General features: G+C 45.8%; 6 protein-coding genes across 10 annotated transcripts; 3 read left to right on the plus strand and 3 right to left on the minus strand.

Moving 5' to 3' along the window:
- Window positions 1-3: 3 nt before the first annotated feature.
- Window positions 4-798, plus strand: TSFM (Ts translation elongation factor, mitochondrial; the record flags this gene model as incomplete). The annotated part of the gene is made up of 1 exon (XM_039385857.1): window positions 4-798. A coding segment is annotated over one exon (702 nt), but the record flags the coding sequence as incomplete, so codon positions are not given.
- Window positions 799-3538: 2740 nt separating this feature from the next.
- Window positions 3539-24758, minus strand: LOC113984179 (natural resistance-associated macrophage protein 2-like). Of its 3 annotated transcripts, none has more exons than XM_039385855.1 (18): window positions 24740-24758; window positions 17999-18085; window positions 16635-16783; window positions 15678-15803; window positions 15274-15393; window positions 13974-14080; window positions 13424-13494; window positions 13270-13337; window positions 12492-12647; window positions 12135-12293; window positions 11525-11611; window positions 10960-11079; window positions 10401-10550; window positions 10056-10129; window positions 9746-9899; window positions 8491-8544; window positions 5379-5452; window positions 3539-4163 (listed from the first exon to the last, which is right to left on the minus strand). In XM_039385855.1, the coding sequence occupies exons 2-18, from the start codon at window positions 18033-18035 to the stop codon at window positions 4127-4129; spliced, it is 1743 nt and encodes a 580-aa protein (XP_039241789.1). In that variant the 5' UTR covers window positions 18036-18085; window positions 24740-24758; the 3' UTR covers window positions 3539-4126. The 3 variants fall into 3 exon arrangements, with proteins under 3 accessions (XP_039241789.1, XP_039241788.1, XP_027569782.2); XM_039385854.1 differs by lacking the exon at window positions 24740-24758 and adding an exon at window positions 22660-22693; XM_027713981.2 differs by lacking the exons at window positions 3539-4163; window positions 24740-24758 and adding an exon at window positions 22660-22693 and having other exon boundaries at window positions 4739-5452.
- Window positions 24759-25091: 333 nt separating this feature from the next.
- Window positions 25092-29819, plus strand: LETMD1 (LETM1 domain containing 1). 3 transcript variants are annotated; one of them, XM_027713994.2, is made up of 9 exons: window positions 25092-25287; window positions 25912-26078; window positions 26181-26311; window positions 26480-26566; window positions 27311-27478; window positions 27564-27665; window positions 28106-28258; window positions 28508-28604; window positions 29059-29819. In XM_027713994.2, the coding sequence occupies exons 1-9, from the start codon at window positions 25178-25180 to the stop codon at window positions 29127-29129; spliced, it is 1086 nt and encodes a 361-aa protein (XP_027569795.1). In that variant the 5' UTR covers window positions 25092-25177; the 3' UTR covers window positions 29130-29819. The 3 variants fall into 3 exon arrangements, with proteins under 3 accessions (XP_027569795.1, XP_027569793.1, XP_027569794.1); XM_027713992.2 differs by having other exon boundaries at window positions 25097-25287; window positions 26484-26566; window positions 27292-27478; XM_027713993.2 differs by having other exon boundaries at window positions 25099-25287; window positions 26196-26311; window positions 26484-26566; window positions 27292-27478.
- A 1248-nt stretch (window positions 29820-31067) lies between these two features.
- LOC113984178 (rho GTPase-activating protein 9-like) lies at window positions 31068-38424 on the plus strand. Its single transcript, XM_039385852.1, has 6 exons — window positions 31068-31786; window positions 32155-32300; window positions 32729-32941; window positions 33661-33719; window positions 34345-34439; window positions 37583-38424. The coding sequence occupies exons 1-6, from the start codon at window positions 31495-31497 to the stop codon at window positions 37648-37650; spliced, it is 873 nt and encodes a 290-aa protein (XP_039241786.1). The 5' UTR covers window positions 31068-31494; the 3' UTR covers window positions 37651-38424.
- Window positions 38425-41514: 3090 nt separating this feature from the next.
- Window positions 41515-46447, minus strand: LOC113984186 (natterin-3-like). The gene is made up of 6 exons (XM_027713990.2): window positions 46138-46447; window positions 45379-45513; window positions 44442-44521; window positions 43639-43682; window positions 43297-43387; window positions 41515-42747 (listed from the first exon to the last, which is right to left on the minus strand). The coding sequence occupies exons 4-6, from the start codon at window positions 43654-43656 to the stop codon at window positions 41747-41749; spliced, it is 1110 nt and encodes a 369-aa protein (XP_027569791.1). The 5' UTR covers window positions 43657-43682; window positions 44442-44521; window positions 45379-45513; window positions 46138-46447; the 3' UTR covers window positions 41515-41746.
- Window positions 46448-51315: 4868 nt separating this feature from the next.
- Window positions 51316-54049, minus strand: LOC120322475 (zinc finger protein 239-like). Its single transcript, XM_039385856.1, has 2 exons — window positions 53216-54049; window positions 51316-53037 (listed from the first exon to the last, which is right to left on the minus strand). Exons 1-2 carry the CDS (start codon window positions 53259-53261, stop codon window positions 52064-52066), a joined length of 1020 nt encoding a protein of 339 aa, XP_039241790.1. The 5' UTR covers window positions 53262-54049; the 3' UTR covers window positions 51316-52063.
- Between the last annotated feature and the right edge of the window lie 88335 nt (window positions 54050-142384).

A 142384-nucleotide genomic window follows, 5' to 3' on the forward strand; every position in this document is an offset into this window, starting at 1 on the left:
CCCTGTGCCCCCCCCCCCCATTTTGGTGTTCACCTCGTGTCCCCCCCCATTTTGGGGTTCACCCTGTGCCCTCCCCCCCCATTCTGTTGCTCACCCTGTGTCCCCCATCCCTATTTTGGTGTTCACCCCCTGCCCTCCCCCCCCATTTTGGGGTTCACCCCGTGTCTCCCCCCATTTTGGGGTTCACCCCGTGTCCCCCCATCCCCATTTTGGTGTTCACCCCATGCCCCCCCCCGTTTTGGGGCTCACCCCGTGCCCCCCCTGTCCCCCACAGGCCGCCTGGGCGAGCGCCTGTCCCTGTGCCGGGCCGGGTGGCTCCGGGCCCCGGGGGGGTTCGTGGCCACCTACACGCACGGGTGGGTCCCCCCCGGCCCCCCCGTGGCCATGGGCACCTACGGGGCTCTGGTGGCCTGCGGGGGGCCCGGCTCGGGGCCCCCCCCGGCGGAGCTGCGGGAGTTGGGGCGCAGGGTGGCCCAGCACGTGGTGGGGTTGGCGCCCACCGCGCTGGGGACCCCCGAGGACGAGCTGGGGGGGGACGGGGAGACGCGGCTGCTGGCACAGGGGACCCTCCTGGAGCCGGGGGTGCCCCTGGGCCGGTACCTGCGGGACCGGGGGGGGCTCCAGGTCTGGGACTTCCTGCGCTTCCAGTGCGGGGAGGAGCCCTCCGAGGAGCCCCCCCGGGACCCCCCCGCGTCGCCGGCATGAGGGGGTGTGGCTCGGCCCCTCCTCCGGAGCCAGTTTGGGGGGCCCCGCCCAGATTTGGGGGGGATGAAGCTGAATAAAGGTGTGAAGGAACGAGCCCAGAGTATTTTGTGGGATCTCCAACCCCCCCTCCCCCAGGACTGCTCCCCAACCCCTCCATGCCCCTGCCGGCCCCCCCAGGGAGCCCCAATTTCCTGCTGGTTTTTAATGTCAAATCGATACAAAAAGGGGCCCAAACCCCTGTGGGGGGGTGATGGACTGGGGGGTGCCCAGGAAACCCCAAACCCTCGGGGGGTGGGAAGGAAGGAGGAGGGAGGATGGCTGGGGGTGGGAGGGGGTGCCCAGGACACCCCAAAACCGGGGGGGGCACAGGGAGGCTGTTTTGGGGCATTTTCTCTCACCCCTCGGGCTGTTTGGTGGTGACCCAGGGGGTGTAAATGGGGACGCCCCTCGGCACCCTCATTGTGGGGGGGTGACACCCCTGCGGGGGCACAGGGGAGACCCCAGTGTGGGTGTCGGGTTTGGGGGGGTGTGGGGACCCTCCCCCCCATTCCCGGGCTGCCGTGGGGTCCCCCCAGCCCCGGGTCCCTCATGGAGGGGGGGAGAGGGCACGGATGGGGAGGAGCGAGGGGGGGGAGGTCACAGGGTGTCCCGGGTGGCGTCTGGGGGGGTGTCTCCCCATCCCGTCCCTGCCCCCGGGGTGGGGGTCCCTGGTGGGACGGGGGGGGGGGTCGGTGGTCACAAGGGACATGGAGGGAGGGGATGTGGGGGAGGGCAGGGGACAAAGGTGATCTGGGGGGGGTGACAGACGTTGGGGCCGAGGGGCGGTGGCAGCCGGGGGGGGACACAGGTGGTAGGAGCTTGGGGACAAGGAATGGGGGGAGGGGGGCCGGAGATGGCACCCCCCCTCCCCCGCCGTCCCCCCCTTTCCCTGACGTCACCGGCCGCCTCCCGGGACAAGTAACCGGGAACAGGCCGGGCTGGAACAGCCTATCCTGGATTACTTGAACCGGGCCGAGGCCCTCGGATGGCCCCCCCTCGCTTCGGAGCCCCCCCAAGACACCCCTCCCGACCCCCCTCCCTTCGAAACCCCCAGCACCCCCGTCTCGCCCCAAGCCCCCGCGCCCTGAGCCCTCCAACACACCCTCCCTCCCCCCCGGACCCCCCAAAAACCCTCTTTCCCCCTCCCCCTCCTCCGGACCCCCCAACAACCTCCTCCTCCTCCTCCCTCCCCCGGACCCCCGCGGACCCTCCAACACCCCTCTCTTCCCCCCCCCCGGACTCCCCAACACACTCCTTCCCCCCACTCCGGACCCCCCAACACCCCCTCCCGCCCGTCCCCACCGGGTGGTCCCGGGGGGTCCCTGTCCCCGCCCGCTCCCGGGGTCCCAGAGGGGTGTTGGTTTGGGGACACCCCCCAGCCCCAGAGCGGGGTGTCCCCCCCCCCCGCGGCCTCGGGGCTGCCCAAACCCCCCTCCGGGATTGGGGGGCGGGGGCGTGTCCCGGGGGGTGACAGCGAGGGGGGGGCACCACCCGGGGGGCTCAGCCCTGCTCCCCCCCCATCCCGGGGGGCTCAGCCCTGCTCCCCCCCCATCCCGGGGGCTCAACCCTGCCCCCCCCCATCCCGGGGGCTCAGCCGACCCCCCACCCGGGGGGCTCAGCCCTGCCCCCCCCCCCCACCCGGGGGACTCAGCCCTGCCCCCCCCCCCATCCCGGGGGCTCAGCCCCGGCCCCTCGCGGTGCCGCCCCCTCCCCTCCCCTCCGCTCCCCTCCCCTCCCCTCCCCCCCCGTACCTGCCGTTCCCGCCGCCGTCCGGCCCGGGGGGGGTGGGGGGGCAGTGGGGGAGGGGCGGGGGGGTGTCCCCGTGCCGGGGTGGGGGAGGGGCGAGGGTGGGGGCGGGGGGGCCGCGCGCGCCCACCGGAGGAAACGGGGCCGCGGCGGTTTCAAGGCCCCCCGAGAGGGGGGAGGGGAGGGGGCGGGGCCCAGGGGGGTTGGGGGAGGGGCGGCCTCGTCCGGAGCGTTTCGTTATTTTGGGTATTTCGGGATTTTCGTTATTTTCGTGATTTTTTGTGACGGACGCTCTGGGGGGGCGGGGCCGGGGGGGGCCTTGAAACGGTCCGCGGGCGCCGATTGGCTGAGCGGGGGCGGGGGCGGGGCCTGGGGGCGGGAATTGGCTGGGCCCGGAAAGGGGGCGGGGCCAGTGCGTGTTTACCTCGCGAAGTGCCCGGGCGGGGGGCGGGGCCTCCCCGGGACACGCCCCAGTGTGAAGAGGCGGTGCCTTCCGGGACACGCCCACAGACGGGATGGGTGGGGCCTTCACGGGACCCGCCCCCAGCACTGAAAGGGCGGGGCTCCCGGGACACACCCTCCGGCGGGAAAGGGGGCGGGGTCTGGGCAGTGCCCCCGCCCACTCTGAATCTTCCAGCCCAGAGGCCCCCGGGCCCTGGAATTTGAGCCCCTTTTCTGCCTTAAATGCCGTGGAATTATTAATTTTGTTTAATAAGACAGAGAATTCCCACTTTTCCCAGTTTATTTATTACTTTTTTATTAAGAAATGATTCGTTATATATTTTATTATTAATATATAATTATATCTAAACTACATCATTATATTATATTTTATATAATTAATATAAACAAATATATATAATATATACTTTGTACTATAAAATATATGTTATAATATATCATTATAATATAATAGTTAATATATTATATATAATTTGTTATATGCTGTTTTATAATATATAATTATGCAATATATCATTATATACGTATTATATATAATATCTATAATATGTATAGATATTATATTGTATATATTATTTTTACCAAATATAACTCAAAATTCCTCCTGTTTCAACCCTGAATTCAACCTATTTCCCGCCAAATTCCTCAGTTTCACTCCAAATTCCTTCTTTTTCATCCCAATTCCATCTGTTTTACCCCAAATTCCACCTACTTCGCCTCAAACTCCTCCCGTTTCAAACAAATTCCTTTTGTTTTCCCTCAAATTCCTATTTGTGTCCAAATAAATTCCACCTATTTCACCCCAATTCTCTCCTATTTCAGCCAAATTTCTCCTGTTTCTCCCCAAATTTCTCCAAAGGAAACTGTGTTGATTTGTTTTAAGGAAAATCCAGGGGCGAAAAGAGGAATTTGGGATTTTTCTTTTTAAGGAAAATCTGGGGGACGGAGGATCCCGAGTCCCGCGGGAGGGAGTGTGGCTGCCGGGGCCGGGGCGCTCTGGGGGTGCCCGAGGGGATCCCACCGGGATCCCAAATCCACCGGGATCCGTTGGGAGCTGCTTTTCCACCGGAATCACGTCGGAGCCGGATCTTCCCGGAGCTGCTTCCCGCAGGTTGGATCCGCATCTCGCAATTCCCAGTTTCCCAGGGATCTGAACGCGCAGGTCCCAACGGGATCAGTCCCCCGGATCCCGCGGGATTCGCAGCCACATCCTGGGGGGTTGGTTATTCCTCAGTTACGGAGCGGAATTCATCCCAGGGCAGCCCAGCCGCAATTCCAGGGACAAAGGGGGAAAAGCGGGAATTTTCCGGCCGGCGCGGGGAGCGGGGCCGCCGCACTGGGAGCGGACTGGGAGCGTCCTGCTGGCAAACTGGGACCGGGACTGGACTGGGAAGGGTCTGGTATCGCCCTCCGGGAGCGGGGCGATGGGGCGTGGGGGCAGCAGCCCCTTCCCGTGGGTCTCCCAGACCACCCCCCAACCCCCCCATCCCCCTTTCCCTGTTCCCCCCGGGGGTTCCCGAGGGGAGAACAGCGGGAATGGGGCGAGCAGGGACCCCCGGACACCCCCAAGGGACACGGGGACGTCCCCAGTGTCACCCCCCCAAGTCCGCGACCCCCCCTTTCCCCCCAGTGGGACGGCTTTGGGTCTCCGCCAAAAATCCAAGTTCCCGGCGAATCCCGGCTGGATCCGGCACCTCCGGCACCACCTTGGACCTGCCTGCAGGTGCCACTGGTGCGACGTGGGCACGGGAAACTGGGGGTTGATGGAATTCCTCAGGAAAACAGACTGGGAGTATAATTTTTATTTCTAAAACGGAGTGAAACTTGAAAAGGAAACAATTCCCTTTCCAACTGGAAATTCCAACCAACTGCTCCATCGTGTTCTCTGAGAATTGCTGCCCTTAAAACCTTCTGAGGGCTCATTTGGGGCTCCAGGAGCACCCAAAAACCTTGGGAATGCTGGGAAACAGCTTAGTCCCCTGTGTCAGCCCTGGCCCAAGGCCAGAGCCTGGCGGCAAACCTGGCTTTTAATGAGAATTTCAGAAACAGCCTGGAATATCCCCAATTAGGGAAAACTCCCAAGGCTCGTCTCACCAACCCCCTGGAGAGAGAGGGATGGAAATCCAGGAAATATCAACGGACCTTTCCCGGATCAGCTGTTGGGGGGGGGGGGGGGAGGGGGGAAATCCCCCTGGACTGGAGGGCTGGGCCGGGTCTCCCCAAGGCCCGCCGGCTCCGCAGCTCCTCCCGATCCCGATCCCACCGTTCTCCCGGGAATCCCGGCTCCGCTCCTGCCGCGTCCCGGGGCCGTGCCGCGCTGGGGGACGGGGGTCCCGCGGCCCGGGGGGGCCTGGGGGTCTGTCCTGCCGCGCTGGGTGACAGAGGGGTCCCGGGGGAGCCCGATCGGATCCCGGCGCCGGGATCACCTGGTGACGGAGGTGTCGGAGTCCACGTGTCCCAGGAGGAAGAGCTCGGGGCGGGCAGCGAAGCCCAGGCGGCCCTGGGGGGGGGGAAGGCGACAGTTAGAGCCGAGGGCAGTTAATGAGCCCGCACTGAGCCCGGTTTAATGAAGCCCAAAACGAGCCTAATTTAACGACGCCTAAGCTGAGTCTGGTTTAACAAAGACCAAATTGAGACGGGTTTAATGAAGCTCAAGTTGAGAAGGGTTTAACAAAGCCTGAATTAAGCCTGATTCAACAAAGGCGAAGTTGAGCCCGACCTAATGAGACTGAGCTGCACAGAGTTTAATGAAGCAAAGCTGATCTGAGTTTAACGAAGCCCCAGCTGAGCCCAGTTTAGCAAAGCCCGGGTGGGCACCGAGGTGGCAGTGCCGACCATGGCTCCGGCATTACCATGTGCCCCCGTTAATTAGTGCTCTGACCCAGTGCCGACGGGACCACTAATTGGGAATGGATCCCGGTGTTAATTGGGAACGGATCCCGGCGTTAATTGAGGGAGGGTCCCGGTGTTAATTAGGAACAGATCCTGGTGTTAATTGGGGCGGGTCCCGGCCCGGCCCCACCCACAGCTCCGAGTCGATCCCTCCCGCAGCCTCAATTAACTCCTGCTCCAGCTTAATTAAACTGGAGGGTGGATGAGCCTTAATTAGCACTGACAGCATAGGTGGGTTAATTACAGGAGGACGCTCCGAACCCTCGGGATGAGCCCGGATGATCTTGGTGTTAAACGGTGCCGAGCTCGGGCCGGGCCGGGCTGGAGTTGAGGCTCCGGATCGGGGGAGGGGGAAAGGGGGGTAAGAAAGCAGGGAAAAAAACTGGAATTCCGTGGTTTTCAGCGCAGGGGTGGGTCGGGCCGGAGCAGGGCAGGATAGACGGGCCGTGTCCTGGATCCCACTGAAGGAATTCCAGCGGGAAGGCACCGCAGAGTGACGGACCCTCCACTCTCTCGGTGATGACACGGTCACAGTGTGACCCCGGGAGCGAATCCCGCGGGATGGGGACGGGGACGTGCCCCCCCCCCGGAGCTCGTCCTACTGACACAGCTCCGTGAGCACTGGGGGCTCCACCACAGCCAGAAACAGCCGGCGATTGGAGCAGACCCCAAAAAACGACCCAGGAAGCCAAGTTGGAAAAGTCTCCGTGTTTTAATGGCGAAGGGGGTTCGTTCACACAACCGGGGAAAACTCCAAATTAGCGCAGCGAGGAGCGGAGCCCACGGACAGGGACCCGATCCAGAGGCTCTGCCATGGAGCTGCTGCCACGCAGTCAGTGTTTCAGTGTTTCAGCCACGAGAGCTGACCCCTCCCAAACCAACGTTCCCGATCCAGGAGAGCTAGGGGGTGTGTACAGCGGGATTCTGGAGCCGGAGTCCAACCCGTCCCCTCCCACCCCTGAATTCCCAGGGATCGTGGCTGTTGGGTTGTGGGAATGGGTGTAAAACCTATAAGTGTTACACTACAGGGTTAAATCCTGCTGGAATTCTGGGATAATGACCTGAAAACTGAGAATCCATCCCGTCCTAATCCTTGCTTGGGTCAGGGGGAGCCACAAGGCTCAGTTCATTTGGGAAAGGGTGGGAAAAGCGGATACAATCCTGTCTCTAATTAGAGTGTTTTCCTGCTGGGCTCTGGGTGTTGCCACCCGTGTCCCTGGAATGTGTCCTGGACACCATGGAATAACCCCAGATCCTGGGCAGTGATGGATAAAACCCTATGGAAGCTCTAAGCAGGAAGGAGCTGCCCCAACCTGCCCCAATCCTGGGAGCAAGCCAGGTTTGCTCATGGAAGGGAAGAAATCCCAGTGACCACTGGATCCCAAAATGGCATCAGGGCAGCATTCCCAAGGGTTGGGGATTTTATTTCAGAGAGAATTCCCTGCCTGGGACAGGGGGTACAGGGAAAGGCTGATGGAATTACAAGGAAGCCTCATTACAGCAAGGGTTGGAGCCCCTGGCACTGGCCAGCCCTGCTCCAAGGATCCCAAATAATCCAGGGCCAGGCTGGGTGGGAGCTGTGACACCCACTTGGGAGGGGAGCCCCTCACCCCCACCCCTGCTCCATCCTGCTAGATCCATAAAGCATTTTGGGATCTAAATCCATGGAGCTATGCCTCTGCCATGCCTCCAGGTGGACAGAGAAGGGAGTTCCCCTAATTAACCCTAATTTCCATGATCCAGAGGTCCAAACCCATCCCAGGCAGGATGAGATTCCAACTCCCCCTAGAGCTGGAGATCTGAGAGATGCCCCATTCCCTCCATCCCAATCTGTTCTGTTGCACTTGGGTTGCATTCCCAGCAAAGCTTCTCCCAAAAAAACCCAAAATTCATTAAACACCAGCAGAAAGTGAGATGGGGGAATTTAAATCTGGGAAAAGCAGGAGCAGCAAGGAAACCCCTGGAAAAGACTCTGGAGCTTCCACAGCCTGATTTTGAGCCATAATCCAGGGATTTTTGAGAACTCCAAGAGTGTTTCCACAGGTCACAGGGAATAAAGTCACAAAATCATAAATAACCACAAACTCGTTTCCTTTGCTGACCCCAAAATCCCACATCGGGCCAGTAAAAAACAGTAGTGACAATATCAATGCTGAGGTTTCCCGTCCTCGTGGGATTTCCCTGGGAATGGGAAGTGTTTTCCAGTGAAAAAGGACCAAATTTGGTCAGGCCGGGGTGGCAGAGGTAGATCCGGCTGTAGTGTCACCCCGGTCCCCAAATGCCACCCAAAAGGGGGATTTGGGTTTTTTGTAGCTTATTTGTCTGGATTATCCAGGACAGAGCTCCTGGGAGTCAGTGTTTGTGCTACTTGGGGTCAAACACCCCGGGATGAGGAATTTGGGGGGATTTAAAGGACAATGAGGACAGGAGGGGTCAGGCTGCTCCCATGTGCCCCCCACCCCGGGGGGAATTTGGGGGCTCAGCAAAGGAACAGCAGCAGGATTCCGGCAGTGCCGGGCGATCCGGGTCCTCCCGCGCGTCCTCCCCCGGGAACGCGGCTCTGGCGGCTCTGGCGGGTCCTGGACCCCCCCATTATTTGGGGGTCTGGGGCGGCGGCTCCAGGTGCAGGGTCCGGGTGACGCTTACCGTGTTCCCGCAGGCCAGGAAGGAGGCGCCCAGGGCGATGAGGCACAGCCACGTCTGCGGGGACACGAGGGGACAGTCAGGGAAGGGACAGAGGAGTGGGAGGGGCAGAGGGTCAGGGAGTCGTGGAACCCTGGGATGGGTCGGGGTGGAAAAGCCTCTGGGATCGTTGGGTCCAGCACTGGCACCAGCACTGCCAAGGCCACCACTGACCATGTCCCCAGGTGCCACATCCACACAGCTGGTAAATCCCCCCAGGGACAGGCACCTCTCCCTGCCCTGGGCAGCTGTGCCAGGGCTGGACACCCCTTTCCAGGAAGGGATTTCCCCCAATATCCAGCCTAAACCTCCCCTGAGGCCATTTCCTCTCATCCTGTCACCTGGGAGCAGAGCCCAACCCCGCCCCGGCTACCCCTCCTGTCAGGCAGGTGTTGGGGAGGGAGAAGGTCCCCCCTGAGCCTCCTTTTCTCCAGGCTGAGCCCCCCAGCTCCCTCAGTTCTCCAGCCCCTTCCCAGCTCCATTCCCAGCTCTGGACATGCTCCAGCCCCTCAGTGTTCTGCAGTGGGGACCCCAAACCTCAGCTGGGGTGGGGGTGAAGCTCCACTAATGACCCCACAGAGTGATCCATTGGGGGGTCCCTCACTGGATCAGAGATTGGCCACTCAAGGAGTTGTGGCCAATGGCTCCATGCCCAGGGGATGAGTGGGTTTAGACCCCTCAGGGTCTAAACTGGGACCAGTATCCGGGAACAGCCTCACTGGGGACACAGATGGGGGTCACGTGCAGGTGACATCGAGCTGAGGGGGCAGGTGACAGCCCGGGGGGGGCTCATCCCACAGCAGGGGAGGGGGTTCTGCTCCTCTGCCCCCTCAGGTGAGACCCCACCTGCAGAGCTGCCCCCGGCTCTGGGGCACCAACACAGGGAGGACGTGGAGCTGTTGGAGCAAGTCCAGAGGAGGATTTTGGGAAGGAATTCCTCCCTGTGAGGGTGGGGGAGGCACTGGCATCGATTTCCCAGAGGATCTCTGGAAGTGTTCAAGGCCAGGCTGGACGGGGCTGGGAGGTGGAAGGTGTCCCTGTGCACAGCAGGGGGTGGGATGAAATAACCCTTAAGGTCCCTCCCAGCCCACCCCACCCCGTGGCTCCATGGTCACTCCATGATTTTCCACCTCTGTGACACACAGGCAGGGACAGAGGAGCCGTGTGCTGTTCCAAAGTCTTCCCAGCTGGGAGGGGGCCCAGGTGGAGCCCAACTCACCAGGTAGGCCACGAAGGACAGGTAGACGACACTGAGCACGGCAGCCCCGATGTACAGGCCCAGGTTGTGGAGGTCCTTCACGTAGGCCACCACGAAGTACATGTTGATGCTGCAGATGAGGAGGATCAGGAGGCCCCCGGCCACCTTCCAGAACCTGGGGGCAAGGAGAGACACAGCGGGGTGAGCACAGTGGGGGGATGGCCCAGGCCAGGAGGTGCTCCAGGTGAGGTGCTCCAGGTGAGGAGGTGCCCAGGTGAGGAGGTGCCCAGGTGAGGGGCAGGTGTGACCAGGGGGTTCCCGTGGTACTCACAGGCCGTTGGCGAAGTCGTGCATCACAGTGGGCAGGCTGGTGAAGGTGAGCACTGGGATCAGTGCAAAGGGGAGCTGGAACAGGCAGGAAAACAGGGAAGAATGAAGAGTGGGAAGTGGCCTGATTATCATGGAGTGCTGGAACAGTTTAGGTGGGAAGGGACCTTAATGCTCATCCCCACCCCCTGCCATGGGTAGGGAGGGACACCTTCCACTGACCAGGTTGTTCCAAGCCCCATCCGAGCTGGTCTCGAGCACCTGGGGGCTGGGAGGGGCCTGATCCCACCTGGCTGGGAACACCTGGGGCTGGGAGGGGCCTGACTCCACCCGGCTGCCCCCTGCTCACCTGGAGGCTCATGAGGACGTTGAGGAAGTCGTTCATGCCCGTCAGGTGCTCGACGTCCTGGAAGATGGCGACGAAGAGGGTGGGGGTGACGGCGATGGAGCGCGTGAGCAGCACCCGGGCAAAGCGGGACCAGCGCAGGTTCAGGAACCCCTGGGGGGGCACAGGGTGGGCGAGGGGTGAGAAAGGGCTGAGCAGCGAGGAGAGTGGAGCACAGGAGCACCACAGGGCCAGGAACCCCGGGGGGGGCACAGGGGTGAGGGGGTGAGATGGCAACGAGGGAGGGCTGAGGAGGGAGTGAGGAGTATGGGGTGAGTACAGAGGAGTAATGAGTAAGGAGTACAGAATACAGAGTAAGGAGTATGGAGAACGTAGTGAAGAGTAAAGAGTAAGCAGTAAGGAGTACAGAGTGAGGAGTAAGGAGTGAGGAGTAAGGAGTACTGAATACAGAGTAAGGAGTACAGAGGAGATGAGTCCGGAATACGAAGCAAGGAGTACAGAGTAAGGAGCACAGAACCCAGAGCAAGGAGGCCGAGGTAAGGAGGGAGCAGGGGGACGGTACCTCCATGACGAACTGGCCCGAGTAGGTGCCCGTCATGGTGGAGCTCTGCCCGGCCGCCAGGATCCCGATGGCCCAGATGTAGAGAGCGGCAGGGCCGAAGTAACACCCCAAAACAACGCCCTGGAACAGGATGGGGGCAGCTCTGTCATCTGAGTGAGGGGTGGGCTCAAGGACCCCCAGGATCTCTTCCCCCCGACTCTGTGTTCAGGGATCCCTTTGCTGGTCCCAGTCCCCAGCGCTCCCAGTTTATCCAGAAGCAGCAGCTGCCACCAGACAGGGCCACCAACTGCCCCAGATGTGGCTGTGCCAACCCAGGGACACCAGATGGGGTCATGAGGCTGTCCCCCCACCAGGAACACCAGACAGGATCACCAGCTGCCCCAGATGTTGCTGTCCCTCCCTGGGGACACTGGACAGGGTCACCAGGCTGTCCCAGATATGGCTGTCCCACCCCAGGGACACTAGATGGAGTCACCAGGCTGTCTCAGATGTGGTTGTCCCCACCCTGGGGACCCCAGACAAGGCCAACAGGATGTCCCCAAGCCACTCCCCTGGGGACACTCACCCCCTTGTATATGTCCACCTCCAGTGTCTCGTTGTTGTTGGGGAAGAGAGAGGAGTGGGGGCTGCTGGAATTGACACAGACCTGGTTCTGCAAGGGCACAGAAGGGCAGGAATCAGGGAATGGGCTGGGGTGGAAAAGCTTTTGGGATCATTGGGTCCAGTGGTGACCCCAGCACTGCCAAGGCCACCACTGATTATGCCCCCAAGTGCCACATCCACACAGTTGTTAAATCCCCTCAGGGATGGGGACTCCACCCCTGCCCTGAGCAGCCTGTTCCATGAAGGAATTTTCCCTAAAATCCAACCTAAACATCCCCTAGCAGCCTTTTCCTCTCATCCTGTCACCTGGGAGCAGAGTCCGATCCCCATCTGGCTGCAGGGAGTTGCAGAGCCAGAAGGTCCCCCCTGAGCCTCCTTTTCTCCAGGCTGAGCCCCCCCAGCTGCTCCTGCTGCTCCAGCCCCTTCCCCAGCTCCGTTCCTGGCTCTGGACATGCTCCAGCCCCTTGAGGTCTTTGACCCCAGGACTCAGGGCTGGGCCTCAGCAGTGCCCAGCACAGGGGAAGGGGCACTGCCTCGGTCCCTCAGTCCCAGTCTGTCCCAGTCCCCCTCACCACGTCCGCGTTGGTCTTGTTGAAAAAGGCCTCAGCGAAGACGGCGACCACGAAGATGTTGATGATGAAGGACACGAAGAGCGCGATGCACGACTCGATGAAGAAATACTTGTTGGCCTCTCGCACCTGCCGCTTGTTCGAGCGATCCACCTGCCTGGACTGGGGGGGACAGGGACAGGATGGGGGGTGGGAATTCACAGTTATCCTTGGAATTATGGCTGATTGAAGCGATGGTGGGACACAGAACATGCCCTCAGGTCCCACACCCCACAATGGCCACGAGCTCCTCTGAGGGGTTTTTCGTGTCCCCCTCCCACGGTGGGACCCTCAGGACCCTCCCCACCCCCAGGTGCTCACCTTGACCAGGGCAGAGTGCAGGTACATGTTGTGGGGCATGATGACAGCGCCCACGATGCCCACGGCCTGCTCCAGCTGGGGCGTCCCACAGTCCTTGCAGTAGGGGATGAACAGCCCCTGCAGCACCTTCTCCTGGTTGGGCTTCACCGTGATGTACTGGGGACAGGAAAATGGGGGATTTGGGGCTGTGACACGTTGGCTGCTCCACAGCTGATATGTGGCTGTTTTGGTAAAAAATGAAACCACGAGCCGACTCAAATCTGCCCAAAATGTGGCTTTTAAGTGTCCATCACCATGTTTGGTGCTGATTTGGGATTGTAGGATTGAATCATGGACTTGTTAGGGTTGAAAGAGTCTCTGGGATCGTTGGGTCCAGCACTGGCACCAGCACTGCCAAGGCCACCACTGACCATGTCCCCAGGTGCCACATCCACACAGCTGGTAAATCCCCCCAGGGACAGGCACCTCTCCCTGCCCTGGGCAGCTGTGCCAGGGCTGGACACCCCTTTCCAGGAAGGGATTTCCCCCAATATCCAGCCTAAACCTCCCCTGGAGGCCATTTCCTCTCATCCTGTCACCTCGGAGCAGAGCAGAGCCCGACCTCCCCCTGGCTGCCCCTCCTGTCAGGAAGATGTTGGGGAGGGAGAAGGTCCCCTCTGAGCCTTCTTTTATCCAGGCTGAGCCCCCCAGCTCCCTCAGTTCTCCAGCCCCTTCCCAGCTCCATTCCCAGCTCTGGACACGCTCCAGCCCCTCAGTGTCTCCTGGAGGCAGGGGGTACCTCGTATCCAAAGGTCAGTGCCATGATGGTGATCAGGAACCCAAAAAACGCCTCCAGCTTCCGCAGGCCTGCAAGGAGGGAAAGGCCCCTTGTCAGCAACCCGAGAAACCCTCAATCTCAGATTTAATTCCTGGAATTCTGAAGGATAAATTACCATATTTGTCGAGGAAGAGGAAGACAAAGGTGTCAGCGATGGTGATGAGCACCCCCCCCCAGAGCGGGATCCTGCGGGCAAGAGCGGGGTCAGTGCACACCCAGAGTCCCAAATGCCCTTCATTTAGGGCTTTTTCTGGAATGGATCTGCATGTCCAGGGGTTCTTCCCAGCCTGAGCAGGCATTGGGATGTGCAGGGCTGTGTCCTGCTCTGAGGGAGGCGACCCTCTGAATCCTGAGGGAAACCCCAGGTCTGTCTGTTCCAGTTCCATTTCCTGCCTTCCCAGCTCAAAGGACACCTTCCCAGGAATCCTCTATGGGATGTGGAGTTTGGCAGGAAGCTGCACCCCAATTGTGTACCAGTCAGAGCTAAAACCAACTCCAGACCCTGTGGGTCCCACAGTCAAAATCCAGCACCGGAGGCTGAGTCAGCGATGAGACCTCAGCTGGTGGGGGTGACTCACGTCCTCAGGGCTGAGCTGGGGGCATTTATGGGGTGATAGAGTTTTTGGTTCCCCTTTCTCCTCATTTCCTGCACAATCCCAACTCACTTGCCCACAGAGAGCAGGTTGATGGCGATGGCCGAGCCGATGACCTCCTGCATGTCCGAGCCGATGATGGCGAGTTCCACCATCAGCCACAGGATGATCCGAGGGAACTGGGGGCAAAGAAACACCCAATGCCATGAAAAACAGGGGAAAATGTCTCCTCCCACGGGGCTGTGGTGATCTCATGTGCAGGAATGGGATCCTCTCCCTGCCCTGGTTGCTGGTGACCATCACTGCAGCTGCCCTGGAGCTGAAATCCCAGCTCCTGTGGCAATCCCGGGGAGGATCCGGGTCACTTGTGTCACCCCATTCCTGCCCTCGATACGTCCTATTGTGAGAGTGAGACGTGGTATTTCCCTGTATGGACACACTGGGAAGGAGCACTGGGACATGTTCCAGGTGGGAGCACTGACACGGTGTCGGGGTTGGAGCACAGAGACCAGGCACCCCCAGTGTCCCCACAGCCCTTTCCAGTGCACAGGGCTGGGACATTCCCAGTGTCCCCACAGCCCTTTCCAGTGCACAGGGATGGGACATTCCCAGTGTCCCCACAGCCCTTTCCAGTGCACAGGGATGGGACATTCCCAGTGTCCCCACAGCCCTTTCCAGTGCACAGGGATGGGACATTCCCAGTGTCCCCACAGCCCTTTCCAGTGCACAGGGATGGGACATTCCCAGTGTCCCCACAGCCCTTTCCAGTGCACAGGGCTGGGACATTCCCAGTGTCCCCACAGCCCTTCCCAGTGCACAGGACTGGGCTGGCCCAGTGTCCCCACAGCCCCTACCCGGGCCAGCCTTGCTCATCATCATCAGCCCTTCCTTACACAAGCCTGAGGAACTCCCAAGCAGAGGATGGAACAGCCAGGGAGTGGTTTTGACCTAAAGGGCCATTTCTCTCCCTCTAATTCCTTGGGATTATTTCAGTATTCCTACCCCAGGAGGCAGCTGAAAATCCCGGATTTTCTTCCTGACTGGCAAATGCCAACATCCCTCCCCTCCCTCCTTGTGCTCCCCAAGCCGGGACAGCACTGAGGGACCCCAAAACATCCTCTACCTGCCCCATTAACAGCCCAGGCCCTCACCAAGCCCTCATGGCACCACCAAGGACATGGGGGGGGTTCACTCACCTTTTGACCCCCCCATCTCCTCCAGCCCCCCAGCACTGTCCCCAGCCCCCCTTGGCACCCCCGAGGGCCCCATGGGGGTGTCACCCACCGTCTGAGCCCCTCATGCCCCACACCCCCCCAGGACTGTCCCCAGCCCCCCTTGGCTCCCCCGAGGGCCCCATGGGGGTGTCACCCACCTTGTGGTACTGGCGGTGGCAGACCTCAGCCAGGTGCAGCCCCGTGACCACCCCCAGCCGCGCCGCCAGGCGCTGCAGCAGCAGCCCGATGACCGTGGCCAGCAGCAGCACCCACAGGAGCTGGGACAGGGAGACGGGGGGACATGCAGATATGAAGACACAAATAGGTGGGGAGACACAGAGAGCCACCCACAAGGCCCCAGGCCTGCCCCAAACCCACAGTTCTGCGTTGAAAATCAAATTATTGACATTTTTGAGGCAATTACACACCAGGAGCTGCATGGGATGGGATGGATCCAAAGGGACACAAAGGCAGGATCCAGGACCCTCCTGCCCCCCCCCTCCCAGGGTGTTCCCACCACCACCAGCCCCACATTCCAGATGGGATGTGGGTCTCCCCTGACCTTGAAGCCGGCGACGGCCCCGGACTGCAGGTCGGACTCGATGTTCCCGGGGTCCAGGTAAGCGATGCTCATCAGGAACCCGGGGCCCGTGAACGCCCACAGCTTGCGGAAGCTGAAGCAGGAATGCTGTGGGAAAAGAGGGACATGAGCAGGGCTTGGGGCAGCGCCCTCACTGACACTGCAGACAGCAGCTGGAGGGTCAGCCTGAGCCTTAACCCCATCCTAACTGATCAGCCTGAGCCTTAACCTCGTCCTAACTGATCAGCCTGAGCCTTAACCCCATCCCAAACTCCTGCCTGATCATTAATCCTGTCAGCCTGATCCTTAACCCCATCCTAAAATCCTGCCTATTCCTTAATCCCATCCCAAACTCTGCTTTAGGATGTCTGGTCCCAGTCTGAAGAGTTTAGGCTGAGAATAAAGGCCAAGGCCACGCTCAAGGAATCTCAGGGGGGAGTGGGATCCTCCCTCCCCAGCAGCCAAAACTGGGGGCTCCAGCCAAGGGCAAGAGGCACCCACAGCCCTGGGATGTCAGGAGACAGGGCTGTCACAAGGCCAGCCAAGGCTCCTGCTCCCTGATAAGGGAACACAGGGCCCAGGTCCCTCCCTGAGGTATGACAAGGCCTTTCCCTGCTCCAAGCAGGAGCCAGATCCCAAGGGATGAATCATTAACATGGCCCTCACCCCTCTCCAGACCATAGGAGACACCTCCCCCACTTCCCTCCCAAATCTCCATCTCCCAGTCACCCTTCCCAATCCAGGAGACCCCTCAGCCTTTCTCTCCCAAATCTCCATCCCCAGGTCCCCCTTCCTAGTCCAGGAGAACTCCATCCCCTCCTCTTCCAAATCCCCATCTCCAGACCACCCTTCCCAGTCCAGGCTGGAAGGGGAAGTGGTGCCCATGGGAATGACTCAGGTGCCTGAGGCAGATTTTTCCATGGGGTTTTTCTCCCTCACCGTCTCATCCTCGGGGATTGGGATCTTGCTGTCGAAGTAGGTGGTGAAGGGCTCCTCCTCAGTGTCCTCGGGGGGCTGCAGGGGGCTCCTGCTGCTGGAGATGGTGCTGACCACCCCCCCGAGTCCCCCGGGCTCCCCAGAGACATCCTCTGCAGGGAGAGAGGGAATGGGAATAGTGAGAATCCCTGGAAAGACAAGAAATTCTGGCGAGGGCTGGCAAGCCCCACAGGCAGAGTAGAACGAGCCAGACAATACTAATTAGGTGATAAAGAGATAATTAAATCAAAATATCCCACACTGCTGCACCCCCCAGAGCCTGCTGCCGTCCTGGAATCTCCTCTCCCACCCGGTCCCAGGCTGGAGCCAGGGATTTATTTATTCCAACTAATTTTAAAATCCCAGGACACAATGTGGAGTGAGGGCAGTGCCAGTGCCCCTGCAATGATTAACCAGGCTGGATGACCCAGATTCCACGGAAACCTGGGGCTGCTCCTGCACCACTATCCCAGACTCTCCCAGCTGGATCCCAGGGACACACGTCTGGAAGTGAGGGACAGCTGGGAGATACCACACAACTCTCCCCCCAGGGAGAGCCAACACTGAGAGAATTCCAGGAGTTTCAAAAGGTAAGGAGTGAGGAGAATGTCCAGGAATGGACACACTCATTCCCACATTCCAACCCCAGCCCCCCACCACCTCCAGCCGAAGTCTCGATCCCGATCCCGTACTCACTCCCAATCCTGTTCTCACTCCCAGTCCTGCTCTCTCTCCCACTCTCCCCACGGGACATTTCCCTCCGGGAGCAGCGTCCCAGCGCTCTGGGCTCGGACAGGGCAGCTCTTGGCCCAACTCTCCTATTGCATCACCACCGAGCTCCTCCTTTTCCCGGGGCCTCCCAGAAACCTGCCAGGGCCACATTTACATAAGGGATTTGGAGCTGCCCAGGTGTGCAGAGATCCCTGCCCAGGACATTCCTGCCAAGACGTTCCTGCACAGGCTGGGCTGGTTCGGCTGGTTCAGCCAGGCTGAGACCCCAGGGTGCTGTGAACCTCCTGCTGGGATCACCCCAGCACCCTGGGGCTCATCCTGGCACCCATCCCAGCACCCCGGGGCTTATCTGGCACCCAGGACTTATCTCAGCACCCTGGGGCTCATCCTGGCACCCCGGGACTCATCCTGGCATCACCCTGGGGCTCAACCCGGCACCTTGGGGCTCATCCTGGTATCCCGGGGCTCATCCTGGTATCCCAGGACTCATCCCAGCACCCCAGGGCTCATCCCAGCAGCTCCAGATGAGCCCGGAATGAAGGAAAGGAAGGAGGATGAGGAGGGCAGCCCCCACCCCGTGCCCGGTCCAGCCTCACCGTAGGACGCCTTCCGCTCCATGTCCGAGCTCCCCATGGTGGGGCCTTTCCCGTGCTCCAGGGACTGGTTTATTCTGGACACATTGGCTGCAAAGGAGAAGGGAAAAATCCTGTTAGGAAGGAGAATCAGAGCTGGCAGGAGAGTGGGGACAGCCAACAGCTCTGGCAGGGACAGATCCACTTCCCAGGCTCTTTTCCAGCTCTGAGAAATCTGGCAGGGATGGACTCACTTCCTGGGCCCTTTTCCAGCTCTGAGGGTCCTCGTAGGGATGGGAGGGGTAATTTGGGCTGGGACCTGCTGGGAAAGTCCCCCATCCTCCCCCCAAAAAGGACTGACGGGCACCAACGTGGCAGGAGTGTCCACAGGCAGCTGGAGCTGGTTGTGAAACTCCAGTCCAGGAAACAAGGGTGGAATTTCCTCACTGTGGAAACCACATCCCATCCCCCCCTTCCTGGTGCTTATGGCACCCCTGGCACCCACAGCACCCTCTAAAACCTCCCAGAACCCCACCATCACCCCTCAAACCCTCCCAGCATTTCCCCAGCTCTCCCAGGCATTGGGAATTGGGTTAAGGGCAGGTTTAACTCCTTCATCATGATCTGGGTTTAAATCCAACCCACGCAGGACTGAGCCAGAATCTGGGCTGGGGCTGGGACTGGAGCAGGAGGGAACCAGAAACTGGGATGGGACTGGGAATGGAGCAAGACGGAATCAGAAACTAGGATGGGGATGCAGCAGGAGGGAGCTGGGGATGAGCTGGCACCCTCCGGGCTCTGGAGGTTCAACCCCCTCAAGCCCCCAAGGACAAGCCAAAGTCCCTCAGTTTGGTCTGTAAAGCACTTAATCCCTCCTCAAATCCCATTGGATTTGAATGGGAGATTTCCATAAAACAAAGGAATACTGGTTCAGTGAGGATGTAAAAGAAAATCATCAGCCAGGGATTCGGTTTAAGCGATTTGAACCAATTTTAGGGTTTTAAAGATGAATTCCCAGTTTCACAACCAGCCCTGGAGGTGGGTTGTGACTGAGCCAGGTGCTGAAACCACTTGAGAGGGGTTAAAACACCTGAGAGGGACTGAAATCCCCCCAAAGATGCCAAAGTCACCTGAGAGGTGGGGAGACACTGCTGGAGCCACAATTGTTGGGTTTCCACCCAGACCACCCCAGGTTTGGAGCGATGACTCCAGGGGAACGTGGGCACTGACCCCTCTGGACCCCCAAAATCCCCACTCCCACCGAGGCACAGGGGGGAGTTGTGTTATTCCCCCACTTTAACCTGGAGTGTTTGCACAAGCACGTGGAGTCATGGAATATTGGAATGTTCCCAAAAAGATCACCGAGGCCAACTCCTGGCCCTGCACGGGACACCCCAAAAATCCCCTTGGACACCCCCTGCCTCTTCCGGGCTCTGATCACCCCAAACTGCCACACGCCGTGGGGAGAAAGGGGAGGAAACACCTCCAGGAGCTGGATTTGATCCCTGTAGGTCCCTTCCAACTGGGATATTCCATAACCTCCTGCCACCTCCCAGCCACAGCCCCGGACTTGCCCCAGCAGTTCCCCCCTGACCCAGGACCACCTCCCAGCTCCGACCCCACCACTTCCCTTCTTTGTTAAGCCCCAAACCCACAGCTTCCACTAAAACAAACCCCTGAAGTTCAGCAATAAGCCACCTTTTCCCAAATTGTGATCCAGGAGGAGCAGCCTTACCCTGGTAGTGAGTCCCACTGGAGCCTCACTCCGTGAGGGGCGAGGAGGACAATCCTGAGGGAACGTTCGTTACAGACCCACCTCAGTATCTGCCCCCACACCAGCCCAGCCTGGGCAAGGGTGGGAGGGGGCCCCTTATCTGCTCCAGCAGCTGCTGGGCTGGGAGATGGATCCACCCCCAGCACAGGGAACGTGTCCCACGGGTGCCCAGAGAGCCCTCTGTGGGAGGGTGACCCCAGGGACCCCACCTGGCTGCCCCTCCTGTCAGGCAGGTGTGGAGAGGGAGAAGGTCCCCCCTGAGTCTCCTCTTCTCCAGGCTGAGCCCCCCCAGTCCCCCCAGCCACTCCTGGTGCTCCAGCCCCTTCCCCAGCTCTGTTCCCAGCTCCAGCCCCTCAATGTCCTGCACTGGGGACCCAAAACTGATTCCAGGATTTGGGGTTTGGCCCCAGCAGTGCCCAGCACAGGGGGACGGGCACTGCCCTGGTCCCAGTGGCCGTGCTGTGGCTGAGCCAGATGCCCGTGGCCTCCCTGCCCACCTGGGCACACCCGTGTCCTTTCCCACGGGACACAGGCGTGGGCTCACCAGGCTCTGCCTCCTGGTGGTCAAACCCCCACTGTGACCCCACTGCTGTTACACCCAACAGTCCCAGGCATTCCCAGGGGAATATTCCCTGGAATACCACAAGCCCCGAGCAGAACATCACGAGGTCACTCCACAAACCCGCCGACACGGTGCTGCTGTGCAGGCCTTCTCCACCCACAGAGCAAACAACAATCAAGGAACAAGGGGCCCTTGTTCCACCCCCCCCTTCAAACCCACTGTCCAACGGGTCCTTCCAACAGCCACGGGCTCATCCTGCTTCTGCTCCTCCCCTCGGGGCACAGGAGCAGCCTGGCCCCGTGCTGGGAGCAGTTCCTGCCATTGAGGTCGTGCCTTTGATGTGGGGCTTTGAGCTGGGCTGGTCCCTGCAGGGCAGGCAGGATCCTCACGGATCCTTCTGGAGCAGTTTTGGGGCCAACATCTTGTTTTGCTCCACACACAGACACCCTGTGGGCTGGTGGTGACACCGGGAGCCCTTCACCTGCTCACCCTGACCCCTTAGTCCAGCCCTTCCAGGTGATGTCCCACTGGGAGCCCCAGGCACAACACCTCAAACTGGCACAGACAGCCCATCGTCCCAGCAAAGGTAACTGGTGAACTGGGTGGTGACTGGTGCTGGGGTAATGGTTGGACAGGATGATCTCAGAGAGCTTTTCCAGCCTTGATTCCCCAATTCCACTCCCTTGACCACCTTCCAGGTGTCCCCTGGCACTGGCACCACCAGGGTTGGGACCTGGAAAATCTTTTCCTTTGCACGGACTTGGGGGTTTCCCCGTGGGGAGCAGCACAGGGTCCATCCCTGTGGGATTCCTGCCCCCTCCCTCTGCCCCACTCCTGCCCACGACCTGAGAGGACAAAGCCAGCAGCGACCTCTGCTCCCGTTGCACGAGGACAGGTCATCTGCCCACATCTGAACAGGTCAGACCAGCTTGTTTCCTGCCCATCCCTCACCCCATCCCACATTCCAGAGCTGGGATATGCCTGGGTGCAGGAGGGCACGGGGGGCTGAGCCCAGCCCTGCTCACCTGCTCACACAGGTGTCCTCTCCAGGAAATTTGGAGCATGACCTGGTTCTTTCCACAGAAACACACGGAAACAACTCCCTGGCAGGGAGGAGCAGCTTCCTCCCAGCCTGCTCAGGAGCAGCTCTCTTCCCAGCCTGCCCCAGCTCCTGGATTTGGGAGCCGAGCGTGGGACAGGCGGCTGACGCACACCTGAGACTGTGAGAACTTTCACCACCTGTAATAAACCACCCGCGTCCAACCCACAACAACACGGGGCCGTTATTCCACCACCGGCTGCACCGTCCCGCTCTCCCACACCTCGGGAGCTCGTCCGAGGGCTCCCCTGCCCGTGGCCGAGCCTCCTCCCAGCGCGGGGAGGGCCGGAACCCCTTCCGAGCGCACCTTCACCCACAGCCACGCGGACCTCGGCCGGGAGCGCAGAGCCCCGCCCAGACACAGCGACATTCCCTGAACTGCCCCGGGAACGGGGAGAGCAGAGCCCTGCCCGGACACAGCGACATTCCCTGAACTGCCCCGGGAGCCTCCGGCACGGGCCGGACTCACCGTCCGCACCGGGACGCGCCGGGAGGCTCCGGAGCTGGGACCGGGGACACCGGATGGGGGATCTGCAGGGACAAGGACACGTGTCCGGGAACCTCAGCCCGGGCAGGACGAGCTCCATGGGATCTCAGAGATCCCAGGGTTCCATGGCGGGGATCCCGGGGCTCTGTGACTGTGATCCCAGAGGTCCCAGGGCTCCATGGGTAATCCCAGGGTTCCATGGCTGTGACCCCGGGGATTCGAGAGATCCCAGGGTTTCATGGCTGTGATCCCGGTGCTCCCAGGGCTCCGCGGCTGCTCCCGGGGCTCCGTGGCTGTGCTCCCAACGCACCCCAGCCCCGCTATAGGGTCGCTGCACCCCCAGCACCTCGAAAGAGTGAGGGAAGAGCCTGGGGGGCCCCGGAGCCCCCCAGACCCCAAGGAGGAGCCCAGAGGACGAGACTCGGTGCCGCCGCCCCCGCGGTGCCCGCCCGCAGGGACCCCCGGGACACCCCAAGGTCACCGGGGGTCCCCCAGCCCCGCGATGGTGGGGGGGCAGCGCCCGGGGGGCCGCGAGAGGCCCTGAGTGCTGGGGGGTGGGGGCGCAACGGCTCCATGGCCCCCCTTGTAAATCCACCCCGGGGTCCCGCAGCACATCCAGCAGAATCCTCCGGGCAGGATTCCCCTCCCCAGAACACCCGGGGACGCGCCCCCGAGGCAGGATCCCCCCGCTCCAAGGGGAACCTCCCCCTGGAGGGGAGTGGGACCACCCTCGAGAGGTCCCCCCGTTCCCCTCATGGCTCACCGGCCCCGGCCGCCCCCGGCCCCGCCGCCGCCTCATCCCCGGCCCGGCCGGAGCCGCGTCCCGGCGCGCGGAGCCGCGTCACGGGGCGGGACCGGGGGAGGGACCGGGGATGGCGCGGGGAGCAACGGGGGCGGGATCGGGAGGTACCGGGGGGAGCACCGGGGGGTGGCACGGGGGGGTACCGGGGGCATTGGGGATGGTACTGGGGGCGGCACCTGGGCTAGGCCCCCGTGCGGGGGGGTCACCTTGGAGGTGACAGGACCCCGGTGCAGTCCCAGTATGGGGGGCCGGGAGGGCCTTGACACCCCCGTGGTCTTGGGGTCGGGGGCAGAGCCCCAGCTCTGGGTTGAACCCAGTGGGGGGGCTGAGCCCCAGTGAGGCCCCAGGAGGGTCCCAGGACCCCAGTGTAGTCCCCAGTATGGGGGCCGGGGCACCCCCGTGGTCCTGGGGTCGAGGGCAGAACCCCAGCTCTGGGTTGAACCCAGTGGGGAAGTTGAGCCCCAGTGAGGCCCCAGGAGAGTCCCAGAACCCCGTGGTGGCGATGAGGGGGCACACCAGCTGCAGCATCCCCCTGCTCCCACTCCGAGCTTTTCCTAACAGCCGCTCATTCCACCCCAAATCGTGGATCCCTTTGGAGCCCAAGAGCCCCCCTGGAACTCCCCTCGCCCCCCCAGCAGCGCTTTTGGTACCAAAATACCTCTGTTTTTCTCTCCCAGTTCCCAGACTTTTGGCGCCCTCCGGTGCTGGTTCCCCCCCTGACTGCTCCCATCTCTCCCAGATGGGATTGCTCCCTTCTCTCCCAGAAAACCCCGTGTTTGGGGGAGAACGGCCTGACTGGGCTTTTCTTTCATTTGCTGCTTGTTTTTCCAGAGGGAAACTTTGCTCCTTCCAGAGTTCTTCCTCTTCCATGCATTCTCTTGGAAACTTGGAATAATTTGTTTTCAACCGCTCCCTTCCCAAGGAACAACCCCATGGATTTAACTGGGAATGGGACATGGCTCCTGCCAGCTGGGCACTGCTAAGGGTATTGCTAAGTGACCAAATCCTGGGAAAATGAGAAATCCAGGAGATGGGAAACTCCCTGATTCACCTTCAGCCTTGACCCGACAGTGCAAGCATCAGAGATGGGAATAACCCATCACTGCCCACCTGAATGCAGGTGTGACCGACCCCACAGGCAGCCTGGGCGTGGGAAACTGTCTGAATCCCCCAAATGCCGGGTGTTTTAGGCTGGGGGCCGTGCCAGCCCCCGGGGGGGGGTGTCAGTACTCACCCAGCTCGCAGCCGGGGGTGGGTTTGGTGGGCATGATGGTGCTCCTGCTGCACTCTTCGAGGCCCGAGGGTGTCCCACTCTCCCCTGGGGGGTGTCCCCTCCCTATTTAAGGGGTGTCCCCTCCTTCCCTCCCTCGCCTCCACCCGGAGCAGAGTTCTCGAGGGAGCTCGGAGGCGCCTCAAAGGCTCCTCAAAGGCTCCCGAAATCTCCGGCATCTCCTGATCATTAATTGACTCCCCATTAACCCTCTTTGAAGTGGCCCCGTGGCCGGGGCTGAGGAGCCTCCGGCGGCTCCGCTGATCCACGAGGGCCGGACTCTGATCGGGCCCGCGCGGGCACCGCGGGTCCCTCCGGTACGTGCGGGGAGGATCGTCCCGCGGGATCGATCCGCCCTTATCGGCCCTCCCGGGGGCAGCGATAACCCCCTCCCCAGATAAACAACAGCTGAGTGAGCAGTGCCTGGGCCCGGGAGGGGAGGGCACAGGGTGGGGACAGCACGGGGGGTGCGTGACGGGAGCCATGCGCCCGGGGGGGGGGCACAGGGGGGCCGGGGGCCGGCTGGAGGGAGGGAAGAGCATCCCAGAAGGATCCCTCCAAGGATCCCCGGGACATGGAGGGGCTGAAAGAGGTCTGAGAAGAGGCAACGCAGAACTTGGGTTATGGGAATTCCCAAGGAGCTTTGCTGGGGGTCCCGGTTCCCTTTGCTGGGGGATTTGGCCTCCCCCGTGCCCGGACAGCGGGGGAAGGGGGGGGGGGGGGGGGGAGAGGCCCCGCCACGGGCCCCTCAAAGGCCGGGAAGAGATTTACCCCCGGTGAAGCGGGAGGAGGGTCCCGGTCCAGGCTCCGGGCTGGGGGTCCCGCTGGCATCGGGAAGGGGGGGGCCTGTTCAGGCCAGAGGTCCCGGGGCCGGTACCGGGGGTGAGGGATCGGTCCGGGCCGGGGGTCCCGGGGCCGGTACCGGGGGTGAGGGATCGGTCCGGGCCGGGGGTCCCGGGGCCGGTACCGGGGGTGAGGGATCGGTCCGGGCTCCGGGCCGGGGGTCCCGGGGCCGGTACCGGGGGTGAGGGATCGTCCGGGCCGGGGGTCCCGGGGCCGGTACCGGGGGTGAGGGATCGGTCCGGGCCGGGGGTCCCGGGGCCGGTACCGGAAGGGGGGGGAGGGTGATTGGTCCAGGCCCCGCCCCCGGAGCACCAGCAGCCAATCAGCGGCCGCAGCGCCACGTGACCGCCGCCCGTGCCCGCCAAGATGGCGCTGTCCAGGGCCGCCGCCCGCGGGGCGCTCTGGCGCCTCGGCCCCGCCGCCCTCGGCCCCCGGCGCGGCCGCATGGAGCCGCTGCCCGTGCTGGGGGCGCCCAGGTGAGCGGAGACCGCCCTCCGGGGCAGGCACGGCCCGTGGGACTCAACCTCCTCAGGGGCAGCCGCCAGCACCGCAGCCCTGACCCCCCCCCAAACACCGACCGCAGCCCCCCAAATACTGACCGCGGGCCCCGACCCCTCCCCCTAAAAACACAGACCGCGGGCCCCGACACCCCCCCCCAAAAAAAAAACACAGGCCGCGGGCCCCGACCCCCCCAAAAAACACCGACCGCAGGCCTCGACCCTTCCCAATACCGACCGCAGCCCTGACCCTCCGCCAAATACAGCCTCCATCCCTTACTCCCCTGGTCCTCCCCCGTTACGCCCCCGGTACTGGCCATGGCCCCTCCCTCCCCCGCCGTTGCTCAGGCCCTAGTGCCCCCTCAGTGGCCCCCGTTACTCCACAACCCCCCATTCCTGCGGTGCTGTTCCCTGCCCTGGTGCCACCTGGTTTCCCCCTCCCCGAGGCCCCCGGGCCCTGGTTGATTCCCAGGCCCCGCTCCCCCCCCATCCCTGGCCCGGGGGGGTCTCAGGTCTTCCTCACCTCTCTGGGGGGCTCCCAGCACCCCCTCACCTCTCTGGGGGCATCCTGAGCCCAAAGCTGACCCGGGGGCGGTGGTGCAGGTGCCAGGTGTTCAGATCCCCGGAGTGTCCCCTCTCCTCCCGGGCCACCTCCCGGGCCCTCGTGGCTGCCGTGGCCGCCGTGGCCCGGAGGGTCAACGCCAGGTACGAGCGTTACCTGGAGAGGAGCTTCCCCAGGTTCTACGTCCTGTACAGCACCTTCACCTCAGGTGAGTCCCGAGGGGGAGCCCAAAAGTGGGTCCCAGGAGGTGGGATGTATCCTGCCGCTCCAGGTGGAACAGCAACAGCAGCTGCACCACCCCAGGATTCAGTGCTCTGTCCAACAGGAATCCAGGCGCTGTTCCTGGAGGTGAAGGAGATCGGCAGGATCAGATTCAGGATGTCCCGGCAGCGGCTGAAGGTGCAGCAGCTCCCGTACCGGGACATGGAGCGGCTGCGCCAGGTGAGCCCCCTCCCCATGGAAAAGGGCTGGAATTCCTGGGGGATGCACCTCCTCTGCCTAAACACAGGGACTGGGAGCTGCAGCCACCGCTGGGGCCGTGAACTGCAGGGACTCGCAGGGAGTTTGGGGGGTTTGGTGTCGGATCCTGACTCTCTCCTCCGTCTGGAGGCAGTTCCGCAGGGACGCGCTCAAGGCCATTCCCATTGGGATCATCGCCATCCCACCCTTCGCCAACTTCCTGGTCATCGTCCTGATGTGAGTACTGGGGTCCCTGACCCCCAGATTCCAGGGAATTGGGGTTTTCAGAATGAAGAATCCGGCCACGCTCTCCCTGTCAGGACAAACACCTGGATCCTGAGGAGCCGGGTGCTGGATTTGCTATCCCGGCTTCTGGGGTCGTTGTCTTACCCAAAGAAATCATGGAATCAATTAAAATAATTTAATAAAAGAACTATCAGAGAGACCCTCCCTGGAGTGTCCTCAGCCACGGGCACCTCCATGCACAATCCCTTGGAGTGTCCCTGTCCCCACCAGCTCTTCCGGAACCAGGATAAATCCCCACTAAATCCTGGGATTTTGCAGCTCTGCTGCCCCTCCCGGGGCTCCCAGTCCTGGTTAAGGTCCTTGTCTGTGACCTCAGCTCACGGGGGACATGAGGGAAGGCTCTGTAGGGGCCAGGCTGGATATGTGGGATCAGTGGGATCAGGCTGATGGGGTAAGGTCCTGCCCTGGGCTCCCCACGACCCTGTGGAATAAAATGGAACGCTCCAGGCTGGGGGCAGAACGGGAAAGGACCTGGGGGGGCTGGACGTGAGGCCACAGGCACCTGGCTTGTGTCAGCCACAGCGTGGGGACATGGCCAGCGGTGGCCTTGGCAGCGCCCAGGGCTTTCCTTGGCCTCCTCCACAGCCCAGACCCCACCTGCCCCGTGCCCCCTGTGCCATTCCCTCCCTCAATCCCTCTCTCCTCTCTCACCCCAGGTATTTCTTCCCACGGCAGCTCCTGATCCGGTACTTCTGGACGCCGCAGCAGCAGCTGGAATTCCTGGATGTCTATGATTCCATCCGGAGGGACTCATACCCGGACGTGGTGCAGAGCCTGGCGCTGGCAGCGCAGTCCCTGCCCGAGCCCCGGCCCCGGGAGCTCCTGCAGCAGCTCTGCTCCCAGGTACATCCCCCTCGGTCACACCATCACCCCTTGGGGGGGTTGTCACCTGGCAGAGGTGTCACCTGCCCTCCTGGGGCTCTTGCAGGTGCAGGGAGGTGCCCGGCCCCGCCTGGCCCAGCTCTTGGCCGTGAGGAGTTTGTTCTCGGGGTCTCCACTGATGCTGAACAGGCTCCAGGTGGATCATGTGGTGAGTCCAGCTCAGTGCAGGTGCTGCCCTGCTCAGGTGTGCCTCAAACTGGGGGCTGTGCCCCAAAACCAGTCCACATGTGGATGAAAAGCTGGACAGGTGGCCCTGAAATCCCCCCGTATCCTGGGCTTGTCCCCATCCCATGGGCAGCAGGTGAGGGGGGCTCAGGTGAGACCCCACCTGCAGTGCTGCCTCCAGCTCCCAACATCAGGAGGACATGGAGCTGCTGTGAGTGAACCCAGAGGAGGATTGTGGGAAGGAATTCCTCCCTGTGAAGGTGGGGAGGCACTGGGTGGGATTTCCCAGGGAATGCCCCATCCCTGGAAGTGTTCAAGGCCAGGCTGGATGGGCCACTCGGGCGGGTGGCAGTACTGTGGGTCCCACCCCTGTTTCAGGAGGGGTTGGATATCACCCAGGTGACCTTCCCCTGTGTCTTGCAGAGGGCCCTGAGCCAGGTGCTGTTCCTGACCCCCCACTTACCGGCAGTTCTCCTGCGGCATCGCCTGCTGAGCCACATCCTGGAGATCCGGCACCTGGACCAGGCCCTGCTGCGCCTGGGGCTGGGGCAGCTCTCTGAGGAGGAGCTGCGAGCGGTGAGGACCCTCAGCACCCCCATCCCAGGGCTGTGTCACCCCAGGTGTCACCTTGGGGCACAGGGGGGTCCCCCAGACCCACCCTGGGTGGGTGGCGGTTGCCCTCTCCTGAGAAGGTGTTCTCCCAGCCCATTTCCCACATTGGGATCACACCTGGAGCCACACCTGGGCCCCTCCTCGTGCCATGGCGGGATCCTGGTGTGATGCTGGTGCTCCACGTGCCCACCCTGACCATCTGTGTCTCCCCAGGCCTGTTACCTGCGTGGGCTCAACGCCACCCACCTGGGCCGGGCCGAGTGCTGGGCGTGGCTGGAGCAGTGGCTCCAGCTCTCCTGTGAGCTCCAAGGTACCTGCTGGGGACACACACACAGCGGGGCCCCCCGGCTTCTCTGGGCACAGGGAGTGTCGCTCCTGGGGAATTCTGGGGTGAAAGGGGGACTTCGTCCCACTCTGGGCTGCCAGGTGTGCCTGTCCCACAGAGCTCTGGTGGCAGATTCCATCCCCAGGGGAAAGAAAATGGGAATGGGAGGGAAGTGGGGTGCCCCCATGCCCATCCCAATGCTCCCAGTCTTCCCAGTTCTCATCCCAGTGCTCCCCTAATGCCCAGTGTCCCCTATGTCCACTCCTGTGCCTGCTGCAGGGCCCTGATCTACTCACTGCCCATCCCATGCCCATCCCAGCACCCCCAATGTCCCCCAGTGCCCCTCCCATCCCGGTCCCAGCATTCCCAGTCTGCTCAGGGCTCCCCTGTGCCAGTCCCAGTGCCCCCAGTCTCCGACCCTGCTCCCGTGTTCTTCCAGCTTCCGAAGCTTCTCTCCTGGCCCACAGCATGGTCCTGCTGTCCCTCAACTACAGCCGGCCCTCAGAGTGATGGCCCTGTGCCCCTCACCCGGCCTGGTGCCCCTCACCTTGGCCCTGTGCCCCGACCTGGTGATCCCCAGGCTGGTGCTGCCGAGATCCGGGCGCTTTGCTGAGCCAGCGTCGGGTCCTCACTCCCCTCGGCGCCGTCGGGAGCGGCCGCTGCTGCTCCAGGGCCGAGCACGACCAGGAGACGTGGCTTCGTTATCCCAGTAATTAACTGCATCCCGCTAATTATGGGAGACAGAGGGTGGCTCCCTGGCCCGGGGACGGTTCCGTCGGATCCAGGGACTTTGTGCCGGAGGCTTTTCCCTTGTTTCTTTTCTCCACTGGACAGTCTTAAATGTAACCCCCCACCCCGAAGGGTTCAGAAACGGCCCCAAATCCCCCCTCGGAACCCCCTAAATCCCTGTAAGACCTTCCCAGGAGGATTCTGGGGGTTTGTCTGTCCGGAGCAGGCAGAGGGAGGGAGGGGTCAGGGCTGGGAACATCCCCGAGGGGGGTGGGAAGGGCCGAGTGGGGGGTCCCCGGGCTGCCTCCTCCAAATTCAGCCTCGTTGGAGCTAATTAGACCTTTCCGCCTCTGTGTTTCCCACTGGGCAGTGGCGGCTCCGGGGGCTTCAGGGGGTTAAACCTCCCCCTCCACCCCGCCCTGCATGAGGAATTCCCGAACTTCCGAGGTTTATTAAAGCCCAAAGGAATCAGCGGCTCCGGTGTCTTTTGGGAGGGGGCCTTGGTGGCGCTCTGTCCCTCTGGGAGGGGACACTGGGAATGGGGACACCTGGAAAATGTCCCTTTTGAAGCATTTTTGGGGTATAAAGTGGTAGGACATTCCCCCCCCCCCTTCTCACTGTTTTTTGGGAATTGGTGACTGCTCCCATGAGGAATTCACTGTGAGGGGATTTAACCCCCTTAAAGCCACAACTCACCGTCCAATTTAACCACTTCTTTTTCAACTTAAATACTCCCTTTAAATACAGCGTTATGCAGGGCAGGAAAGGCTGGGGAAAATTAGTAATATTGTGGAGAAGCTTTGGATTCACAACATTTGGGAAACTAAAAATGAGAAAGCCAGTGGGAGCTGGGAGGGGGCTGGGGACACACCCAGATTTCAGGGAGCAGGGGACTTAGAAGCACAGGATCGAGCAGCATTAGTGTGGATTAAATCCAATAAAAGTTATATTAAAAGGCAAAGATCCCCTCAGGTTGCCCCAGGAACAGCGAAATCTGGGTAAAAGTAGAATAAATAAAGCCAAGTGCCGGGTCCTGCACTTTGGCCACAACAACCCCCTGGAGCGCTACAGGCTGGGCACAGAGTGGCTGGAAAGCAGCCAGGCAGAAAGGGACCTGGGGGTACTAATTGACAGGAAGCTCAACATGAGCCAACAGTGTGCCCAGGTGGCCCAGAAGGCCAATGGGATCTTGTCCTGTATCAAAAATAGCGTGGCCAGCAGGAGCAGGGAAGTGATCCTTCCCCTGTACTCTGCGTTGGTGAGGCCACACCTTGAGTATTGTGTTCAGTTCTGGGCCCCTCAGTTCAGGAAGGATATTGAGGTGCTGGAGCGGGTCCAGAGAAGAGCAACACGGCTGGGGAAGGGACTGGAGCATAAGTCCTATGGGGAGAGGCTGGGGAGCTGGGTTGTTTAGCCTGGAGAGAGGAGGCTCAGAGGTGACTCATCACCGTCTATAACTACCTGAAGGGAAGTTCTAGCCAGGTGGGGGTTGGTCTCTTCTCTCGGGCACTCAGCAATAGGACAAGGGGGCACGGGCTTAAGCTCCGCCAGGGGAAATTTAAGTTGGATATCAGGAGAAAATTCTTTACAGAGAGAGTCATCAGGCATTGGAATGGGCTGCCCAGAGAGGTGGTGGATTCACCATCCCTGGAGATTTTTAAACGCAGATTGGACGTGGCACTGAGTGCCATGATCTAGTAAATGGACTGGATTTGGACCAAGGGTTGGACTCGATGATCTCGGAGGTCTTTTCCAACCCAATCGATTCTATGATTCTATGATTCTATAAATCCTGTTACTTCTTGCCTTTTTGGGAAGCATCATCTGTCCCCACACCAGGGGATCCATCGGGAGCTGTCACCACCTCTGGGACACGGGGCTGTGGGGAGCAGCGGGGCTGTGGGGATGGAAGCTACAGGAAATAGGGATTTTGACCTTCAGGCTCTGTCACCCCTCAGCCCGTGTCACCTCTCAGTCAGTGTCACCTCTCATCCCCTGTCACCACATCCTGGGGCCCCGCCAGCCCCGGGGGCGGGGGCGACACGTTCTGCCCCGTCCCCATCCTGGCCCCGGCGGTGCCACGAGCGGGGCCGCGCAGTCCCCAGGGCGCGGTCCCCCCGGCGCGGTCCCCCCGGGACGGGTGGCGATGCTGCCGGGGCGGCGGTGGCGCCGGGCCGGGCCGGCCGTGCCCCTGCGGGCGCTGTTCGGGTACCGGTACCGGGCGGAGAACGGGCGGGAGGTGGCGATGGCCGCGGGGGAGCGGCTGCTGCTGCTCCGCAGGGCCACCCCAGACTGGTGGCAGGTGCGGCGGCCCGGGGACCCCCCCTGGGCGCGACCCTTCTTCGTCCCCGCCGCCTACGTGGCCGAGGAGGAGCCGGGTGACAGCGGGACCCGGAGCCCGCGGACCCCCGGGCAGCCCGCGGGGACGGGGGGGTGGGGCGGGGGGGCACCGGGCTGGGGTCACGGAGCTGATGGGGGAACGGGGTTGGGGGGCACTGGGAGGACGGAGCCGTGGGTTGGGCGCACGGGGCTGGGGGGGCACGGGGAGAAGGGAGCTGTGGGGCTGAGAGGGCACTGGGAGAACGGGCTGGGGGTCCTGGGCTGGGAGTCTGGGTGCCCAAGGCTGGGGGTACACTGGGGCTGGGGGACAGCGGGGACGCGGGGATGGGGATATTGGGGGCACCAGGGGCAGGGGGACACGGGAAACCAGGGCTGGGGCCCGGGGGTGGTGGGAGTGTCTGTACCCCCTCGCCGGCAGCACGGAGGATCATTTTGTGTGGGTGGGTGCCCTCCTCTCTGCCCCCAGGCCTGGGGGGGCGGCAGTGCTGCTCGCCGGAGGACCTGTGTGCCCCCTCCGCGTCCCCCCCCCGCACCGTGGGGACCGGCACCGGCCAACTGGCAGGGGGGGTCACCCCCACCCCCGCGCAGTGCCAGTCCCAGCAGGACACTGGGGTGAGTGGGGGCTGGGTTACCCCCCTGGACACCCTGTGGCCCCCAGACCTGCTCCTCTCAGAGCCCCCCTCCGCAGTTTTACCGGGGCTCCCTGTCCCCCCAGCCCTGCACCCCTGTGCCCCCATCCCCGCGCCCCCCCCTGCAGTCCAACCTCTCCCTCGCCTCTTCCCCCCCCCTCCCCCGCTCCCACTGCGGGGCACCGGAGGAAGTTGGGGGGCGGGGGGAGGGCACCGTGCCGGGAGGGGGGGCATTGGGGGGGCACTTGGGGGCTGGGGAGATACGACAGGGCAGGGGGACGTTGGCGGGCTGGGGGGCAGGATAACGGGGACACGGGGGGGGCACAGCAGGGCTGGGGGTGCGCTGTGGGCATTGCCCGTGTGCCCCCCCCCAGTTCGGGTCCTGCCCCTCAACCCTTTTCCCCCCCCAAGGTGTCTCCCCCGGGACCCACCACGATCTCCCGCAACCCGGACGGGCTGCAGCGGGAGGGGCGGGGGGCCGCGCCCCCCGTGCCGGCCGGGCCCCCTCTGCAGGTTTTGGGGTCCTGGGAGCGGCACCGGGACCCCGAGAGCGGCCGCTGCTTTTTTTACAGCCCCGAGAGTGGCACCAGCTCCTGGAAACCCCCCCGGCTGCATCGGGACCGGGTGGGCACTGGGGGGGGGGGGCACGGAAGGACAGCGGGGGAGGGAGGGAGTAGGGCGCTGCCAGCCCTCCACCAATGGGGTCTGCACCCCCAGCCCCTACATGGCCCCCCCACTGACCACCTCGACCCCTCCAGCTCCCACCCCCGGTCTCCTTTAGCCCCTCCCTACTCCCTCATCGTGCCCTCGTGCCCCCCAATGTCCCCTGTCTTGCTCTCACACCCCCCTTTTGCCCCCCCCCCCACGGCCCCCCAACTTCTCGATTCTCCCAAATTATCCTCCCCCAATATCTTCTCTCTCCAACCCGTGTGACCCCACTACTGCCCCTCCTGACCCCTCCAGTTCCCCGCCACTGACCCCCCCGACTCCCACAATGCCCCCCAGTTCCCTCTCGAGCCCCCCAGTGCCCTCTCGCTGCCCCCCTTGTCCCTGCACAGCCACATTGGTGCCCCAATTAGAGCCAGCGCTAACTATGTGTGGGGGGACAGTCCTGGGGGGTCGGTCCTGGGGTCCTCCGAGGCTGATTGTGTCCCTTGTGTCCCCCCAGGGCCGCCCCCTCCCTGCCGAGTCCCCCACGGACAACGGCAGGACAGAGCCCCGGGGGTGTGGGGGTGAGCTGGGGGATGGGGAGGAGGGGGGCACGCCGGGGGGGCAGGGCAAAGGGGGGTAACGGGGAGCATTGGGGAGGGTGTGGGGGCTCCCTCACACTGTCCCCACCCCAGCAGGTGATCCATGGCGGGAGCCTCGCCCACCACAGCCCTGAGGACTGGGGGGCCGACCTGTGAGTTACCCCAAACTGGGGGGCTGGGGGGTGGCTGAGGTGGTCGGGGGGTGCTGGAGGGGGTCCGGGCAGGGGCGGGGTCAGCCCAGACCCTGTCCCGTGGGAGGTGCCCAAGGCTCGGCAACTGCACAGGACTGAGGTTGCCAAGAAGGGCAGGAGGCTCAGGGGGTCACAGGGGGGAGAAGGGGGTCTACCAGGCTGGGGGTGTGGGGGGGCTCTTGTGCAGGGGCTGTGCCAGGCTGGGGTCCCCACAGAGGTTCTGGGCTTCCTGGGGCTGGGGGGCTGTGCCGGGCTGAGGGGAGGGATCAGACCTGGGGTGCTGCCACTGCCCAACAGGGCTCTGCTGGCATGGGGGGCACACCCGGCTGGGCAGGGTGTGGGTGTGTCCCTCACCTGCTCCCCCAGGAAGAGCTGGGGGGGCTTCTGGGTTCTGCTCCTGGTTGGGAACAGCCCTGTCTCCCACGAGGAGCCCCAGGGGTTGGTACCCCCGGGGGAGGGGGGCATAGGGGTAGGGGGCAGCAGGGGGAAGGGGCTGTGGGGGAGTTTGGGGGGCTGTGGAGGGATCTGGGGAGCTGTGGAGGTACAGGAGGCAGAGCAGCCCTGACAGCCTGTGCCCCCCCCCCAGTGCCCAGGAAGCAGCCCCCCAAGAGCAGCATGGATTCATGGGGGGCTGCCCTGGCCTGAACCCCGACCCCACAGAGCAGGAAGAAGGTCCTCCAGGTGAGTGGGCTGGGACCCCCAGCTGGGGCCACTGAAGTGGGCCCATGGGATGGGACCCCCACAGTGGGACCCCTGGCTGGATCCCTGGGCTGGGGGGATGGGGGTGCCTACACCAGGGGGTTGGGGGGCTCTCCAGAACAGCCCAGGGACTCCCTGCACATATGGGGTCCCCAAAATGTCCCTTGTGTCCTTCCCGGAGGCAGGGTGTGTGTGTACAGACCCCCTTGGGTTAGGGGCACCCCCGGAGCCCCCCGCTGAGGGGGAGCAAGACACCCCTGGAGTGCGGGGGTCCTGTGGGGGTCCCTGCCCCCTCCATCTCCCCCTGCCCACAGCTCTGCCCTGGGACAGGGAACGAGTTCCTGCTGAGGATCTGGGAGTGGGGCTGGGCCAGGGGGGGACAGGGGGTCCCCAGGGCTGGCCCTGTTCTCCTCCCCAGGACCTCTAGACCCCGTGGGCTCACCTAGGGGGGATGGAGCCCTGGGGGAGCTCAGGGGGACGGGGATGAGGCTCTAAGTGGGTTTGGGGGTCTGAGTGGGGAGAGCAGAGCTCACGGCTGGCGTGGCCACGACTGTGACCCCCAGATGGCCTCCCAAGTGCCCCCCAGGCCAAGGAGAAGCAGCAGGCAAGGAGCTGCCTCAGGCTCTTCCAGGCCAAGGGGCCCCAGAGCTTGCAGAGAGGGGGGAGAGGGGGCTCAGCCGAGGTGGGGATCCCCCCAAATCCCCCCCACCTTCGTGTTCCCCCCAAACCTCCTTTGGTCCCCAGACTGGTGGAGGAGGAGGGGCTGAGTGCTCTGTGAGCCTTGGCTGCCTGTCCCCAGTGGGTCACAGTGCCCCCCGCCTTGCCCAGTGTCCCTGCCCTGAGTCACCTGGTGCTCTCAGGGTCCCCACCTTGTCCCTGTCCCCTGTGTCATTGTCCTCCCGAGACCAATCCCAGAACTGCCTCCAGTCCCAGGAACTCCCTCCGGTCCAGTGACTCTTACTGGTCCCAGTGTCCTCTGCCAGTCCCAGTTTCCTTCCCTTCCTTCACACTGCCCTCCCTCCCCCCACCATTCCCTCCTGCACCCCACCATCCCATTTGCCCCCTGCCGGTTCTCTCCATCCCAGTTTGCCCAGTGCCTCCCATCCCCATGTGCCTCAGTAGCCCCATCCCAGTGTGCTCAGTGCCCCTGTGGGACTTTGTAGGGCCTGGGCTTGAGCAGGCACTGGGCTGAGCAAAAAAACCCCTGAATTTTGAGGGATTTTGAGGGGGTTTTGCCTTTCATTCTGGAAAATAATTTTGCTGCCTAGTGGTGCCAGAGCTATGGGACTGAGTGGCACTTTGTGGTGCCCCAAATCCCCCCACAAAGCTGCCCCAGCCCCTCTCTCCACAAATCTGGCTCTTTAGTGCCAGCCTTTACTTTTGGTTTCTTGTCTGCTCCCTTCCCCTTGGGGGGATTTTGGATTCCCCACCTCACCACGTGCCCAACAATGACAAGCCCATCCTGCCTTGCACCAACAATGCTCTTGAAAGCACCACCAGCCCCCTCAGTCCCCCTGCACTGCCACCGCTCACACAACGCCGGGCTGGGTTCACTTCTGGGCCCCTCAGTGCCACAAGCACACGGAGCTGCCCTGCTCCAGCCCTGCAGCTCCTCTCATTCATCTCCCGGCTCGGCTGCAGACGCTGCCCTTGGCCTCATCCAGCCCAGCCCCGACTGCCTGCGGGGACTCCACCACGCTTTGCACAAGCACCGAAAGCAGTCCCGGCACAGCCTCCGCCCGCAGGGCACACACCAGGCCCTGCCTGGGGCTGCCACGCAGGGAGCTGCTGCTGCCCTGGGGCAGCGGGGACGGAGCCTGGGCCGTGTGGCGCAGCAGGGTCAGGGGCCCAGGCAGCTGCCAGGCGGCAAGGCCTGAGCCCCGAGCCAGCAGCAGCACCGGGCCCTGCCCACGGTGCTCCCGCCCAAGGCTGGGCCCTGCAGGCAGGGGCAGAACCCCCTCCCTGGGGCGGCCTTGCTGCCCCGGCCCTCGGCCGGCCCAGCCTCTCCCTGTGCGCGCTCCCCACAGCACAGGCCGCACCGGGGCATTTGCTGCGGGGGCCCTGCAGAGCTCCCCCGAGGGAACACCTCCTCTGGGAGGTCACGGCCTATCCTCTCCATTCTGGAATGGCCCCTGGCAACCAAAGAACCAGCGCCCCACAGCCCCACGGTGTAGCCCCACCCCTGTGCCATGGGCCTCCAGGGCTTCCCGTGACAAAGCACCCCCTCCAAACCCTTGTCAGGTATGAAATTGGCTGACAGGGCTCACGGATGCTTTTAGGAAATAGGTACAAGCTTTTCTTGAATACTGGGGGGTCATTTTTTTAATTATTAGTGTTTAGAGTTATCCATTTGAGGGTAGGATGTCCTCTAGGCCACTGTTTTGTTCCATTTTGAGTGAGAAATATTTTTCAAAGAAATGGGATGGAGTTGAAGTTGTGTGTGTTGGCAAGAAGGGATTTCAGTTCAGAGAAATCAATCCAATGGAAGAGTCAGAAGATCTCTCAGTTCTGTGGGATGTGAGTGTGACACCAGTGGTGTGGAATAAGAGGTGGAGATTGTGTTGGGTGTGGCTGAGCTGCAGTTCCTCTTCCCACAGCCCCCTCCCAGTGCTGGGCTCTGCAGGGGGAGCTGGCAAGGGGTAGAGAACATGACCCTGTTTTGGCTCCTGCTGGGCAGGGCTGGCACAGCATCAGTGCTGTCTCCCAACATTCCCCCCATCCAGGGGCTGGGGGTGGGCACAGCCAGGCCAGCTGAGCCCAATGAGCCCAAGGGATATTCCAGCCCCTGTGCCCATGGCAGCTCAGATAGAAAAGCTGAGGGAAGGAGGAGAAAAGGGGGCAGTGGTTATTCCCAGAGTTTGCCTTCTGGGAAGTGCCGCACCATGCTGAGGCGAAGGACAAAATAAACCTTTTTTTTTTTGGCGGTGAGGGGGGAAGATGTTTTTAGGGCTTCCTGAGGCCCTTGGGGAGAGTGACAGGAATGTTCCGTTGGTGCCTTTCCAGACCGGCTCCCTCTGAGCTGCCCCTGCAGGGGGAGAGGTTCCCGAACCCACTGCTCTGAAAACCTTCCAAGGCCTTTGCAGAACCACTGCTTGGGGTTGAATTGTGTTTTCTGCTCCTTGCAGGCTCAGCTGACCACAAACAGGCCTTTTTTGTGTCCACCAAACCTGTAAATCGTTGCCCTTTAAAGTAACAAGTCAGCATCGGCTGATTGCGAGAGATTTGTTGTGCCCACATAATATGTGGTATGTTTGTACTGCCAAAACCTCCAGTGCGACATCCCTCTCACTTCAGACCTTGTGCAGTGAAATAAACCTTTTCTCCTGCTTTAATGTGACAAGAAGGATGAGGTGTCCAAGCCATGACGTGAATCTCCCAAGTATTATCAGCGTCAATGATTCCAGGGAGCACAAGAAGACCTGCATGAGTTGTGGATGAGCACCCTAACAAAAATGCGCTGTAACCGTTCCCTAGCGGTCCCCAAACCCCCGTGGGGAGTAACTGCACAGCTGTATCAGTTAACAAGACTGACTGGGAGATGACCAGGTCCACTCCGGCACTCCCTGTGGTGGCTGGCAGAGAGCAGGGACACGGGGCCGGAGGAGGCGGCGGTGGAAGTGGATGTGCGGGGCCGGGCTGAGCGCTGGATTTGTGGGCGCGGCAGAAGCGGTGGCACAGGGTGAGGGGTTTAGCAGGGCTGTTCCCGAGGCACCTTGTGGTGAGTCATTGTCAGCAGGAGGCAGATATAAATCTGCTCTTTTTCAGAATCGACCCAGGGTGGGTCAAGAGGATCACTGGGGTTTGAGTCTCGGGTTGTGAGCGGGAATTGTTTCTCTTTAGAATCATTCTTTGCGAGGGGTGCACCCACCAAAGAAAGTAAATCAGTTCCATTTGTAGCTTACAGGTGGCTTAATGCCGAAAACACCTGTTGCCATGTTGACAATAAATTTAAAGCTTTTTCACCTGGCTTCTGCCTCAACTCTTCCCCAATTCGCTTCCATACAGCAACATTCAAGTTTCCCTCTAGAGGAAACCAGGAGCAATTGTCACGTACCCAAACTAGCAGCGTTACCAATGACAACTGGCAGACATTACTGCCGTATATCTTTAATATCTTTGTGAGTATCTCCATCTGATTTTTTTGTTCCTGTGTTAGTGATTCCCATGGTTCCCAGCTGCTCACCTGCTGTCCTGCAAAGGTGATGGACACACACAGTCAAATCCTGTCCCGGGTCGCTGTCCTGGTTCAGCTGGGCTATGCCACTGGAATTCCGGCTATATTTTCTGGATTAATTTTGCGTGCTCCACTTCGGCGACATTTGTGGCATACTGGGGCATGGACCCCAAGGAGTGTGGCATAATGGAATAATTTATTGCAGTTCCTTCACGGTTTATATACCATGTTACATCAGCAGTAAATTCCTCTTGGTAATTTTTCTCTGTATCTGCTTTTTAGTTAAGCATTCACTGTCCATGAGAAACATAGTCCCAAGCAATTTCCCACACACAAGGATACATCTCACCACATCCGCATTTATCTTGCCAAGTTCCCCTTCTGAGTTTCTCCCAGGGTCATAGAATCTCGGTTCCCTACAGGTTTTCACAGCAGTGGGGTCGGGAACCCCTCTCCCTGCAGGGTCAGTTCAATCCAGTGTAGTGGGTTGGCTCTGACTGGAGGCCAGGTACCCACTAAAGCTGCTCTCTCAGTCCCCTCTGCAACTGGGCAGAGGAGAGAAAATATAACGAAGGGTTGATGAGTTAAGGACTGGGAGAGATCATTCACTGATCATCATCATGGGCAAAACAGACTCAAAGTGGGGATATTAAATAAATATATTATCAACAGAATCAGAACAGGAGAATGAGAAGTAAAATAAATTTCAAAACCACCTTTCCCCACCCCTCCTTCCTTCCAGGTTCTCCCTCCTCCCCACCCACTGCTGCAGGGGGACAGGGAATGGGGGTCACGGTCAGTTGCTCTTCCTGTCGCTGCTCAGGGAGAGGAGTTGGAGTCCTTCCCCTGATCCCGTGGGGTCCCTCCCACGGGAGAGAGTTCTTCACCAACTTCTCCAACGTGAGCCCATCCCACGGGCAACAGTTCTTCCCAAACTGCTGCAACATGGGTCATTTTTCCATGGGGTCAGTCCGTCAGGCTCAGGCTGCTCCAGCGTGGGTCCCCCACAGGGCCACAGGTCCTACCAGGAAAACTCCAGCATGGGCTCCTCTCCCCACGGGTCAGCAGGTCCCTGCCAGGACCCTGCTCCAGCAGGGGCCTCCCACGGGGTCCCTGCCTCCTTCGGGCACCCCCTGCTCCGGTGTGGGTGGATCTCTGCACTCCCGCGGTGCCCTGTGGGCTGCAGGGGCACAGCTCCTGCCCATGGTCTCCTCCTCCCGCCCTGCCCTCGGCGCCTGCAGGGCTGGCCACACGTTCTCACTCTGCTCTTCTCGGGCTGCAATTTCATCTGCCCAATCACTTTTTTTTCTCCTTCTTAAATATGTTATCACAGAGACGTTTCTGTCACTCCTGATGGGCTCGGCCTTGGTGGGTCCATCCTGGAGCTGCTGGAATTGGCTCTGTTGGACATGGGGGAAGCTTCTGGAAGCTTCTCAAAGAAGCCACTCCTGTAGCCCCCCCTGCTACCAAAACCTGGCCATGCAAACCCATATACATAGATGTATATTAATATATGTATGTAATTCATTTATTATATAATATCTAATATCTATTTATATTCTTATGTAATGATATGAATATATAATATATAAATGTTATAACTCTCTATATAATATAAATACTATATAAAAATATATTAAAACATATAAATATCTGTAAAATATATTAAAATAAATAAAATAGATAAATATATTTATATTCAATAATATTTTAATATATTTTATGTGCAATATAATAATTTTATGATAAATTACAGTTTATATATTTCTATTTATGTAAATGTATTTTCTATTTATATTATATAATACTTTATTTTTTATTTTATAATATTTTATCCTTAGAAATATTTTATATATCTATTTTATAAATTTATTTGTAAAGTGTAAATAACAATCTCAGAAGCCATGTATTGGTTTGATAATAAATCAATTATAGAGGAAATTTTTCAGTTCAGTCTTGATTTTTCAGTAGGTCTTTTTCCTTTGGGGAATTTCTAAAATATTCTAAAATTGAAAAAACTCTGTTAAAATAAATATTTTTTCTGATCCTTTGACCAGTATAATTTAATATTTATTGATTTCATATGGAATAATTAACTTCATCTTTTTTTTCAACAAGATCGAAGAAGGAGGAGGTGGGAGGCAAATGCTCCCTAAAATTTAATTTTAAAAAGTTTTAATGAATTAATTTTTAAAAAATATTTTAAAAAAATTATTTACATTTATTGAAGAAAAAGGAATTAAAATTGTAAAGGAAATGTAATTAAAGTTTTTAAATTAATTTTAAATTCAAGTTTTTAAATTCTACAGAGAATGCAGATGGGAAAACTGGCGTTCTCGTTTATTTCACCCTCATTTTGTAGGACTTTTTTTGGGAAAACCAAAGAATTCTCCAGGAAAAAATGGATTTTGGGGTTCTGCCCCCTCCCTCCACCAGACACAGCAGGACCCCGGTGAGTTGCTGGCCCTGCTCGCCCTCGGTGCCCACCTGGTGCCCCCTCACTGTGCCCGGAGCCGGTGTGGAATTCCTGGAGCAGCTGGATGGCAAACGGCACCCGGGGGGGGTCTGGGCTGCTCCCAGCCCCCTGACCCCTCTCACCTCTCTGGGGACACCCCCCTCCCCCAGGAAATTTGAGGTCTCCCCAGATTCCTGTCTCACTCCCTTCAAAAATTTGGGGTCTCCCCAAATCTTTTCTCTCTCCCCCCAAAATTTGGGGCATTCCCAAATCCTTGTGTTCCCCCTAAGCTCCCTGGGTCCCCTCAGATCTCTGGGACACCCCTCCCAACATTCCAGGACTCCCAATCCCTCTCCACCCTCCAGTTCTGGACTGTCCCAGGGACCCCCCATCCCAGATTCCACAGAATTTTTGGAGAAAACAGGAAATTCAGTCAGAAAATGCCATGTTTTTGCACAGTTTTGCCATGTGGTTTCAGAAAGGGATAAAGGTCATGCCACAAAAAGCAAAAATATGGGAAAACCCACCAAATCCAAGCATTGCCCTGCATTCCAAGTTGCTGCTATTGCATTTTGTGGGATTATTTAGGGGAAAAACACCAGGAAAAATCTTTGGGGAGGAATTTTGGGATCCAGCCCAAAGTCCAGCATAGGTCCCTCCCTATGCTGGACACGGCGGGACCCTGGCGAGTTCCCGGCATTGCTCAATCCTGGCACTGACCCCAGTGACCACCCGGGTCTGTGCCCAGCCAGTGACCCCCACACTGTGCTGGAATCCATCACGGAATTCCCGGCGGAGCTGGGCAGTGAATATCACCTGGAGGTCACGCCGGCGTCCCCGGAGCACCGCGGTGCATTCCGAGCGCGCCGGCACCTCCTCCTGCACCTCGTGGGGCCCGTGGGACACGAACTTAGCGATGCTGGCCCCGCCCACCCACGGCAGGGAGGTGGCGTTGGCCGCAGCCCAGCCCGTCCCGGTGAGGACCAACGGGGCCGCCCGGAGCGTCCCGCGCACGGTGGCCAGCGCGGGGTGATCTGAGCGCCACGTGTGCTCCGTCTCCGTGGCCTCTTCCAAGAAGGTGGACCCTGGGGCTGCCCCACAGCCTTCGTTCTGCACCAGAGCCTCGGCCAAGACCACGTCCTCAGAATGTTCCAGTGCCGTGCTCAGGTTGTAGGCGACGCCCACGATGGAGATGTCGGACGGGCCCGTCTTGACCACCAAGACTTGATACCACTTGTACCAAACCTCCTCCCCCCCCAGTGCCACGAAAAGCGCCCGGTGCTCCTTGGAGACCTTTCCCAGCCCATCCCGGCTCCGCCCCACGAAGACGTCAACCGATGGGCAACTCTCCACAGCATTTTCTGGGACGGTGCCAAAGGAATCATCCACCCAATCTAAGGCCTCAAAGCCGCCGGCGTTGACCAAGATGTTGAAGTTGGAGGTGTGCTTCTCCTGTCCCCTGTTTGGGAAGGAGCAATAGGGGCCCCTGACGGGATCGTAGGAGCCGGAATTGCAGCCGAGCTCCATCGTGGAACAGATGAATTCCAGGTGCCCGGTATGGCGGTTCCAGCTGGAGACGGCGTCGGGGGGAAGGCGGCCTTGGAAGGGCTCCCACTTGAGGTGGGAAGGGGGGCCCTGGTCTCGCTTTCGGATGGGAGTGTCTGAGGAGGTAATGGGGGGGTTTGAAAAAAGGGGAGGAGTTTTTGGGAAAAGGAGGGAATTCTGTCCCAGACTGGAGAGTGGGAGAGGCCAGAGGGATGTTCTGGAAGAGGTGGGTGAGGTTGGGTTGGAATTGGGGTCAAGGGTCAGTGACTGGGCTACTGGGAGGGGACAGGGGACACTGGGAGAGGATTGGGGGGCACTGGGATAGACTGGGAGAGGGAGGAACTGGGTCACTGGGAAGGGATTGGTGGGCACTGTGAGGGACTGGAATATACTGTGAGGGAACTGGGATGTACTGAGCGGGGAACTGGGATCACTGGGAGTGAATTGGGAGGGGCTGGGCATGAAATGGGATTTATTGGAAGGGGAACTGGGGTCACTGGGAGAGGACTGGGGGGCACTGGGATAGACAGGGTTGGGACTGGGATATGCTGGGAGGGAACTGGGATATAATGGGAGGGGATTGGGGGAACTGGAAGGCATTGGGACATACTGGGAGGGAGGGAACTAGGAGGGACTGGAAGGGACTGGGAGGGCCCAAGACTCACTGAGGGCATCCAGGAGCCTACTTCCTGGCACTTCCACGGCTGGAATTCCCAGAATTCCCAGAATTCCAAGGCCAAGCAAGAGGAGGAAGATCTGGGGGGGGAACCATGGGAGGCGTCACCTACTCCCATCCCAATTACAACATCCCAAATTCCTCTTTTTCCACTGACATTTTAGGATGAAATCCCCCAAATTCCTTGATTTTGGATTTAATTCAATTAATTTCATTTAATTTTGAATTTTTTAAGAATTAAAATTTTCTGGCTCTGGGAAAAAATCCCTTTTTTTGCCCCGAAATGCTACAAAATTCCCAAAAGATCTTTAAATCCTGAGCCCAGCCATACCTGGAGCAGTGGCATCATGGATCCACTGGAGTCTGTGGGAAAATCTGAAATTTAAAAAAAAACCCATGAATTTTAGCAGCCCTGGGGCCATGACCCCTCGAAATCCACATTTTGGGGTCCCCATTCCCAAGTTTCACATTTTGGGGTCTCCCCATCCAAATTTTGGGATCCATCCCTCAAAAATTTGGGATCCCCCCTTCCAAAAAACCCCATTTTGGGGCTCCCCATCTCTAAATGTTGGGATCTCCCTTCCCAAAATCCAAATCTTGGGATTTCTTGTTTCCCAAATTCCATATTTTAGGGTTCCCCAAATCCCAGGTCCATATTTTGGTGTTCCCCCTTTTCAAACTCCACATTTTGGGGTTCCCTCCCTCCAAATTTTGCATTCCCTTCCCAAATCCAAATTTTGGGGTTGCCAGACTCCATATTTTGTGGTCCCCCCTCAAACTCCAAATTTTGGGGTCTCCAATTCCCAAATTCCATGTTTTGGGTTCCCCTGTTCCCAAACACCAAAATGTGAGGTTCTTTTGTTCCCAAAATGCACATTTTGGGGTCTCTCTCTCTAAATTTTGGGATCCCCCTTCCCAAAATTGACATTTTGGGATTCTCCACTTCCCAAATACACATTTTGGAGTTCCTCAGTTCCGAATTTTGGGATCCCCTCCCCCAAACTCCTCATTTTTAGACTGCTAAATTCCCAGATCCACGTTTTGGGCTCCCCCCCCTCCAAATTTCGGGGTCTCACCTCCCAAAAATCAACATTTTGGGGCTCCCCAGCTCCATATTATGGGGTCCCTCCTTACCTCTGATCCGGTTTCCATGTAAATCACTTTTTTTTGGTTGTTTTCAGTCCTTCCGAGCTGCTTTCTGTGACATTTGAGCCCTGAAAAGTCCCCCCAAAAACAGGAAAAACATCAAAAAATGTAAAAAATAAAAAAGGAAGTGGGATTTTGTGGGAGATTTTTCTGCATTTTGGGGACTTTTCACTTCACTTTTCAGGGGTTGTTTTTAAATTTGAGTCCCAGAATTGTCCTGGAGCCCCAAAACACGGCTTGGAAATAGGAGTTTTTGAGGAAAATCCCCATAATTCCTGTTTTTCCCTTTGGTGAATTAAAAAAAAATAACATTTTTTAGGAATAATCTTTGTTTTCTTCTCAAAAGTGGCAAAGTCTCTGGGGCCCCAAAAATCAACTCAAAGACCACAAGATCAGCCAAGGACCCAAAAAATGACCCCAAAGACCCCAAAACTCAGCCCAATGATCTCAAAAATGAGGCAAAAATGAGGCAAAAGACACCCAAAATCAGGTCAAAGACCTGGAAAATGAGCTAAAAGACCCAAAAAATAGTCCCAAACACCCCAAGAGTGAACCCAAAGTACCCCAAATCAGCCTAAAGACCCCCTAAATAAGGCAAACCCCCCCCAATCTGTCCAAAGACCTCCAAAATGATCCAAAATACCCATCTAATCAGCCCCAAACCCCCCAAAATCAGCCCAAAGAACCCCAAAATGAGTCTTAAGTCCCCAAAATGGGCTAAAATATGCCCAAAAATTCACCCAAACACCCCAAAATTGAGCCAAAACACCCACAAATGAGCCCAAAGACCCAAAAAATCAGCCTAAATCACACAAGAAATGGGCTCAAAAACCCCCAAAATCAGCCCAAGGACCATGAAAATGAGGCCAAAGACCCCCCAAATCACTGAAACATACAAACGTGAGCCAAAAGACCCCAAAATCACCTGGAGTCACCTGCCTGCACCTGCAGGTCTGTTTGTGTGGACACGGATCGGTCTGGAGTGGGAAGGTGCAGGATCTGGGCAGGATCTGCTCCGGTGGCCTCTCCACTCGCCAAGCCAGGACCTGGGAGAGGGGGGCTTTGGAGGGGGCAAAAGTGAGGAAAATATGGAAAAACATAGAAATAAAGAGAAGGGAAAGTCCAAGGGCAGGGCAAGGGGGGGAACAGCCCTGGAGCCCCCTCGAGCCCCCAGGATCCTCCTGGGGTGCCCCCCAGGGCACAGGTACCCCTGGGAGGCTGCACCAGACCCTGGTCAGCCCAAAATCTGAGGCCACCAGTGAAGGAACCGTGACCCCTGTGCCCACCCAGCTGTTCCCCGTCCCTAGGACCCCCATTCCCGTGGTAACCCCATTCCCCAGGTCCCCCTCCCTGGCACCTGCATCCCAGGACTCCCATTCCCTGGGACCTCCATTCCCTGGGACTCCAATCCCCTTAATCACATCTCCTGGGTCCCCCATTCCCCCAGAACCCCCAATCCAACAGGGTTGCCCACTCTGCCCTCCCATGGTTACAACTCAGGACTTTTCACCATATTTGCCCACAGAACTTTCCAGCTCTGCCCCCTTCCTTCCCATTGGTTGATGAATTTCAGTGTCATTACACAATCACTGCAAATAGTCCCCAAAACCACCCAGATTTGGTGCAACCTTAAAATTAATAATTCCGGGATGTCCCTGTGACATCCATGTGTAGAGGGACACACCTGGCACAGGTGCCTGGGGGTGCTGGAGCCCAGCCAACGTGGGCAAGATCCCAGTGGCAGCTTCAGGTGGTGTCCTGGAGGGTAGGAAGCGACTGGAATGGGCAAAATTAAGTGGGAAAGGGCAAGAATGGGTGGGAATGTGGGGAATGGGGATGATCCTTGACCTCTCAAAGGACTCAGGGCCCTCACTGGGGCCAGGGGGCAAACTGGTCTGACTGGGGGAGACTGGGTGTGCAGGGAGCCCAGTGGGCCTTTATACAACTTTATCCCACAGGATTAAGGATGTGATATGGTTTGAAGCTGGCTCCCTGCCAAGTCTCCAAACCTTACCACCAGAAGTCCCCCTCCCTCCCCCCCAAAACCTCAGGGAGAAGAGGGAGAAAAAAAACTAAGAAAACCCAAAACGAGAGAGAGACAACCAAAGTGAGATATATAAATATATTTACACTTATATACAATTAAAATATACAATTTCTCAAGGGAAAGGGAAGGGGGAAGGGAAAGGGAACAAAACTAAAATAAAATATATATATCCCAATTAGTGACCCAATATCTAACAACTAAAAGAGTTAGCAAAGAAAATATCTCACTACTCTCCTGGGACAACCGAGAGTCGCTCCGGAACGATCGCCGGCAACCTCCGTCTCCCAAGGTTGGCAAGGCCCAACCAGGCCTCGCTCCCCAACAGGACAGACTCAACAGCAGGGAACCTGCACCTCCAAGCCACCAGAAGGAAAGAGAGCGAAGGCCTCTCCTCCTTTCTTCTTATAGCCTGGCTTACGTAAAAATCGTAGGGAATACTGAGTAAATCTGGACCCTTCCTTGGTTACAAACTGGTCACCAAGGAAGGCCTAGCCCAAACCACCACAGGATGGCAAAGCAAATACATTTATATAAATATATAGGATTTATTCTGATAATGATTAGACAAAAAGACCTTAATTAGAATTATTTACTACACCATGTAGGAGCTACAACTATTAGTAGAGTATAGAGCACTAGGAAGCAATATTGAAGCAATTATAGTAAAGCTGGTAAAATCAAGTAGAGCTTGATGTGACTCACCCAGACCAACAATTGTGGGTAAAGGAGTGATCTTGAGGGGTGTCCCCACTCCGAAGAGGAATCTCCACACTCCAAGAAGGAATAATTCAGAAGATCCTTCCATTAAAATTTGGGCTTTTATAGTATTGTTACAATCTGCTTAAATGTTGCAGAAAGAACTTCAGATTCGAATATTCTCTTGAACAAAATTAAAACTCACACAAGTTATCCGTTGATACCAAAACTGATTTTATTAATTGCTAAGAGATGCAAAGAGAAAGAGGAAAAAATAAGAAAAGGTTGGAAAATGCTAAGATTACTTCTAGAAGCAGAGAAAAGATACCACCAAAACTACCTTTCTGCCAAGTTGGGGGGGGAGAAGCAGTTTCTGCCCTTTTTTTTCTCTGTCTCTGCTGCTTTTCGATGTTATCTCTTTAGCTAGGGGGGGGGTGTTAGCAGTTTTAGTTCTCTGGAATGCAGCCAGGATGTGTGGTTTCCCTGCTCATGCTGAGCCATGTCCCAGGCCGTGCAGGGTCCTGGTTCAGCCACACCTTTCGACCCCCAGAAATATGGTCAGGGTGGAAGGATAAGATACAACTCATGCAGGTGGCACGGTGGGTCTCAGTCCACTCCAGGCCAGCAGTTCCAGTCTCCAGTGGCAGCATCTGCTGGTAGAGGAAAGGTGAGGGGGAGGTGGGGAGAGATTCTCAGCTTCAATAACCAGTTCTCTCTCCCTTTCCTCTCTCCTTGATTTTCCAAAATTTTCCCTCAACTTTTCTAGTGTTCAAAGAAGGTTGTACGTGGTTTCTTGGCACGTAGCCCTATGCAGATGTCTGAGGAGATATGATAACCATAAACAACAGCAGGATCTTTTGGCAGGAAAGCTCCGGCAGGAAGCTCTGGTGAGAACTTCTGGCAGAAAGCTGACAGAGAATTTTTGGTAGGAAGTTTTGACAGGCAGAAACAATGGCAAAACATTATTTCTGGCATTTCTATATTATCTGTGTGTTACAAGTATAAAGTGCAAGTCTGTCAGTCAGGTGTGTCCAGGTTGTGCCAGCTCAGCAGCTTTGGAGAAGTTCTCAGTGGTGTCACTTGTTCTTCCTTTATTTGGTGATTTTCCCAGCTCTGCCACATCTTCATTCTCAAATTTTGGATCAATGAGTCCAGTTGGTTCCAGCATCACTCGACCTCAAGAGCAGCAGGACCCCACTTCTCCATTCCCCAGTGAGGGCTTTGCAAATATTGCATTGAGTTGTTTTTCCCCATTCCAAGCTACAGGTTCCCTGGGATGCCACATTGGATAAACCAGTTACACCAGTTCCGTTGGAGAATAAAACCAGTTAAAACAGTTATATTGGAGAATACAGTTATATTGGAGAATAGTTACACCAGTTCCAATAGAGAATTAAACCCAGATACAACAGGGCTTTACGGAAACAAAGGTACCCTGGGACCTTTCAGAACCCCATGGAATCAAGGCCTCATTTTGACATTGAGGGGCCTAATGGAATACAGGGGTCCATTGTGACACTGCAGAATGTCATGGGGTCATTTTGACATTGTGGAACCTCATGGAATCAAGGGGTCATTTGACACTGAGGAACTGATGGAATCAGGGGACCATTGTGACACTGCAGGGCCTCATGGAACCAAAGGAACACAGGGAGACTGTGGAATCTCATGGAACCAAGGGGCCACTGTGACATGCAGGGCCTCATGGAACCAAAGCAATCCTGAGACATTTTGGAACCTCATGAAATCAATGGGCCATTCAATCACAGAATGTGCTGAGTTGGAAGGGACCCACAAGGATCATTGAGTCCAACTCTTAACCTTGTACAGGACCATCCCCAAGAGTCACACCATGTGCCTTAGAGTATCATACAGATACTTCTTGAGCTTTGTCAGCCTTGGTGCTGTGACCACTGCCCTGGGGAGCCTGTTCAGTGCCCAACCAGCCTCTGGGGGAAGAACCTTTTTCTAATATCCAACCTAACCCTGCCCTGACACAACTCCAGGTCATTCCCTGGGGTACTGTCCCTGGTCCTCACAGAGCAGAGCTCAGGGCCTGCCCCTCCTCTACCCCTCCCCAGGAAGTTGGACCTGCAGTGAGGTCTCCCCTCAGTCTCCTCTGCTCCAGCTGAACACACCAAGTGCCCTCAGTGTCCTCACACGCCTTCAAATCCAGGCCCTTCCTCATCTTCGTTACGCTCCTTTGGACACTCTCTAATGGCTCAATCTCTCCCTTCCATTGTGTCCCCCCAGACTGCCCCAATATTGAGGTGAGGCCACCCCAGGGCAGAGCAGAGCAGGACAATCCCCTCCCTGGCCCGGCCGGCCATGCTGGGCCTGATGCCCCCAGGACAGGCTTGGCCCTCCTGGCTGCCAGGGCACTGTTGACTGTCAGAGACTGAAATGGTTAAAGATTTATGCATTCTAGGAGACTCTTGCAAGATTTTGACCTTTGCATTGTACCTCTGATGGGCAGTTGGGCCTGTCCCTGCCTCCAGTGAAGAGCCAAGTTTGCAGGCTTTTGACTGTTGTATTATACCTCTGATGGGCAATTGGGTCCATCCCTCCCTCCAGTGCTGAAGGTGTCAAGCCCTGAAAAGGCAGGACCTCTGATGGCCCATAAAAACCCATCCCCTCCTCTGCCAATCTTAAAAAGGCGGGAACCAGGACAGACACAGAAACTGTGCAGGCCCAGGGGAAAGTTTGGGGGCTGGAGGCATGGCCCGTGACACTAACCATGGATATAAGAACTCATAACTTCTTGGCATGTGGGGGCTTCCCTCCTTCACCCCCAGCAGATCAAGGCCACCACTTCAACTGACAGACATGGAAGCGGCAACTACCAAGTGTCATCGCTGGACCCCGTGGGCAGTGACTATATACGTTTTGTCCACTCTCAGCTTTTCTTTTTCATTACTCTCCCTTACTCTTATCCTGTCTTTCTCTCCCCTATGCATTTTCTCCCCCCCCAAAGGTTATCTCTATGCCACGTTGTTACATGACAACACCCAAAATGCTGGCATACCTGTTGATACAAAATTGTTAAAATAAACCTTACCAATATATATTTTCAGACACCGATTATTCAGTGTCGTTTCACTCTAATCCACCCCAAGGGAATTATTGATAAGAACCTGGGTTACCCTCCTCCCCTTTTTCTGGGGTGGGTCGTAACACTGACTCGTGGTCAAGTGGCCACCAACCAGGACCCCCAGGGTCCTCTTCTGGCACTGCTTTCCAGCCTCTCATTCCCAGTCTGTCCATACATCCAGGATTGCCCCATCCCAGGGGCAGAATCCAGCACGTCTCCTTGTTGAACTTCCTGTGGTTGGTGATTGCCCAGCCCCCAGATTTGTCCAGGTCTCTCTGCAGGGCCTCCCTGTCTTCAAAGGAGTCAACAGCTTCTCCCAGTTTTGTGTCATCTGCAAAGTGTCCTTTCCAGTCCTGTGTCCAAGTAATTTATGAAGATGTTGAAGAGCACAGGGCCCAAGATTGAGCCCTATGAAACCCCACTAGTGACAGGTCACCAGTCTGATGTCACCCTCTGTGCTCAACCCATGAGCCAATTGCTCACCCACCCCATGATGTGTTTGCCCAGTCATGGGTTGATGGACCCCAGCATGTGCAAAAAACATTTTCAATCCTGAAGTCTGCTCTCCTCATGGCCAGAGGTGAGGTTTTGCTGGCATTTCTCCTCCTGTCAACAGAGATTTTAAACTTGATCCCTTCATGGTTGCTGTGGCCAAGATGGCCCCAATCTCCACTTGCTCATGAGATCCTCTCCGTGGACAAGTAGCAGATCAAGGAGGGCACTGATCTGAGTCAGCTCCCTTAGGATCTGTTTCATCAAGTTGTCATCCAGGTTTTTCCAGGGGTCTCTAGGGCTTCTAAGGAGCCATGAGGTCACTGGCTGTGACAGGTGCTGCATGATGACATCCCAGAGGTCTCTCGGGTCCTAAAGATCCATTAAGTCATGCACAGTAACAGGGGCTCCATGGTGACATCAGAGGTGTCTCCAGCCTGCTCAGAAGTAGAGAGGTCACAGACAAGCACACGGTGACACCTCAAGTTGTTTTGCCAAGGGGATGAGGGTCAGCACAAGAGACACAGACACCAACCTTAAGGAACAAGTGCGTAATGTTACTTTAATGCAAAACAGCAAAGAATTGCAAAAAGATAAGCTCAGTAATGCACCTAATCGTTACTACAAAGACTGCCTACAGTCACTAAGAAATCACCAGTTACCCTGATACATTACCAGCATCCAGACCTGCAGGTCACCTGGGGAACCCCGGTCACAGCAAAGGGTCAGAGAACCCCTCTCGGGATCTGGGAAGTCCTATGCAGGTCATCCAATCATAGTGGAGGTCTCTATCTTTGCTGTGAGAGGGTCCAGCTTTTATACTGTTGAACAAACAAACTTACATAACCACTAGTGTGGAAAACATCTGGCTTCCTTCTCTCCTTGGGTTTCACCCAAAGCCTGGCCAGGGCTTCAGGGGAAAACCAAGGGAGTCATCCTGCACCATCTGCTGCCAAACAAGGCCAGGGATCTACTTCCATGGCCTTGACTAGTCTCTAAATACAGAAAGATAAATATACTCATATTTTGCTGACAATCATACATATTTCATTAATGAACAGATACAAATGTTATTCACTAATGAGAGAACAAAAATATACCTTACTAATAAGCACACATATTTACACAGGTGTAGTCTTATCACAGTACCTACTTTACTAACAAGCATACATAGATTTTGTTGATAAGCGGATACATGACTTAATACAACGTTAGGTTGAAAGGTTCATCTAAAGGTCAACCTTGGCTCAGGGCCTGTTGTTCAGGCCTCAGCACTCCAGTGGGTCACCAGTTGTGGCTGAAGCTCTTCCTGCATTTCAAGGACTTGTAAGGCTTCTCCCTGGTGTGGATCTGCTGATGGCGGAGCAGGGTGGAGCTGTCTCTGAAGCTCTTCCCACATTCCAAGCACTTGTAGGGCCGTTCCCCCGTGTGGATCATCTGGTGGCGGATCAGGCTGGAACTGTGGCTGACGCTCTTCCCACATTCCAAGCACTTGTAGGGCTTTTCTCCAGTGTGGATGCTCTGGTGGCGAACCAGTTCAGAGCTGTGGAAACTCTTCCCGCGTTCCAAGGACCTGTAAGGCTTCTCCCTGGTGTGGATCTGCTGATGGCGGAGCAGGGTGGAGCTGTCTCTGAAGCTCTTCTCACATTCCAAGCACTTGTAGGGCCGTTCCCCCGTGTGGATCATCTGGTGGCGGATCAGGCTGGAACTGTGGCTGACGCTCTTCCCACATTCCAAGCACTTGTAGGGCTTCTCCCTAGTGTGGATGCTCTGGTGGCGAACCAGTTTAGATCTGTGGCTGAAGCTCTTCCTGCATTCCAAGCACTTGTAGGTCTTCTCCACAGTATGGATCTTCTGGTGGCTGATCAGGTTGGAGCTCTTTCTGAAGCTCTTCCCACATTTCAAGCACTTGTAGGGCCGTTTTCCCCTGTGGATCATCTGGTGGCGGATCAGGTTGCAATTGTGACTGAAATTCTTCCCACATTCCAAGCACCTGAAGGGCTTCTCCCTGCTGGGAGGCTGCTCAAGGACCACCAGGTCGGAGCTCCGGCTCAAGCTCCAGCCGCCTTCCCGGCACAGGCTGGGTCTTTCCTCCTGGGAGCACCCTGGGCTGGCTTTGGAGCCCCTCCTTGTTGGGTATCTCTGTGGTTTTTCCTCCCCGCTGCCTTTCTGTGCCGTGGAGCCCTTCAAAACGGCCTCTCCCACCAGGCTCTGCTGGGGGGATTTGTCCTCCGGGCTCTCCGTCCTCAGCTCGGGGCCTGGGGCAGGAAGGAAGAAGGACAGGGATTTGCCTCCGGCCCAGAGGGAAGGCCAAGGACATCCCCCCAACTCCGGCCCCGGCAGGACGGCGATGGCAGCGGGGTTGTCCTGCAGCCAGGGGCCATGCTCAGCTGGAAGATGCAAAACAAGGCAAAGGGGCACTGACTTCCTCCTCACCTGCCTGGGTGTCCTGGGGCATCTTCCTCACAGCCTCCTCCTCCATCCAACCAAGGTTTGGGAATCAGAAATCCTGTTTTGGTGGGAAAAAACCCAAAACAGGTTTTGGGTGTGAGCACATTGGGTTGGGGATTCCTCCTGGAATGGTATCCATAAACCCCTCCAAAACATGAAGATTCAGCCCCAAAAAACCCTCCCAGGAGTTCCCCCTCTCTAGTCTCTCCACTTTGGGGTTCTGGGGGTCCCCCTGTCCAGGCTGCTTGTGGTGCCATGTGTATTGGGGGTCACCCTTCTCCGGGATCTCTGCCCCCTCCAGGCTGCCAGTGGCCTTGGGAATCCCAGGAGTGTCTCCTCTCCAGACTCCTCACTTTGGGGTCCTGGAGTTCCTCCCGCTCCATGGTCCTGCTTAGGGATGCCGGGGGCTTTGGGGGTCAAGGGGTCCATTCTCCCTTCGCTCTCTGATTCTGGGTGCTGGATTCCCAGGGGTTCCCCCTCTCCTGGGTCTCACCCTCTCCAGGCTGCTGGGGGTCCTCTCTCTCCAGGCTCCAGTTTCAGTATCCCAGAGGTCCCCCCCTCCAGAGTTTCTCCTCTCCTGGATGCCACATGTCCCAGGGTTCTCCTATCTCTGTGCTCCCCCCCTCCCCAGGCTGCTGGGGCTCACCCAGCTCCAGTATCATCCCTCTCCACTCTCCCCACTCTGGGGGTCCCGGGGTTCCCCACCTGGGTCTGCTGGAGGTCCCCAAAACTGGTGGACCCCCCCTGAGATGGGACACGTGGCTCCTGCCTGCTGGCACCTGCTGGGACCCCCACCAAAAAAACCTACCTGCTGGGGACCCCCCAGTATCTCCCCAAGGGGCATTTGCAGTTCATTCCGGAGTCTTTAAGCTGCAAACATCCCCTCCCCCCAAAAACCCAACATGGACCCCCCAAGATATCTGGAGCGAGCTCCCCCTCCCCAGTCATCTGTGGAATGCAGGTGGGGCGATGCTTCCAGGGTGGGAGGAACTGTGATGGTTGTTCCTCCTCTTCCTCCTTTTCCTGCTCCCCCACTTCCTCTATTCTTCCTCTTCCTCCTGCTCCTCCTCTTCCTGCTCCTCCTCCTCCATCCCTCCTCCTCCTTCTCCTCCCTAACTCCACCTCTTTCTCCTACCTCCACCCCTTCTCCCACTCCTTTCTGCATCCCTCCTCTTCCTCTCCCAGGCCCAGCACCCACCCTTGGTCCTCCCTTCCCCCCAAACCCATCACATCCTGCAGGAGGAGCAGCGACGGAGCTGGGGCAGGTCGGGATGGGGCAGCGCTGGGCTCTTGGCTGCTTCCACCCCCTGGGGGGGATCCCAGGAAGGCCAAAAGAACAGGAAAAGGGGCAAAAGTGGTGGCTGGAGATAAAAATTTGGGGGTTATGGTCCCCCCGGGTGGGCACTTCCAGCCTTTTGGGCTCATCTCAGGAGCCTGGAGATCTTGGAGGGGGGAATGCAGAGATGGATGGGGGATCCCAAGGGATTTTGGGAACAGCATGAGGGGTTGTGAGAACCCCTTGCTGGGGGGTCGGGCTGGAGACCCCCTGGTGCTCCTGGAGCCCTGGGCTGGGGAGTTGTCACCACCTTCTCCTGCCTGGGGGGCTCTGGGGGAACCTCGGCTCCTTGGGCTCTTCCTGCAGCCACAGAGCTTGGAGGGACCCTCCTCAAGATGGGTCCTCCAGGTGTTCCAGGAGCTTTGGGCTCATCCTGGGAGTGACTGGGCTACACTGGGAGTGACTGGGATAATACAGAGAGTGTCTGTAACCATACTGGGAATGACTAAGACCACACTGGGAGCAACTGGGAGCAAGTAGGAGTGACTGGATCTATACTGAGGGCAACTGGGTGTGACTGGATGTGGCAGGAGAGCCTACCCCTGATAAAACCTAAAATCCAATCAGAGAATGCACACAATGCAAGCCATCAGCTGCTGGTGCCACAGTGTTGCCTCGGTGTTATTGTGCTAAAACCATCCTGGGTCACCAGACATCGAGTCAGATCAGCTGCTCGAGGGGCTGTAAAGGTGTGACTGGCAATCACTTTATACTGTACAAGTCCAGTCCCCTCTCATACAGTCAGGTTCTTCTGACATAACCCTCCCTGGGGTGTAGGTGTGGAGATTCCTCCCTTGGCTGGGGACACCTCCAAGGTCACTCCTGCAGGTTGAGAGCAGAGATCTCCCCAGAAGTGTTGGTCTGGGTGAGTTACATCCATCTCTAATTAATAATTATTGCTTTTTGCAGGCTTTAATATAATTGCTTCTGGCTGGGAGTCCCCCAGGAGTCTCCCCCTGACGCCGCGGGTGAGTGGTGGGGTCCCGGGTTGCTGGGAGCCCTCCCCTGGCACTGTGGGTGAGTGGTGGGTCTGGGCTGGCTGCGTGTGTGTGGCGGGGTCCTGGGCTGGCTGGGAGTCCCCGGGGAGTCCCCCCCGGCGCCGCGGTTCAGGCCCCAGGCGTGGCCACGACAGGAGAGGGGAGAGAGAATGGGGGAGCCTTGCCGGCAGTTGCTGCACGCCCGTGGAGGAGGAGAGAGCAGCTTCAGAGCACGCAGAGGTTTGCAGTTCCAGGTTTGGGGGGGAAGGGGGAGGGGGAGTACAGAGGATGGGAGGGGGGATACGGGGGAGTGGGGGCGGGGGAAGAGAGGGGAGGGGTATCGTGTGGGCCATGGGGGTCCTCTGATTGGCAGGAGGGAGAGCGGGGCACTCCTGTATGAAGTGTCACAGGTGAGCAGTGTGCCTGAAGATATGTGGTAACACAGTGGAGGAAGGATATGGTCAGGGTGGCTAGTGGGGTTCCTTTAGAGTGATGGGGGTCCCAGCCAAGCTGGGGCCTTGATAAACACCCCAGCCTTGGATGTGTACGGGGGCCAGAACGGTTGGTCGGTTTGTTTGTCTGCTTGTTTTTCGCTCACCTGCAGCTACTGCCCAGGTTCGGCATGTTCTGGATATATTTGCTTTGCTCTATTACGTCCTGAAAGGGTGGGCAGGACAAAGGGTTGTTCCTGGGTATCTCCTCATGATTGTATATAAATAGGTGATAGTAAAGTAGAAAATGTAAGACTTGCCCAAACCGTTCGAACAGGAACGTAGCCTGTGTGCCCCTATGCGGTTGTGAGCTATGCTGGCGTGGTACACGCCTTTGGTAGGGTCACCCATGCCAGACAGGTCAAAACAGTAGGGTCAGACACAATACATCTGTGGGCAGGATGAGTTTGTTAGCCTTCTGGCAGTCATCCTAGGAGAAGGACAACTCTAATCCCAAACCTGGGCAGATGGAGCTCGCTTAGCCCCGTAAGGCCATCCATCTAAGAGAAGGTCACTCTAATCAAACCTACGTCCTGAGGACCTTGCTGCCACCATCCAAACTCGCTCAGCCCTGGCAGATGAACCTCAGGATTAAAGGGTGGATTCAGTTCCGCACATACTGCATCTCACCTAAAAATCCATTGCGCAGGCTTGAAGGCTTTACCCACATGCAAAAAGTCCTGTAGCGACGGGCGAGGGTCAAAATGGCAGGTGAAAGGTGCACTGGGAGCCGCAGACCCAGCCCTGCATGCAGGCGGTTCAGGATATTGGTCATTTGAGACTGACCGGAGATGACAGTCTCTTGGGGCAGCACCCTGAACGACCAAGCAGCCTTTCCAAGGACAGCACTGCTTGCTCCACTCGGAGAGGGGCCTAGAAAAGGTGACCTAACCAAAGCTCATCTCCACCTTCACCCGGTTGGTTAACCGCAGACCAACGGGCATCTTCCTCCAATGCGGTCGCACAAAGATCAAAAGACAAAGGCACACACCTGCCTCCAAAGGTGTACCTAAATTAACTCTAGCATGTTGGAACATCAGAACCATGCTCGATTCTGCAGATAGCGGACATCCTGAGCGACGTTCCGCCCTAATTGCCCATGAACTGGCTCGTCTCAACATCGACATTACTGCTCTCAGTGAAGTTCGCCTTCATGAAGAAGGCAGCCTCAGAGAACATGGTGCCGGTTACACACTCTTAGTCAGGTAAGCCCAGAACCGAAAAACATCTCTCAGGAGTCGGCTTCATGATCAAAAACTCCATTCTTCCCAAACTTGAAAATCTGCCGACAGGTCACTCTGACTGCATTATCTCCCTACGCCTTCCACTACACAACAACCAACACCTTGTCCTCTTTAGTATATATGCCCCAACTCTCCAAGCTGACCCTGCTGAAAAAGATGAATTTTACTCTGACCTGCACTACCTTACCCAAAAGGTGCCTGCTGATGATAAGATCATTATCCTTGGTGATTTCAACGCCAGAGTAGGTAAGAATTTTGAAGCCTGGAAAGGAATATTAGGCAAGCATGGTGTTGGAAACTGCAACGATAATGGTCAACTTCTGCCAGAATTCTGTGTAGAGCAACAGCTCACCATCACTAATACTATCTTTCAGCAGAAAAATAGTCTGAAGACAACCTGGATGCACCCCCGTTCTAAGCATTGGCACCTCATCGATTATGTCCTGGTGCGACGGAGAGATGTCCGCGATGTCCTCCATACCCACGTGACGCCCCGTGCAGAATGCCAACAGACCATCAGCTTGTGCGCTGCAAACTTAACTTCAATCTCAAATTCAAACCTAAAAGGGGCAGTATCCCAAGGAGAAGACTCCAAGTTAACAATCTCCAATCAGCCACAGTAAGAGAGAAATTCCAGGCAAACCTTCAAACTAGGCTCGAAAACCATTCCACAGATTCTGCAGATTCCTCCCCTGAATCAACTTGGCATCTTATTAAAAACAGCATCCTGCAATCCTCCGAAGAATCCTTAGGGTTCTTCCTCAAGAAGAACAAGGACTGGTTTGACAAAAACAATCAAGAAATCCAGGACTTGCTGAGGAAGAAGAGAACTGCCCACCAAGCACACCTTGCACTGCCATCCTGTCACGCAAGAAAAACAGCCTTTTGTCTTGCATGCAGCAAGCTCCAACAGAAACTCCGTGACATCCAGAACAAGTGGTGGATTGATCTAGCTGAAAAAACTCAATTATGCGCAGATACAGGTGATCACAGAGGTTTCTATGAGGCCTTGAAAACAGCATACGGGCCTACATACCAGGTACAAAGTCCTCTACTCAGCGCTGATGGTCAAACACTTCTGACAGATAAAACCTCCATTCTGAATCGATGGTCTGAACACTTTCAGACTCTTTTCAGTACCAACCGTGTAGTCCAAGACTCAGCAATTCAGTCCATCACACAACAACTGGTGAAATACGAATTGGATACTGCCCCCACTTTAAGAGAAACCCTCAAGGCCATACAGCAGGTGAAAATCGGCAAGGCAGCTGGGGTTGATGGAATTCCACCTGAAGTCTGGAAACATGGGGGCCTTGCACTCCATACCAAATTCCACGAGTTTGCAGTGCGCTGTTGAGAACTAGGCAAACTACCATCAGACCTCCGAGATGCAGTCATCATCACTTTGTATAAGAAGAAAGGAATTAAATCTGATTGCTCAAACTATCGTGGTATTACTCTGCTCTCCATTGCTGGCAAACTCCTGGCAAGAATACTCTTGAACAGACTAATACCCACTATTGCAGAAGCAATTCTTCCTGAAAGTCAGTGCGGTTTCAGGGCCAACAGGAGCACCACAGACATGGTGTTTGTTCTCAGACAACTGCAAGAGAAGTGCAGGGAACAGAACAAAGGTCTCTATGTCGCCTTTGTTGACCTCACCAAGGCTTTCGATACTGTGAGCAGAAAAGGTCTGTGGCAGATTTTGGAATGTTTAGGTTGTCCCCCTAAATTCCTTAAAATGATCATCTCACTCCATGAGGATCAGCACGGCCAAGTCAGACATGGCAATGCTCTTTCTGAGCCCTTTCTAATAAAAAACAGTGTGAAACAAGGCTGCGTTCTCACTCCAACCCTACTCGCAGTCTTTTTCAGCAGGATGCTCCAAAGGGCCACGGCAGACCTCGAGGATCAGGACGGTATCTACATTCGATACCGTACTGATGGAAGCCTTTTCAACCTAAGGCGACTGAAGGCCCACACCAAGACCTTAAACCATCTTGTCCGGGAGCTGCTTTATGCTGATGACGCTGCCCTTGTTGCCCACACAGAAGCAGCTCTGCAGCGTTTAACATCCTGCTTTGCTGAGGCTGCTGAACTCTTTGGGCTGGAAGTCAGCTTAAAGAAGACGGAAATCTACCAACCTGCACCTCAGGAAGCCTTCCATCATCCCCATATCACCATTGGCCAGTCAGAGCTTAAATCAGTCCAACAGTTCACTTACCCAGGTAGCCTCATCTCCTCGGATGGTAAGATTGATGGGGAGATAGACAACAGATTAGCAAAGGCATATAGTGCTTTTGGAAAACTCCATAAAAGAGTATGGCGTAACAAACACTTGAAGAAAAGCACCAAGATCAGTGTTTACAAAGCCATAGTGCTGTCTACTCTCTTATACGGTTCTGAATCATGGGTCATCTACCGCCACCACCTGCGTCTCCTGGAACGCTTCCATCAACGCTGCCTCCGTACAACCCTAAACATCCACTGGTCAGATGATGTGACCAATACATCTGTTCTAGAACAAGCAGCAGTCACAAGTATAGAGGCCATGTTGCTGAGGACACAGCTGTGTTGGGCAGGTCATGTCTCCAGGATGAAGGACCACCGCCTCCCTAAGATCTTGCTTTATGGTGAACTTGCCTCCGGCTGCCGCAAGAGAGGAGCCCCAAAGAGGAGATACAAGGACTCCCTGAAACAACATCTCAGCCTTGGCCATATTGATCACCACAACTGGTCTACTCTGGCCGCAAATCGGGAGGCCTGGAGACACACCATCTATAACGCAGCTGTCTCCTTTGAGAACGCAGCAGGATCACCCTTGAGGAGAAAAGACAATGCAGAAAGAATAATATCCTGCTGAATACACCACGTAAGGAGTCTTTCTGCTGTGCCTTTTGCAATCAGACATGTCTATCTCGTATTGGCCTCATAAGTCACCAGCGTGCCTGTAACAAACGTGGATAGAGCCTTCCTAAATCTTCGTTCGTGAAGCCTAGCCATGATGATCCAGATTGCTAGTAGTAGCTAGAAATAAAATAACAGGTAGAATGAACACTATGGAAAGGTGTTGCTAGCCTTCTAGGAGTAAAGATGGCTCTGCTTATATACAGCCATCCAGATGGTAGACTTTTTCATTAGCTTCAGTGGGAATCAAGCACTGGCTGATTCTCACTAGCTGTGGGATCAAGCACTGGTTTTCTCTATCTAAAAACCTGTGCAATTCACTGGACAAAAATTAGGAAAGTAGTACTGACAGAAAGAGAAAAAAGTTTGATTAAATATGGTTTAAAAAAAGTCTGAGACTGAGACTATGAACAAGACTATTTTTATGCCCATATTTCTGTTCCAAACTTTTACGTATTGGGACATCTAGTAAGATAGCTAGTGTCTTCTGAGCTATTTATTTATTTATTTATTTTGTATACAGTGGGTCAACTACAGTCAAACCTGGTCTAGTCCCTGTCCATGGCAGGGGGATTGGAACTAGATGATTTTGAGGTTGCTTCGAACCCAAACCATTCTGTGGTTCTTTGTCTATGATTGTATGAAAGAATGATTCTACGAAATAGACGGTTATCTCAGTGAACAATCAATTGCATTTCTTTTCTGCAAAACCTTCTCTATCCCTTCACATGCAGGTGTCATTTTTTTCATTCACTGCTACCACCTGGGAGCCAGTATTGCATTATATTTCACCACAGTTGTCGTAAATTAAAATCTTACTTTTACAACAGCAAGTGACGAGGATGGGTTGTAATATGCTCCTAGATGGGACATTTTCATATGCCAATTTATGCCTGAATTCTGGCACTTACTGGTGTCTTTTCAAAACTGATTCATGAAGGAACAACTTGGGGGTTTGATTCCTTCCCCCCCCCCCCCCCATGATATTTATTTCAAATGAGTTCTTATATAAGAAATGAAGGTACTTTATCTTGAAGATTTATTTTCTTGGTTTTCCGTACTGAAGTTGTTTTGCTTCATATGGTTTTGCTTTCTTTTTGGTGACAAGAAACACTGATGTTTGCAGTGATGTGAACCATTTAGAAAGACTCAGTTTTCATTTAATCAATAAAAATACAGAATCAGTAGTGAGCATACTGTGTTCATTGTCTGAGGAGAGGCATACCAAGAAGTTTGTATTTTTCTCAGTACAAACTGAGGATTCCAGTTCTGAGGTGCCAGGAACAATCTAGAGGTATGGCTTAATTGCACGGAAAGATATTTGCCTGAATTGCCATGTTTCCCTTCAATCATAACAAGGTTTTGAATTTGTGCCATGAAAGTTAGAGTGAACTCAGTGTCCAGTTTTGTTCTGGACATATATTTGAAGTTAGTGTTAGATTATGTTCAGTAAAAACAAGGATACCAGGAACAATTTAAAATCCACTAAGAGCAGGAATATTTTCCCCTGGGCACACCCCCAAATACAATACTTTCAGTAGGTTTTAGTAAGTGATTGTGAAAGGCATCTGGACCAGACAGACACACAAAGAAAAATAGTATCTTACTATTCACTCCAGAGGAAGAAAAAGGGTCTTTTATAAGGTAAGGATTTGAGTGTAGAGAAATTTGGCTACCTAGATGGTGTGAGGAGTAAATATGGGAACAGGAGGAAAAATAAAGAAATGGTTGTTACAGTAAAAGAAGAGAGGTGTTGTAATAATGATGGAGACAAGCAGACCTAATGCTACAAATGTCAAATAAATGGGAGTTGAGTAAAACACACTGGAACAACAGAATTTGCTCCAAAGCCCTGCATGTGCAACAAAAAGACAGACACTGGGAAGTATGCTTAGTGATGAACCTGCTTATGCAGGAGTAGAACTGTGTGCAGGCAGTCCTCTCTAATCCCATAGGAAAAGAAGTGGAGAGTCCCTGAGTATTATACTTAAAAATATTGTTCAAAGACTAGGCCCCTTGGTCTCACTGTAGCGCAACAAAAACGGGACATCGTTTATTTGTAACCCAAAGAAGAGGCACATAGAGATCAGAGGGCAAGAAATAAATCAGTCTTTTTTGTCAGTTCTGCCGGGATTGTCCTAGTAATGATTACAATTTAGCATGGTCAAATTGGAGTTCCTTTTGTGAAAAACAGAAATTTCCTAAGAATTTCACCCATTAGCATCTTCACAAAAGACCAGAATAACCTCCTCTGGGATCTTTAACTATGGAGAACCTTTCATTAAAAAAGACTTCGCTTTCCATTTCTCATGAATAAACAGTCAATCTTAACTTGAATGCTGAAGACCTTCTCACCTGTCCTGGTAACCCCCTTCTGAGAGTAACTGTCTTTGAGTCACATGGGAACCAATGAAATTAAGGAGAGTTCAAAAGAAAAAAAAAAAAGTTCAAAAGCAAAATAACAAGATCAAAATAGAAACCCAAACTTTTTATTATTACATCTGGAAATTAAATGAATGCTGAACACTGGAGAAGTGTTCTTTCTGAGAAATTCTGCCTAAAAATCTTTGTAATCCTCTCAGCTGAAAGCTCCAGGACAGAGTCCCCAGTTACAACATCCCTAACAGAAAGTAGGACAATGCCATTAACTCTTATGGTGAGATTTTATGAGGCTAATTCTGCTTATTTTCATTCCCCGTGAGCTTGTTTGCATACCTGCCCTGAACAAAAGAGACAAGATGACTACTGTTGTTGTACTTAGTAAATTACAATATAAAGCTGAGTAACAGATACAGACACTACTACTACTTTATCACCATCACAAATTCTCTTGAAAACAGAAGTACAGGACCCAGAAGACTGTTCTTAGTCTATAAATAATTTAAATAAATTACTCCAAGCTGGTTTTATCTTTGCATGTTTGACTATAGTTATACCGCCTTTTGTTCAATAAGCATCAATAAGCTAGAGTTTACAGTCTATTCCCATTTATTGTGAGGTGGAAAGTAAGCATCAAGGATTGGCACAGTATTGTGCCACAAAACATAAAACATGAGAAAATTAAGTTTCTAGATTTTTTTTTGTTCTGAATACATGTGTTGTCATGGGAGGAATGTTTGATAGCAAGTTGGTAAACAAAGAATTTGTCAGTGCACAGAAAACTGAGAATTAGAGCAAGTTTTCATGAGTTCAAATGAAATGATATCTTGCTTTCTCCCAATAATCTCATTGATCAAAAGCAACTTGTGTGTTTGGGTTTTTTACCAGTTTGAAACTCCCCCAGTGCTTCTAGAGTTTCACCAAGAGACACTGTTGACCAAAACTCAAGCCAAAAAAACATTTGTCCTTTCTGAAGTCAGCCTTTTTCTTTGCAAACCAAAAGTCAATTCTGAGTTTTAGTGAGTTTATCCAAGTATAACAAAAAATTCTCATCATGAAACACTCAACCAGCCCCAAGAGTAGACAATTACTTGGAACTAGTCACCGACTGAGATTTTACAGATGTCATGGAAAAGGAAGCTAACATATTTTTTTTTCTTGAGCAGTCATGGCATAAAACAGTCTTTACCAGCATCTTTGTTACTGACACTCTAGTTATCTCATGTGATACTTCAGGATATTGCTATGCTAAATCTTGAAAAGGTCTGTTAGGTAGCATTGCACCTATAACTGTGAGAACAATGGTTTACTGGAGTCCAATAGACAGCAAAACAAAGGCTTTTCAGAGCTGTTTACAACCAGTCTGGACCAGCAAGTGATCCAGACTTTAACTAGGAAATCCTTAATCATTATGTGTTTGCGTCATTTCTAATTGGAGTTTATATATAATGTGGATTCTGTGTGCTTCACTGTTGCTATCTCCAGTCCTCTATGAAAAGCAAGATCCAGAGAAAGGCATGATAAATAAGCAGGGTCCCTAATGACCTTAATTATTCCTTTCATTGCTACTTACAGGAAGCATGAATTTTTGAAGCTGTTCAGAGGATTTGTTGTTTAGATGGGTACTACAATTGCCTGGTGTAGTAAGTTTCTTCACGCTTGATCTCTTCAAGTACAAGGATTTTACTCAGCTAAATGAAATTATTTAAAAAATAAAACACTGCTATTTATTGAAATAGAAAATGGAAAAACTGTAGAATAAATACGTCTGGTAACCTACTGGAGCAAGGGAAATTCATTGGTCATTTCATTTTGTCAGGATTCCACCCATGGTATATGCCATGCAACTAGAGTTTTAAGGAAGTGGCACCATAAATCAACAGCAAAATGCTATGAACTTTTGATGGCAATTCAGAAAGGCTGAGAATATCTCATGGTCAATAATGTAATTAAGTGAGATTAGTGTACTGATAATGTACCACTGGTTAACAAGTGGTGCCTGTGTCTAACATTAAAGTAAATGTTAATGTTTGTAACTGTACCTGAAACTATAATGTTGTATTAAACCACTACTCCAGCTAATCCAACACTAATATTAAATGAGACATAGTGTGTGCAGAGAGGAATCAGAATTTATAGACACTGTTAGGCCTGTTTGGGCTTGGAATCAGAAATGCCAGGAATTCCCAGCAGGAAAAGAAGCAGCAGCAGCACCTGGAAAGGTGGAAGAAATTGTGGTGCAACCTATGTTTGATGAATCCTGATGCAGTCAGCCTAGCAAGCAGGAGAAGATGACCTAGCTGGACATGAATGAATTAAAATTTTGATTTTATTTTTGTAAGAGTACAACCAAGGTACATTACTTCTACCATGCGTAAAAAAAAAAATATATGTCTGTGCTGGTTTTGTCTGGGGTAGAGTTAATTTTCTTCACAGTGACTTGTATGGGGCTGTGGTTTGGATTTGTGCTAAACACAGGGTTCATAATATAGAGATTTTTATTATTGCTGAGCAGGGCTTACAGAGAATCAAAACTGCCTCTGCTTTTCATATTGCCACAAGGAGCTGAGGATGTATGGGAGGCTGGGAGGAGGCACAGCTGTGACAGGAGACCCAAACTGACCAAAGGAATATTCCAGACCAAATGACTTCATGCTCAGTGTATAAACTGGGGGGGGAGAAGGAGGAAGAGAGGGACATTTGGAGTGATGGTGTTTGTCTTCCCAAGTAACTGTTACAGGTGATGGGGCCCTGCTCTCCTGGAGATGGCTGAACACCTGCCTGCCCATGGAGAGCAGTGAATTCCTTGTTTTGCTTGTGTGTGCAACTTTTGCTTTCCCTTTTAAACTGTCCTTGTCTCAGCCCACAACTTTTTCACCTTTTACCCTTCGAAATCTCTCCCTGACCCAACTGGCGTGTGAATGACTGTTCAGTTGTGTGGTGCTTGGTTGCTGGCTGGGGTTAAACCACTACAATATCACAGTGACCTACAATTACAGGACCTACAGAATACCTACAGAATTGTAGTGGTTTGAACCAGGTTTTCCCCCTGAAGCTAAGAAAGTGGTAACCCCCAGGGGTGGTAACACTAGAGATTTGAACCAATCTGCGCTCCTGTGAAATATAAACATACCACAACCAGACTGGAAGGGATGAGTTGTAGTTGGGTTGTAGAAGTGGTAGCCCTGTTCTGACACCACGAGGAAAGGGGCTCTGAGCCCCTTTGGGGCTCTGCCCCCCCCCGGCCCCCGGCTGGGGGGACTGCAGAGACTTGGAACAGTGTTAGACTGAGCTAAGTGTCTGTAGTTATGCTGGGAGATGTTTTCTCCACCCTGGGCAGCGGCAGGAGTAGCAACAGACCAGCACTGACCGGAGAAATGGTGGCACAGGGCCAGAAGAGATAAGACGAAGCAACAGAGGCATGCAGCACCACAGAGAGGACTCCTGGAAGGAGAGCCGAGAAAAGAGAGTCAGCAGCAGAGTTACAGAGTTTGGGGTAAGAACTGAACCAGACCCCCCAAACTCCTTTGAGACCTCCGAGAAAGGAGGGAGATGGACTCCTATTAAGGAGAGGAGTCTTGGACATGCAGCACTAGAGAGAGAGAGGAGCTGAGAAGCTCAAAAGCGTCCTGAAGCTGGATCGGGATGGAGAGGAATGCAGAGGGGGGTGACCTTGGCCTTTCCCCCCCACCCCCTTCACCACTGCTGCCAAGGTGGCAGCCTGTAACAGAGCACAGGAGCTCTGTTAGAACTCTTGAGGTAAAGGCTTTCAACTGAAAGCTACCCAAGATGTTCTGACTCAGGGGTGAACCCCCCTGAGGAAGGGACTTTCACGAAGCTGCCCCTGCATTTCATGATATACCTGTGGTGAAGCAAGTTTAGTCCCTGCTGGCAGTCCACAGGTGAGACCTGGAGTCGAAGGAGAGCCAAGAGGGGTGAAAGGAGACCCCCTTGTGTCTTGAAAGACCCTCGTTTGGAGATGACGGGCCAAGGGGCTTGGAGATCCCCTTGTGTGTATTGAAAAGAGATCCAGCTATCAGCTGCTGCATTGTGAAGAGGACAGATGACTGCTGCCTTAGAGACATTGCTGCTCTGAAGAAGGGATCTGTCCTTCTTCCCTCCTGGACTTTTATTTGGAGGGGAGAAGAGATCTGATCCATTGTAATACTTATGTCATGGTAGAGATAGTTGTGATCGTGTGTATAATGTATTATAATATTTATTTGTACAGTCATTGTAATATATTCCCTTTCCCCCATTTAGAGTCTAGTGTGTTTTGTCTGGAAAAAACCCATCTCACATTGGATTGAGATGTGACAGGGGGCTAGGACTAGGGAATTAGATTTTGAGGATCTCAAACCATGACAAGAATCTACAAACTTCTGTTGGATCATGTAGTCAAGCTTACATAAAGCCAATGAAAATGCACACGACTCAAGAAATGAACTCTTCATTCCATAAAGAAGGTGAGGATTTCTTACACTGTAAAAGTGTACTTTCTTATACTATAAAAGTTAGGCTCATATATAAAAAATTCACACATGGATTATAAAAGTACTTAAAACTTCAGCAGAAACTGCCTGTGGGTTCAACTTGCAAGGTTGGAGCATCAGAATTTCACAGACAAATGCTGAGGCATCTTTCTATTTTGATTTTTTTAAAGCTGGAAGCCATCCCAAACTGGGTTTCAGTGCCCAAAATGTCAGCACCTATATTCATTTACACTTTGACAGCTATGTCTTAGAATAAAATTATTTTCAATAAACACTGCAAGTGTGACAGAAATTATGGACAGACTTGACTGGTTTGGGCTGGGACAGAGTTAATTTCCTTCGTAGCAGTTTGTGCGGTGCTATGTTTTGGATTTGTGGTGAAAACAGTGCTGATAACACGCCGATGCTTTAGTGATTGCTGTACAGTGTCAAGGCCTTTTCTGCTCTACATAGTGCCCTGCCAGTAAGTGGGCTGGGTGCACAAGAATTTTGAGGGGTACTCATCTGGGATGTCCCATACTGCCAGCTGGGATTAAACTATGACACAGGCTCAGGAAAGATGCAAACACCTTAAGCTATCCTTGAGTATACGGTTCTTAGGGATGTGCTAGTAGAAGTCCCCTGATTGAGATTGCTGTACCTCCAAAACTGGTAGCTTTCGAGTTTTGTCCTTTAAATCACACTTCGAAAAAACTCAGCAGATTACAGGTGTCATCCCACATTCCTAGAAGTCCACCTGTGGTTCTTCCTTCAGATTCTAATATCATCGACTAAGCAATATCCTGATTAAAACTCTTCACTCAGCCTTACTTATTTTTTTCTCTTTTAGATTCTGTATATATTCACAGAGACTTTCAGAGTAGAAATAATTCCTCATTTTTCTGAAATATATTATGAGGAAGAAATATTACAGGACTGTTTTCAAGAAGGAAATACAAATTCACCGACTTTGCTGTTTGTAATGGGCAAGAACAGGTCTCTACATTCTAAAAAGCACAGTACCAGGGGGGTCCTAATGCAGCACTGGACACTGCTATCTGCTGATCATGCCAAATAATATCCGCAATTAGATTAAAAACCATTTCCAGAGTCTGTTTTCCCATCACTATTTCTATTGTAAGGTTGTTCTATAGCACTACTGATGGTTAGAAATATTTAGCTTATAGATACCAGTAATTTATATATATTTGCTTTTGTGTCGTTATGACTATCAGTAATTTGTCAAAAAAACCCTACTCATCATCATTCACTTTGCACCAATCTTCCTTACATGTAGGATCTCACTCTGCATGGTAGAAAAGCAACAGTTCTTCTTGATCTCTGCTAGAAACAACTTTTGGTAAAGCTTGTTATAGCACCTGCTGCAGTCACAACAATTTCCCATCACATTCCTATGATCAATAATTTAATAATATTTACAACCTTTTTTTTTTTCTTTTTCTGCTTTCAAAAGGATAAGTTTCCTCCAGTTTAGGAAGGAAAAGTTGTTTTATACTTCACAAACATGTAGCACAGGAATCTCACAACTAATGAGCTTAGATTTTTCACTCCACATTAAAGACCTTCCTCTGAGCCCAACTGTGCCACAAGGGAGGACCTTGCAGGACTCTACAATGAAGACCCTGAAGTTCTCCTGACCTAGGGCAGTAAATTAGTGAAATTCTGTTTTCATCTTTAACATAATAATTTCTAGTTCCATACTCTCGTGCCACCTAGCCAGTCTTCCTTGGCCCTTGAATTCAACTTTAGAATTGTTCTGGAAATGTAAAGCACTAATTTAATTCTAGTTTATTCCTCTGTTGTCCTCCCTTTCGATTCTGTGTTCACCTTTATGCTCCTTCTGTTTGCACGAGTAAAGAAATTTCACAATTGTTTCAAATTTCTGTGTAAGATCTTCAGGTTCTCTTTTTGACTCCACACAAACACATAAATTCTGAGACCCATGAAACCACAATATTTGTTTGGAAGAAATTATGATGATATTATGTTTATATTTGTTATATTTACTAGATGGTTTAAAATGTTTTAGAATTGCTTTATTTACATAGAGAGGCATGCTGCAAGAATGCTGAATATGTTTTGTGAAGAGTAAACACTTTTGTTGCTTGGTCTACAAACAGTATCCTTGACTATAACTATTTATTGTGCAAACACATAAAAAGTAACAGGTTCTGCTTCATGATGGCCCAGAGCTGACAGTGAGCTGGGTCATCACTAAATCTGGACACAGTCCTGTCACTATCCTGAAAGGGACATGAAAAAATTCCAGCACTAGGATAAAATGTAGTTCAAACGTGGCAGGAAATTTCTCTCTCAAGTTCTTTTTCTCTATGATTGGTGACTGATCTTATTCCTTTCATACTTATTATTGACATCCCTTAAGTAACTGCCAATGGTATTACATTAGAAAAGAAACAGATGATAATGTACTGCCAGTTACAGGTAATTTCACAGTGAGGTTGAGACTACATACAAAAAACCTCCAGTGCTTGTGCCAGGAGAAGGGCTGGACATGAAATTCAAACAAACTCATGAATAATAGGTGAAGTGAAAGGAAGAACCTATTATGTTCAGTATTTTTAAGCAGGCAGTCAAGTGTGAGGGAGTGTAAGGCAGCCCAAGACAAATGATAATAGTGATAAAAATCTGAATCCTGAGGTTACTGTGGATTTCTTCTTGGAGCACTAGTAGTCATGCTACCTATTGAGATTTCATATCTCAAGAAAACCTGAAGTTGTATTCTCTGATCGGTTCTACCAATATAGGAAAAAAATGCTACTTAAGATCTTACAACTTCTTATGAATATTTTGATACTATTGTCTTGGATCAAATAAATAATTTGTATATAAAATTATGAGTAACTCAGATATTAATTACTTAAGGTATTAATTAAGTAATTACTACTTTCCCCACATTATAAAAGTTGAATTTACATTGAAATACATTGTCAATCACACCTGATAGCTTTTAAAATCCATTTTAAAATAGGATATACTAGATTTGTCAGTACAATTACATTTATTTATTCAATTTTCAAATTTATTCAGGAATTTGTATTTACAGGTCTGAAAATTTTAATTATTTTGCCAGTATTTCCAAGCTCTCATGCAAACATTCTGGATGAAAATTATTCCATTTAAGTTTAACTACTTGATTCTCTCTGCATAGCATTCTTCATCATAAAACCATTACTTTAAATGAGTATGGAACCAGTAAAGTTGATTCAAAATAAAAAAGAAATTTCCCACCTGTAGTGTTTATCCAAAGGCTCTTTTTCCACTTTGCAAAATGAATTTTTATTGTGAAGTACGTATGATTGAAAGTGGTTCTTTAGAACTCCCTCTAGGGAGGCAAGACCAACAGCAGGATGAGAATGCCTTCTGGGAAAACAAAACCAGTAGACTTACTGGTATTTTCTTGAACAATCATCCTTTCACTGTTGATATCAATTTAAATAAAGCAAGAATCACAATATTTGACCCATTATATCTTGCTAGGGTTTTTTTTGTTTGGTTTGTTTGCTTGTTTGTTTGTTTAACAGAGAGTAAGACAGGTTGCTCGGGATTTACACCTCCTGCATATGCTGCAATTCTGAAGGGAGATAGGATTTTCAGGGAATATTGATGGGTTCTTTACACTGTCCAGGAAAGAAATTCCATTGGTCAACCTTGAGGAACAGGTAAGTATTCAGGTAGGAGGTGAAAACCTGGCAATAGGGATGATCTACTAGAGGAGTTCATCGTGGTTGCTCAGACAGTTGTTTTCTAAACTAACACCCTTTTTCATCTTGGACACGAGCAGTAATGGATATCTTCTGACTGTGAGCATCTTAAGCTGTGTGGGCTAAAATACAGCTCGCAAGGTTTGTCAAAGCCAAGGTCAGTAGACGCTCCCAAAAATACTAAATGAAGTTTTGAGTTTGTGTCCCAATAGATTTACAAGTTTAGAAAGGTTTTTTTGTATTGCCTTTTTTTTTTTTTTTCTTAGAAGCTAATGAACTCTTCAAAGACAAAAATCTGTTTATTCCCATTGGCAACCAATAACCCCAATGAAATAGATATGTGTTTTCCATTGGGATTTATACCATTTGCTCTAGCATTTACATTACTGGCTTGTACAAAGGAAAGAAATAGTAGTTTGAGCTCATAATATGTTGGGCAAAATATCAAGAAGATTAGGCCACATGGTAGAGCAAAGTCTGATGGAAAACATACATTTACTGCAGAGAAATTGTTATGCCAGAATCTAAGAAATCCTACTGCAAAACAGTGTCTGTCTTGTATCATGCTGTTTTACTCCCTCTCCCTTTATAAGGTTTTCTTAGAGGGAAATGGGCCTTAGCAAAAAGGATCTGAATAGCAGATTACTTCAAAAAAGATTAGAAGAGTTAGTGTAGGAATGGAGAAGGGGAAAGATAGAAATGGAGAAAATCTAGACTAATTTTTATTAGCAAAAATATTAATCTTTTCATGTTCCATAAAGTGATGACTACCACAAATACTAAGGGAACTACAGATGTTGAAGGAGACCATCAAATGTACTTTATGATGTTTATGATATTTATTATTATGACCTCATTTGACATGGAGTCTAATATTAATTATGCTCTGCAGCTGGTAGTCCACCATTTCCATAGGGAATAAAGCAAATGCTTCCAATACATCACATCCATGAAAAACAAGCTACATGTTAGACAAACTGTTCCTTCACACGTTGCAAGGCTGTAACCTTCCTCTACCCTGCTCAGCAAAGACTCATAATGCAAAACACAGCTGCTCCCTACAAGAATGAAAAGCCCAACATCTGCCTCCTTCTCTCTAGCCAGAACTACATTGATGGCACCCCTTTTCTTCACAGCTGTCACCCCAGGGACCACACTGCCAAGAAGGCTCAGCATATGTCCAACATGGCTGTGCAGGGCACAGCCTTTACTTTTAACGTTTGCTAAGCTGGGTTCAGCACCTGTGCGCTGCAGAACTCGCCCTCCATGCACTGTCTTCCTCTCAGATATATTTTGGCACACAGCGTAATATCCTGCTTCCTACTGATGCAAAAACATGCTGGGGACAATTAGGTCTGTCTTAAAGCCTTAATGATTTGAATGTTTACTTTGATTTTTATATGTTCAAAGCCTTCAGCTCCGATAGTAACGTTTGGTTATGGTTCGTTCACGGACTTGCCTTCCAATTTTGTTGTACCAAGATACAGACAAAAGTGCACTTTTCTGCCCTAAAACTAAGAAATCACTAGCCATTCTGCCTTTCAGACTGCAGTTGTGTCACTCTAAAAGTAGGACTGCCTCCCTGTTGCAGACTACACCTTCTGAATTCGTTCTCCAGCTGTAGCAAAGTCACTCTTTGTAAGTGGGATCCTTTGCCGCGTGATTACTTCAGTGAAATATTTACTGAACTTTGAAGAGGCTATCACAGATACTGTACCTGCTGTAACATCTTCATCTATTTTTAACTCATCTTTGGATACTTCTGAACACAGTCTCAGCAATATACAGGTGTCTCCCAGAATGGGTAAGATGCAGCCAGCTACTGGAATTTTAACCTTTTAAGCGCTGCCTAAACAGATGTCAGTACTCTCTTGTCAGTTCCTGAGATCTTCCAGCTTAACTCTGACTCTTGCCATCACAGCACCCTTTGCTGTCCTACACGTCACTGCCCCACAGGACCAGTTTATTTCCCACAGCTTCTTCTAACCATTACATCTTGCACTCCACAGCCCTTTTCCTCACCCAGCTCAACTCCTGTCCCTGATTTTGTCCTCACCTCTGTGTCTTCCTCAACTCCCTTGTTCTTATGATTCATACTCAGCTGTAGGGGGGGTTTGAATAGGAAAGAAAACTTGTATTGTATGGCCCTGGTGAAGTGAGGCTGAGGTGAAGAGATAACATGAATAGTAAAACCACTTGATATGCATATTGAAAAGATCCTTATATGTACTGATTTGTATGAAGTGGTTCAATAGGGTTGTGCTCTCTTTCACTTGCCAAAAACTAGGAGGTTTTCATCCTTAACAGCCAACCAGCCCATTTGGAAATCAAAAAACACATAAAATATGCTACTATTAAACTAAAACAAATACATGCAAGGTTAATTTCAAGCATGTATGAACTTCTTATAAGAAGTAGAAGTAAGATTTAACAGACAAGCTAACCTAATTTTTCTGACATGAACATAATAAACACCAGGATAGCATAATGTGTCCATTTGAGCATTTACTATATATTAAACATTTTATTTCTGCTTTAATCAAAATAGAATTATAACTTAAAATGCTAGATGCCATGCTGAGTCACAAAAAATTTCCTTTCTTAATAAATCTTCACTTTCTGCTTATGCTTCTGTTAGAAAACACAAAGGATAAGTCCTGGTCTATCGGCTGATTTCATTGTGCTCAGTCACACCATGTCATGAGCAAGAATGGGATTTGGCATATGCTTTGAGTATGCTTTGAGTAAATTCTTTAATTGTTTAGAGCTGCAACACAGCACAGAGCATGATGATGAATTATAAAGAGTACACAGCTCTGTAATAAGTCTCAAGATTTTCAAGACCGTGTAAGAAAGAAGGTATCTGTCACCCTAAAAATTCAAAAATTTGTTGCAACAACAGCAAATGGGTTTATTTACAGAACCAGTCACAAGTCCAGTGAAGGTAACAGAAATCTTTTAGTTTACTTGTGCTCTGTCTTTCTGATAATTTTATTGCTCTGTACATTTTCAGTTGTACGAATATTGGCTGATTAAGTCTTGCCTTTTCTGCTGGAGGTGCACTCCTCCATGACAAGTCTCTTTCGGATGCATCGGATTTAACCTGTTTACAGTTAAATTGTATTTGGGTCTTCAGGTCCCTGAGTGCCTCTGAAGATCCCAAAGCTGCCAGCGCAGCCACCTTGCAGTCCCGCTTTCCTTGCAAGCAGAATGAACCCGAGCCAAGTTCAAGATACCAAAAACCCTTGCAAGAGGTGACTTCAGAGACCTTCTCAGAAAAACAGCAAGCCTTACTTACCTGCCTGCTGTCTGTTGTCAAGTGTCACAAGCACGAAATGGAGGATACTGAGATCCATCCCTGAGCTCCATCCCTGCGCCCTCCTCCATCTTTGTGCCTCTCTCATCAGAGAATCATAGCATTGTTTGGGTTGAAAGGGACCTTAAAGATCATCTAGTTTCAACCCTGCCACAGGCAGGGACACCTTCCACTAGACCAGGTTGTTCAAAGCCCCATCCAACCTAGCCTTGAAGACTTTCAGGGATGTGGCATCCTCAGCTTCTCTGGGCAGTTGTGTTTCTGGGCATCAGTTTGCCTTACAATGCTGTATCATGCTCCAATAATCTGCTCCTTCTCAGCTTTTCAGAGACATCTGAAAACCTTGACACATATTATACTCGGTCTCAGCTGTTAAGAGAAACTCTTACTCTCTTCATGCTTTAGGTAGAAAACCAGACATGGGACTTTGTGTGAGGTTCGGATGGGCAGAAATTTACAGATTAGTAAATTCAAAACATTTGGTGCTTTTTTAACGCCATGGGACTCTCATTCAGGAAAGAGAGAGGCTTCCTACAATCCCTGGCAGTAAAGCAATTAATTAAACCAAGCAGAGAGATGGCCATATTGTTTTTAAGCTGGACAATACGTACATATGTTTCCCTTTTGTGCAAGTCTGGATCGAGAAGTTATCCTGAAATTGAATTAAATATGACAGAAGCTGTGTTTTGTTTTTAGATATGATGCTTTAGGTAAAGCCTGCACGATCCTGAACAAGAAAAGCAGCTGGTAATGATTATATGTTCCTTCTTTATTTTCCTAAGGGATTCAATCCCCTTGATAGGTCATTTTTTGTTTCTGCCAAATTGCAGGATTGATATTCACCCAGCTGCAGAGCAGCAACAAGGTCAAATGACGTGTGAAAAGCAAGAACACTCAAAAGTTGAAGCTCGTGTTCTCAACTATTCAGTTACTCCTGAGGAAATGAAGCAAACCCATTTCACAAACTTAAATGTAATTCGAAAAAGCAACGGTGTGGTCAGTATATTAAAAAAATCCTCATATTTATAGATATAATAAACACTTTGTATAAAAACACATTCATCTGTTATATTCGGCCTACCTGGTCTGTAAGAGTGATCTATTTGTCCTCTAAGTATTTTGTGAAGATTTTGGGCGGGTTTTCATGCAGCATAGATGTTTATCATGAATGCAACAAGCCAAACATTATTACAGTGTGTTCATAAGTTGGTTGCATCTCATAAAAGAGACATATGGAGGGAAAACAACTGAGAAGGCAATTGGTAATGGGGAAGTAAAATAAGATTTCTTAATAAAGAATTTCCCATTCTGGGAATAGCCATGTCTCATGAAGAAAAAAAATGAGCACATTTTCCCTGCTGTCAGGGAACATGAGCACAGAAGCAGAACAAACTATTTTAATTTAGATAGTCCAAGAAAGAGCAATACCAAAACTCTATAACAGCACAATTGAATTTTGTAAGTTGGATTTTTATGAGACACGACACTGTTGTTAGTTGCAGTAAAGCAACTAGGTGAGAAGCCACATTTACCAAGGGTTTATAGGGATTATTACGGACACATCTCTGTTGGCGATACTGTGCCAATTTATTAGTGTTTCAGGCCCTGCTAAACACACACAGTATGGCATATTCTGTGTAGTTAAGGTAAGGTGTTTGTATGCAGAGCACTCAAAGCATATCAGATGCTTTTGATGTACATGTGATGTGTCTCAGTGACTTGGATCTGTGGATCCCCCCTCAGGAACAAACATTACTTTTGCTACAGATATTTAAGGGATCTCTCTGCTTTGGTAGAGGTGCTAGTCCTAATGTTATCACTTAAGATGTTCTTGTGCAAACTGGCAGGTTCATATCACTCCTTCTCTTAATTTTTGCAGGATGCTAGGATTATAGGACCTACCTTGCCTCAGTTTCTGTCTGCCAAATTTTCAGGACTCCACCATTAGTGTGGAGCTATTAGTGTTGTTTTCCCCTGCAAAATGTATAGTACTTTTCTTTGTATGGGAAAGACCTTCAGATGCTGTACTATATCGATTATTCTGTTTACTCTTCTTTGCTTTTTTGTGCTTCCTCAATTCCTCTTTTCATCTGGCATCAATTTTAAATATTACAGGCTTACTGCATCCAGGTTTCTATTAAATATGACGGCTGTACTTGGTTGATGCCAAAATATAATTTGATAGAGGAAAGTATGAATGACGCCACATGATTTCTCTAAAGGTACTTTGCTACTGAGGTAGTTTTCCTGTTGGACTGGGATCAGTGATTTCATATCTAAACCCGAGCTTCAGTACCTGAAGTCACTCTCATCGGTCTGTGCGTTATTGCCACTATTTTAGATATACAACATCTTGAAAAATAGAGTGCCAAATCATCTGTTTTCTAGCAAACTTATCTTTGGAAAACGAGATTTATGTGCTCTTGGGGAGGTTCCAGGGACTATAGCTTTACTGTGGGTTTTGCCAAAATGTTTTGGGTATGGTCCCACCTACCCTGAGTCAGTGTACCAGTTTTTGTCTGCTTAGCTTTGGGGCTTGAATGTTCTTGTTCAGACTGCAAAAGCTGACTATTGTGGGTTTTTTTCTCCTTCATTTATGGCATATGCAGGAAAATATGACAGTGTCTTCTAAATATTTTGCCAAATAATGTTTATGGTTGTTCTAGAGACCTCTCCCTGTTCCTGGACCAGGCCAAAATTATAGTCTGTAACCAAACTGCAGGTGAAGAATCAGATTATGCCAAAATTTTACTTGCCTTTTGTGTTTGCTTGCCAGTGTTAGCCCATGTTATGAACATCTATCTATTAATTCCTGTTGCACCAAAGTAGTAAACAAAATAAATGTTTTAGTGCAAGACAGTTATTATTAAAGTCACTGTCTGAAAATCTTAATATATACTGGTATCCATTTATTTGTAAGTAAAAAATGAGAGACTCCTCAGCAACCTGATTTTGCAGGTCTTCATCCTCCAGCATCTCAGTTCCAGTCACTTAGCATCTACGTATGAGATGGCTCTAGAACAAGCAATATTATGCTCCAAAGTGTTTTTTAACAGTCATAGCAATGTCTCTGAGAAAAGAGTGTGTTTCCTATTTGTGTCTATGCATCTCTCTATATATTTTCCATATGTATATGTAGTGCTGTGTCCAGTTCTGGGCTCCTGGCTATGAGAGAGACATGGAGCTCCTGGAGCAGGTCCAGCAGAGGGCTACAAAGAAGACGAAAGGACTGGAGCGTCTCTCTTACGAGGAAGGGCTGAGTGTGCTGGGCCTGTTCAGCCTTGAGAAGAGATGACTAAGAGGGGACCTCATCAATGTGTATAAATGTCTAAATGTTGTGTACCAAGAAGATGGATCCAGGCTCTTCTTGGTAGTGCCAGCCGCTAGGACAAGAGGCGAACGGGCAGAAACTGGTGCACAGGAAATTCCACCTGAAGATGAGGAAGAACTTTACTGTGCGGGTGAACATTGGAACAGATTGCTCAGAGAGGTTGTGGACTCTCCCTCGCTGGAGATACTTAAGAACTATCTGGATGCAATGTGCTCTAGCATGATGTTAAGACCCACCCCAGGAGGGGAGGGTAACCCAGGTTCTTGTTAATAAATCCCTTAGGGTGGATTAGAGTGAAACGACGCATAATAATTGGTGTTTGCAAACATACATATGTAGGGTTTATTTTAGAAAAAATTTGTTTCAAAAGTAAACAGGCATATTGCCATTTTGGGTGTTATCTTCTATAGCAATACAGCAATATTAAAGCATAGCAGTATAGCACTATTAAAGCATAGCAATATTAAAGCATAAAAATGACACTTAAGGAAATGCATGAGGGAAGGAAGAGAAGAATAGATAAAGGTGGAAAGATAGATAGATAGATAGATAGATAGATAGATAGATAGATAGATAGATAGATAGATAGATAGATAGATAGATAGATTAGATAGATAGATAGATAAATAGATAGATAGATAGATAGATAGATAGATAGATAGATAGATAGATAGATAGATAGATTGATAGATAGATTAGATAGATAGATAGATAGATAGATAGATTAGATAGATAGATAGATAGATAGATAGATAGATAGATAGATAGATAGATAGATGATTGATAGATAGATAGATAGATAGATAGATAGATAGATAGCTCCTGCCCACTGGATCCAGTGGTGAAACTTGGTAGTTGCAAGCTTCCATGTCTGTTTGCTGGGTGAGCAGCTCTTTCTTTGCAGTTTGCTCTAGTGGACAAAAAGTCTCTTAGTGATTTTGCAATGTGTAAGCCATTAACTATTTCGGTCTCTGACACATGACCCTGCCTGAGCAGGGAGGTTGAACCAGATGATCCACTGTGGGCCATTCCAATCTGACTGATTCTGTGATTCTGTGATATCCGTGATATCCATTATTTGGAAGTCAATATTAATTTAAAACATGTAATTTTAGCAAAATAGCACTTTTTGTAGTTTTGTGGTGATCTCAATTATTTCAAAAGAGAGAGAAAAGTAGTTAAACTCTTTTGCAATCTCCCTTCCCCCCCCCCCCCACCAGTTTCCAACATGATGTCTAATGATAGTTAAAAAGCAATGGAATTGAGACTTCACTAGATTAATTATAAATTATTAGGTGGCAGATATTATTACTTCTGTATGGAAACAGGTAGTAACTCATCTTGTTCTTAGCAGCAACTCTGGCTATTCTTGTAGAAAATATTCATTTTAGAGGTATGCAACAACACTGCCTGAGCAACCTAAACTCTTTACTGAAATTATGATTGCATTTACATGGGTAAGCACGAGGGTTAGCTAGCAAACAATATTCTTGTTTTGCGCTTTCAACCAATATAAGCCGTGTCAAATTATCATGACATCATTCCTGAAATAATATGCCATGGTTCAGACCAAAGCTTACTAGCCTGGGCTCTGTGATATTCTAATTCCAGTTAAATGGCTCTTGTTGGCTTAGGCTCTCAGAAGAGCATATTCATGTTCGCTATTGCATGCCATTTAGCAATACCTCATGTAGCAATCATATTAATTAATTAATTAATAACCCTCACTCTAACTACTGTGTGTATCTTTGCAATTGAAGTTGTTGTTCCTGGAGCTCCTCAGTGTTACTGACTCTCAGATTGGTTTCCTTGAGGGTCTGAGCTGAAGTGGTTCAAGGACACCTATCTGTTTAATTCTGCACTGAAGGAGTGCTTATAATTCCTTATAACATATTGCTTATGGCATGGTAGGTGGAAAGCCTACAGATAAAGCTCAGCAACTGCTTAAGCAATAATCAATACATCTACATTAATCTGATGGTTCTCAAGCCTTTGTGTGAGTTATGCTGTCATCACATTCATAAGTCTCTTTCAAGCTCTTTTTTTAGGTATATCAGAAAATCTTATACTTTCTGGTCATCAATTTTCAGTTTTATCTCTTTATTCTGTCTTCATTGTTAAAAAAAAATAATCTTTATTTTGGTATGTTTGGCCTTGCTTTTTCACATCACAAGATTCTATCTAGAAATTTTGGTAGTTTGTACCAAAAATAAGAGGGAAAAAATAGCAAGCTTCTAATCAGGTTGTTATATGGAAAAGACTGGCCTGTTTCCACATTGCTAATTCTAAAATTATGAAGTGGTAATTACAGATCAAATTCACCTGCATTCACAGTATCTTATTTAAACCATTTTTAAATCTAACAGATGAGCTTAAATGATGCAAAATGTGATCACCCAAGCCTTTGCACTGGCATTTCATTGATATGTATACAGCAATGTTTATAGCAACCTCCAGAGAAATTACAAAATTCTGATTTATAATGCCTTCTTTTACTTCTGTTGAGATACTTTGTTCCCAGCTTTCTGACTGTCAGAATAAAAAGAGAAACAGAGAACAGCCAACTACTGTCAGTACATCCTGTCATGATTCGAATATAAGAAGTTGTGGTGACCTTGCCATTATATGGAAGGAAAACACAAAGTTATTTAATCTGTCAACCTAACTGCAGCTGAAGAGTGTCCACCAGACAGATACTCAGGACTCATACTCTGATTATAAAGTAAGTTTCCAGGAATCTATTCCTTCATGCCTCTATCACACTCCTCTGTCATTTGCTCAGTCTCTGAAATATTCCAGACTTGACCTTGTCTCTGTTTTCTGTTTCTGTTTCTCTCTATTACTCTTCTACTGGCAGCTTTCATATACATGTGATGTTTTGTACCTCATTGAAAAGTCAGGGTGTTTCATAAGTACAGTTTTCTGGATTGTAGCATCCTTATTACTTTAAATTAGAACTTACAGAGTAGTTCTTCAAGTTTAAGCAAAAGAAGAATTCCTTTAATTAATCTGGTGAAAGAAAGGATTCTCCTCCCTCAGTTTGCAAGTCAACATTTTTAAAAATGAAAGAAAACAGAGCTCACGTGTCATAAATTTTTCTCATTGTAACACAGAATTTATCAAATAAAATATCTATGTTTGAATTATCATATTTTTTAATAAAGTGTCAAAATGTAGAAAGAATGAAATAAAAACCTTTTAAGTGTGGTTACAAGCAGGGATATCCATTTCCATTTATTAGAAAGGAAGCTTTCCAGTGTAAGTTTGCCTAAAGGTGGGTGCTGGGATAAATTTAAGGCTTGCAGCAGTATGATGTGGGTTTGACTGTCATATATCTGTTCTTTCAGATGGAAAATGCAATATCCCCATAGCCCCACAAACATTTTATACTTTTATGAAGAGAGAAGGGGTCTTTACTCATCTTGAAAGGGACTTAGTGAAAAACTCCTCTCTACTAGAAAAAGTTAGTGTGGATTTTATTTAATTTCTTTATTTAAATTTGTTTCTCCTTCTATAAAGCATTCTCATAACTTATGAAATGCTTCATAGTAGAGAATTTTCATCAAATTTGTTTGAGATCTTGATGTAAAGATTTTTAAACACTATAAAAAATTTAAAATATTATTGCTTTCTTGAATTAAATGCATTGGTTTATGAAATTAAAAACCTTCAAATTCATCATACAGCTATAGATTTTATATTTTTATATATGTGTTTTTAGTGTGCACTCCCTTTTCAATTTAGAGGATTAAAAAGAACAAATCACAGAATCACAGAAGATGCTGAGTTGACTTGAGGGTGAGTCATGTAAACAAAAGCTGTACTGAAATCACATATGTTGGCTGAAGTCATCCAGTATGAAATGAAAAAAATACTGAATTACACAGGATTATCTTTTTGTTTTATTCTGAAGTCTCATACTGGCAAATTCTGAGATACAGTTCTGTATAGAGCAACGTCATATATGAAAATCCAACAGTTTATCTTAAAATAAAAAAGTAATGTGAGATTTATATTTACTTGGTCACAGAGGTACTGCAAAGATGGGCAATTTCATTTGTCTAGAATAAGACCTTAGTAGTCAGCTCAAATGATGGAGCAGAGACAGGGAAGATATCAAGAGAGAAGAGTAAAGTTAGGTATAGCTGGACAACAATTTAATATAGTGAATTAGAACAATTTATCAACATTTTGAAAAACATAATTTTGAAGATGATTAGAAGGTCAATTTAAATGGAAAGCTACAGAATGGTCTGGAAGATGAAGCAAATGTAGTGGTGTTTACTGGATAGACAGAACTATCTGGCTATGATACTTCAGTCTTCCTGAAGTTGAGATAATATGGATTTATAAAGACTATGAAGAGGGAATTGCAATAGTCCAGATAAGAAGTGATTGATGACTGACTGAGGATTTCAGCAAGTGAAAGGTCATTGTAAGACCTAATACAAGCAATGTCCCATAGGCTGAAAAACTAGAGGGTGGGGAAAAGAGGGAAAAAGGTTTCATGAAAGACCAAGATTATTCACAGGGCTTTCTTTTGTCTCAGTATGGAAACTAAGAAGAATGAAAACAGCTTTGTATCTTAGGACTACATTGTTTAAGCAGGACAGCTTGAAAAAAAGTCTTTATGCAATACTCAATTCTTGCGTGACAGAGCTACTTTTCTGTGGTTTTATGCTACTACCTCATAAGAAACGCGTATTAAATTTTCCTTAGTGAACACCACCATGTCTGATCCATGAAGGCTACCAAGTGAGAAAACAATTGCTTCTATATAACTGCTATTCTCTTGATGAGTTTGTGTTTAAAGGACAGAACATGCAGCATTCTCTCTCAAATTGTGATAGACAAGTTGATGTGGTTTGCAGAAACTCTAACCTTCAGCCTCAAAATCATTATTCGGAAATGTAATGTTTGACCGCTCTACCAGTTTTAGATTTTCTTTGTAAAAGGCAAGAAAATATTCTGCCATCCTCATACATACCTGTGTAACAGAGTACTGAAGAAGAAATAAAAGTATGTCAAATTCCACTTATGAAGCTACTAGACTTCTTTGAAGCTGTACAAAAATGACAGAGGTGATTTAAAAGTGCAGACAAGTTATATTTTTCAGTTCTGAGGAATAAATATATTTTATGGAGCCCTAGTTAGCCCATAGAGCAACAACAAAACAAACAAACAAACCAAAGACCCCAAGCAAATAACAGTCCAAATTGTGTGATCTTCACAGTTCTGAATAACAAGGTAAAGATGAATAGCCAAAAACTGACTAGCTATACAGTTAATCCTTTCTTTTGAGAGGACTCTAGAGGAAAAAGTATCATTAGATAGAAGGTAACATTAGAAAAAAGTGCAGCTCGTGTAATAAAATCTAAATTGAGGAAGTTAACAAGTCAGCAAAACCAAGTGATTAAGAAAAGAAAAGCAAAGCATTGTCTGAACAGCTGAAATAAGTAGTTGTAGGACTACTTTAAAATGTTTATTTTATCAGACATATGTACAAACACACAATCTGATTTACATCAATATTCTTACCAGTCAGCTTGTATGGATTTTTTTAAACAGATACTAGTACTAGCTAGTACTCACAAACTGCATACTTTACTATTAGAATTGTCAGAATTTCCTTTGATATTGGTGGTAGCTTTTCTTTAATAAACTGCAGTTTTAAGCACCTTAGTCAATGAGCAAACAGAAAGTATATGCTGTGCTAGTATGTGTATGCCTGTGTACAGTCATATACAACAGGAGGCAAGATCAAGACCTTGGACTGTAAGTCCTTTGGGGCAGAAAACTTCTTATCCTGTGCATGTTGGCAGAGTCTAACCAATAACACCATTAATAATAAAAGAAACAGAGAGGGTAGATCATGGCTTCCTCATGCAGTTTCAATATTTTGCTCTTTAATCTACCATACAGCATTTCATTATAATTATAACTGTCATGATCATTACGAAAGAGTAATGAGATTTCTGTATTCATGCATCTTTCTAGAAATGAAGATACAGATTCACCAGTTCTGCTGATGGGACCCCATGCAAGCCATGCAGCCTTGGCTTTGGGTGAGCTGCCACAGTGGGGAAGTGGATAGAGATTTTTTGAACGTGGCCCTTGATAGAAGATCCTTGAACACTCAAAGTTGTATAGTAGTGTTTCAAATCCTTTTATTTTAATTCTCTCTTTCTTTTTATTTAATAAGACAGTTATGTGATGAAAAAAAACCAATCCAAAATGTAAGTTGGTGGTAACTTATAACTACTGCTACTGTAATTCCATCCAGCCATTTTTGGCATCACCTTTGAAGCAGCAATATTAACCCTGCAAATTAATTGTTATATAAATCACAATGTGGACTCTGACAATATGTGATTCATCTTAACTTGGTATTTCAAATGGCAGTATCATTCAACTATCCTGTTCAATGATATAAAATTTGCCTTTGGCACTAAATCCTAAACACACAGAGTACTGTGTATCTCATACTTTAAAATGAGGAAAAATCCTGAAGTTATCACATTACATGAAATCTTTTGTTTGCTGTAATATTATTGTCCTTTAGTCAAGTGAATTAACTGACACTGTTCAAGGGCGATTATGTCCCAGAAACCTCAGTAAAAAGCATGATATCACAAAATGACTGCAGTAGTTAGTAGTTTTTATGTACTGATTATGCTAATAGTGTGAACAAATCTGATGAAAACACCCTTATCATACATTAGCCAGGCAGACATTATAAAAATTGTTCATTCATCATCTGCTTCAGTATTCTGCTCCAGAATAACTCTCACTGGATGGTGAGTAAAGGTAAGAGGTGTTTTCCAAATCCTCAGCAGTCTCCAGCCAATTATGGTGCCAGTACCTCTGACTTCTGCTGCATGTGGAAGAAGGTACTGCACACTTCCTGACTGTTACCAGCCAGCATGACTCCACCCCCAAATGAATTCGGTGAGGCTGTTAAGCAGTCCGGTTCTGGCAGAATATGCCCCTTCATCTGTTTGAAACAACATGGTTTCAATCAAAACACTTGAGGACAACTGTCCAGAGAACAGGCTGACTGACTACCTGGAGCAGAAGTTGCCAGTACAAAATGTACTACATTCAAGTTCATGAATAAATACTGGGGGAACTGCCAATGAAAAAAAAGTATAGATGAAGCTCCCTTTTCATCTCCTTTCTGCCATCCTCTCAGTGTCACTGTCATCAGTCTACCATTTGCCCTGCTGTTTTTAATTCCCTACGATAAACATGATAACAAGTTTGAGGACCCCAGTCCTTCTTGGATCATGATCACAGAAATCCTCCATGAAGGGAGGGAAAATTACTTCCAAAGATTAATGTTACCATTTTACAGACACTCTGAGCAAAACCATGAGCCTGGACCCACAGGCCACAGAAAGGCACTGCGAAGTGAAAATCTGGGTAACTGTCTTCTAAGTGATTTCAAGTATAACATTCATTTCCTCTGACATAGTCGCTTAGCTGCAGTTTTGTTTACATAGGATTCTTTGAAATGCTCCCCACTACCCTCTTTACTTTTTTAATCTTAGTCCAGTTTCAGCTTTGTTCATTAAAAACCCATCAGTGGACTATTGTGTTTGAATTCTGACTTAAACAGGCCACTTGGGGGTACTGTGCTGTAAAGCCAACAGAGCAAGCAACATTAAAGAGGCAGACATAATCTCATTCACAGCCTAAATTTGCAGAAGGGCACCTGGAATATAAATGTGTCTGGATAGGACTGGGGTTTTTGTGATTAATTGCCAGCTGTTGTCCACAGGAGATAGAACTATGCTGTGAAACCAGGAGAAAGCATTCCCTGGGGACTCTACTGCTCGACTTCAAATGTACTGGTGCAGGAAGGAGGACAGTGAAACTCACATGCAGAAATAGACCTTTTCACAGGAAAAAAGGGCCCAATATTGATACGCTATTTATTTGCTCTCTTGTCATGCCTATTCCCAATTAAAGGTTTATGCAAGGTTGCAACCTGGTTTAATTGCCTTTGTTTTCCCAAAGATTCCTTTTAGAAAGTATACCTAGCCTAACCATAAATTCAATTAAGAATCACAAGCTGTGCTATTTAAGCATATAAATGTGGCAAATGTCTGCTGAGCCTCAACTTGTGGAGTATTGTCAGCAAAAACAATATTTAGCTTAAACTGTCACTTCAAAACTAGTCTAAAAATAACAGGTAGTAACTGGCAATGTTAAAACAGTAAAGAATTTTGATATGTGGTTTTGATTACTTGAACAAATACAGAAATAGCAAAATTGCCTAATATTTCACAACTCTGTAGTGCTTCTCATTTAAATGTTACAACTTTACACAGTGGCAAAATAGGTAACTGAGATTTCAGAATTATCCAAAATTAGACATAGAAAAAGAAGCTGAAACATCACATCAAATCATATACTGAATCATAAATCATAAGATATAAAATACATCATATTATCAGAACATATCTATCCTTTTCTGCTAGCCTTCTAATAAATCAGTTCTTTTAAAAGAATATTTCTCTGATCATGCATTTACAAGAGCTATTGAGTACAGATCTCAAAAGCAACCAGATGATATCAGAGAAGAAATCCTATTCCTAAGAGTCTTACTTATCTAAGACAGTGGGATATAAGTTACTTAGTAGCAATTTCTTGAAAATGGGAGTTTAACTTTGATACTTTTCAGTATTTTAGACAGTAGTTCCAACTGGGTATCGTGCTGAGTACTATCCCTTTCAAAAACAAACTCAGACTCTCTTGGGTTAAAGACTTAACACTTTTTCATGTGTTTATCATGCACTCCATTATCTCACTCTAATGAGATGTAAGAACATAAGACTGGAAAAGATCATCTTGAAATATTAAGTCTAGACCCTTTTTACTGCAAATAATCTTCTTCTGTCCTACCTTCCATAAATACGCAAACTTCCACTTAAAATTAACTAGTCCCTTTTTACCCCTCGAGGAAAATTCCTCCAAAACGTACTCCTCGAATTCTTAGAAGTATAATTTTCATTCATTTTCTTTTCCTGCATGTATACCTTCTCCTCACCTAATATTTTCACAGAGATCAAAAACTGGGGTTTTTTTAAAGTCACATTGGCTGTGTGAAAAATATTTTAGAAACACCTTTAGAATTATATTAACCTTCAGAAAGATTTGTAAAGGTCAGATGTTGCAGGCACAAGATTTGAAAACTAGTTTAGTTTCAGCTGTATGCACCTTACCAAATTAGAATCAACACCAGTGTGCAAATGTAGGCAAAAAAAAGATAAGCTTTCTCTGCTCAACCGCTGAGTAGATGATTCATTAATCCCTTTAATCTGATAAATTCAAAAGGGCAGGATTTTTTTCAGTGGTTTTCAGTGGGTAGTCATTTCTGTTTATTTTAACAGTTATTGGTAGATTTTGTGATTTGGAGTAAATTTCTCTTCAATGAGTTACTACTTCTTTAACATGTTGCCAATGAATATGTGTGTATTCTGGATTCCGCTCTATTTTCTGTACACACAGCCAGAATTTCTCACACACATCCTTGACTGTTTTAATTTCATTATGAATTTTAATTTGTACTCTGAGATTATGAATACTCAGAATCTTACTTTTCTCTTTTTGCGAAACAAAGGTTTTATCTCATACCATCTTAAAAATATATTTTTTTTTGTTTTCAGTCAGTGGTTGCCTAAACGAATGGCTTCCAACAATTCCTGGAAGCATACAGCTAGAGAAATTTTTTTTTGTTTTGTACTTTTCATATGAAAACCTTTTTTTCCCCTCAAAATAAATGTGCCCATCCATTCTGTCAGCAATATATAGTATGGCCATGTCATATCAATTCAATAACACCCTCTATCTGAATTGAAAGTTCTTCTAGAATCACCACAATAATTTGTACGTCTCATGGTTTCACATAGCCTGGGGAAAAAGAAACAGACTGAGCTGTTCAGAGCAAATTCGTCACAGAACTTTTAAAAACTGTTTGCAAAAATAAGTCTTATAACTTGTCATTAATATTGTCAGACAGCAGATATCAAAAAAAGAAAAAAGCCTTAGAAATTTACTGCTTGTTCAAGTCATCCATTTGAATGAAAGCATGGCTTTGTTGTGCTTCCTTGGAAATTAATTAATGCACTTTTAAAAGAAAAAAAAAACAACCAACCATTCTCTTCTCCGTCTGTAAAATTTTGCAATTGGTACAGCTTTGTTTAATATTTGTTTGACTGAAATACTTTGTACAAAGAGAACTAACAAGAGACACGTGGAAACATAGATAACTTATACTGAAATGATTTTCTAGGTACTTCACAGTGACAGCTGAAGAAGGGTGAGATTTCAGCAGAAAATAGCTAATCTGACTAAAGATATACAAAATTGATGAGCCATATAACTGGACAGGCTTGACATATTGGCAGCTTTGCAAATAATTGTACCGAGCAGTTTATTATTGTGAAAACACACAAATATTTTAGAGCTTTTTTTCAAGCAGAAATAAGCCTGGGACCTATAATCTGAGTCTCTCTTCTTCTGAAGTCATAGAGAGCAGAGTGACCTTGTGTTGGACATGAGTAATGGCCATAAAACCGTTAGACGTAAGTACAGTGCTTCAAGAGAAGCTTGTTAATGGCCTGTCTGGTCTCTACAGTCAGCAAAACTGTCTTTAGCAGGAAAGCAAGAAATGGATTTTGAAAGAAGACTGTGATTTACTATTTAGCAACAGTGTCCCATTTAAAGAGGGTGATGTAGAAAGGAGGAGAGTAGAAGGATTTAAAAGTAGAGAAAGACTGAATCGTATGAGACTTCTAAGGCCTTTTTTTGTAGGAAATGCTGAGATATTAAAGAGATTAAAAATTAGAGATGGGTAAAATATATGCCAGAAGTAGACAAACACACATGCTCTTTAAATTATTTTTTTAAAAACTGTCATCATTTTACGAACATTTTATACACATAATTTATTCATAAGTTTTCAGAAAACCAAAATGATATATACGTGACTTTTATGCAGGTGGTCTGAAAAGAGAAAGGAAAATATTTGTGATGCTTTGACATGTGCTTTCTAAATGAGCAAATCTAACATGTGGTGTCAGAGTTCTGCAGTAAAGTCTCCATTTGGAGCCACACAGAGTTGTTTGCTCTTACTTTGTACCTAGCACTGCCCACTACTGACCAAAGCAGAATGCTTGCAGTGTTGGGCTTAACCGGTATTACTGAAGGCAGAGTCCTTTCACAGTTCAAAAAATTCCTCTTACAACCAAAGTGCCAGCTCTCCTGAGGGCTGGAAGGATGATTAGCAGCCTAAGTCTGCTGCTGTCTCCTACAGACTGTCATGAACCAAGTTGCTTCTGGCAAGACAACAGCAACTGATGGAAAGTACCAAAGGGGCAGTCCTAGTGCCTACCCTAACAGAGCAGGGCTTGGATTAACTCAAGAGTGAGTGAATCTGAAGAAATTGCATGTCCCCACCAAGCTGAGAGCTGCTGCTAGACCTTTTTGTTCTATTTTGCTTGGTCTCAAGCTAATTGTAGTGGCAAACTGGTGTCCTGCTAGACTGAAGCCACCAACATCCCCTTAGAGATGGCAGTTTACCATCTGTTCAAGATAAAGGCTACAGAAAGCATAGCTTGGGTTTGATTACTCTGCTTTTGGCATAAGGGTGGGTGTACATTTCACAAATTCCCAACACTAGGAAATTTTAGGCAGATTTCTAGTTCTCTGGCAGTGAGGTAGCCACAAGTGAGTCGCTAGGAGATTGAGTGTTTTTAGTCCAACACAGAACAGAATGCAAAAGCTTTCAGGGCTTGTTGGTAGGTTGTGTTTCCCACTGGATGGATGCTTTAGGCACTGTGGTTTCCAGGATACACTGTGGCTTTGTTGTGCATCTGAATGGAGCTAAATGTATGGGGCAAACAGAGCCCAAATCTGCCTCAGGCTGCCTTGCTACCCAGCTCGTACTGCTCCAGCTATAGTTATGTAGGGATCTCAGGTTGGAATTTCATTTGTTTCAGAAGGAAACCTCAGCAGGAATTTTTGGTTTTTTGGGGGAAAAAAAAAGTCTCAGCTTTACAATGTGTTTCCCTTCACTGAACCAAACAATTTAATGCAGAGTTTAAGTCTCTCAAATTCTTCTTTTAAGGCACGGGTAGTGAAGGCATTTGACTAAATTTTGCTACATGGCTTTGTTATTTTACAAATTGTGTTTTGTAGTTGTCTATATAGGAAACAAGGTATTTCCATACACTTTCTGGTAGTCTATACAGAACATAATGATTTGTTTGCACTGAGAAATTTTTTGTCAGAGCCAACATGATGTTCTGAGTAGTAAATGTACTCTTTCAATAACTTTACAGTAAGATTTTATGACCTTGTGTTATCTTACCCAAAGGCAGTTCCCTACGAACAACTTCTCTAAATATTTCGTGGTACTTTTCCTACCTTATTGCACCAGGAATACAAATACCAGTGACCAGGAATAAAAAACACACTTTGAAAAATGCTGAGCAGCAGCAGCAGCTACTTTTACTTCTTTGCTACATACTATGGACATTTCTCTAACTAACACCACATGTCCTGGATTGAACCCCAACACAATTGCAGCATTCTTAGCTCTAATGGAGAGAATGTGTTAATTCATCTCTTCTTTCTCGGTTTATAACTCTGTTTTTTTTCCTTTAGCTTTTTGATCAGTTCTCAGGAACTTTGGAGATTTATGTTTCTATTGTCTTGCTGCTCTTTATCTCCACATATAATGCTTGATTTTAAGAATCAAAGAAACATGTCCAGCTTCCATAGCACAGAATCACCAAAAATATATTCTCTAGGGTATTGCAGTCGTACACAGACTTCTACAATGCTCAAGTCACCACAGTTTAGCTGGCCATTTAAGGTAATTTGCTTCATTTTTTATTTTTTTTTTGGATTTTTTTCTGAAAATTGATTTAAACATTGAGACTAAGATATGAAAAATGCATTACTTAGCCACAGTTCATCCCCTGCCCCCTTCCCCCTGCTAGCAGAGTTTCTCCTTACAGCCTTCTCCCTCTCACCCCTAATAAGACCTGGTTGGCTCTGGTACCAGGTATTTCCTGGTCCCTTCCAACTCAGCATATTCTCTGACTTGTTCTCAGATATTTGCACTGTTTGATCAGTGGGTAATGTAAACTGGATCTGGAGGAGGTATATTTTGAATTAATTAGCTGGAGGATATAACTAGGTGTTTGTGTAGTATTTGCCATGATATTTGTCACCCATGGTCCCACTTGCTTGTGTTTATTCTCTTCTATCATAGTGGTGGTGGGGTCTTACCCTATACATGTCTGTGATGCTGAGTCTGTCACCATCAGTATGGTCACCCTCACGACTTGATTTGACTTGGTTCCCAGTGGAAACAGACTTTGTTTTTTAACATGAGTCACTGCTCTGAGTAAAAGATTAAAACAAATTACAAATCTCTGCTCCAGGATAGGTGGCAGAGGACTGTGCCTCAAATCTCAGAATTTGAGGAAAACATCAGGTTAAGGAAACCTGTTTCCATGGACATCAGTGTGTAAACTCTACCTTGGTAAAAAAGCTGGCCATCAGGAGATTTATGCTAGGCAAAGAAATGCCAGGAAAGCATTCAGCTACAGACACATATCGGGCTGTTTCTAGTGGTTTTGGTGTAAGTCAATGTCTCATTATGATTCAGGGGGCAATATCTGCCATTCAGAAGGTGTTTTCATCCTTCTAACTGCAGATGGTGCACCCACAGAAGGGTACAACAACTTTTATTAACATGAATTTCCTTATGCATGTCAGAACAATTGATGTATAATAGTGTATACTTTTGTCCTCTTCTCTGGCCGCTCCTGTTTCCGTGAACGCAGGAAAATGTACTTCTCCACTGCATTTTAGACTGAGTCATTGCATTACAGTGAATGCTTTACCACCACCTCTGTACATTGCAATATCACTAGCTACACCTCCCAGCAGAGAGCTTTCCCTAGTGTAGACAACAGCAGCAACTCCAGATGTACAGACAGACTGGGGAATGAGATGCTGGAAAGCAGAGCCATGGAAAAGGCCCTGGGGGTCCTGGTCGATGACAAGTTCAATATGAGCCAGCAGTGCCCTGGCAGCCAGGAGGGCCAACCCTGTCCTGGGGGCATCAGGCAAAGCATCACCAGCCAGTTGAGGGAGGGGATTGTCCTGCTCTGCTCTGACCTTGGGGCGGCCTCACCTGCAATATTGTGGCAGTTTGGGGCACTGCAATGTAAGAAAGATATGAAGCTGTTAGAGAGTGTCCAAAGGAGGGCAATAAGAATGGTGAAGGGCCTTGAGGGGAAGCTGTATGAGGAGTGGCACTTGGTCTGTTCAGCCTGGAGGAGACTGAGGGGAGATCTCATTGCAGTTACAACTTCCTTGAGAGGAGAAGAGGAGGGGCAGACCCAAGGGAATGGCCTGAAGTTGTGTCAGAGGAGGTTCAGGTTGTATATTAGAAACAGGTTCTTCCTCCAGAGGGTGGTTGGGCACTGAACAGGCTCCCCAGGGCAGTGGGCACAGCACCAAGCCTGACAGAGTTCAAGAAGTGTTTGGACAATACTCTCAGGCACATGGTGTGACTCTTGGGGATGGTCCTGTTCAGGGACAGGAGTTGGACTTGATGATCCTTGTAGGTCCCTTCCAACTCAGCATGTTCTCTGACTTGGTGATTCTGTGATTCTGTGAAGAAGCCAGAATGTCCCTGATGCTAAGTCCCTCACCACCATTATAGTTATGCTTGCTAATGGATAATTCATTCAAGTTTACCTATTTCACTTTAAACAGAGATAATTTCATTGACTTTATTTTCAATGCTATCCCACAAAGAATTACAGAGGCAGAAACAAGGATGCGGTAAGGTGAGACAGAGAATCAGAAGCACCATTTGGAGGTTAGGGAAGGGGAAGGGTACACCTTCTTCAGTTTTACTCCCTGAAGGAAGTAGTAATGTATTTGTGTTACAAATGCTCCTGGAAAACTGTGAAAGAATAAATTCTAACCAAAAAAAGTTAGCTCTCCACTTAAATAGTGAAGTTTGAGACTAACAAATATAACATTCTGGTTTGCAGATTAAAACAGCTTGTAATTTAAGTGACTGACCTCAAAGATAGAAGTTTATTCTGAATATCAGATTGATGCTAATCCTGTACAGTCAAGCCTGCAGTGTAGTGGGAAATATTCCCTCAATTCCTATTCAAAGTTACATATTAGTGAAAATTTTTTTTACTTTAAAAATGTAGAAGCTGTGTTAAGGCACATGGAGGACAGGGAGGTGATCCAGAACAGCCAGCAAGGCTTCACCAAGGGCAAGTCCTGCCTGACAAACCTAAGGGCCTTCTACGATGGAGGGAGTGCAGCAGTGCAAGGGAAGGGTTACAGGTATTGTTCCTCTGGACTTGTGTAAAGCCTTTGACACATTTCCTGACAACATCCTTCTCTCTAAATTGGAAAGAGATGAATTTGATGAGTAGACTGTTAGATGGATAAGAAAGTAGTTGGATGGTCTCATCCAGAGGGTAGTGGTCAACAGCACAGAGTCCCAATGGACATCAGTGACAAATGGTGTCCCTCAGGGGTCTCTATTGTAATCAGTGTTATTTCATATCTTCATTAATGACAGAGGTGAAGGGACTGAGTGCAGCCTCAGCAAATTTGCAAATGACACCAAGCTGAGTGATGCAGTTGACACACCAGAAGCACAGGATGCCATCCAGAGGGACCTGGACAAGTTCGGGAAGTGGGCCTGTGGGAATCTCATGAGGTTTAACAAGACCCAGTGGAAGGTGCTGCACCTGGACTGGGACAATGTCCACTGTCAGCACAGGCTGGGGATGAACAGATTGAGAGTAGTCCTGCTGAGAAGGATCTGGTGGGTGAGAGGCTGGACATGGCCCTGCAGTGGGTACTTGCAGCCCAGAAAGTCAATTGTGTCCTGGGCTGCATCAAAAGCAGCTTGACCAGCAGGGAAAGGGAGGGGATTCTGTCCCTCTGGTCTGGTTCCTGGTGTCCCCCACCTGGAGCACTGCATCCAGCTCCAGGGTGCTCAGCACAGCTCCAATACCTGTTGGAGCAAGTCCAGAGCAGGGCCACCTTCTTTAAAATGATTAAAGGGATGGAGCACATCTCCTACAAGGAAAGGCTGAGAGAACTGGATTTGTTCAGCCTGGAAAAGGGAAGGATGTGAAAGAGGAGAATGACAGAAGTAATCTTGAAGTTGATTGTAGTAATAGTAACAGCAACAACTAATTTTTTCCCTCTTTTTAAATCTTTTCTGTTTATAATTAAGGTAGTTTAAGTTAAGTGTATGACATCTGTTTTCTTTTCTTTACAGTTGAAATTACATGACTGAGTTTCTGTGGATTTGATGTTTATATAGCCTTTTAAAATTTTAAAATCTATGTAGCATACATGTTACTTGTTTTTAGGCATAGTATTTTTTTTTTTTAGCAAAGATTATAAACAGCTATGTCGAATGGGGAAGAAGTACCTAGGAAAGTGGCAAAGCTATTAGAGATAATTCTAAATGTCAAACAGTAGGATTTAACAAGATGACAAATAAGACATTAAACAGGCCACAGTCTTTGCAGAGATCTTGACATTACTTTGTAATGGAAAGAGGATTGAAGATATGAATTGAGTTCAAAGTCTTCTAATGGATGCAGGGTGGGGGAGACTCCTCGGTCAATAAAATTCTGTGTGGTTTCTGATTTAACCCTTGAAAGGTAAAAAATCTGCACGAACAAAATGAAATAAAATAAAATAATTTTAAAATCCTGAAAGACCAATAAGTAAAACCTAACCCCCCCCAGATACACATATCGAACTGCTCATTTTGGCTCCTTTTTTCAGGATAGTTCATCTAGCTCCATTGCCCACAATATTTATATCAATATCTATCCACAATGAGATGCTCTTCATAAACTAGATACAAACATGCAAACCTCCAAACTCACAGCTTGAAAGAATGATCTTTAGAAAAGGAACTTGCATGCAGTGTGGATCAGAAAAACCAAGGAAAAAAACCTGCCTGTCTAGAATAACAATACTCCAGCTACCTAGTGCAATTGAGTATGAAGTTCAATTTTATTTATTCTGTGGTTTCTGTATTGAATTTGGAACTCCCAATACTTTAATTACTATGAAACCAGCAGCACTGGGCTCAAAATGAGATAGTTACAGAAATGCCAGAATGACTTCCACTATGTTTGTCATCCAGAAAAAACCCAGCTATAAAATTTCATGTCTCGTGAACTTTTTGTGTTGAACACTTAGTACTGACATTTCAAGGATGAAAAAGAGTTATCATTTTTCATTCCTATTTCTAGATTGACAAGGGTGCAAGTACAGCTCCCAGTAGATCAAGCACAAGTATTACTTACTATGAAACACAGATCAGTTAATTCTGCTACTGAACTCTGTATGTGGCTGCATGGCAATATAGATAAGTTATTTGAATTACCACTAATAAAATTATCGGTCTATTGATTAGGAAATAAGTTACATGAAAAGATAAAAAGGCAAAAAAAGAAAGCATTTTAACTTTTTTGGAAGAAAAGCAATTTCAAAGTAGTTTTCATCTGGAGTTAGAACTATAAAATGTGGGAAAAAGCTAGATTCGACCCTATTTTGATTTGTTTTCTTTTCCAAGCATCCTAAATGAGATTAATTAGCAGTCAGAATATGGATGAAGAAGGAAAGGCATCAAGCAAACTAGTAGTCTACTGGACTTTGCACATTATCACAGAGTCGTTGAGACCTGAAGGGAATTTTGGAGGTAACTGATCCAACTCCCCTGCTCAAAGCAGGGGCAGCTGAAGCAGGTTGTTCAAGGCTGTGTCCAGACAGGCTTTGGATACCTGTAAGGGTGGAGATATTATTAAATACTTTAATAGATGCACATTTATGTAACCGACCTCTCTTTGCAGCACACATGCAGAAGGTATTTAGTCTTTCACTTATCTCAGCTGCTTCAAGAGTCTGTCAGGCTGACATTATAAATCCTCTTTCACCTACATATTCACATCATAGGGACTGTTGTTATTGAATACCAGGCAGCTGCTGCTATTTGACATCCATAATAGCTTTGTAATCTTCACTTAAGAAAACATAGGGTTTTGTGAATATAGTACAAAACTCTTGTAATTTTGACTAAGGAGACACTTGAAAGCTCCAGACAAATTTGTAAGTGATTTCAAGGGATTTCAAGAAATCTATATACCTTTGAGAGTGGGAAAGTGTTTGCTATTAGTGGCAGTAAGCTTCCAGAATAAACAGTTACTCCAAAGAAATCTTACTACATTGCAAATATACTGACTTTTTATGCAGTCCTGCATTGCTCTAGTGGGTAAAGTGTTATACCTAGACTCTCTGTAGGCATTAGCTGAAGTTCCACTCAGTAGTTTCAAGAATGAAATAATCAAATGAGACAATAAAGTGTTGGAGGGAGCTCACAGTGCCTCTTGTGAGACTTTTGCTAAAAGCTTACAGAGCAACCTCTCCCTTCAGATGCACTCAGATAATCTGTGCCAGAGATAATGAATCCACTGGCACTCCAGAGAAAATTTTACCTTTTTGGAAAAGTAAAGACTGTAGCAGGGGTGAAATATTTTCTTATCGTATCCACAGTGAGTATGTAAGTATACCAAGACTTTCCCCCTTCATCCTGACCACCACTTTCTTGCTTGGAGACAGAAGAATTGTGACTTATGCAGAGATTTTGACTGCTGGGCTGCAAGGACAACAAGGAAATACCACATCCCCTCAAATGAAGTACATATCACCCAGGCAAGGAATTGCTCTTCTGACTCAAATGGAGAAGAAAACAAGATTATGATATTTATTTTCATCTGTTTCTCACTCCTGTTTGGTGTGGGCTAGTGCGCTGTTGTCAATAATCTTGTACTCCAAGAAGTGGAAGGGTGATGATTTGTTCCATCTCCTCCCCTGAGTACTTCCAGGTTAAAACCTGACCTCATACCATTACATTTAGGTCAGAATAGGGAAAGAAAAACAAAAAAAACAGGACGACAGGATTTCTCCCACAAAAATAAGAAGTTGCAGTAGAAGTTCACCATGTTTACTTTATGCAGAAAAAGGTTTCTTTAGGAAAAACTCCTCATCTTCTTTCTTAATTTTAGACCTGAATACCTTGTGGTGATAATAAATACTTTTTTATTGATGCTAAAAACCATTATTAGGTGGTCAATCATTCAAGGAAAAAAAAGGAATTTTGGTAAAATCTACAACTTCAAATTATAGTGTCTGCACCCTACTAAAAAGAAAAAGCGGTACTTAAGATCTTTGAATCTCTTTACTACCTACAGAATTCTTCATATCTCTTTGCAAAAAAAGGAACTGTTAAGAGACAAGTGACAGAAGATTGACTGCATGAGAAGGAGGTGGTGTCTAAGGTCAGGCCATCACTGTTGTGTAGTCATTCTGAGCTGTTATTCCAATTTAACAAAACCTAAATTTGTGGGGTTTTTTTAAAACTCCTGATATTAAGAGAGTGAGTGTTGTAGTTTTGATCTCAATGGAAGAATAAGAAGGTTTTAGATAATAATGATGATGATGATAACAACAGTAATAACAACAACAACAACTGCTACTACAACTAGTACTACTACTACTAATAATAATAATATGTCCTTGGTATTTATTAACCAGCGTTATGTTTCTGATTTGATATTTGATGTTTTATTGAATACCTATTACAGTTTACATTTGCTATTATAGACACACTTTAATGATAGTATCAGTGGTGTTACTAATTTCACTAGATATTGTCATAGTTGTGAGGTCATAATTTTATTTAGTTTAACAATTGATGTAGTCATGGATGAAAAGATAATTCCTCATATCTGAGAAAGTAAAAAGCATCTGAAATCCATAATGACTTCAGAGGTGAAAGTTCTCCTTGGCAGAAACTTTTATAACTTGACCTAGCTGTTTTGCATAGTGCCAAAAAGAAAAAAAAAAAGCATTGAATGAGACAAGGACATTTTGAATATTCATAACATAGACTGTAGTATGATAAATAAGCTTCACAGAATGCATAATGATGCCCTATAACTATTAATCTTTGTCATCATTTATTAAATTCCTCCTCCCTTCACCAGGCTGAGTCAGGCAGCACCTATTTATTTCAAGATAGGTGTCTGGTATTGAAATACATGCATATAAACCCCAAAGCACTGATTTCTGGAGAAAAGGAGTTAAGAAGAAAAATCATTTTCATGGTGGAAAATCTTCAAATGATACAAATATATTACTGATGTTTAATACACTGGTAAGTGGCTTACACAGAAGTGTCCAGTTCATCCATCTCCCAGATTTCCTCCACCTCATTTCTGTATTTTTGCTAAAGAGGTCAGAGTTTGTCAAACCTGAATTTTTTAGGTATCCCAGTCACATGCTGACCAGAAACCAATGACACCTGGGTTCAGACTATCTGCCTGGGAAATCTAGCACTATTCATGCACTGTCATTACTTGGAGAGATTTTAGTCTGATCATGGAGTTTTGATTAAAATCTCTGGACTAAAAACATTTATACTTGTAGCCCAGATTTTAATTTTACCTGTTATGAAATGTTTAGAAAATAAACCATAAATACAAATCCAATTGCAGGGAACACATATGAAACTAATGCTGGGTTTTGACTAAAAGTTAGGGCCCCAGAGGTCAACTGGGTTTACACCTGTAGCTAAACAAATCCTGAAGCAAAAATGCCTATGCTATAAAGTAGTAAGGATTGGAAGAATAATAGTCAACATAGTGGAAAGAATGGACAATAATATAAAAGTTAAAAAGTAATATATATTCAAATTCACAGATTTTTTTTTTCCTCTCAATATCAAAAAATCTAAATATGGTTCAAATATTCTTTTCAAAATCAATTTTGTCTTGAAAAATCTATAGGAATGACCCAAAAGGCTTTTGCATGGGAAAACACTTAGAACTTACTAGCTAACTAGTAACTAACATTAGTGCTGTTGGCCTGGTGTTTTGTGTACCAGTTTTAATTAAAAATCCATTTTCCATGGATAGAAGCCCTGAAAACAATGATTTGCCGTGGAAATATTGACACAATGCAAAACACAATAGGACCAGTTCTACTTTGAGGCAAAAATGATTCATACTGCAGTGAGTCACTGTTCTACATAGGGGACTTGATTTCCTGGCTCCATCACTCCTGGGTTTAAATCCTAAAACATTGTGTTTGAATGTTTGCCATGATATTAACTTGCACAACTGCAATTATTAATAACGACTACCAAATTATCTACAGAGGTACATAAATTGTTCTTCTGTGTCAGAGATTTAGATAGCAATGCCATGCTTCATTGAAAGCTTCTCATTCTTGTACTTTTGAAGATTAGGTCAGTATGCCATATGGTTAACCTCAAGTTCCCTCAAGGAAAACACTTCTTTATAGTCAACATATCTAAGAAGCTGTAATTACTTGGCCTTAATTCTTTGGGATTATTTCAGCTGTACTCTCTTGTGCTTATTTGTTATTTCTTATGGTTTATTGAGAACTAGTTGTTTGCCTGATGCTGTGCAGACGTGAAGAAATAGATTGAATAATGCACTTATTTATTTCTAATGTTCTTTTTTTATTTTGTGCAATAGGGTATTGTCATTTTGAGGTTTCACATAGACACTTCTAACACAAATTTGAACTGGGAATTTATATACAGTTTTCCAGGATGACCGCATGTAGGCAGATATACAAAAGACATTTATTTCAAATAGACAAATAGTTTGTACTTTCATGAGCTAAAAAACGCATAAACAAAATACAAAGTTGTCCTGCTGTTACAAAGAAAGACAGCTTGTAATGAAACTCCACTTCCAAGTCAAAGGCTTTTGAAAATTTCAGTTCACATTTTCAGGCTGCAATCCTTTTCTAGCCAGAGTTTGCCAAATCCTTCTTGATTTTAAGATGAAAGTCAACAGAATTAAAAGAAGGAGAGATCTGGCCAAATAATTTTTGGTGTAAAATGATTTCTAGTATCTTGTAAAAATGTTTTGGACAAGAGTGTTGCTAACCAACTCGTGCTTCATATGATCAGAATGAACACCTATTTGCTTGCAGCCTTTGCTTCAGTTATTATTTCTTCAAGCTTATAATTGGACATCTTGCTGGAAAAGGAAAACCACAGCACAAACATGGGGTGGAAGTACAGCCATGCCTCTCTAAATAATATGAACAGTCATAGCTGTTCAGTTATTCCTGCTCAGCATTGCAACACTAGGAAAAACTTGATGAGGAAAAAGTTGCCACGTGGTGAATTATCTGTTCTGTGAAATTCTGAAATAAATGAATTATACTTTTGCTAGCATTTAGACCTTTCCTTAAGAGAGAAAAAAAAAAAAAAAAAAAAAAAGAAGTATCAGACACAGCCAAATGCATCAGGCAGATGTGGCTGGAGAAGCTACCTGAGGTGCCAGCTGGATTTATACTAGCATTCTTGGAAAGACTGAAGACATGAATGGCTGCTTTGAATTTAATCTATGTTATTTCCTGCCTGCTGGCATTACTTACAGGACATTTGCTGTCCACTCTGTTGTGCCCTTCAAATGTTGTTGGTCTGGGTTTTTTTCCCTACAATTTTAAAATTAATTTTTTAGTATAAATTTTTCATTAAATTATACAATAATATTAAATTATTACCTTAATCATCTGGCTCCAACACTTTGTTCTTAACCGAAGAGGGACAGCAGTTCATGGTAAAGAGTAAAGACAAATGGTTAACACATTTTAAGATAGATTTTTGGCAATAAAAGAAATTTGTGGAATAGTTTCTGACTTTTTTTCTGAACAAAGCTTCTTTCTAGAACTACTAGAATGTTTCTGTGATACCACTGCCCTTAAAAAGCTCATTTGCAGGTCACACTGTATTTATGTAATATGAGTCCTGCTAGTTACAACCAATATAATATATCAAGAAATTTTATTTATAAAAATCAAATCTCTAAGCTTTACGTTCAAATTGGTGGGCTTGACCCTAATCTTACTGGCCAAAAACTGTGCTCCACCATGCAGGAGGGAAGTGACAACGAGTTGTCCTGTTGTCAAAATACACTGGAAATACCGAGAGCACAGAATTTGAGGGGGTTTGTATGGACTATGTACATCACCTTATGATGATGCAAGGATTAACTGATTCGTATGCAAGGATGCATAAATATCTGTGTGCATGTGCTTACATGCATTTTGGATGTGTGTATTGCTTCCTAAGAGGTGTGTTATGCACAGATTTGGATGGTGGTAAGTGTTGCACCCCGTGTTTTGTTTCATCGTTTGAATAGCTCTGTCACAGGCTAACAGATTTATAGCAGTTTTGTTCTTGGTTTGGGTTTTTTTTTGTATTTTTGGTTGCAGTTTTTTGGTTGGCTTTTTTCTTCTTTCCTCCACTATTTACTTTATAGAATGGTTGAATTCCAGTGCTTTGCAGTGCTGCGCAGGCATATCCTCACTCCTGCCTGCAACCTGTCAGGTCCCTATCTATTTTTTTTTTTTTTTTGACCTGATTAGCTCATCAAGAAGTAGCACACACTGTGGCTTGGTGAAAATTGCAGCCATACCAACTGACCAGCAGCTTTCCGTGAGCTTACTGCCCTGCTAGTTACTCTTTCTCGGCTGCTGGCTGAGCTTAAACAGAACAACCCAACTTTGATGGATCAAACAAACAGCTCTGGAGCCTGAATGAGTCCCCAGAGCAACATTTTGTGCAGGCTGGTTGAAAGAGCTTAGTATCTTTGAAAACTCGATGTCTGTCAATTTTTTTTTGAAACTGTCCAAGGCACTCCAGGGTACCAGTGAGAGAGACACAGACACACAGAGAGCATGACTGCCTAAGCTTTGTTTCCTCAGGAAACCAGGCTGAATGTGTGCCTAGAGATATTTTTAACATCGCAAATTGTTAAGCAGTCCTCAAGATGATGAAAAGAATTACCTACACTTCGTATTATTTGGAGGAAGATTTCAATGTGCAAAATGAGAAGAAAAGGAAAAATCCATTCACTGCTGTACAAACCAATGATTTTGGATTGAAAAAGGTGCTTTCCACAACTTACATTTGAATAAAATCAGCGCCAATAACTACAACAGTTGTAAATGGCTATTCATTATAAATGCTTATAAGACAGTTCATGGCAATACCCTGTCTCTTGTTGAAGCAAGATTAATTTTATTAGTCCTGCTCAGAATGTTGTCCCGTATAAATTCTCTGTTACGTGTTGTGTTTCTGTTCTCTTCCAGAGGTATTTACAGATGCATCCCATCTCTGCAAAAGTGTCTGTACAGTACTCACTACGTAGCTGTCCTGATGCTCCGTGAGTTTTGCTCGTGACCTTCATCACATCCTGTGTTCTTAATTGAAGAGAAGGCTTATGTATCTTGAGTATGACGTATAAATTAGCAATTATAGATGAAAGAGTGTTCTTTTTCTTTGTGTGAGAGTGACTATCCAGACTTACTGCCTCAAGAACCTGTAGTGCAAATATGCACCTGTTACCAAAGGATGAAGGACAACTGTCAAAAGATGGTGAGAGGGTACAGTTTAGGCAGATACTGAAGATACTGCCTTGTATCTTCATAACTTTGAAAATGTGAGCAGTCCCATTGATGTTAATGAAATTATCTGCAAATTTATAGTTGCAGACTTGCTAAAGAAATAGAATTCAGGCCTATTTGATCAGACTTACCTGGGAAAATATTCCTAACAGGAACTAGTGACCAGATCGTTCCTTCTGGAATTGAAGTACAAGGTTTAGAAATGTATGTCAATCTGCTTTACCACTGGAAAAGAATTTGTTCTCTTTCATCATATATTTGCATTTCAGAAGGCACAAACTACTTTTCTTTCAGACAAGGTGACTGTTCAGAATAAGGTCCAAACAGCACAAAAACAGCTCATTGCAAGAGGGGTAAATTAGCAGGCCCTGCCCTTTCCACAAGATCTTGATTTCAGCCTTGAGTGAGTCCTGTACTGGCACTTCACAAGCTTGCAAGGATCCCAAAGGCAAAAAAGTGGGGGTGTGTGATAATACAGAGAGTGTATGAATTCTCTCCATTGCCTGCCTGCACTGCTTTGTCATTAGGATGCTCCCTGGCACTGTTTTGCCTGAGGCCAGCTTGTGCTTTCCCAACCACAATTTGGGGGATAGCAAATTCCAGGAACTACTCAAACTGGGAAGACCCCAGGGTGACTGTCCTGTTTTAGGAGATCTAGTTGCAGACAGGAAAATGAAAGTTTAGATGTGTGTATTCAGCCTGGGCTTTGCTACTTGGCTTTGGAGCCAGAATGTGAGCCCTATCTCATTTAGCAATCAAACTTATTTAACTTATTTAGCAATCCAAACCAAGCCTCAGTGCCTACATTTGGACTTAATAGTGCATGATAGTGTTCAAGCCTACTGTGGACAAGCTGACATGGGAAAAGGTGGTTTGTCTTCAAAGAGAGACAATTTCAAATACAAAGGCAATAGCTCAGAAGGATTTGCAGAAGCGGATAAGAGCTTGCAGAGCAACCCAGCAATTTCCCTGGGCCCTATAAATGTTCTACCATCGTCCACACATAGATCACAACAGAAACTGTGCTGCAGGCACTGAATTTGTAGATGCAGCATACAGGGTGAAGTCTGGTCATTTTCTTATGGAGCTAGTAGCTGTACCTTTGGTTTCACAACTCTGGTTGAGCAAAACACGCAAGAGTTCACTCACATTTCTAGTGAAAACTATATTGTCTTGGAATTCCAAGGAAAGGTGGTAGAACTCTTTGAAACTTGCGTCCCACCCCAAGTTGCCTGTAAGAAATCAATGGAAATTTTTCTTTCCTTTAATATGTTGGACTATTTACATTTGATGAGAAGATTCCCTTTCATGAATCATTTTATTTCACTTTGAAATGCATTTACTTTGATATACATTCCTTGATACGAATTCTCATGTGTATTCAGTAGAATGCATAAGCAAAGAGATGAAAATACTTTATTTAGTTAGCAGATCTGTTAGGATAGAGAATCATAGATTTCTCTGAGTCTCCACTGTGCCTTTTGTGGCTACACTTGAGGTAAATTTAGGCTCTCTCCTTTGCATGTTTTACCTGCTCTTTATATTAGATATCCACAGTCTAATTCCCATGTGATTTTAACACACACATGGCCTCTAGATTACTGGGAGACTGGATACATAATGCATCATTTCAGCAGTTCTTTTACATTCATTCTTTATGCCAAAAAAGAACATCATAGTCTACAACTTCCTTGTGAGGGAAAGAGGAGGGGCAGGCACTGATCTCTGCTCTGTGGCGACCAGTGACAGGACCTGAAGGAATGGCCTGAAGTTGTGTCAGGGAGGTTCAGTTTGGATATTAGAAACAGGTTCTTCCCCCAGAGGGTGGCTGGGCGCTGAACAGGCTCCCCAGGGCAGTGGTCACAGCACCAAGCTGGACAGAGTTCAAGAACCGTTTGGACAATACTCTCAATCACATGGTGTGACTCTTGGGTGTGGTAATTACACATTCAGAGAATATGCTTGTGAGTGCCAGTCCTTTGGAGTAGCACTCCTATCTATCGAATCAAATAATTTCCATGCTTCCCAGGTGATACCATTTAGACCTCTCTTACATGTAAAACAAAGATAAGTGCAAGTAGCCTTGTAGCACTGTTTTCCAACCTGTTTTGTAACTGGATAAAATAAGCAATGTACTGTAGCTGCTCATGGGCATCTGCCACTTCTTGTTTATTTCCTTCCCATCCTCTTTCTGTGGCCACCATCTCTTTCTCATCCTCATCCGTTATTCAGTGATACAGTGCAGCTGCTGCAGAAAGTGCACTCATAAATTGAACTGGGCCCGTGTTTAATAAATTGAACTGTGGTTGTTCCCATAATAAGCTCCTGCTATAGGGAAGGTACAACGGGGGCACTGGAACTGGTTGAAGGCATGGCATATTTGCTTGAATTCCCCATCCTACACCAGTTTTGCTAGGGACAACTCTTGCCTTACCTACCTGGAAAGGTACATAATGTTTTGTATTCCTATGCTTTTAAGGTGGTTTTTATCTTCAGGCATCACATCTCCTATTAAGTATAATTTCAAAGCAAATTAAGTATTGTTGTTCTAAAATGTAAAAGATCAAGTTTTAGTCAAATATAGGATCGCTAATTAATTTTTTAAAATACATTTTAAAATCAAGCTGTTTAAAATTATTTCCTTCTTCATTTAAATGCCAAAAGCTAATGAAGGCTGTTTGTTGTTCTTTCTTCTATTGGTTATTACTTGGGGGTTTTTTTCAGTTTTGTGTTTTTTGTTTTTTTTTCCAGTTGTAGTTGATGGCATCTTTAACAAGCAAAAAAAATATCAAGGACAAATTTGGATTGCTGCTTTTGTTGCTTGTGGTGTTATCTGTTACAAAAGAAGAGAATTACTCTGAACTCATCTTTTGGCAGATAAAAAAAGTTGTTTACAGTGTTTTGTGTCTTGCTTTAATTGTGTTGAGAAGACATGTTTATAAGAAACGTATTTTTATTTCCATCTGTTTGTTGTGACTACCAGTATAGGGTTTAAGTAGTTATTTGCAAATCATTTTTCCTAGATAAAGAAATATTTCTGATGACAGTGAATTTCACATTAGTTTTATATGTATTAATAATACCACAATTTGCAGTTCCTTTCACAACAAAAGGGGAATTGTTTTCATGTAAGTTGTAAGATCCTAGCAGTAGGACCCAAATGCAACTGCATTTACATTTAATACTTTTAATCCATAGAAAATTATTTGATACCACATACTAATAGTTCAGGGTGTAACACAAAAATATTGGTAGCAGTTACTTCCTGAGGACATTTTCTAGGATCGGTACTGAGTACTTACTGGCTACCCTCTACTGTGCTTCAGTGGTACTGGAAATTATCCAAGTTACAATGAAAATCTAAGAACCATAACTTATAAATCTACAGTACTTTATAATGTACTTCTCTGAATGAGATATGGAAGACATGGTGTTCCTTTGAAATCCCCCGTTGTTATGGGTACAGTGCCTTTGGTAGTGGCATCTTTTTTTTTTTACATCAGCCCATTAAATACAAGGAAGGTTGTGTATACCTGATGAAGTTTCTTTGCAGATCTGTTAAAAGACTGACGTAAAAAACACTGCTTATATTGGTAAATAATTTGAGATTGATTAGATGCATCGTGAAAGAAACAGTGAAAATAACTTATTGGTTTTTTTATCTGTCCAGATAATGTGAGACTGTCCACAAGTGAGCAGAAATATAAAGTAGAATCATCTTTTCAGCGTTGCATTTTAGTATCACAATATTTTTAAATGTGCATGTACACTATCATGTCACTAAGAACATCATAATGGACACAGACTCAAACATGTATAGACCTTGGACTTTCTAGAGCACACACACATCTGACAATATAGTGGGAGACTTCTTGACTGTAATGCCTATATATATATGTATAAAATATATAGTGTGTGTGTTTACATATGTATATAAACACATAGATAATATGAGATACCTCATTTCAAAATATAGTGACATTTCATAAACAGTAGGATGAGAGGTTAAGTCCCTTCTCCTTCGAAAAGAAACCAGAAAAGTAATCTTGAACTTTTGCAGTTCATCGGGGTCAGAAGAGGAACTACAACTGAATTTCCATTTAAAAAGAAAAAATCAAAAATCAGAAACAGGGAAACAGAACTTGAGTATATTTTAATCTGGGTCATTGCTAATCTTTAACTCATGAGTACGAAACAGTATGAGTGAGAAGTTCACAAGAATAAAGACTCAAGACAGAAACATAAAAGAACTGGAATACTAAGGAATACCATTAGCATGAGATTGATAAACATGACTGATCTTCTACAGTTACACTAAAACTCTTCTGTAAACTAATAAATCATTGTCATTTATGTTAGTAGGTATGTATTTTTAAAATAGCAATTTGTCAAAAAATTACACTGTTTGTATATTCTTTGAAGAACAGTTTTACTGTAAATACATATTCTTCAAGTACTTTTAGAGCCATCTGTTATGACACAATTTAATGCCATGTTAAAAAAGTGTATACTAAGAATTCTACACGCAGTGATGTTCAACAAAGGAGCTTGTTGTTCCTTCCTTTGCCTTATTAAAGGAAAAATGAATGGAGCATATTAAAAAGAATAATGTGGATAATTGAAATATAAGATATGTTTATTGTTAAAAAGGATCTGAAAATGTTAATCCAAGTTATGTATTGCTATGTGTTTTACATCATTAAAGTCACATACTGGGAATAAATGCTAACCTGGAACAAAAGTTATGCTTGTCCTCATGCAAGCTTTGTATCTCAAGTAGAAAAGTAGATTAAGTGAAGTAAAAGTAAGAATAACAATCAAGAAAATATATGCTATTTTTCTCACACTCTTAAAGCTGGGAGGCAAATATACTTGAATTGTTTAATGATATTTTCATTACGCTGTATAAAATAACATATCTACTATTTTATTCTCTAGATTTCCAGTAACTAGGATAATTAGAAAGAAGCATGTCTTGGAAAAACAGCTGCTTTATTTTCCAAAACCTTTTTATTGGCCATGAGCCCACCTTGCCGTTTTATGCCATTGCACCCAAATGTTTATTAAAAAGCTAAGTCATTAGGTCACCATGTGAATTCACTCACTAGAAGTTAAAATGGGGGCAAAGGTAGAAATTTCAGGGGATGATGAAGAGTATCTCAGGCAACAGTGTTACTCTGAAATGTATATGTTTGGTTCTTTGGAGAGGTATTCCTTATAACTATTTAAATATGAAGGTCATCTTTAAAACTCTCTTCTGGACTTAAAACTGAACTCCACAGAATAAAACAGCAACTCAAAATAGAAGAGATGGAGAATGCTGCAAATTATTACAACATGTGAGAGTTTGGGCCCCAACAGGCTGAATGAACAAAGGTCAAGAAGATAGAAAAGATGACCTGAATTATACAATAGAAAAGCCTCTTCTTTCACCTGTGGTGCTTTAATTCTGTGAAAATTCTAACCAGACTATACCAGAATTCATCTCAAAACGATTCATACAGACTGAAACATACTCAGTGTGAGGTTTTCAAAGAAGTGTAACCCTTATTTTCATATGAACAACTGATCTCACCAGCTTCTGAATCTCTCTGAAGGAAACAATCCTTGCTTAATAACTGAATCAGAAATTCACTCTTTTCTCCACTAGAATTATAGGTTACACCCAAATGAGTACCTTCAAATACATGTTTTCTTCAATCTGGAGAAAAATAGAACTATGAAACTCCAGTTCTTCTTACCGTCAAGGCAGAAGAAGAAAAATGTCAAACCCTGATATTCTTAAATATGAGGAGAAAAAAAAAAATATAGAATTATAGGAGTTTCTATCTGCTTCCTAAACAAAACCCCAAAGTATCTCTCTAAAAGTAATAGAGTTTACTTTACATATACATACAAGCACATTCACAGACTCTTATTAAAGAAATCAGGATAATAAAATCATTTCATTTTCACTTGCTATTACAGCTAGATAAATCCTTCACCACATTATTACTTCTCCAGTTTTGAAAGGAACTGAGATCACAGATATTCATTCCCCTATAGTAGATTTTTTCTGAAAGAAATAGAAATGTTTTAATTCTTTGTGAATTTCAGCCAGTTACAGTTCAAATCTGTAAGAAAGAACTAAGTATAAAAAGCTTAGCCATATAATTCATTGATCCCACTGCTTCACTATACCATTCTAATAAGTCATTAAAATAAAACTCAAACTCTAAAATGGTGTTCAATTACGGAGACAGATTTTTAAGAGTCCACAAGAAAATCACAACTGAAAATGGATAAGAATCTCCATCTTTAGCATTATGCATAAATATTCATATATATACGTATATATATATATATATAAAATACATCATCAGAAAACATATTTGAAATATATATCTATATAGAATAGTCTGGTATTGTCGAAATAGACTATATGCTGAGAGATGTCAAGCTATTTTTAAGGATCAGAGTTTTCCAAATTACACAAAAGGCTTTTTTTGACCTCTGCAAAAGCCATGGAAAGCAAATCTCCAGCTGCCACGTAACGAACAAAACAAGATCACGATGATAAACTGACATTAGCAGCTGCATAGCATGTGTGAATAAACAACTCCTTAATAAAACAAATCCCTTTATTGTTATAAATGACAGAACACATATTTCATGCTGATATGACCTTGTAAAAAAAAGAGTTTTATCACCATTTGTTTCAGCCATATGTTCTCATTCACAACATTGCTTATAGAACTAAAAAATATTTATCTTATGGATTAGAATGCTGATTTCTAGCAGATTCCACAGCTTTACATGACGCTGATGAGGTGAATTCATAACACTGAATATCATAGTCTCTTTACTAAATCTTTACTCAACCCTAGAACCAAAATACTTTTGAAGTACTATATGCCTAATTTTCCAATCGCTGTACTACTTTAGAAAAAGAGACAGAGAGAGAGGAAGTCATTAAAAGAAAGAAAGGAATGAAAAGAAAAGGAATCTTGTATTCTTTCTATGTCTGATAGGTTTTCACATCGTTAATCTTTTCTAGCCTCACACTTGACCAGGTTTTGGGGAATAGCAGAGCCCTATTCTGAAGCCTACAGGGTCATTTAAGAGGTGGTAGCTGATTTCTATCCTTTTTTAGGTACTGACCACTAATTTCACAGTGATTTTTAGGTTATTACTGGATTATGGACTTGCCAGACACCGGTTGAAAAACTGAAAGGAAACAGTGAATTTGTTAGTAACTTTACAAGACTTTGGACAAGTGAAGGAGTTCAGTGTTCACTTCTAAAATATTTCTATTTGATGTAAGGGAGGAGAAAATTTATCAAGATGAACTCTGTCAAAAAGAAAAGGAAAAAAGAAAAAAAATGAAAAAGGAAAAAAAGGCAACAACCCCAACAATCTTTCAATTAGAAACCTGCAAGACTCAAAATTTTCCTTTTACTGAATACACATTTCAGGATGTGGCAGTTAAGACAAGTCCTACAGTAATTTAGCATTCAACAATGAAATTCAACCAATTGTTCTAAACTTGGCAAAACGCCTTCATTCCTTCCTCTCCTCTCCCCAAATAAAGGATACAGAAGCAAAACTAAGCCTTACGTTTTCCAGTTTCCAAAACTTCCTCTGCAAAGACCATAGGTGCACAGTCTGTAAATCCTAGAGATTAAGGAGTTTCTCTGATGTGATTCTATTGAGAATCACAAAGAAATGGTGCACAGATTAAAAGAGGGAATTAATAGAAAGAAAACAAAGTGAAGCCATGTCTAATATAAATAATTCCTTTGAAAATTGAAAAGTCTAAAACCAGACTCATGCCAAGGTGTTTCTAAATTTCCAAAGATATGTGATGCTTTAGATTGTACACTGTCACTATACCCTTTGGAGTTCTGAAGTTCTGCATCTGCAGCTTCAATGGTGAAGAAATTAGGACATATAGGAAAAATATCCTCTAAAGCCTGTGATTTTAGTGAAACTAGCTATGGACTGAAGTATTGTATGGAGTTCAACAACTATGAAAACTCTGAGTCTGGCAGAACTTGTTTTCCTAATCTGTATCAGACCAATGCTTGTGACAATATTTAAAGAATTTATTAAACATTATAAATTAAAATGAGTGAACTGGCACTTGTTAAAATTATCAGCTTTCTCAGTTAATGATATATAATATCATTATGATGAATTGCTGTTCACCTACTCTTTTCCAGTTTTAAAAGGCTGGTAATAATAGTACTGACATATATAATATCATTTACACGCTTATCTGATTCATGTCCTTCATTCTTTCATGGCCTAATTATCATCTAGATTAAATACACATGTGCAATGCAAACATATTTTTTCCTTATATTTAAAATCTAAGATCGCTGTTATAAAAATATTCATGAGAAGTGTCTAAAGATATGAACTTCAATAAATCTAATATTTTGCTATCAGCTATTGCAGACTTTTGAAAAATTGCTCTTAAATGATTATTTTCTTTTTACACCCAGTAGAGTTTCAAACATAGAAGTGAATTTTAGGAGGATAGGGAGAGGATATGAGCGGTAGTGGCAAAATTAATGTTAGAAGTTTATATTCTGAGTTAAAATTTTCATTCAATCACAGATATTCAGTAGTTAGGATTTTAGGAAACACAAAAAACCAAAATGCTGCAACATAAGGATCATGTGAACTGGTAGCACTGCTATGTTTTCAAGGTTTGTCTTCTAATCTGTTAGAGATACAGAGCTTTCACTACATGTCTTGAATCCTGCGTGGAAGGCTGTGACCACCACCTGAAACGTGAGGAGCAGATGTGCTGTCTGCTATGTCAGGTCACTCCTTAGAGTCCTAGTCAGAAATAAACCAGCTAAGAAAGTGCTCACTGGTGCTGAAGACAGAAGGAAATAAAAATAAAAAGTATATCAAAAAAGAAGACCAGTGGAGAGCCAACAAAAATCATTAAAAAATTCAACACCTACAAAGCTCAGCCTGTCTTACACTGGATTAAATTTTCATTACTTTTTAACAATAATTTTTGTGATGAATTGCTTCTGCAGGGAAGTACATACTACACCATTTTAGTGATTTAGTACCTATCACTACTTGGCACTTGCATTGCCAGTAAATAGAAGAATGGTTGAGGATGAAGAGTATCTCTTTTTTTTTTTTTTTTATTTCTTGAAGTATCAGCTGCCAGCTGTAATATCTGAGTGTCAATAAGCCCTCAGCATAGTGCCATATACCATATAATGCATATGCACCATGTGTGGCCATCTGTCACGTAGGAAATATCAAAATCATGGAAAAGTTACAAAATATATACACGTTATTAAAAATAAAATACAAATATTCACTACACATACTTTCTTGCAATGACTATACCAAACCTTATGAGTGAGTTTTCAACAATTATTTGATAGTTGTTTTTCTTTGGGTTTTTGTTTTGTTTTGTTTGGTTTTTTTTTTTAAATGCAGCTCTTATAAAGATGGGCAAGGGGGAGGGAAAGAAGAGAGGAAGACAGAAAGGAATTTGACCAAATTCCCTAACTGCAAAGTATCACCCATTAGGAGGCTGTTACATGCTAAGAGCTTTATCCTGCAAAAACAGTACTAATTCTGCATCAATAAAACTGTCTGCATGAATACTCACAGCTGGGTGATAAAAAGGGAAAGAGGAGAAGAGCTGGAGAGCAGCTCAGCCTTTCTTCAGTTGTTTATGGATCTAAATGCAACAGCTGGGGACCACTGATCTGGTATGTGCCATATGGGTGTGGGATGTCAGACTGCTCTCCAAGCAAAGAGCAGTGCACCACAAACAGCTGGTTTTACTATCGCATTCATGTGCTTCATTTACTCCATTTCAGTGTCTCTCTCCCTCCCACTGAGCTGAATTTCATAGAAGGAAGATATGATCACAACACTTGTCTGGTTGTTAAACCGCAGATGGTTTGGCTACTCTAAAGTTTACAGAGAAAGGAGAGTGGAAACAACAAAAATGCCCATTGCCTCATTATTTATGTATGTTGGTAAATATTATGTTGTATCATTGTTGAAGGTTGATAACATCACATCCCCCACACTGTCAACCTTGGAAGTCAGTGACATCTACATAAACAGGCAGCATCTGAACTGCTTGTTCTTCCAACAGACCCGTAAATTTGCAAAGGTAATAAAATGAACGTTATGGATGTGTAAATAATTTCCTTTGTATTTCACATGTGATATTTTGACAGATTTTTGCAATATGACAGGCATCAAAACTTCACTGCATTTCTTCAAATTTTTCCAGAAAAGCAAAACAGGTAGAATATGGATCAACTGATTTTTGGAGAACCTTAGCAAGGACAATAGTAAATAGAATGAAACCGAAAGTTCCACGTAAGAAAAATCCTTGCAAGCAACAAATGCATTTAAGCAAAAATAATTCATTATTTTTCCCCTCACTAAATAGGAAATATCTTGAATTCACTTAGTGCCAGAGAACTTCCTGATAGCCTCATACCTGTTTTGTTCTCTGCCAGGATGCACAGGTGAAGCCCATGTGAAAGTGCTCAGTACACCTTTGCAGATGTTTAGGTGTATCCTGTCTAACAGGGAGACAGAAAGCTGGTTGCACTACGCCAATCACAAGACAAGAGCTTTGCCTTTTGGAGGCAGACATGATGAATACTGCAAAAAGAATCCAAGAACAGCAAAACAGCCTCCTGTCATATGGAAGACAGAAAAATAGCGTACCACTTACAGCAGCAAAGAAATGCAATCAGTTTGAAAGACTGCACATACACATACAACTATAAGTGTTGGACAGGAGGGTCAGATCTAGACACAGCAAGTCAAGAACCAAAACTCACAGAAGACTCTCTCCTGTGAAAGGAATCTGAGGCATTATGGACTCCCAGTCTGTACCTGTACTGGCTTAGGAGCCCATTTTCAGGCATTGGGCATCCTTTTAGAAATCTAGCACTGTCGATGCAGGAAATGAGAGTCCCCTACTGCGGGATTCCTCAGGCAGCACATCCTTTTGTATCTGTTGGTAAAGATGTTCATCTGGTATTCCTTATTCTTTTTATCACTTTTTTTACAGTAGCAGAGCAGATTTCATGTGAAGCAGGCTGTGTAGCTGTTGTTCCAGGATCTTGGATGGCAGGTTTAAGCAAATGGTACCCTCTAGTATGAATGCAGTGATGCACATACTTTCCTTTTTTCACAGTAAGAGAGCAAGAGAAGGTGGATGTGAACATGGTGGTTTTTAATTCCCTCAGAAATAATAGTGATTTAAAGGTCTTTACAGTAAAATTGTTTCAATAACGGCATGACTAATTAAAAATAAATATTAAAAACTAAACTAAAATCAACAAAAAAAAAAAACCCTCACGAGAAACCATAATCTCCCTGAGACATCTCCAGAATTTAAGGGGGCATAAGTTGCAAAACCAGACTTCATGATTCTACAGTGACATAAGAAGTAAAAACTGGAAAGAGAACAGTCTTAATCTAATCATAAGCAACTACAGAAACTCTGTGTCCCAGCTGTGATCTCAGGAGAACCATGTTAACATAGGAGTGTTGTTAAATGCATGTGTCACAAATAGCTGAGACCCATGGAGACCAGCCTTAGATAATGAGCAAAAGAAGGTTCACAATTGCTGAATACAAGCAGAAAGTAGCACAGCTCTACATGTATCTATCCCCATACCACCTATAAAACTTGAACTGCATTGAACATAACATTTAACTTTGGCTGAACTTGATAAACAACTTGAACAGGCTAAGAAATGCTTAAGTAGCCTCTCCTGCTTTCTCTGCTAACCCACTAATAATTCAAACATATTTAGGCAGCTTCAACTGCAAGACATTCTCAATATGTCCTTAACTATTCCAGTGCTAAATACTGTGGCTCAGTTCTACAGAAGTGTTTACACACACAAGCCCTGATGAAGTCAGTGATGCACAACTCTGAGTGTCTAGCTGCTTAGACACTTGTGTCAATCTTTGGACAGGTATTTCTTTTTAGAACAGGCTTTTGAACAAAAGAGAAATCGAGTACCATACAGTGGTAAAATCACAAAAATCGGTATGATTTGCTTTTTGTTTAATGCCATGTGAATCTTCATATATATGTATTTTATATTTTTTATATAGATATGTATATATGTTGTTTAAAATATTAAAAGGTTGTTTCATTCTGGTTTTCAGCTCTTCACTCACCCCTTTACCATTTTATCTGGTCCTCCACATTTGCATATTTCATCATTGGGAGTTTATTGTCTTCTTGAAGAGGAAAGTAAGGCAATAACTGTGAGCTTCATAGTGAATGAGGGGAACACGAGAGGCAGCAGAGCCCTGTATGGAACTGTGTCTCAGAGCTAAGGAGATTTGTGCACTGCTGAAGTGCTTTCTCAGGAGATATTGCAACAGAGGTAGGCCTGTGAATTTTCAGTCCAGCTTTGTTCATAAATTTCCTGTTCATGCTATTTTGACTTGCTAACATGTACCTAAGCCCATTCAAAATAGTACTGTTGATGTCTGGACTGAAATAAAGAACAGTAGATGAAAAAGACAAAGAATGGTTGCTCCTAAAACATTTTTTCAGATCTTTCTAACTTTTAATACTTCTTTTTCTTGGTAGTCAGGTGGAAGAAATTAGCAGTTTTAAGATAATTTGTTTGGCTTCGTACAAGAGAGAAGTGGAAGAAGAGATAAGAGTAGATAAAAACTCATTTCACTCGTGTGTCTGCACTAGATGCAAACAGGCAATGAGCAGCTGAAATCGATGCCCAAACTCTAATTGTTACAGCTGATTAAAGTGAGTGACCTTGACTTTTCCCCTAAAGAAAAACTGCAAAGGTAGTTTTATCTGTCTTCACATTCAGTGAGGTGAGTGGCATTTTTTCCTCTTACACCTGATGTTTCAGAGGGGATGTGGAAAAATTACTATCACTTGTATACACTTCAAAAGCCAAATCTAACAGATCTGTCTTGGCCAGAAGTCCAAGGTCCATTTTATTAAGCTGAAAACTGCAAAATTATTTTTATTACTAGTTAATTTTGTTCCACAATTCCCTAAAAGATTGGTGAAGTCTGACCTCACAGAGTGACTTCTCTCTTAGTTGCAGCAGTTCCTGAAATAGAGGTGTACATAAATTTACTGACACAGTGGCATAATTTTTTATGTTACTGGCAGATTTTGTGTCATGGTATCACTGGAAAGAGGGGAAAACTGTTTACAAAAAAAATAAGGAACCCATTTTACCCCTATGACCTGAACCTTCATTCTTTTCTCTCGTGCCAGACCAAACTCTCTTGCAGCCTTGGAAATGTTTGTCTAAGTGTTTTCTTGCCATTATTTTTCATTGTTGCATTCTTCTGCACTTGTGTAAGGAGAGCTTAGTGACAGATGAAAAAATTGTGCACTACAATAAATATGTATGTCAAAGTTTTCCAAGCAGAAGAAAAGTGCCAAAAAGCTAGGTAAGATTTAGTGATAAGCAAAAAAGCCCTTAAAATACTGCAACTCTTAGATATAAAAAATTATTGTTTTAAGAAAATTATTCTTTTAAGAAGATAATGTTAAATAGCTTTGAAATATATGACAAACATGCTTCTGTTCACAGTAGAAGCTCTTAAATATTAGGAGAAATTTCTTCAGCATAAACTGAATTTAGTGGTTTAATTTGTATTGATCCAGCTAAAAAGGCAAGAAAGAAGTTAAATTCTTAGGAGGTGCACATCAGTCTTTATGTAATTATTTATTAATGTTGTTATTTTGGTTTTTTCTCAAAATTCCTTGCAGAGCACAATATTTTTGCATTTCTTAATATCTAAAAGAGTTTGTCAGCTATTATCCATGAAAAATGGGTGAATTGATCCACTCAGAATCAAAAATTTTGAAGTGAAAGGATGCCCTTCCCTAAGATCAGCCAGGTTTTTACCCCACTGATTTTGTGTTTAATCCTTGATGGGGATTTTTCTTTTTCTGATCCCAGTTTTCTATAATGGAGCACACACCGCAGGATGTAGTATGTTACAGAAAAGTTATGTATGACAAATATCCACCCCTTGGCTTTCTTTCTCTGAAAAATCATCTTCAGGAGGTTCAGTTGCATAACTAGCAATAAATAGTGAATACAAGTGATGTTCATGGTTGACCAAAGCCCCTTTTTTGCGAGTTTATTTCAATACTTCAAGTTTTGATTCTTTTACAAATTACCCAGCTCTAATTACTAAAACATTCAAGCTTGACTGCAGATTGGACAACTTATGTGTCACAGTGTTGACAGTGACAGTGGAACAGAAGGCTATACCTGTGGTTCAAGGACTGGGCAAGGCTGTAGAAAATGAAAATTCCCTTGTTCTTCTGCCCCAAACTTCCTCTGTGGTCTTTGACAAGTCATTTTAGCACTTGGTACAAGTCAGCTCAGCTCTAAAATATATTTAGCCTTCAGAGCTTCCATACGTGTTGTGATAGCAGTGTGACTTGCACAAGTAACCAAAATAAAAAAAAGAATACCTGGACAAAGAGAAGTTGTTTTGCAGACCATCTATAAAGAGAAGCAAAAGTCACAAAATTTTTGGACCCCAACCCATAACTAAACCCACGTGAACAAACTTATGAGCTGTCATGGAATTTTTTTTTTTTTTTTTTTTTTTTTTTTTTTTTTTTTTTTTTTTTTTTTTTTTTTTTTTTTTTTTTTTAATTTATCTTTAAAGCATCTACCTAGAAGCTTGGGACTCCACTTGTGATGCTCCATGCTCTGAATCAGGACCATCAATGAACCTTTTTTTTACTTACAATAGCCATGCAAACAAACAGCTAAGCTATGGACTAAATTGCATTCACCAAGAAAATAACTTCTGATATTGTAACGGTGAAGACTATTGCAGAAGGCCCACCAAGAATACTATTAACAGCAAGACAGAACAAAACAAAATATACTAGTGATGAAAAAAAGATAGTAGTGGTGAACAGCTTCAGCTCAGATAGAAGGATGAAGTCATGTGTAGTGCTGTAAGATGAATGCAGAAATACCAGTGAATTGTATGGAACAGCCCAGAGAAACCCAGACAGTTATTGTCTATGCTCTGGCTCACTGGGCAAACCCAAATTCCCCAGTGGCCATTCTCCCAACAACAACTTTTTTTCTGAAATGACAGTAAGAGAGCTAAATGCTGTCATTTTTCTTCTGAGAGAAATCTGGGTGCAAAGATGGAAAAAATCATGACAAGAGGTTCACTTTACTGAACAGTAGGGCATATAGATACACCCACATGTGCACACAGCTCTGACTATATACAGGCATAATTATTGTGTTTGTATCTTGTTCCAACATACAGGCCCTTTGCTGAAATGAAACACCTAAGAGAAAGACTGTAATTCTTTTCATTGCTTAACTTTTGTTACATTTTGGCGTGTTGGCAGCCACCTTCGTATCTCAGGCGGAAGCCCACAGAGCAGACTGAAAAGATACTTAACCTCTTAAATCATGTCTCTTATTTTCTGTTATCTTACAATTCTAAAATTTCTTGGCAAAAGTGTGAGTCTGTTAACATCAGAAGTTCTTGTTTGTATATTGTGCTTTTGCTTATGGTGAAAATAGCAGCCTTTAAATGCAGGTTCACAAACAGGATTCCCTTTAGCCCGAGCATATCAGGTCTCGTTCAGTCAGCTCCAAACTCTTTCAACACACCGCACGATTTGTGAATTTCCCATTCAAATCTCAGTGCAGTTCATTAAATGCTGGGTCTTACAGTAATTACCAAGTTCAGAATGTCCTTATACTTGATTTAAAATTCAACTCTCTAGTTCCTCAGTAAGAAGAGTATTGTAGTCAGTGGGATGTGGTGACACCAGAAGAGGGTTTCCTTCCATACAATCATTAGAAGTCAAATGTTATGTTGTATTTACCTCCATGTTCACTTCCTGTTCTCTTTTTAGACCCGTACACTTCTTCCTAGATGTATGCATGGATTTAGGTTATGTTGTAAAGAGTTTACACACATGTACAAGAAATAGCTCAAGAAGTAGAAATACCTTCCCATTGAGAATGAGATCCCTCAAAAGTATTGTAAAAATTATAAAGCCGTCTTAAAGAACTTCCATCAAATGCAGTTTGGAGAACATCTGGCATTAAAAAAAAAAAAGGAAACAAATCAGAAGGACAGAAATTTGAAAAATAGGGCCATCTTTTTAGTACACACTGACCTGAGACAATTTCTTCAAATATATGTTTTCCCTAAAAGCCGAATTTTCCAATATTTTCATTTATACTTCCTAGATTTAAATCATATCAGAACAGAGAACTCTGAAATAATATTAATTGTACTACTGACTTGAAATTTTATTTCTTTCTGGAAAGCTACATATTTTAAAACAGACAATATGTTTGTTTCTAGGAAAAGATAACAGATTTTCTTGAATTAACTTTTCAGTTCACTTTCAAAATTGACTGGACATTCTGATTTTTTAGAATTTCCCTGGAAGAACTTATGTAGTGTCCCAAAATTATTAGAGAAAGGAAACTTTCCCTTCAGGTTCAAAAAGAGTAACTGATGGACTCCGAAATTTTTTTCTACATTACTGAAAGATTTATTTATTTCTTTCACAGTGCACATAATAACTATGAAGCCAAACAGCTGGAAGTCAGGCCAAGTGTATATGTTACACTCCATAAGTTATTACTACCACCTCTGTTAGCAAAGTGCATTCTTTAACTAAATCCTTCTTGTCAAAGTGATATTTCTTCAGGTCTTTGACACGATGTGATGGATGTTCTGCCACCAAAAGAAAAACGAATGCTGAGGCTTTGGGGGATGGTGCCTGGAGAATAATTTTTTTAAAATGTTGATCCAAGTTACCTACTTTTTAGTTGATCTTGTGTTATCATTTTATCTACATGCTAGAAAGCCTCACAGTAATTTGTCAGTAATAATAATATGGTAGCACACTATATATCTAAAATGGCCCTGCAGAAAATAAAATGCATACAGTATTTCCCTTTAATTTTCTAGTTACATCATTGTAGGGAGGATGGATATACATCATTATATAGTGAGCAACTACTTCTACTTTTAGGTGGACTAAACAGGACTGAGTTTCTACAAAAAGGCCCAGAGGTTTACAGTGAGGTTTACATCTAGAAAATCAGCAAGAAGAGTGTACCTCTAGATACTGTAAGGACTTCTTGCTTCTGGATGGGGCACAAGCTCCTGCTCCACTTTTTTGCTGGGAACTTTAGATGAATCAGGTGTGGAGGGCAATGAAAAGAGATGTCCAAGATGACCTTCCACCTCTAATTTTGAATGCCTCGATAACTTACCATCAGCATTAAGACAGTAACATTTCAATGACAGAGATTCCTTGCACTGAGTTCCATCTTTGGTGTTTTTTTTTTTCCTATTTTAATTTATAGATATATTTATTTGTATATATAATATATTTATCTATCTATAATATATATTATATTTATCTATATTTTTCAATTTTACATAAATATATATATTTATATTTATCAGTTTATACATATATATATATGTACATAGAACAATAGAATCCTAGAAGAGCTCGGGTTGGAAAGGACCTCAAAACACCACCTGGTCCAACATTTCATGGGAAAAGGAGCCTAGATGAGATTATCCATTCTCCTGACTAATCATGTCACAGAATCTTCAATGATGGGGACTCCACCATGTCCCTGAAGAGGTTATTGTAGTGATTGTTGTTCTCAATGTAAAAAAAACCTCTTTCTTCTATCAAGTTTATATGATGGTTTACTGTTTCTAATTTATTCTGTGAGGCCCTATCTGCCTAAAAGGAAGCTAAGTACAATTAAAACCACTGCTCACTTAGCTAAAACATACCCATCAATAATAGCTACCACTCAGGACGCATCACCTATATCTGCTTACCTCTTTTCCCTGCTAGCTTCTGTGTCAGCAAGCCAAAATAGAGAAGGCAGAACTTTTAAACAATCTCTAGGACTAAAGAAGTGGAGTATTGCTAAGTTGTTTGCTTACACTGATCAAATAATTCCTTTAAAATAAAGACAGACAAGCAGCATGTCCCCATCAGTGACAAGTAAACAGTTTAGGATTAGATGAGCAATACTTCAGGGGTCATATCATTCATCTGGGAAGCTCCACCAGGATTTCAGAGAAATGGTGAGAGATGGGGAAACGCTCTGAGATAATAACCATATACATGTTCCTTCATCACAACCTTTTTTGCATGAATCATTTCATGTCTCTCTGCTACCTTCAAAAGGCAGTGCTCCAGAGTGCCTCATTTCAGAGAACAACCACACTGAGAGAAGACACCAGGCACCATCCAAACAATGGAGAGAGGTGAGAGAGAAACCACTTTGAACAGTGGAGGGGCTCGGAAGCCTGGAAGTATAGTAGAGGAAACTCTGAGTTTGCAGGTAAAGAGATTATATTACTTTATCTGACCTACTGGGGAAAATATTTTTACAGATAGTGAGGAAACTGCATTTTGTATGTATGAAATTATGATTGCTTATTCATTTTGTTCTATTGACTCATCTTCCTTCCTCAAGAGTTGACAGTACCCTTAAAAATGTAGCAATCCAAAGGAAGAGGCCTGAAGATGTTGCCAGTTCCTCCTTTTATTTCATTTCAGTTTGCATTATTTACAAGTTCTATATATGTCTGCTTCAATGTCTGCTGATAAATTTTACAGCCTTGTCAGCCAGTGCCAACCTTTTTTCTCTAAATGAGTAATTCCTGACCCACTGACCTAAATCTTCAGCCATGGCATGGTTGCTAGAAAACTGCTAGTCTGGTATGACCACAGTTCATTAAAAGACTACCATATTCATGTTTTCTTCCTCACTTCATCAGCAAGAGAATAACACATCACAGTTCATTAAATAAATATGAAAGAAAAATATGAACTGCTTGTACCATGATTTAAGGCTTACACTATTTTACACAGTTCACATCTAGGTGAATTACCAGCTAAATTTTTAATACAGTAAATGAAAAAATTGCAACTGTTTTCATGCAGTCTGGCCACAGTCATCTGTCAGAGGAACCCAAATACTGGCCATGGGGGGGAAACCTGAGTTGAAGAGTACACATAATTAAAAACCTCAGATACCAAGATCAAAGTAGAAGTCCACTTTGGACCACTGTCCTTAAGGAGTGGGTTATATTCTGATATGATTTTTATTCAAAGAAAAAAAAAAGTTTATTATTTTCTGTACCTAAGGATGTTCAGTTAAGTTGCAGTGTTACCCTATGTATTTCACCTCACTACACGATCAAGGATGTTTCAGGGAAGGTCTGCGCACGGGATTGGTACAATTATATTAAAAAAATGCTTAATTCAACACTGACAACTTCACCACATGAGGTCAAGAAGTGCTGACATAATATCCCCACAGGGTTTTTGGAAATAATGAAGGCGAAGACAAGAGAATGGAAACAGTATGTAAGACAGATAGATGGAACAAAAAGAACAAGAGACTATTTTGTAGAAGTGATTTCCAGAGTTCAAACAATTACTGCACATCTAACTAAAATCCAATTGTTCTCATCCGTGATGTTTAAGGCATTTCTGCTTCTCACAAAAAGTTACACAGAATATTTTTGTTTTCTGTTTTATAATCCATTAAATCAAAAACATATGAATGAGGTTTATGCAATGACATATGGAAGTCATTAATGTTGCTTTCATTCTCAACTAAGTACCCAGCTCTGTACTCCTTAAGTAGGAAAAACTCTTACTGAAGTCACTGTGAGTTTTTCTTGCATAAAAGAAAAAAAAAATCAAGTAATAAACATAATGATCTGTAGGCTACTAAAATGGCTCAGTGACCCCTATGTCAGTCCCTTTTAATAATGGATACTCTTGTTTGCAAGATATAAATTCTCCCTATACAGTGAGTGATTGTTTTCTGTTCAACTGGGGACCAATTTGCTTTCCACAAAATCAGACGCAAAACTCCAACCGACCTCTATAGGAAGCAGGATTAAGACTTTTACACAGTTCCTTTATAAGAAATCTGGTGTCTCCGCAGGCACCACCTTCTCAGTTAGCCACAGATATACCTGAGTGCTGCATCAGTGTCAGTCACACATTTCTTGACAAAGAAAGTGTGAGAAAGCTTACTTGAAGCTTACAAGGCGAAAGTTGCAAAAATCAGAGACACTCAAACCTTCATATATTTTCTAAAGAAAGGCCCCTGTTAGCCTTCTAAGGAGATAAGCAAACAAAAAACAATCAGATACATTTTTTTTTCCAATCAACAAATGCCTCAAGTACTATTCATCTTGATCTCAACTCAAGCTTATGGAAACCAATGGCAAAGGAAACCTTTCACAGCAGTAAATGGGAGAGGATTCAGAAATGCTTTTGCCTTTGTGAAGTAAAAAGTGTAAACAAGAAATTTCATAAGCATTCCCAAGTAAAGACAGAAATGTTGTTATGAGAAGTCTCGAAATCCAAGCATTCTGCATCAAATGCTGGCCACGTTCCCCTTTCTTTTTCTTTGTGTATTATTCTTCCATAAATTGCTCACCTTGGTGATTTTTCCAAGGCATAAGATCTTTGACACTGGAAGCTAAAGACACAAGCTGAAGAGTAGAAATAATTTTCAGTAAAAAATATTAAACAGTAATATGAAGTGTCCTGACCTTCATGTATTCCCTAGTGTTGAACAACGGCGTCTACATATCTGTGATATAACACTGTATATTTGTGAAAATATATGTGCAAAGGACAGATTTATATAGACTTACATAGTCTCTACAATCCATTAGAGTATTTAAACATGTTTAATTTAGAAGATAAAATCTGTTCTTAGAAACTGGAAAGGAGAATTCAGATAACACTGCAGTACAATGATTACTTGTTCCAGTGTTTTTCTTGGAACTGGCCGATGATTCAGATCTCTGTACATTCTCTAGTACTTCAGAAATTCATTGCAAGATTTGATGGAAAGCAAGAGACATAAAAGAAAGAGGCAGAAAAACAGAGACAGGGAGAGGGACAGGGAGAGTGAGACACAGAGGGACAAGGGAGAAGGAGAGAGGGAACTAAATGGAAAGTGATTTTGTAGGTTACTTCATAATATGCTGATTTGATTCTTAGGAAATTCAATGTGGAATGTCAGAATTTCATGAAGAATTACGTCTTCTGTTTTCACTGGTACAGATGTACACCACAAATTATGGGAATTCCAATGTACATTTCCTTTGAAATGTTATTTTAGGGTATTCCTCATAGTCATTTCCATCACATATCATTCAATACAGTGTTCTTTGATTTGTATTTTTTTATGAGAGTCAGATTACATCTAGACAATATTTTGCAGGGTTCTGAGAAACTGAATGAACCAGCACTCCTCCTAATGGGCCATAAATGGTTTGTCTTCTTTTCTTTTTCCCCTCAAATATCTCTCAACTGTGAAAAGGCAAGGCTATCAAAACCTCCAAATATTTTACTATTCCAGAGTCAGATTTTAACATAATTCTATGCTGTTGTGATTACATATTTACTTAGATGTGGACTACACAGAAATCACTGGGTGGGAAAAGGCCAACTCCAACAATTTTCCAGCAACCTTTCCAAGTTAAATCAAGGGAAATGTTCAGGCAACAAAGAGCTCTTTACTTTTGCAACCAAAGCTTAACTACCTTAGGGACTACTGACTAAGATTCCTGTTTCCTCGTAGGTTTCTTATAGATTTTGAAAAGATATTTCTGAAAGGTCAGGAGGATGATTATTAATTTGAATGTAGTTTTGTCAAAGATGTAGGTATGAAATGTCTGTGACCCGTATCCTCTTCCTACTGTAATGAAAAGATTTTTTTTTCTCAGGAACACAACTAATTAGCACTTTGCTTATCAATTAACTTATAATTAATTGTCAGTAGCATCAAATGATCTTATCTGCAACTGAAAGCAATAGGAAAAAACCACTTTTCTGACACAGACATGGCAAAAGTCATAGAGCTAATGTTTCCTTTATTTTCATTTTACTAGATGGTGAGAAACAGGAGAGGGTGTCCTATCTCTGTGAACAGAAAGGCAAAACCTCTGCTGATTGCAGTGGTTCCAGAATTTTACCTGTGAAGATCAAACAGAGTGGTAAGAATTGCTGGATGTGCACACTCCTTGTAGCATTTCATAAGAAAATGCTATGGCACAGAGTTTACTTTTGCTTTACTTAAGATTTTTTAGTACATTGGAACATTAACCGGTGTTGAATGGGAATACAAGGTATAAAAATTATGATTTCTATGCCATTATTTTGTTCACCTCACACATTTAAAAGCACTTCATGAAAAGTAGTTAGAATAAACATTGAAAGGGAAGGTCTGAAACTCTCAGAGTGGATGTCGTGTTGTAGCTTAAGAAAAGAAGTAGGCTTGCTGATTGGAACAGCATGAGGTTTTGTCACATCATGAGTTCCCTGTCCCTCTAAAACTGCTGCAGATGAACCTTATTATCCCTTCATGGAAACAAAATGAGGTCCCACAATTGTTATCCAGATGCAGTTGAAGAATATCTAAGTGATGCAAAACACAGTCAGACAGAGCTGGCCTACTGCTCAAGTCTGTAGTTATCTTTGTATTTATATACATATATATGTATAAAAATATCTGCAGGTATAAAAATATATACGCATATACCTGTATATATGTATCTTTGTGCTCACATACATGCTCCCTGAAGCCCTAAGAAATTTGCTTTTTTCAATAATTTGGCTCTTTTTCTCACATTTCCAGGACAAAGTACACAATTGTGTTGTGTTCTCTTACAGATTAGAGTACTGAGATCAGGTGTTCTGCTGCCCACTTAAGAAAAGGATTAAAACAACTTAGTACCCAGAAAATGAATAAATATCATCACATACCATTATCCATGACTCTTCCTTCTACTTTTTCAACTATTTTATATCCAGTGCCTTTCCTCAGATTTCTTTTTCATACAAAAAGAAAAACTCATGGTGAAGTGAATACTTCATTGTAGTAGCTTTTACTACAGACATGGAAAACATCCTATTTCTCACAATTAAAGCAGAATTTTTAATGAGTTTCATAAATTAAAAATTATAACAGGTGAAGACAGACAGCACGTCCCCTGTGCTAGCAAAGACACAAGGTGAATATTCAAAGATGCCATCAGAGAAAGTAATTATATTTTATATGACACGTTCTGTAGAATTACCATGGACAAATGCCATAGGAATACACGTACATATTATGTATACAGAACTACAGATAATTTTTCATGGCTATAGGAATGTGTGACACACCCATGAATGAATGGATTCACCAACAAATGTTTCCAGTTCTCAAAGACTGAGCTGAGTGTATTGTCCAGCTCAACCAGTGGCATGTCATTGTGGTAACTTATCCCAAAAAGTATCAGCTCATGCCTGCTCTTAGAACCCACACAAAAGCCATTTAGGGATTTTAAAAAGAAAGGCTCTGTCTTATAGTTCTGTGTGATACACAGAAGACAGAAACTTTCAAAGAATATCAGTAAATGCAAAAATATGGTTAAAATCCATTCTTTAGCATCCTGGTCATAAGCATCTGTATGGTAGCAAAGAATCCACATAGACTATGGCAGACAGTTTATGAGACATATGTTTTAAATTGATTTCAATACTTACTGTAAATGACTTGAATTACTCCGTATGAATTAAATTTAATGTAATGCAGATGTTGGATGTGTTAAAATTACTGTTTTAGGGACAGCAGTCTCTGAGCACATTCTGTCAATGAACCTAATTCACACTCAGAGTTTCTACTGCTTGTCAAAAGTAATGGCATCAACTGTAACATTGGTATCCAGCAAGGGATAGTTTAATATTTTCTTATCAGCCCCTTGTCCTATGAGACATGTAATACAAGGTACCCTGCTTATTTCTGAGCCTTAGGTCCACTGAAGATTTCCTCTTCTGCAGTGCAGCACACCCTTCCCTCCTACTAAGCCTCATCTAGGAGGTTATCTTCTGCCAGGTACCTGCAGGATTGAGAAATGTTCCTCCATTAAATCTCTATAAAAGAAGAAAGGCAGTTCAGCAAGCCAAACAAAACCTGTAGATATTACACTCTTTTATTTAAACAGGAAGTCCATCAGGAAATGTATAATCCTTTAATGAACTGAAAGCTTCTGACACTTTTTCAGGGATTAGCATTCCGAAAGTTCAATTTTTCTGCTTTCCTTAGCTTAAGAACAAAATTATGGTGCTTCAGAAGGCTCAGGTGAAAAAAAAAAAATTCAAGTTTTACAGCACTTCCAGGTTTGGGCAAACCAGTAAGAATGCATATACTACCAAGTCTTGCATATTAAGCATATTTAGGAAAAATTACTGTTTAAACTTAAAGAATATTATGCTTAGCATTTAAAGAATTAAAGGCAAACCTCAGTCAATTGCCTCCATTAAACTTTTAACTCTAGAGAGGCAAATATTCAAATCAATTATGAACTTAATTTCCACTCCCCTTAGCCTTGTCACATCAATGGTTAATTTGGTTGTTTTCTTTGTCATAGGAGTATTCATTCTCGGTTTTGTGCCCTACTGAGTGATCCTATTAAAGATAATCCCATTTATTTAATCTCCTTTCTGAACAACTATTTTATTCATTACCTTCTCTGCCACGGTCCTGGAAGTCTTGCCCTGCCTAGGAGGGGTTGCAGCATAGGTCAGAGCTTTCCAGGTGTGCTACTTCTAGGAAAAATGGGATTCACTGTTCTTTTATCCAGCTATTGAGGGAGACTATTAGTAGGCAATGACAATATTACTGGGCATAGAATAGTGTTCTACTTCCATAATCTTCGTTACCTTTGCTTTTGTTTTGGCACTGTCATTAGAAACAAATAAACTGTGAAGCATTTTAAATGAGCCCAATAACTGAAAAGTACAGGGATCAACGGTGCACTTACCAACTAAAAAATGATGTAGTTTAGAGGAAAAGACCACCCAGTCTCATGGTCGCTCCTTGTTAAAGGCTCAAATCCACTTAAATCTGTAGATATATTTACAACAGCCTCAGGGTGCACCCCAACATTGATAAATAGTGGCAAAAGAAATAATTAGCAAGCCTATGAATTATTCTGTAAAAACCTACACCCTTGCACTGTAGCAAACTAAACCTCTGAAATAATTGATGTCTGATGCCAAATGCAGCTGGATGCCTCCCCACCATGTAAGGGGAAGTTTGTGCTCCTGATGATGGGAGCCCTTGGTGGGTTATTACAGTACCCCAGCCTGCTCACTCTCTCATTCTCTGGGAGTGGTGATCTACGAGCTGTGAAACTAATAGCTTTGTCATTCATTGTGTTTCCCCCAAAGCTGTGAAAAATTGATGAACTGTTCAACAAAATTCACATGTCCTCCGTCTAAGGCTCCGATCCCCGTGTATAAATCTTTGCAGAGCTGGTCGGCTTTTTGCCTCCCTGGGCCCTGATGGTAGCAGTGGGATTCTGCATGGGTCCAATGCAGCACGTTCATGAACAGGACCGAGCCTGATGCAGCCCCTCTCTAAACATAAGGCTCTGTGTGATACCACGAGTGCTCAGAAAATGTCTAGCAGGTGTAACTTTTTTTTTTTTTAAACTAATGCTTACCTCCCTTAGGCTGAGACAGATATTTGCAAAAGACTTCTTTGATTATTTTCCAGATAAAGGTTTTCATGTAGTATTTCAGTTTGGTTTTATTTTTTTCTTGGTGCAAAGCAATGAATGCAGGTAGTTCTTACATATTTATTTCCATTGTCAAGAACTTGAATCTGGAAGCCTAGAAAGCTATCTTGTATCTCAAATCTTCTAGTGTAACTACAGATAAGGAATCAAATGCACAAGGTAAAATGGAAATACTACACAGTCAGAGAGACTATATTTCAGAGGTATCACTATCCATTTTTCTGAATCCTCCTCTGTGCAATTATCTGAGTATCTATTGTCAAGGCATTAAGGACTCAGTTTCACTATACAACACTCAGATACTCTAATAGGATGTGGGAATATCACAAAGACCAGGTACCCATGAAGAATACAGGATAATAATATTTTTTTATATCTACCGAATAGATTGGTGAGGTGAGATTTCAAATATATCAAACCAATTTAGTAAAGAATTTTAAATACCAGAATTCTTTTAGTCTCATATTTCAGTATATCAGGCCGAAGTGCTTTCAGCAAAAACAAGGTGAAAGAAGCAACAAAGGTGTTACAGGGATTTAACATAATGAGCAAAGGGTAGTAGAAGCTGGCACAAGATATGCAGGAACAATTCCCTTGAAATTATTGAAGAGCATTAGTATGGTCAATCTGAAATGACAAAATAGCTAGAATGATTTTTGCTTTGGCATACGATGTCATTATTAAAACAGAATAGCTCTTACATATCCATATTTGATTACAGCAAAACATATGATTAATTAGCAAATTAAATATTGTGGTGTTGTATTTATCACTAAAATACATTTAGTTGTCACATGAAAGTAAGTAATCAGTTAGGGCAAAACAGATGAAATATTTTTGATCTCTTAATTAACCAATAATTTGTTAATACAAAAATAACATCACAATACTTTCATCTCTCAAATACCAGTTACTCATTATTGTAAAGCGAGTTAATTTGTTCTGCATTTCAGTTAATGATCTAGGCTAATTATATGGTAATGATTCTATTACTAACAGCCCCATTTTTTAAGTCTCTGCTGAAATTTGCAGATAAGGCAGAGAAAGCATCCTGCTAAGTAGATTGGAGGCTAAATTTTTTGCTAAATACAGTGCCTTTTCATAGAAATCCTCATGACAGCTTTAGTGTTATGCTTAATATCTGCTATAAAGAAAATACTAGAAATTATTTCTTTGGATCATTTCTTCCGGCTCTCCTAACACTTATTTAGCTTTCCCTACATAAACAACTTCATCTCCTACCAGATCCAAAACTGTGATAACACCTCCTGCATAGGCCAATCTTGAAGTTTTAAAATTAATCACATAAAAAGTGGATCATTCCTTGTAACCTAAGTGTGTTTTGCCAAGATTTTCTGGTGGGACCACTCAGATTGATAATCTACTTCTGTTCTCCAGTTTTGCCAGACCTTCCTCCTGGCCGAAAGTGCAATCTGTGATGATAAACAAAACTGCAAATAATTCTAGATGTTAACTTCTGGGTTTTGTCAAAATGTCAGATTTGACCAGCTATGCTTTCCACACGCCTCTGAGGGGAAAACAGAGAGCCACAGGAACTTCTGAGGTATTGATCTCATCAGAGAAGAAGGCTGAAGGGTGCTGGGACTCAGCAGGGAGTTTGAGAACAAAAGTGCATCTGCTCTGTAGTGATATGAAGATCGCATTTCTGTTCTGGATTGGCTAAAATAAACCAAATTACTGTTTTTATATATTGTGTCACCTTGATTGAGAATATTGGCCCAGGCTCATATCTCAAAAGACCTCATGTTTAAGCCTTGCAGCTTTGCAACACTTGCAATTAAATGAGGCTATTACTTCAGCTCAGTGGTCACTCTGACAAGTTCTTTCCCTCATTTAAACTGTTATATTTCAGCAAAATGATTTCTTCAGACAGTGCAGAGCTGTGTGGCCTCCAGGGCTGCGGTGGAAAATAAATATTTTTCCCTTAGCTCTTTGAAGACTGATGGCCATAAATTCCCTTCAAAGTAATTCAAAGACAAGGGCTGTTAACTTTATTACCTTTGAAAAAACTTATTTCTGCAAGCAAGTAAATGAACTGTATAGGGGCAATTATTCTCAGAGTTCAAGTAAATTGGATTATATCTATCTGTAAATAAATACTAAAAATTGGATATTGACATTATGTGTGTTTTCCACTATGAAGTTGCTAGGTGATACCAGTACCATTTTATTTATTATGCCTTTTTATTAATATTTACCCATGTTGTCTTCAATATAAGCTGAATATAATGTATCTGTCTCTAACACAATACGTAAGACCAAATATCCTAGAAGAAGCAAGATGTTGTGCTGTGTTCCTGTATTTATTTCAAAGCATCTATGTAAAGAGGTACCAATCACCTGGTGCATCCTAACAGAACTGATACATAGACAATGCTCAATATTTCTTAATTTTTACAACTGGTATGATATTGAACTCCTGTGAGTTCAATAGAAGGCAAATATCAACAGGCCCAGAGCTAGTGAAAAGAGCAGGAAAGGGTACCCAACACTCTAAATAATACGCACATTTGCCAGGTAATGCTTCTTAAGAGGTGAGTTGTACTTCTTAATCTTAGATCTACATGTTCCCCCTGACACCAATAAAATTCCCAGCTGCAGACAAAAGGAAGAAGCCATCAAGATTTTGAACTCAAAATGAAGTAATTAGTTACTTCTTTTATTATTGTCCCATATTTAAGAAAATGGAAATATACAACATTATCGATAAAGAACAGGTGGATTAAATACCGTTATATTTGGATTTGCATTTGAACATGCTCATATCCAGAAAGAGCTTTTGTCACTTATAATACTGCTTATTCAAAGACAGGTAGCTTCACAGATGTCAGTATTACAATCTGGAAAATAGTTAAAAGTTGTGGAATGCATTTGGAAAGATAAGAAAGTGATTTACATGGAATAATACAGCAAATCATTGAAAGAACCAGAGATAAAAGTTAACAGTGCTGATTGTTAGTCATGTGGTCTCTTACTATTTGTAACAAGTCCCGCAGTTATGCTTTTATGTTGAAATCAATCAATCTAGAGAAATAACTAAAGGTCTTAAATTTTACTGCTGAAAGGGTCTCATTTGTTGTCTACATACAGGAGGTGAAGAAGTGGGTCATTTTCCAGATTAGAAAAGCAAATGGCATTAGTAATTTTGGAATCTATCCAATCTCTTGAGTGTTTATACAGTAGTTGGTAAACTGCAATAGCTGGCCTACTGCTGACCTGAACAGGATAACTGATCTAGACATAAAGATACAGATGACAGAACCTTAAATTACACTCTGCTAGTATGTATGTTGCATATTTCATACACTTAAACTGCCTAAGTAGACTTCAGTGAGCAAAAATGCTAGTACAATTAAAATATTTTCTCAAAGAAATCTGTTTTCATAGCACTATTTTCTAAAATTACTTTTTACAATGTTATGCCTAAAGTAGTAAGCTTTAAATGCCACAGCACTTGAAGTCAGAGGGCAAGTTGTTTTTGTTTTCTACTGGTATCTTGTGACCTCTACTGAGTCCAGTTCTTCCTTCTCACAGTACAAAAAAATCTGATCTTCAGGTGAGGATCTTCATCAGAGTCAGGGAGCCTCAAGCACAAATCTGTGCTTTCCAGCAGAGACAAAGAGGAGAAAGAGCAAATTGGGATGTCCTTCCTCACAGGGAAATTCATTTGTGCATTATAGGGTTTTATAACATTCTTTCAGTTAGTTTCATGATACCAAATATTTTATTAGGTATTCAATATAAATAACAGATTAGTGAAAGGTTCAGAATACTTTTTGTTTAAGGCATTCATTCATAACAGGATATCCAAAATTGTCTAATGAATATTGAATTAGACAGAAAAGAGTGTATTTAAAAATATCATAAGATTTATGATCTGAACACCGTTCCTGAGGACATATGATAAGGTTTGTTTTCTACCTAAAAAGGAGGGGAAGATAAAAATGTTATCCTCCATGAATTAAGTCAACCACTACATAAAACAGTACGGTTGCTGGCAACAGCAGTAGCACCGATTTGGGGATTTTAGATCTGGTCCCAACATATTTTCTAACAGCTAGAATTATGTACTAAAGTTAGCTCAGCTTCATTAATTTAACTCAGCTTTTCACATCTGTCAAAACTCCAGCTGCAAACTAGATCTGAAGACAAAAAAAAAAAAAAAGATACTGAAAAGGAAAACAGGTAGAGGTGGTACCTCTTACAGGTTTTGTATGCAAGGTGAAGAAGGAGATCATTCTCATTCAAGTTAATGTTACGAAGCAAATATTTCCCACAACAGCTTAATAATTAGAAAGGGAATAGATTGCCCATGGAGGCTGTGGAGTGTCTCTCCTTAGAGATACTCAATAACTGTCTGGAATAACTGTCTGGAAACCCCCCTCAGCAGCTGACTATGGCCTTGCTGAATCAGGAGGTGGCATTGCTGTACTAGGTGTGAATTAGGAGGCTTGGACCAGATGACCTCCAGAGGTAAGTACATAACCCTGAGTTTAACATCTGTGAGGCCAAGGAGAAAGAGTAAGCAAATATGAAGTAAGTAAATGAATGTCAGCTCTTTGAGTAAAACAAGATGAAAACAAGCCAAATTGCAAACTCCATCGAAAAACAAATCATGTCAAGACAATCTCTCTTCTTCCTCAAACAGATTAATAGCCTCTTTAGCAAAGGAAAGCACTAATTGCATGTATTGGGTTTGTCTAGAAAAGCTATTGACAATGTTGCACACGATGTTATATTTAACTACAGAAGCATAAGCCAAAAGAAAACAGTACTGTGTAATGCCAAAGTGCCAGTTGTCATTGTTAACACACTGCCAACATAGCTGCCTTGAGCCCAGTTTCATGTCTGATTTTTAAAACATTCTGCCATTATTCAGACTATGAGGGGAAAAAATGGGGGAAAACCCCCCAATGTTTCTTAGATATACATCAAAATGAAAGAAAGAGTAAGCATACCAGAGGAGAGTATCTGAAAACAAAGCTGCAAATTTGAAGCCGTGGTCTGAAAGGTTCTACTTACATGTATGAGTCTATAACCCTTGTAACCCATAATTTATGATAGCTAGAACAGTTTCATATGTGTTCAGATACAGATATATTTATTTGTGTATATTTATGTATATAGAGATACTCACATGTGTATAGGTGTAAATATGTATGTGTGTGTGAATACTTATTTATATGCTCACGTGTGCATGTGTGTTTATTTGTGCATGTGTACTTAAACATCAGCCAAGGCAGGTGTTCAGTTTAAAACAGAGATGTCACGTACAAGATGCCCCAGAGAGGAACAGTAATTATTCAGTTCCATGGGATCTTCTAAACAGGAGTTGAATCAACACTTTGGGAAGTTTTAGCAAATCTGCAAGATCCCTTAATTGAGTTACTAGCAAAGTCTCACTGAAAATGGAAAGGCTATGATAGATCTGGTAGGCATATGACCTTCCTGCTGAACGTATCGTTACTATAAAGTAAGATTAAGAGTTCTGTTCTAGTCTATCTGGAAGCCTAAGCACAGTGGGGAAGAACATATGCTGCAGGAATTGATTTACTGTTGGAAACAAAAATACTGTTCAAACAGTAATGAAAATTGTGTCCCCATCCCTCTCCCCAAAAGAAAAGAACTGAAAGAAATGCTTGTGAACGTGTCTGCAGCATTTTCATAGCCACACAGTAGCTAAATAAAAAGCATCCTAAAACTAATATATTGAAATAGTCTGTCACCTACATGTCTTGATATTTTCAAATACTTTTTTGTAATTTTCATTCTAATGAAAATCCTGGCCCAGTTATCCTCCCATACCATCATTTTGCAACGAAGTGCATGGAAATTTCCTAGATTTAAGTTCCATCAGGAAAAAAAACCACCAACATCAAAACCAAATCAAAAGCCTGGGAGTCAAGCAAGTATTGCTAAACCAAAATATAGTATGTGTTCTCCAGTTTTCGTTTACAACTTGTAGAATTTTGTTCATCCATGTTATCCATTGCTTTGGAATTATCAGTTTAATTCTTCACTAGAGGAAAGAGGGTGTGCATTTTCAAAGTTCAACAATAAACAGCAGCAGATGTATGGAACAACAGGGTAAGCTTGGTAGCTGATTACAGCTGATTAGTCCTTCATGTTACAGTCACTGCAAGTAATCTAACCAGGAAACTGGAGAGGTTACCCAGAATGGCAGAGTTAAATTATTGAATCAACTTCTGCCAGTTTACACATTTAAATCATATTTAGATGGTGGCAGCAGTAAAGGGAAGTGAAGTAACAAGTCATGATAGCACAGAGCTTGAGGGACAGTGTGGGTGGTTACTGGAGAGGAGATTGATCCTTTTCCAGATTTCTCAGCTTATACTCTGAAAAGTAAATAAGCAACTTGTGAAATTCATTTTAAATGTGTTTCAACTGGTTCAGTTTTTCTCAATAATTTCTAGTGCCCTCAGTTATGAAATGTATGAAATAATTTTTCATGGCTGACTCATCCAGAATCAATCCTATAAAAACAAAATGACATATGCAGACTGACTGCACCACCTGCAGCATCTGATAAGCTTCCCTAGACTGTCTAGAAACACAACATCCCTTCCTTAAACAGGTCCAGGTGCTACATTACAGAAACAAGGCACTTGATTATTCACAGCATGTTTTTTTAGGATAATCAGTGCCTGGTGAGAAGTCAGGTCAGTTGGACAAACACCACAATTTTTCCATGTTACCATATGTCCTTGGATTCCTTCCCTACGGATCAGTACAATAAGCAGGTCACGTTATCTTCCTTGAATCTTAGCATCTCAATATTCCTTTCAGCCAGGAGGGTAATCATCTCTTACATACATGAAAATTATTTAAAAAAAAAAAAAAGAAAGTAAAGAGTATTTTCCAATATTCAAAACCACAAGGTTGTCCTAACTTTTACATTAGTAAGACAGTTATCATATGTAAACGGTTTGGCAATGCCTGACATACCTACTGCATAAGATTTCACTCAGCCTTTCAGGAAGAAGCAGCTATGGCAGGAATTTAAAAAAAAAAAAAAAAATCAAACAAGATGGTCTTATTATGCTCGACAGGGAATGTCAGTATGGCCTTGCTAACTTTTACTTAGTCACAGCAGGACGTGCTGCTGAGAGGAATGCTGACAGTGGGGGCTACTGATAGGTAAAAAAATGTAGTAAGGGATTAAGTATTTTCACAGAAGTATAGAAATATTGTGAATTAGCCAAACCCTTAAGAGCTCAGCTGTTGCAGATGTCTGTCCTTTGGGAAGAAGTTTTCTCAACACTACCTTAAGTACAAGACTGTTCTACTTGACTGAAATAAAAAGAGCGCTTGGAATTGCTTACTGGCTGGCAGTGCAACATATTTATGAGCACATATGAGGCCCAACTGAAACAGATAATAAGCCATCATATTCAAGTACTGCAGACTTCTAATCATCACTGTGATTCTTTCTGCAAAGTAAATACGAAAATGAGATATTAAATGTGTAATACATTACTCATTAAATAGGTAACATAGTCACAGTAAAGAATTTCATGAAGCAAGTATTGATATGAAAGGCATCTATAAATTATGAAAGAAGGCTAGCTGAAATAAAAGGAAATGAAAGACCACATGTTGAAACCTACTTGTCATTCCAGAAATTTACAACCTGAAAAGCAGAAAGCATCAAATGACCAAAACCTTTCAAGTAATAAACAAGAAAAAGCCCACTTGAGGAATAGATTAAGATCCTAAGAATACAGACCATAAAAAAAAAAAAAATCTTTGTTTCCTTTAGCACTGGTGTGTAAAAGCTGACGAAAGACATCAAACATGGTGTGCTGACGCTTCTCTATAACTTCTAGGCAACTGCTGAATTGCATCCACTTACTGAGGAGAATCAGCAAAGGTTTTCTTGTCTTTGACTGTCAATTTGCCATGAATTCTTAACAAGCTAGCATGGTCAACACATGGTAATTTATGAAGTACTTAGTTCAGCAACTGCCTTCATTTACAAGTTTAAGGACATGCTGTGAACTTGCATGTGAAGCCAAATATTTAATAAATTCTAAACTATTTAATATATTTTTTTCTTTTCAAACAACTGCAGTTATCTATTCTTCATACTCTTAATGGATACAAGACAGTAAAGTTGTTTTACTAGTGTTGCTCACAATTAAATTCACCCAAGAAAGATAAAATGTTATTGACAACATCTAGGGAGTTTCTTGAATCAAAGATCAGTTTATTACAAAGCATTCACCAAAGAGAAATAAGTAAGAACACAATCTGAAGAAATAAAATATTTTATATAACTTACTAGCAGCAAATGGTAGAGAGGAAGCTGGGTTCCCAAAAATGTGGCAGACCCTGCCAAGAGGAACAGCTCTTGGCAGCAGTGTCAGGTTTATACATTGCAGCTACCTCTGAAGCACCAAGAAAGACACAAGATCTCTGTTTCTTAAAAGATGCAGCATGTAAAGGCACTGAGAGAAGTTATACATCCTTGGATGGCAATTGCAATACACTGCTAAACCAGCAAAGCTTTCTGACAGATATGATACTAATTGCACATTATATGTTCATTCTGTTCTGGAATATTTTAAGAATCACTCTAAAATCATATAATGAATTCATTTTAATACCGAAATAACCGCAGATAGTTAATAATGAAGTATTCTGTATGCAATGTCTGGCAGGGCTGCCGTACCAATTAAGCTGAAGCAGAGGCTATTTGTATAAATAGGTGAATACATCTTGCCATACAGATAGAACTTATTAACTGATAAATGAAGTCACTAAGAACATCACTGCAGTTAAAATAACTTCAGCCAAATGAACTGTTTCAAGGCCCTTTAATTTGCTTGCTGATCATTTGCAGTATTTTACCATGGCTGTATTTAGATGGTATGTTATGATTAAATCATTCTATGTTTCAAACTTGTGAGTCAGATTTACTATATTCTTCTTTCTCGTCATTTAACTATTTTTTTTTTCTCCCTGCTAAAATTAGAGGGGGTACAGACTACAAAATAAGTTAATGGAACTATTTTACACTATGCTGCAAGTTGTTTTCTATTTCTATCATAACTATATTCTAACAGTCATGCTTTCCCTTCCCATCTTGGGTTGCCTGTTATGGAGAAGAGCAATGAATACACCTTAAATGCAAAAGGCAAGCCCTGATACGACAGCAAAGTCAAATTGTCATTGATGCCTAATATATTTTGTTTCTCATCAGCATTTACAGAATCACAGAATATCCTGAGCTGGAAGGGACCCACAAGGGTCACTGAATGCAACTGCTTGAACTCTGTCAGGCTTGGTGTTGTGACCACTGCCCTGGGGAGCCTGTTCAGTGCCCAACCATTCTCTGAGGGAAGAACCTTTCTCTAATATCCAGCCTGAACCTCCCCTGACACAGTTTCAGGCCATTCCCTCGGGTCCTGTCACTGGTCACCACAGAGCAGAGATCAGTGCATCAGTGCCTGCCCTCTTCCCCTCCCAAGGAAGTTGTAACTGCAATGAGGTCTCCCCTCAGTCCCATCTTCTTATAGGAATGTGGGCAGTTGTTGAAAGGATCTTAAACATACTTTGAATGCATTAATTGTAAACTCCTAAAACTGATGTCAAGACAGATATACTACTTTTCCTCTGCTTGTCATTTGGGAAATTCCATGGCTATACGCATCAGTAATTTCAACACAATTATGCTGTTCTTAGTGATTGTCTAGTATGGGCCAAAACTTCTTATTTAAACACTTATTCAAGTACAGATACCTTGCTACAGTGTAGATATCACAATATATTCTTTAACTGGCAAGTGCCTCAGGCATTTTTCAGAAATTAACTAGCCACTAACAGAGACTGTGTGTTATAACATTCAGAGCTCTCATACTGTTTTTAAATATTTATGTTAGATAACAAGAGTAGTTACAAAGAGATGATAGCATGAAGTGCATTTTTTCCATTCACTTTAACGACTGTAATAAAAGAAGCCAAATAGAATAAAAGGATAAAGCTGAAATGTACTGGAATTGAAGTGAATAGGAAAAAAAACCCTCTGATGTGAACAGTGTCAAAACAATTTCTATGTTTTGTAGATGTAGAGGAAACAGTGGTGAAATGAGTGAAATTGAAGCATTAGGCTAATAATTCACCTTCTGCCAAAAAATCGTAAAACCAAACCAAAAACTCACAACCTGTTAGTCTCATTTGACTATTACCCTGCACATGAAAAAAATCTTTGAAATGTCTTAAAGGTGTCAACTAAATGTCCAAACTTCATCAATAAAAATGGAAGAACCTCACCATGAAGCTAAACTTGCAGAGGCATTGGCTGTGTGGTTTGTACTCTGAAATATTTTCTCTATGTATTAGTAACTTGCATGATTTATATATCAGTTGTAGAAATCTTAAACACTGCTACCACCTGCTGGTTAATTTACATTCAAAACTACTAGCTCATCAGCAAAGCAAGGAAGGAAGAAAGGAGGAAAAGCATACTATAAAACACTTTTCAAAAATAATTTAGCTTCACTATTCTGTCAACATAGTCTAATTAAACTCTTTCTATTGTCATAGATGAAAAACTTTAATGTCACAAGCTGAAAAATCCTGTTATTATCTGCAGAAAGAGCCACTTCTAATAAGAGTGGTTTGTGATATTTCCTCCATTTTCACTTTTATTTCCTTTAGTATGTCTTGTAACTAGGTCACCATTGTCTGCTGTGTAGAATCTTCCATGTTGAAAGAGACAAATATGCTATTGCTCCATATTACTTTTTCAGCAGCCCAGATAGTGTTGAATTCACTTTTATGGTGCCTGTATTTCAGAAAAGAAAAGAGAAAAAAGTCTCTTGGAAAAGTTGTAATAAGCAGCAGCAATATTTTCTCTGTGTTAAAAAGATAGGCATACAGTAGATGTCATGACAACTGAAGCTTGCAGGGTTTTGGCAGGAAAACTTATTATCCCTTAATGTTAATTAAAGCTAATGATGATCATTAAAAACTTATTGGGTCTACCTTAGCAACCAACATTTCATTCATAAAGGAAAACACTACCATCACTGAAAAGTAAACTGTTTTACTAGAAAAATGCAGAAAATGAGAGGCTATCTCTCCTAAAATAATTTCTAACAAAGTTGTGATATCAAGGTGTTCCATCAAATATCTGCATAAGAGGAACAGAAGCCCCTGATTAACTACTGGCTTGGAAATAAAAATAATCTGGTAGTGTCAGGCAGTGAAAACCATGTGCAAAAGAACAATGTGGAGTTTAAGACAGGCTGTTTGGATGGGAATTTACAATCCTTCATATTTCCTTCACTTTCAAAGCTAGGATTACATTCTAACACAGATTACAAGTTCAAATCAGCACATCTATAGATTTCATGTGTTCTTGGCTGTCTTCAGCCATCTCTAAATGAGGCAGTTGTCCAAAAACTAGGAAAAAATGACCAAGGATGGTGATGTATGTTTGTCTAGTTCATCACTGAAGAACTGGATTGCTGCATAACATTGGTAATAGTTTTTTTGTAACTTTTTCCAGAATTCTGTAAAAACTTCTAGATTTCAGAATTTCCATCAGGGAGGAATGAGGTGCTATTCTAGTTCTAAAGTAGAGGTATTAGTGAGTAACTTTTTGAGTGTTGTTCTCCATGGATTGTAATGCTAGTTTTTGGGACAAAAAAAAAAAATCCACATGTTAAATTCTAAATTGTTTAGAACACGTGTATGATACAAGTGAAAAACCATTGAATAATGCCAGCCTAGTCTTGCTGTGGTGTAACCAAGAACAGTATTTGAGCCTCCAATTTCAGATCAGATTTAAAAGGGAGGATTTTGCCCCTACATTCTTTCTTTATTTATGATCCCATTAAAAAAGCCCAGGCTTGAGCTTACAGAAAAAAGTGCATTTAAAGCTAGCATTTTCAAAACATTTAAGTGCATGTTTTATTTTACCTCTTTAAGTTTTAGTTTTGGTGAGAAGAGAAACTATCAGCCAACCAAAAAGAAAAGACCAAAAGAAAAGTTTGTTGCTGTGATCCTTTCGAGCTGGGCTAAAACAAAAGATATGATAGCAACCTCACAGAAATACCTCACTGCATTTGCAAGATTTCTAGACCATTTTGTAGACTAGACAGCTCCGACCAATCGTCCTTTTTTTTTACACTTATCTTAACAGAAGTCCTGTATTTTTGTTGTATTAGTCAGTATGATGCCATGATGCATGGATAGCTTCTAAATTGCATAAATTTTTCCTACATTTCCTAAAATCAGCAAATCTTTATAGTGATGAAGTAGCAAAAGTTACTTTAGCCACAGGATATTCCTGGCTAACCAATTTAGAGAATAAATGAATTAAAAGTGACCATTAAGTAGATAGGAGAAAAGAGGAATAATGAGGGGTCACATGAGGTGTAAGCTCTACAACAAAACGTGTTAAGGATAGCATTGCCAGCATGGACTTATTTGTGTTCCTGCTGATGTTAGAGAGGCAAAGAAAGGCCAGTGCTAGGCACTTTTAAAAATTCTACCCTAAAGGTTCAAACGCACTTCTAACATGGTAACTTTTCGTTTCTCTTTCATTGATGCTAGTTTCAAAACAATAGAACCAAGAAACAAGTCAGATACCATGTAATAACAAAATATTTTTGCTACGATTTTATGTTCCGTGGCAGTGGCTGAATCTAAACCTGGAAGTTTCCTGTCTTACATCCACACATCTGTCCTACTGAGGGATCCAGCAACATGTGGTTTACACGGGAACATGAACCGTGTAAATAGAATGCTGAATAGAACAAGCTCCAAGAGGGGAACCCTTAAAAGTCTGGAAAAGTTTATTCCACTGAATCAGTTGTTCCACATTTGCTTCTTTCCAAATAATTCCTGGGGTTGCTACTATGCATACTAACTAACCAACTATTTCTCAGCTGAGCTTGTTCAGGGTGGCTTTCTTATTTTACGACTGGAAAAGAACCCAAACCCCAACACTTTAACAAGAGTTGGATTGTTTAGACTTGCATATCAAAAGAGACTTTAGAAATAAACTGAGCATACAAATGGCTCTATTTCATTTATAGCAACATCTCAACACCTGATTCATTTCTTTAAATAAATCTCTCTTTGGCACAATTTGTACATATCTGAAAACCACCACGTAATTTGGCACAAAGCAATACAGTTGGCAGACTGTGCTCAAGAGAGGTCCAGAACTGGAACCAAGAGGGATACCACAAACCAGCACTGAGGTCCATTAGGAGAGTTACATAGGGAGGATTTCACAGGGGCTGATTGCACTCTGTCTGGTCCAAGCCGTTCCTATTATTTTCTCGCCTTCAGGAGCATTGAAGTTATGCAGAAAACTTCATAACTCCTAACTCAAGCTGACTTAGGAGCTAGAATTTTCCATTCCCCAGAAAAGATTTTCAGAATCATAATCTCCAGCAAAGTTCCAAAAAGTTCTTTTATTCACAAGTAGTCAAGACTAGAATTTAGCAAATTCAGGCATTTAGCATTTTGCTTGGGCAGTCATCAAAGCCTATATACACACTGAATAAAGTCCTATGTCATGGTCATTGCTGAAGTTATGTCCAGCAAAAGTTTGCATGGTGTAAAATAAATTCCATTTTGATTGGGAAAAAAAAGTAATCTCTTTTGTGTTTTTATTACCTTAGACTACAGAGGGGAAAAATAACAACCCTCCCCCCAAAACAAACAAATGAACAAACAAAAAAACCACCATAACCAAAAACCACAGCAAACAACAACCTCACAAGCATTTAAATTCTACAAATGATTAAAAGTTGTCCTAAATAACTTCATATTCCAGTTTGAGGAAGGACTATCATTGTCATCCAGTTGGTTGGCCCTAATTTGCTTATTCCCAAGGAACATACAAAAAAGAAAGTAGGTAGAAGTGACAGCATCCTAACACCAGTGCTGCACCACCACCCCTTGCTGGTGCCTGGTGGCACAGAGGCATTAGCCCAGTTTTGGCTCATGCAGAGAGTAGCACTGTTATTCTAGGAAGAGTATTTTTATAAGTGAATTGCGCCCCAAATGATGTACCAAGTGTGCTGTAATTTGGTACTCGATAAAATGTTGCTAAACTGCTTCACAATAATTAGAGGCAAAAAAAACAGATAACAGTCCATATGTTATTTAATACTAATTAATTTTATATTAGTTTGTTGATATTTATTGAATTCCTCTTAGGTTCATCATAATTTGATTATGCCTCTTAATTGGACCCCTGAATCTTCACACTGTTAATGTTGCCAACGGCAACATCAGAGAAATTCTTAAAACCTTTTAAAAGAGACAGGATTTCGAAAAGGGTAGGCAAAGGACACGGAAATAAACCCTTCTATTTGTGGTTCAGTGGAGATTCTGGAGGCTGCTGAGAAGGAAGGATAAGTGGGGGAGGTGGTCCCCTGGGCTCCTGAAAACAAGACTTGAACATCCTTCTCAAATGCTGTGGTGAGTGATTTGATTTCAACCATGTGACACTTTCATTTCCAGTTGTGTTTTGGGGACACCTCCTTGAAAGAGGAGAATTCCTGTGCAGGCCAATTGGATGAGCTTGAAAATGCAGTGTTCACCTGGAAAAGTTACATGAAAACTACCATATTGTCTATGTTATATATTCTCCACTAATATTTTCTACTATTATTTCAGTGAAGAAACTACAATCA

The sequence above is a fragment of the Pipra filicauda genome, unplaced genomic scaffold (genome assembly GCF_003945595.2).
Source record: "Pipra filicauda isolate LSUMZ 115617 unplaced genomic scaffold, ASM394559v2 scaffold441_size551697_pilon, whole genome shotgun sequence".
In the NCBI taxonomy this organism is placed as follows: domain Eukaryota; kingdom Metazoa; phylum Chordata; class Aves; order Passeriformes; family Pipridae; genus Pipra; species Pipra filicauda.

Excerpts from the sequence above, each read along its gene's own strand:
- LOC113984179 (XM_039385855.1), bottom strand. The coding sequence starts at position 18,035 with ATGGGGAGCTCGGACATGGAGCGGAAGGCGTCCTACG. Across the intron at positions 14,081-15,273 it reads GCCACCGCCAGTACCACAAG|TTCCCTCGGATCATCCTGTG; the intron begins GTGGGTGACACC and ends CTTTGCCCCCAG. Across the intron at positions 4,164-5,378 it reads TCCGACACCTCCGTCACCAG|GATGTGGCTGCGAATCCCGC; the intron begins GTGATCCCGGCG and ends CCAACCCCCCAG.
- LETMD1 (XM_027713992.2), top strand. The coding sequence starts at position 25,178 with ATGGCGCTGTCCAGGGCCGCCGCCCGCGGGGCGCTCTGGCGCCTCGGC. Across the intron at positions 25,288-25,911 it reads CCCGTGCTGGGGGCGCCCAG|GTGCCAGGTGTTCAGATCCC; the intron begins GTGAGCGGAGAC and ends GCGGTGGTGCAG. Across the intron at positions 26,079-26,180 it reads GTACAGCACCTTCACCTCAG|TGCTCTGTCCAACAGGAATC; the intron begins GTGAGTCCCGAG and ends CCCAGGATTCAG.
- LOC113984178 (XM_039385852.1), top strand. The coding sequence starts at position 31,495 with ATGCTGCCGGGGCGGCGGTGGCGCCGGGCCGGGCCGGCCGTGCCCCTG. Across the intron at positions 32,942-33,660 it reads CCCGGCTGCATCGGGACCGG|CAGGTGATCCATGGCGGGAG; the intron begins GTGGGCACTGGG and ends TCCCCACCCCAG. Across the intron at positions 33,720-34,344 it reads GAGGACTGGGGGGCCGACCT|TGCCCAGGAAGCAGCCCCCC; the intron begins GTGAGTTACCCC and ends CCCCCCCCCCAG.
- LOC113984186 (XM_027713990.2), bottom strand. Across the intron at positions 42,748-43,296 it reads TAGGCTCCTGGATGCCCTCA|ACACTCCCATCCGAAAGCGA; the intron begins GTGAGTCTTGGG and ends TTACCTCCTCAG.
- LOC120322475 (XM_039385856.1), bottom strand. The coding sequence starts at position 53,261 with ATGGAGGAGGAGGCTGTGAGGAAGATGCCCCAGGACACCCAGGCAG. Across the intron at positions 53,038-53,215 it reads GCCCCAGGACACCCAGGCAG|GCCCCGAGCTGAGGACGGAG; the intron begins GTGAGGAGGAAG and ends TTCCTGCCCCAG.